At 45.1% G+C, this 142,109-nt stretch overlaps 4 protein-coding genes and 1 long non-coding RNA gene across 31 annotated transcripts; 1 reads left to right on the top strand and 4 right to left on the bottom strand.

The window, feature by feature from the left end:
- Positions 1 to 26,784: 26,784 nt before the first annotated feature.
- Positions 26,785 to 50,020, bottom strand: PDLIM7 (PDZ and LIM domain 7). 11 transcript variants are annotated; one of them, XM_072631164.1, is made up of 14 exons: positions 49,893 to 50,020; positions 49,250 to 49,315; positions 48,000 to 48,114; positions 39,737 to 39,888; positions 38,617 to 38,647; positions 37,374 to 37,537; positions 35,972 to 36,105; positions 34,190 to 34,226; positions 32,209 to 32,267; positions 31,606 to 31,834; positions 28,739 to 28,919; positions 28,502 to 28,622; positions 28,035 to 28,150; positions 26,785 to 27,410 (listed from the first exon to the last, which is right to left on the bottom strand). In XM_072631164.1, the coding sequence occupies exons 3-14, from the start codon at positions 48,093 to 48,095 to the stop codon at positions 27,324 to 27,326; spliced, it is 1,407 nt and encodes a 468-aa protein (XP_072487265.1). In that variant the 5' UTR covers positions 48,096 to 48,114; positions 49,250 to 49,315; positions 49,893 to 50,020; the 3' UTR covers positions 26,785 to 27,323. The 11 variants fall into 11 exon arrangements, with proteins under 11 accessions (XP_072487265.1, XP_072487267.1, XP_072487260.1 ...); XM_072631166.1 differs by having other exon boundaries at positions 49,250 to 49,287; positions 49,893 to 49,972; XM_072631159.1 differs by lacking the exon at positions 49,250 to 49,315 and having other exon boundaries at positions 49,893 to 49,991.
- Positions 50,021 to 57,355: 7,335 nt separating this feature from the next.
- DOK3 (docking protein 3) lies at positions 57,356 to 67,799 on the bottom strand. Of its 2 annotated transcripts, XM_072631157.1 has the most exons (5): positions 61,735 to 67,799; positions 59,635 to 59,934; positions 59,352 to 59,451; positions 59,074 to 59,246; positions 57,356 to 58,290 (listed from the first exon to the last, which is right to left on the bottom strand). In XM_072631157.1, the coding sequence occupies exons 1-5, from the start codon at positions 61,798 to 61,800 to the stop codon at positions 57,472 to 57,474; spliced, it is 1,458 nt and encodes a 485-aa protein (XP_072487258.1). In that variant the 5' UTR covers positions 61,801 to 67,799; the 3' UTR covers positions 57,356 to 57,471. The 2 variants fall into 2 exon arrangements, with proteins under 2 accessions (XP_072487258.1, XP_072487257.1); XM_072631156.1 differs by having other exon boundaries at positions 59,635 to 67,799.
- A 94-nt stretch (positions 67,800 to 67,893) lies between these two features.
- DDX41 (DEAD-box helicase 41) lies at positions 67,894 to 81,068 on the bottom strand. 3 transcript variants are annotated; one of them, XM_072631153.1, is made up of 17 exons: positions 80,978 to 81,068; positions 75,419 to 75,514; positions 75,097 to 75,256; positions 74,693 to 74,767; positions 74,460 to 74,520; positions 72,887 to 73,023; positions 72,616 to 72,688; positions 72,277 to 72,430; positions 71,903 to 72,039; positions 71,142 to 71,304; positions 70,856 to 70,987; positions 70,224 to 70,295; positions 69,892 to 69,988; positions 69,194 to 69,343; positions 68,988 to 69,059; positions 68,358 to 68,468; positions 67,894 to 68,186 (listed from the first exon to the last, which is right to left on the bottom strand). In XM_072631153.1, the coding sequence occupies exons 1-17, from the start codon at positions 81,002 to 81,004 to the stop codon at positions 68,050 to 68,052; spliced, it is 1,854 nt and encodes a 617-aa protein (XP_072487254.1). In that variant the 5' UTR covers positions 81,005 to 81,068; the 3' UTR covers positions 67,894 to 68,049. The 3 variants fall into 3 exon arrangements, with proteins under 3 accessions (XP_072487254.1, XP_072487255.1, XP_072487256.1); XM_072631154.1 differs by having other exon boundaries at positions 69,892 to 69,967; XM_072631155.1 differs by lacking the exon at positions 80,978 to 81,068 and adding an exon at positions 80,338 to 80,442.
- Positions 81,069 to 81,139: 71 nt separating this feature from the next.
- LOC140518765 (uncharacterized) lies at positions 81,140 to 126,009 on the top strand. Of its 3 annotated transcripts, XR_011972006.1 has the most exons (5): positions 81,235 to 81,362; positions 81,440 to 81,512; positions 112,308 to 112,468; positions 112,778 to 112,863; positions 113,556 to 113,860. It is a non-coding gene; the product is annotated as an uncharacterized lncRNA (long non-coding RNA). The 3 variants fall into 3 exon arrangements; XR_011972007.1 differs by lacking the exon at positions 112,778 to 112,863 and having other exon boundaries at positions 81,140 to 81,362; XR_011972008.1 differs by lacking the exons at positions 112,778 to 112,863; positions 113,556 to 113,860 and adding an exon at positions 124,129 to 126,009.
- Positions 94,391 to 137,501, bottom strand: FAM193B (family with sequence similarity 193 member B). Of its 12 annotated transcripts, none has more exons than XR_011972005.1 (14): positions 132,705 to 137,086; positions 128,150 to 128,330; positions 127,694 to 127,943; positions 123,329 to 123,385; positions 120,820 to 121,044; positions 119,360 to 119,594; positions 116,646 to 117,060; positions 115,693 to 115,888; positions 115,160 to 115,399; positions 100,562 to 101,549; positions 100,275 to 100,465; positions 100,073 to 100,148; positions 98,573 to 98,670; positions 94,391 to 94,819 (listed from the first exon to the last, which is right to left on the bottom strand). XR_011972005.1 is itself a non-coding variant. In XM_072631147.1 (14 exons), the coding sequence occupies exons 6-13, from the start codon at positions 120,898 to 120,900 to the stop codon at positions 98,574 to 98,576; spliced, it is 2,328 nt and encodes a 775-aa protein (XP_072487248.1). In that variant the 5' UTR covers positions 120,901 to 121,044; positions 123,329 to 123,385; positions 123,626 to 123,720; positions 127,694 to 127,943; positions 128,150 to 128,330; positions 132,705 to 137,079; the 3' UTR covers positions 94,391 to 94,819; position 98,573. The 12 variants fall into 12 exon arrangements, 10 of the variants coding, with proteins under 10 accessions (XP_072487248.1, XP_072487247.1, XP_072487249.1 ...); XM_072631147.1 differs by lacking the exon at positions 100,275 to 100,465 and adding an exon at positions 123,626 to 123,720 and having other exon boundaries at positions 132,705 to 137,079; XM_072631146.1 differs by lacking the exon at positions 100,275 to 100,465 and having other exon boundaries at positions 123,329 to 123,720; positions 132,705 to 137,079.
- Between the last annotated feature and the right edge of the window lie 4,608 nt (positions 137,502 to 142,109).

Raw genomic sequence — 142,109 nt, 5'->3', positions numbered from 1 at the left:
ACCTTGTCAATTGACTGGAAGAAGGTTTGAGTGTGTGAATTCATTCAGGTGGACACCCTGATATTTTGGGATTCCCAGCAACCTAAAACCCCATCAATGTTGTAGACTTAGACACAAAACTTGGCAGCTGTTTGGATCCGGAGGAGGGGGACAAAGAATGACTCCAAGGTTGGGATTTTGGGGGCCTGAGAGGATACCCTCTGCAGAGATAGGGAAGTTTGGAGAAGCAAATTTGGTGTGGGATGAATAGGTGAGGGGAGAGAAGATAAACTCCCATTTGGGACATGTATTTTAGATGACTGTGATACCACTGGGGGAGATGTCCAGCAGGCAGATGGCATTTCAGGACAGGAGTTCAGGAGAGACCAAAACTGGACATGTAGACCTGAGAGTCATCCCTATAGAAATGATATTTGAAGTCATAGAAACAAATGAGATCACCAAGGGAAAGGGGGTACAGAGTGTGTAGCCCTTGGGGTGAGACCCTAAGACCCTGAACTTCCTCTTCCCCTCAATCCAAACTCAATAAGTGATGCCCACCAGCTGCTCTTGCATCTCCTGGCCAGCAGGAACCCAGACTCAAGCTACTAGTTCATCTCAAAGGAAGTGATGACATCACAGGAAAAAGAACAAAAGATTTAGAATTTCAGCAACCAGATTTAACAAATGCTCTTGGAGGATAAAGAGAGAAGAGGATTATAAAATCCATATGGATCAGGCTAATGTGAGGCTATAGCAACTAGACAGCACAGTGGATAGAGTGCCAAGAGTCTGCAGTCAGAAAGACTCCTCTTCCTGAGTTCAAATCTGACCTCACTCAGACACGTACTAGCTTCGTGACCCTGGGCAAGTCACTTAGCTCTGTTTGCCTCAGTTTCCTCATTTGTCAAATGAGCTGGAGAAGGAAATGGCAAATTGCTCCAGTATCCCTAACCAGAAAATCCCAAATGGGGACACAAAGTCAGAAATGACTGAAGGGACTGAACAACAACCATATGAAGCTATCATAAATCCTTTTTCATTCTAATGAGATTCAAAATGTGAAACCATTGATATGTACAAACTCAAAATCTCAAAGAATGTGAAAAACAAGACTTTGGATCTGGAGAATGAAACAAAAGGGATTCCATCTCCCACTTCAGGACCTTTGCAGAGGTTTTCCCCTGTGCTCAGAATGCTCTCCTCTCCTCACCTGGCTTCTTTCAAGGTGGAACTCAAGCACTGACTTCTATATGAAGCCTTTCCTGAGCCACTTCTCCCAACTGCTAGTGCCTTTCCTACCTAATAATAATGATAGCTGGTCTTTACACAGTACCTATTTTGTGCCAGGCACTGTGTTAATATTCCTATTTTTCACTGGAGGAAACTGAGGTAAGCGATAGTTAAGTGACTTACTTAGGGTCACACAGCTGGGAAGTGTCTGAGGCTGGATTTGAACTCAAGTCTTCCTGACTCCAGGTCTAGGACTCTATCTGCTGTGCCAACTAGCTTCCCTAATGTACTTATATATAATTTATTCTGTATCTATGTATATCTACACTCATATGTAGTTATGCACATTTATATATGTATAAATGTATATTAAACACACATTACATATTCAGATCATCTTTCCTGTTAGAATATAAGCTCCTTGAGGGCAAGAACTGTTTAATTTGTATTTGTATCTCCAGCACTTAGCACAGTGTCTTTATCATAAAAGATAATTAGGAACTGCTCGCTGAATTGAATTACATACAGTGGAAAGAGAAGGGGGCCCAGGACAGAGCTCCGGGGAAAGTGTCCTTGGGGGACTAGATATGGATATCGGTCCAGCAAGATAGACTGAGAAGCCATGTTAAGACAGGCAGAAGAAGAACTGAATCTGAGGGATGGCAGACACCGTCTAAGAGCTGTTGAGATGTCAAGAAGGATAAAGACTTGGGAAAGGTCATTGGATTTCTCAGTTAAAAAATCACTGGTAACCTTGGAGAGCGCTGTGTCAGTGAAGTGAGAGACTGGGCAGCCTCATTGCAAGGGACTGAGAAGTAAGTGAGTGGTATGGAAGGAGAAGCATCAAGTATGGACTAAAATACAAAACAGTACATGTTTGTGTGTTGGAGAAATGCAAGGTGCTAATTAAGGAGCCAGTCAGTGAGGAAGCATTTCTTAAGTACTTACTAGGTGCTAGGCACTGTGCTAAACTCTGGGGATACAAAGACAGGCAAAGCACAGTCCTTCCCTCAAGGAGCTTATAATCTAAGGGGGAGACAATGTACAAACAACTATACACAGGATAAATTGTTATTTGTCCTTCCTACTCAAAGGAGATCAGTGACATCAAGAAAGTAATAAGTGAATTGGATTTAAGTGAGGCAGGGTTGTGCAAAGTCATCAGCCTCATTCTATCCTCCAGAGTCATCCGGAATCCAATGACAAGACATAGGTCAAGATGACTAGTGATGGCCCTGAATGCAGTGGGAGACCTTTTCAAGCTAAAGTCTTTCCCAGGTCTGAGGCAACACCCATTCAGTAGTTAAAGGCTAAGTAAAAATTGAGGCAAAGATGGCCTAGTTCGTCTTTACAAAAGAATCAGTTGGGGCTGGGAAGTTTCTGGTCAGAAGAGAAATAACCAACAGAGGAAAGGCACTAGAACTAAGTAGGGCTAGGGAAGACTTCCTGTGGAAGGTGAGATTTTCACTGAGACCTGAAGGAAGTCAGGAGGTAGAGATGAGGAGGGAGAGAATTTCAGGCACAGGGAACAGCCAGTGCCCAGAGTCAGGAGATGAAGTGTCTCTTGGTCAAGGAATAGCAGGGAAGCCAGTGTCTCTGGATCATAGAGCACATAAGGACACATAAGGTGTAAGAAGACTGAAAAGGTAGGAGATAGAGCAGGTTTGAGAGTCTTTGAACCCCAAACAGGATTTAATATATGATCCTAGAAGTCACAGGGAGCCCCTGGATTCTATTGGGTAGGGGGAACAACAACAGACCTGCACTTTAAGAAGATCTCTTTGATGGTCAAGTAGAAGATGGACTAGATTGAGAGATGTTGGGAAGGTAAAATCAACAAGCCTTATGTGGGGAGAGAGGGAGTGAGGAATTGATGACATTCAGGTTATAAGCCCAGGTAACTGGGAAGATGTTGCCACACTCAACAGGAATAGAGAATTTAAGAAAGAGGGCTTAAGGGGAAAGAGAATGAGTTCAGTTTGGGATATGCTGAGTTTAAGGTATTTATGGGTCATTAGGCATCTAGGTGATGCAGTGGAGAGTACTGGGCCTAAAGTCAGGAAGACTCATCTTCCTGAGTTCAAATCTGGCCTCAGACACTTAGTAGCTGTGTGACCCTGGGTAAGTCACTTAACCCTGTTTGCCTCAATTTCCTTCTCTGTCAAATGAGCTGGAGAAAGAAATGGCCAATCACTCCAGTATCTTTGCCAAGAAAATCCCAAATGGGATCACAAACAATCAGACATAACAGAAGGAACTGAATAACAACGGATCATTCAGTTCAAGATGTCTAATAGGCAGTTGGAGATACAAATCTGAAGATCAGCAGAGAAGTTATAGATGGATAGGGTGTTACTAGGAGGAGACATTTCAACTAGATTTTGGTGGATGGGCAGAAATCAAGCTGATCAATACATATTCTAGGTACGATAACAAAGGCACAGAGAAGCCTGACCCAGTAAAGAAGTCTGACTCTGGAGTCTGAGGAACTGAGTTCAGATCCTGCCTATGGCACTTGCCACCCGTGTGACTTTGGACAAGTTACTTCCTCTCCCTGGGTCTCAGTTTCCTGACATGTAAAATGAGGGGGTTGGACCTCTAGGCCTCTGAGATCTCCCTCAGCTCTAGATTGAGGATCCTATGTCCGTACAGGGTGGAAGAAGGGAGGGGGAGAGGGAGGAGAGCAGACCAAAAACCTGAAGAGAGAGAGGAAATAGGAGTTTACTCTGTGCATGAATAAATGCCCTGAGGCCATTTTCCATCCTGCCTTTCCAGGTTTTGTTCAGTGTGTGGAGCTCAAATAATGACACTTTCCATTTCTTCTCCACTTTCTTCACAACAGTTCTATGAGGTAAGTGGTCCAAACGTGACTGTTGGCTGTCCTCACATTACTAATGGAGAAAGGGAGGCTCAGAGAGGGAGAGCCAGGTGCCCGTGATCACACAGCCCTCATGAAAACCCAGGTCTTCTGATCTGAGTGTCCTGGGGGAGACTAGATGAGGTCTATCTCCACAGGCCAGCGCCACATCGGATCTTGGTTGCTAAAGGCTGACACCCCTTGCCCTTCACAAGCCACCCACTCCCCAGTCAGAGGAAACCAGAAGCCCAGAGGGAAAGAGGTAAGAAACCACAGGCTCCGACAAAAGGAGAAGGACACCCCCTTGTGGCCTCTTCAGTAGCGGCATCAGGTGGTCCTTGTGTTTCTTCAGTTGCATGACTCTTCCTGACCCCATTTGGGGTTTTCTTGGCAGATATACTAGAGTCGTTTGCCATTTCTTTCTCCAGCTCATTTTACAGAGGAGGAAACTGAGGCAAACAGAGTTAAGTGACTTGGCCAGGGTCACACAGCTGGGAAGTGTCTGAGGCCAAATTTGAACTCAGGTCTTCCTAACCGTAGGCCCACCACTTCAGTATGGGGAGAGCTCCCCTCAGATGGCCCAGGAGCTAATAAAAACCACTCAGGGATCAGTAATGGCTAGACACCCCCACCCCCAAAAGGAATTCACTACAAAAGTCCGTCTTCCCAGCCCACTTCCGGCTCTTTAGCCATTCCCATCCTGCAGCTTCAATCCACTAGGAGCTCCCTGGGGAACAAATGGTCAACTGGGTGAGGGCAGCTCCACCCCATCCTTGTTTCTGGTTCAGGCACTTTAAGGCAAATGGGAAGGGCTAGGGTTTCACATTCCATAGCTGGCTTTCCTGCCTCCACAGGCTCCATCTACACAACTGGGCCTTGGTCCCCTCCCCAATAAAACTGGCCATAGGACACAAAGCCTGGATTTGGACTCAGAGGACCTAGATTCACATCCTCACTAAGCTATAGACCGGCTCCATGATCTTGGATTATTCACTGAGTGTCTCTGAACTTGTTTCCTCACGTATAAAAAGTGAGATGACCTCTAAGGGTCACTTCTAGCTCTGACTTTCAAATCTATCAGCAATCTAAACTCATCATTCCTCTGCTCAAAAATCCTCACTGGCTCCCTATTGCCTACCAAAGAGAGTTCCCAGGAGTCCCTCCACAATCTGACATCCAGTTTTATTTCCTGCTGCTTCCTGGCACACTGCCCTATACATTAGCCTAGAGGTGTCAAACATATGGCCCAAGGGCTGCTTACTACCCACACTCTCCAGAGTGTGCCTGAAACCAAATTAAAACGTAACTGGGAAATACTGAACAAAATAAATAGAAATATAATGAAACTGAGATAATATTACATTTGAAAACTAAACATGTGGCCCCCGGGGATCCTTACGTATGGTTTAGTGGCCCCCCTTTCTACTGGAGTCTGACATCAGTGCTGTAGCCCACTCTTTGCCCCCAGAATGTGCCTTGTGTTTTCCCACCTCCAGAGGTCTGTTCCTACTATTCCCTAGTCTTGAAATGCCTTCCCTCCTCCATTGTGCCTTCTTCTAAAGCCCATCCTCCCGTTCGACCTCCTCCCTAAGCCTTTCCTCATCCCCCTCATTCCAAATCTTCCCCCTCAGAACTGTCATGGCATCACAGCGATCATTTCTCTAATGAATTCATCATGAGATAATGTGTGTTAGAGTTAGCTGAGTTTGTACCAATCTCTAAGTTCCAAGAGAGCAGAGACTTTCTGTCTTATCTACACTCTCTCTTTATCTCTCCTAGCACCTATCTAGTATTATGGATCAAAAGGAGTGTTTGTTGAATATCTTAGCACATTGTGTTCTGTTCTATTCCCAGAGTCCAGAGGGATGAATTAGGTTCATGTCATCCCTCTGCTACTACAGTGATTCCCTGGGTGACTTTGGGCAAGTCACTTTAACTGTCTGGGACTCAGGTTCCCCCTCCATAATACAAAGGTGTTGGAGTAAGTAATCTCTATCGTCACTTCTAGGTCTAAACGATATTTGATGTTTCATTCCCATGGTATGATGGAAAGAGCATTAGATTTGGGGTTGGAAATCTTGAGTGTGAGTCTCAACTCCTGTGTGTGATGCTGGGCAAGTCACTCAGAAATGGGGTTTCCTCATCTGTAAGATGGGGATAATGACATCTGTGTAACCCACTCTGTAGGGCTGTTGTGAAGAAAGAATTTTGAACCATATAATTGTGAGTCATTTTATAATTTGATCAATTCACTCAATAGGCATCCATTTAGTTTGTGTAGGACACTGAACTAAATGTTGTAGGGAAACAAATGAATAAGAAAATGTCCTTACCCTTAGGCAGCCTAATAGGAAGAAGTAAAACAAGTGGATAAATAATTGTAATCCAAACTGTAACTAGGGTGGGCCCACTAGGACACAGACCCAGAGTGCCAAAATTTAGAGGCTGCTAAATGTTAACACATATTCTTTCAGGAGCTAGAAGCAAAAAGACACAGCACTGAGGTAGCTAGAGTAGCTAGTTAAAATAAGAAGTTCTCAAATGGTGTGTTGCGGCACCCCAGACAAGCTCTTCCTTAGCGTGATTCTTTCCATCTCAAGATCTGAGTTCTGTCCTTTAGGTCTCTCCCTATACCTGTCCTTCCAAAAAATCCCTGAATTTGTCTTTAAAAAGTTGCTGTGGATGGGTCTTTTGTGTTGCTCTTTCCAAGGTGAAGTCTATGGTGTTTACCCTCTTCTGGAAATTCCTAGTTGTAGTTCTGACTGGGGTACAAGACAGGCTGTGGTAAGGGCTGTAAGAGGAGATCAAGGATGGATTCATGAAAGAGGTAACATTTGATCTCCCCTCTTTTTTTGCAAGGGTAGGGGAGATATGAGTGTAGAACACTGAATACATTTCAGACTCAGTTGTACCATTTGGTTTTGCTGAACTGCTTTTTCTCTATTATTTTAAAATTCTTTGTTTTAAGGGGAAGGGGAAAATATATTTTTTTGAAAACCATGGTGACATAAACACAGGGTGATCAAGTAGGCACATGGTCCAGGAGTTATTGAGAGGGTTTTTGATTGCCTTTTGGGGAATATTTGTATTGTCCCTGATTTTTTCCTTACTCAGATATGTGTGGTAAAGTCACCCCTCTGTGCTGTCAAGGTTTTACCTACAGTGTAGATTTTCTCAGTATATACTTGATCTGATCCAAATGCCCTTCCTAACTTCATCTTCCTTTTTGTGACTGTTTAGCTGTTTTTCAGTCATGTCCAACTCTTCATGGTGTTTTCTTCGCAAAGATGCTGCAATGGTTTTCCATTTCCTTCTCTAGCTCATTTGACAGATGAGGAAACTGAGACAAACACAATGAAGTGACTTGCCCAGGGTCACACAGCTAGTAAGTATCTGAGTCTAGATTTGAACTCAGGAGAATGAGCCTTCCAGACTCCAGGTCTGATTCTCTATCTACTGTGTCATGTGAATGCTCCTTATCTTCCTAAGTGAGGCATGAAAAGGGAAATAGACACTTGACAAAGGTCATGCCACTATCAGGGAGAATGTCTAACACAGGGTATAAATGGAGAAAGGATTCCCTATGGATTGTGCGGCCCCCTAGATGTTCTTGTTTGCATAAAGCATTGTAACAATTACTTCAAGCCCTAGACAATTACAGGCCCTTCTTAAGGAGATTTATATATTTAAGGAGATTATTCACAAAAGATTGGACTAATAATGCATACAGGAAAAACCAAGTGGATGAAAAATATCTATTTGTTCAGACTCTGACCTGCAGTCAAATGGCCATTCTACTGAACTGGAAATCAGTACATATGTCCAGTATGGGCAAAACAGATGAACAATAAGCTGAAAACAAAACAATAGGGGAGAGAAAGAAGGTCGGATTGCCTTTTGGAAATTGTACAGTGATTTTATCGCATGCAGCTCTCCCTCTCAAATGCAAAAACTCAACTTTTCAGCACAAATGTTTTCCTAGTATTTCAGTCTGGTTTCAAATATTGGAGCACCACAATTGCTGGGGAATATGAGTTGCAGGTGGGATAAAATGTAATAGAGACAGGAATGGTGGGCACAAGTAGGCTGTGGCATATTCCCAATGATGTCTTATGCAAAAGAAGTGGTGAAAGCAAGAATATTATTAGAAAAGGAAGTGGGCCCAGTCACGATGTAACAACAATAATGATAATCACTAACCTTTATATCACATTTTAAGGTTTGCAAAGCTCTTAGATCTCATTTGATCCTCACAAACCACCCTCAGAGGTAAGTGCTATTAATAATAATATAACTAATATTTATTATATAACACCTACTCTGTGTGAGGTGTTGTGTGGAGCCCTTTCCAATAATAATCTCATTTAATCCCCATATCGCCAGGTAGGTCAGTGGATAGCATGCTGGCACTAAAATCAGGAAGATTCATCTTCCTGAGTTCCAATCCAACCTCAGACACTTGCTAGCTGTGTGACTGTGGGCAAGTCACTTAATCCTGCTGCCTCAGTTTCCTCATTTGTCAAATGAGTTGGAGAAGGAAATGGCAAACCACTCCAGTATCTTTGCCAAGAGATCCTCATGGATAGTATGATCTGTGGGGTCATGAAGAGTCAGACACGATTGAAAAGCAACAAAACTTAATATGAGTCAATGGTATATGTTTTTTAATTTTTAATTTTCATTTTCAATTCAGGATTTCTCCATTCCCTCCACCCTCTTCCCCACTCATTGAGAAGGCAAAAAAAAGATGATACCCATTATACATAGGAGGTTATGCAAAACATATTTCCATAATGAGTCAACAGGTATTCCCCAAAAGCTTAGGTTGCATCGTGTCCAGACTGATGGATGATATAGACCTACTGTTCTCATCTTCATTAGACTATATCTGGAATATTATGTTCGTTTCAGAGCACTGCATTTTAGAAAGGACATTGACAAACTGGAGTTATGTCCGGAGGAAGGAAAAAAGGAGGACAAAGACACTGTAGATCAGACCATGTAAATGTAGCCTGAGCTTCAGCTAGCTCTGATTCCTGACATAGGGTTCAAATCCTGGAAATTTTTTTTTTCTTCATTTTTTTTTTTTATTTAGCTTTTAACATTCATTTTCACAAAATTTTGGGTTATAAATTTTCTCCCCTTTTCTCCCCTCCCCCCCCAAACGCCAAGCATTCTAATTGCCCCTATGACCAACTGCTCTCTCTTCTATCATCCCTCTCTGCCCTTGTCTCTGTCTTCTCTTTTGTCCTGTAGGGCCAGATAGCTTTCTATACCCCTTTACCTGTATTTCTTATTTCCTAGTGGTAAGAACATTACAGTTGATCCTAACACTTTGAGTTCCAACTTCTTTAGCTCCCTCCCTCTCCACCCCTTCCCTTTGGAAGGCAAGCAATTCAATATAGGCCAAATCTGTGTAGTTTTGCAAATGACTTCCATAATAGTTGTGTTGTATAGGACTAACTATATTTCCCTCCATCCTATCCTGTCCCCCATTACTTCTATTCTCTTTTGATCCTATCCCTCCCCATGAGTGTTGACCTCAAATTGCACTCTCCTCCCCATGCCCTCCCTTCTATCATCCCCCCCCACTCTGCTTATCCCCTTATCCTCCACTTTCCTGTATTGTAAGATAGGTTTTCATACCAAAATGAGTAGGCATTTTATTCTTTCCTTTAGTGGAATGTGATGAGAGTAGACTTCATGTTTTTCTCTCACCTCCCCTCTTTATCCCTCCACTAATGAGTCTTTTGCTTGCCTCTTTTATGAGAGATAATTTGCCCCATTCAATTCTCCCTTTCTCCTCCCAATATCTTTCTCTCTCACTGCTTGATTTCATTTTTTTTAAGATATGATCCCATCCTCTTCAATTCACTCTGTGCACTCTGTCTCTATGTGTGTGTGCGTGTGTGCATGTATGTGTGTGTAATCCCACCCGGTACCCAGATACTGAAATGTTTCAAGAGTTACAAATATTGTCTTTCCATGTAGGAATGTAAACAGTTCAACTTTAGTAAGTCCCTTACGACTTCTCTTTGCTGTTCACCTTTTCATGGTTCTCTTCATTCTTGTGTTTGGAAGTCAAATTTTCTTTTCAGCTCTGGTCTTTTCATCAAGAATGCTTGAAAATCCTCTATTTCATTGAAAGACCAATTTTTCCCCTGAAGTATTATACTCAGTTTTGCTGGGTAGGTGATTCTTGGTTTTAGTCCTAGTTCCTTTGACTTCTGGAATATCCTATTCCATGCCCTTCGATCCCTTAATGTAGAAGCTGCTAGATCTTGTGTTATCCTGATTGTATTTCCACAATACTTGAATTGTTTCTTTCTAGCTGCTTGCAATATTTTCTCTTTCACCTGGGAGTTCTGGAATTTGGCCACAATGTTCCTAGGAGTTTCTCTTTTTGGATCTCTTTCAGGCAGTGTTCTGTGGATTCCTTGAATATTTATTTTGCCCTCTGGTTCTAGAATCTCAGGGCAGTTTTCATTGATAATTTCATGAAAGATGATGTCTAGGCTCTTCTTTTGATCATGGCTTTCAGGTAGTCCCATAATTTTTAAATTGTCTCTCCTGGATCTATTTTCAAGGTCAGTTGTTTTTCCAATGAGATATTTCACATTATCTTCCATTTTTCCATTCCTCTGGCTTTGTTCTGTGATTTCTTGCTTTCTCATAAAGTCCTTAGCCTCCATCTGTGCCATTCTAATTTTGAAAGAACTATTTTCTTCAGTGAGCTTTTGAATCTCCTTTTCCATTTGGCTAATTCTGCTTTTGAAAGCATTCTTCTCCTCATTGGCTTTTTGAACCTCTTTTGCCAATTGAGTTAGGCTAGTTTTCAAGGTGTTATTTTCTTCAACATTTTTTTGGGTCTCCTTTAGCAGGGAGCTGATCTGCTGTTCATGCTTTGACTTCATGTCTCTCATTTCTCTTCCCAGCTTTTCCTCCACCTCTCTAACTTGATTTTCAAAATTCTTTTTAAGCTCTTCCATGGCCTGAGCCCATTGAGTGGGCTGGGACACAGAAGCCTTGATTTCTGTGTCTTTGCCTGATGGTAAGCATTGTTCTTCCTCATCAGAAAGGAAGGGAGGAAATGCCTGTTCACCAAGAAAGTAACCTTCTATAGTCTTATTTCTTTTCCCTTTTCTGGGCATTTTCCCAGCCAGTGACTTGACCTCTGAATATTTTCCTCACACCCACCTCACCTCCTGATCCTCCCAGCCAGTGTTTGGGCTCTGAGATTCAAATGCTGCTTCCAGCCTCAGGGCTTTGGGCGGGGGCAGGGCTGCTGTTCAGTGTGAGATTAAATTCAGATGCTCAGGTGAGGGCAGGGCTGCCTCTCAGGCTCAGTTCCCTCAGGGAGTTTATGCACAGACCTTCAACAATGGATCCAGGCTCCTGCCTGCTTGGAGAGCCCTGGTCTGCCGCTGTCCCTCAGCTTCTGTCTCCCGAGGGGGCCCGAGCCATGGGGGCACCCCACTCCCCCCTCGACCCGCCAAAGGGACTCTCTCACCGACCCCCGTCACCTGTGGGTGGAGGTACTTGTGCGGCCGCTGGAGATCCCGTCCCTGAAGCCCGCTCGGATCTGTTCCTCTCGGTGCCGCAGCCACGGCAGGGCTGTACTCAGCTCCCAGTCCCGGCGCCCAGTCCGCAGCACGAAGGACCTTTTACGAGAGGTTTGCAGGTCTCTCCGGAACAGAAATCTCCCTCGCTCCAATGTTCTGTGGCCTCTGGGTGCAGAATTCGCCGTGAGTTACTTCTTTGTAGTTGTTCTATGGGTTGTGGGTTCGGAGCTATGTGTATGTGCGTCTTTCTACTACGCCATCTTGGCTCCGCCTGCCGGAAATTTTTAGTAGTGACATCCATCTGGCTCACTTTGCCTCTTATTCAATCAATTTTCAGTCATGTCTCCATTTGGGGTTTTCTTGGCAAAAATACTAAAGTGGTTTGCCATTTCTTTCTCCAGATCATTTTACAGATGAGGAAATGAAGGTAAATAGGGAGAAGTGACTTGCCTAGGGTCACACAGCTCAGAAATGTCTGAGGCTAGATTTGAACTCAGGAAAATGAGTCTTCGTGATTCCAGGCCTGGTGCCCTGCTAACTGTACCACCTAGAGGTCCTACTCAGTTAAAATGCTTAGATCTTTTGAAGTTAACTCATATCTATACACATATTAGTTGGCCTCCCACCTAGTAAAGGAACAACAAAACATTTTATCTGGGCAGAAATGCAAGGGACTCTGTTTTCTCCACAAAGGGAAATGACCTTTGAGTGGGGACAGACAGAACAAATATAAATAAAAGAGAGCTGATCCCCCAAATCAGCCAGGACAGAGAGTAAATGGGCACCTGGAGGCCCTTGATGAGTCCAGTTCACCTTGAGCAGAAAGTGCCAAAGACAGCTTGGGAGAGCTGATTAAATCCTCAGCATGAGCATTTGCATCTCAGAAATGGGTAGATGCCCCAAACTAGGGACTGGATTATTGTTCTGTGGATTATCTACATTTGAGAAAGTGATGGAGAAAATTTTAATAATTTAGATTAAATTTAAAAGTATATCATGTGTACAATTTTTTGAGAGTCAGTTGTTAAACTTTTACCAGCATGCTCCTGATTACCCCTCCATCACTGAAAGTGATGTAATCACTGAACCACTTTCAGTGATCTTTGAAAGACTGTGGAGGACAAGAAAAAAACCAGAGGACTTGACAAAGGCAGAGACACAACCAGGGCTGGTGACCTGAGCTTTACTCCAAGGTAAGGCTTTGCCCAAGGGCTGGAAATGTAGCCTCGCCTGGCAAATGGAAAGGCCTCCATCGTTAGCCACTTATCCTTCTCTAAGGAAGAAGGTGAGGATGGAGCCTGATGATGGGGAAGAATAAATAGGGAAAAGGAACCATTGACAGGCTCAGGAGCAGCTTCTGTGGAGTTGGGGCTTCTCCTTCATTCTCCAAGAGGACCATGACACCAGGGAAATGATGCCGTGACATGCAAATGAATTGGATTTCAGTGAGGGAGGACTGTGCAAAGTTACTAACCTCACTTTCTCCTCTAGAGCCATCTGGTTCCAGTGGCAAGATACAGATCAGGACAACTGGAGATGGCCCCCAGTTTTCTGTGGAGTAGGGAAGGGGAGAAAGGGTGGGAGACTGGCAGGAGGGAGTTTTGACCTCCTAGAGGTAGGGAGAGGGGCTCAGCTCTAATTGAACAAGAGATGCCTTTCAGTACCTCCTTGCATTTGCCAGAGGAGTAAAAACGTGGGTAAGCATCAGGTTGGGAAGGGGCCTCCCCATTCCCAAGCAAGGCGAAGGAAGGAAGATAGCACCTCAGCCTGTGGAAGAAAACCATGCCTTCCTGGAGATACCAGCTGCCCCATCATCTTTCACTCCAACTTTCATCCTTTTTATTTTTATTTACTTTTAAAAAATTTCATCCTTTTAAAAAAATATTCCTGCAAACAGGAGTCCAGGAGTACGGGTGGTCAGCACCCAAAAAGACTGAAGAACTCTACATCTTGTGCCAATGTTTCTCCTAGGTCATTAGAACAGGGCCTGTTGTTCTGGAGGGGTTAATGCCTCAAAGAAAAGCCACATGTCAATAGCCTGGTGAAATGGTACCCCACACCGGAAGTCAGTAGGTGCAGAGGTCCTTGTTTCTTCTTCTATAGGCGGTGCAGTGGATAGAGCACCAGTACAGGAGTCAGGAGGACCTGAGTTCAAATCTCACCTCAGACACTTGACACTCACTAGCTGTGTGACCTTGGGCAAGTCACTTAGCCCCAATTGCCTCATCCTGGGTCATCTCCAGTCATCCCGATGAATATCTGGTCACTTGATTCAGATGGCTCTGGAGGAGAAGTGAGGCTGGTGATCTGCACAGCCTTTTCTCACTCAAAACAAAGCTAAGTGCAAGTCATATTATTTCTCTGATAGCATGGTCTTCTTTGGCAACAAAGGATGAACACACACATAAAACTGAGCATGGACAAGCAGCTCTGATGCTAATAATAACAGCCATCCTTTATAAAGCATTTTAAAGTTATTCATTGTCTCTTTTGATCTTTACAACAATCCAGGGAGATCCATACTTTTGTTATCCCCACTTGACAGATGAAGGAACTGAGGTTGAGAGAGGACAAGTGACTTGCCCAAGGTCTCCCAGTTAGTAAGTATCTAGTAGACACCACCAGGACTGAAGCCAGGAAGATCTGAGTTCCAACCTGGCCTCAGATAGTTAGTTATGTGACCCTGGGCATTCACCCTGTTTCCTCCTCTGTAAAATGGGGATGACAATAGCACTTGCCTCCCTGAGCTGTTGTGAGGATAAAATGAGATGATCACTGTAAAGTACATTGCCTGACACGTAGTAGGTACTAAATAAATGTTAGCTGTAATTATGATTGTTATCTTTAAGGCAGGATTTAAATTAAATTAATCTGGCTCACTTTGTCCCTACTCTGAAAACCTGGATCTTTTGAAGTTAGCACAGATCTATACATATTGGTAGCCAGCTGATACAGTGGTAGAATGCCAGCTCTGGAGTCATGAAGACTCCTCGTCTGAGTTCAAGTCTGGCCTCAGATGCTTTATTAAGCTATGTGACCTTGGACAAGTCACTTTACTGTGTTTGTCTTAGTTTTCTCCTCTGTAAAATGAGCTGGAGCAGAAAATGTCAAACAGCTCCGGTGTCTTTGCCAAGGAAACTCCAAGTGGGGTCACGGAGAGTTGGACGCGAAAATGACCGAACAACAATATATATACATATGTGTGTGTGTGTGTGTGTGTGTGTGTGCATTTATATATGTATATATTCAGTGTCTTGTCATGTTAATGTCCCCAGTCAAGAAACAGCAAAATATTCAGTCAGGGCAGAAATACAACAAATTCTGTTTTCTCTACCAAAGGAAATGGCCTTTGGACTGGAGATATGGGAGCTAGTCAGTATAGATATTTACCTACAATTATTGCTAATATTAAGGCAGGATTTAAATTCCAAATATTCCTGATTCACATCCAGCCAGGGCATGCATTGCGCCACCTAGTGGTTTCTAACAGTCTTGGAGACTGAGATTTGGGCTCCCTTTGATGCTACTTTAGCTCCACCTCACTGAGGGTCAGTAGGATGGGGATGAACCTTGGGTCTCAGTCTGTGGAATCCAGGTACCTCGGTAAAATAGAGGCCTCTTTGCCCACCGCAGCTTTGGGGTAGCTCTGAGTCTCTTCTGACACAGGACAATATCCTGGGGTCTTTGGCCCTGTGGGGTGATATCTGCCAACTTCCCCCACAACTAGGGATGCTTTGAGAGCTGCTTCCCTCAAATGACGCTTGTGGTACCTACCTCAACCCTCCTGTTTGTCATTCTGAGGAGGGGTAAAAGATATTCTGATTTAAAAAAAAATAGAAGGAAGAAAATGGAGTTGGCCACTAGAAAACCCTGAATTTGACTGACTCCTGACAAAATCACAGAACCCCACTTGTTTGTTGGAGTTTTTTAATCTTATTTTTCTTAGTTCTGGGCTTTTGGGGGGTTTCGTTTGCTTGCTTGTTTTGGAGCAGACCTTTAATTTCACTGAAACAGGAAATTCTTGGGGATTTCTCTCTTTATCCATCAAACTGCAACTTCTAGTTTGAGAGGCCTGAGGCCCTGATCCATTAGATGACAGTGGATAAATAGTATTTTTTTCAATAACATGTAAAGATGATTTTTAATATTCATTTTTAAATACAATTTTGAGTTCCAAATTTTCTCTCTTCCTCCCTCTTTTCCCCCCTCCCTAAGATGGTAAGCAGTTTGACAAAGATTATACATGTGAAATCATGTAAAACATATTTACACATTAGTCATGTTGTATAAAAAGAGACATACCAAAAGGAAAAAAACTGTGAAAAAAATAGAGAAAGTGAGAATTGTATGCTTAGATCTGCATTCAGATTCCATCAGATCTTTCTCTGGAGATGGATAGTATTTTCCATCATGAGTCTTTTAGAATAAGTAACAGTGGATAGAGCACTGGCCCTGGAGTCAGAGTATGAACTTGTATTCAAATTCTGCCTCAGAGAGTTGGAACACTACTTCATTGTTGGTGGAGCTGTGAGCTGATCCAACCATCCTGGAGAGCAATTTGGGACTGTGCCCAAAGGGCTACAAAAATGTTCCTACCCTTTGACCCAGCAATACCGCTTCTAGGACTGTATCCCCAAGAGATCATAAAAATAGGAAAGGGTCCCACATGTACAAAAATATTTATAGCAGCTCTCTTTGTGGTGGCCAAGAACTGGAAATTGAGGGGATGCCCATCAATTGGGGAATGGCTGAAAAACTTGTAATATATGAATATAACAGAATGCTGTTGATGATGAACAGGAAGACATCACAGAGGCCTGGAAAGACTTATATGAACTGATGCTGAGTGAAAGGAGCAGAACCAGGAGAACACTGCACACAGTAACAACCACAGTGTGCAAGGATTGTTTCTGGTAGACTTAGCCCTTCACGGCAATGCAAGGACCTAAAACTTTCCCAATGGACTCTTGAGGTAAAATGCCATCCCCATCCAGAGAAAGAACTATGGAATCGGAACGCAGAATGAAGCAGACTATTTTCTCTTGTGTTATATTTTGTAATATAATGTTATATTTTTCTCATAGTTTCTCCCATTCATTTTAATTCTTCTATGCAACATGACTAATGTGAAAATGTGTTTAATAAGAATGTATGTGTAGAATCCATATAAGATTGCATGCTCTCTTGGGGAGGGAGGGAGAGAAAATGTGGAACTTATGGAACTAATTGTTGAAAACTGAAAACAAATAAATAAATTTTAAAAAACCAAATCCTGCCTCACACACTTACTAGCTGTGTGATCCTGAGCAAGGCACTTCACCTCAGTTTCCTTCTCTGTAAATGGGGATAATAACAGCACCTATGCCTCTGGGTTATTAAGAGGGTGAAAGGAGATAACAATTGTAAAGCATGTGGCATGTAGTAAGCTTCCAGTCCATTCCAATAGGTTAGTTATTAATTATTATCTCACAATCCTGTGAGGTAGGTACTATTATTATCATCTGCACTTTACAGATGGAGAAACTGAGGCTGAGAGAGGTTGTGACTTGCCCAGAGTCACACAGCTAAGCAAATATCTGAGGCAGGATTTGAACTCAGACCCCAGGTCCAAGGGGAAGGATATAAGCATTCATTAAACACCACTCTATACCAGGCACTATGTCAAGGGCTTTACCATTTTAAAATTATACATTGTTCTAGCTGCCTTACAAGAGTCGTTTTATTCCCCTTTTCCCTTCCACCCTCGGAACACTTCGGGATGCAATCTTCCCTCAAATCTTTCAGCTCCAATAGGGAAGGCACAGGTGAAGTCTCCAGCTTCCAGGTTTGGTTTGACCTCAATGAGAGGCTGAATCTGTGTAGAGCATTGAATTTGGAGTCAACAGACCTGAGTTCAAATCCTAACTCCTCTTTATTATCTGTACAACCTTGGGCAAACCATTTCACCTTACCCTCTTACCCTAGACCTCACTTTCCTCTTGTGTAAAATGAGACCATTGATCCTAACGGCCATGAAGGTCCCTTCCAGCTCAACCCAGCTGTCACCTTTTGAAGCCTCTCACTTCCTTCAAGACTGAGCTCTGAGACCTCTTACTCCAAGAACACTTGAGAAAACTTCCAGGACCACTTCTTTTCCTCCTAAGGGGCCAAAATCATTTCTCCCTCCTCACCTTTCTCCCAGGTCTGGACCTTTTTTTGCTTTGATTCAGTCTCCCTTGGATTGAAAGGCCTACCGTAAGGGACAGGGATCCAATTTTCGCTGCTTGACCCAGAGAACAGGACATGTATATGCGTGCATGGAAATGCCTGTATATGTGTGTGTTTATATGAGTAAATGTATATATGTGTATGTATAGGTATTATATTGTGTATATAAATTATTGTGTATATTGTGTGTCTGTGTGTATATTGTGTATATAAATTATGTGTATGTGTATGTGTTACATGTGTGTTTAAATGTGTATATGTATCTATAAGGTATTATAATGTGTTTATGTGTGAATGTATATATGTGTATAGGTGTTATATGTCTATGTCTATGTATTATGTGTGTTTGTGTGTAAACATGTATGTGTATATTATGTTTTGTGTATAAGCGTATGTTTGTGTGTGTGCTTTTGCCTGTATGTGTGTGCATGCATTATATATGTATTTGTGTATTAATGTGTGTATATATGTATTATATTGTGTTTGTGTGTAAGTCTGTGTGTGTATAAGTAAAAGTGTGTATATGTGTTTGTGTGTATATATTCACCTGTATGTGTCTATGTATATAAACGTGTTTGTATGTATGCATATATGTGGAACAGTGAGGGGAGTGAGAAGGAGGGGAAACTGCAGAGGGACCAGATTTGGGGCTTGCTATGGGGAAAGTCTTTCCAGAAACCAGAGCCATCTGAGAGGGCAGACTTCCTCCCCTTCCCCCGCTTCAGCCTCCCCACCATGAGATGATAAACTCCAGGACGTCGGGGCTACCTTTGCTTCCCCAGGGCTCAGTCCAGTCCCAAGTGCCTTGTCTGCAGTACCAGTAAGTCACAATACCAATTTGTCCAATACCAATAAGTCACATTTCAATAACCCTCATAAGCTATCCAAAGAGTCTTCCTCCCCACATCCCTGTGAGGTAAGAGGGGCAGGTTTACTGACAATCCTCCTTTATAGGATAGGATCCTGAGGCTCAGAGGGGTCCTATGACTTCCCCAAGGCCACACAGCTAGTGTCAGGGTTCAAAAGCAGGTGTTTCCTGCCACCAAATGCAAGGGCCCTTCCCCTGTACCTGTGCTGCACGTAGGGAACGTGTGTGAAAGGGAAACTATTAGAATGCTCCCCCCTCCTTTGCCAGCGACCCATCTTCATCCCTCACTCCATCCACTGCGTGCATCCCTTCTCAGGGAATGGCAAGCTGCCTGTCCTCCTGGCTCCCTCTAGGGCTCTGGAGGTCACTCCTTTCTTTAACGCCCCCTCTCTACGACACCCCCCCTTCCATCTCTCCTTCTCCAAGGGGTCTTTCTTCTCCAACCTTCAAACATGCAGAATTCTCCCAATCCTGACAAACCTTGCAGTCGCCCTGCTGCCTTCTCTTCCTCACCACCCACGCCCGCCTGAGTCCCACAATCTGGCTCCCGCCCCCACCATGCCATAGAAGCTGCTCCCCGTGGGAATTAAAAGATGGTCAGGAGACAGAGGCTGCTCCCAGAGCTTTTCCTCTTGGCAGGGTTTGAGGCACACGGAGGCAGGGCGGGGTTGAAAAGAGTCACTTCAGGTCATAGGGCCTGAGTCTCTATCCTCAGGCTCAAGAACACTATTCTACTAGGCCCTATGGGGACCATCAGACGGGCAAGCCAAGGCAGTGTATTCTATTAGCGCAAAGACTGCTTGAAATGACAAAAGGTTGGGTCAGATCTCGACTGTTCCACTTACTGGCTGTGTGATACCTCTGGGAGCCTCAGTTTCCTCCTTTGCAAACAGGGAATAGTACTTGCACCACCCACATTGCAGGGCTTTAGGGAGGAAAGTGCTTTGCAAACAGTAGCTATAGCCAAGCAAATTGTTTGCCAACCAGAGAAGAATTTATAGGTCACACTGCCAATTTATTACAAAACCAGGAGCATACAAAATCAGTAGCTTCCAGAGGCAAAATATAAGGAGTGAGGGTAGCAATGAGGGGTCCTTTGCGATGGTTTTTTAAATTGCTGAACCCCCTCTGTGCTCACTCTCCTACCCCACCCCCAAGATGGGTTCCCAGAGGATGACTGCTCCTTCCCTCCAAATTCTAAGGGCAGCTCTGACAGGCTGGAGCTCTTTACACTATTACTCACAAGTCCCCAGCCAATCTGTTCACCCTAATATCAATTAATCGGTTGAAATCAATTAGCTTTTACAAAGGAATATTTATAGAGAAAATATCCAGGACAAAAGTTACAAAAATATCTTTCAGTCTGGGGGAATTTTTTTTCTCCCCTCAAGGAGCACCAGCATTGTCTGTGGATAAATTGTTTCCTTGCCCATCTGGGCCAGCTCTTTGTAGGATGTAGTGTCTGTGCTGACAGGCTAATTCTCTGCTGGACTGGGTCAAGCAGGTCACTCAGATCTGGTGCCTTAGCTTACATCTAAGGCTACCGTTCTTGGCATGTCTGCTACAGATGCCACTTGCTGAAGGGGCCTCTGATGGCTTTTCTGATTTTTCTTTTTTCCTTTTCTTCCTTCCTTCCTTCCTTCCTTCCTTCCTTCCTTCCTTCCTTCCTTCCCTTCTTTCTTTTGAAGGCGATAAGGATTGTGACAAGCCCAGGGTCACATAGCTAGTAAATGTCTGAGACCAGATTTGAACTCAGGTCCTCCTGACTTCAGGACCAGTGTTCTATTCCCTATGTCACCTAGCTGCCCCAAATCTGATTTTTCAAAGCAGGATACAATCCAAAAAGAATAAATACAAAGCAGTATGAGTTCAGGGACTCATGGCACCCATTTGGAAGATAGGACAACCTGCCTGTCTTCCACTCTGTACTCACCACTGTCCTCACTTAAAAACCACAAGAAGAAATTGAGAGAAATCCACTGCTTCACTCTTATGAAGACCCTGACATTTCCAGCTCCTTGGTCATTAAAGGAATGCTTCATCACCACAGACCCAGACCCTCAGCCCCTCATGGCCGACTCACCAAGTTTCCGCAGGTTAGACTAACCATGCAGGGGCTGCCCGTTGGTTACCCTTCAGTTTTGCTACATGACCAGATCATCTTTTTCCCCATTTAAACATTTTTTGATGACATTGTTCCTTCACTTCTGTGCAGTGAGTCACCACCTGCCATGATCTCTTCATCCTCTTATGAATAATCTTCAATTTCTTAATTCACTGTCATATAGGAGACTTGCAGGGCAGCTAGGTGGCACAGTGAATACAATGTCGGGACTCCTCTTCCTAAGGAGTCAAATCTGGCCCCTGACACTTACTAGCTGTGTGATCCTGGGCAAGTCACTTCACCCTGTTTGCCTCCATTTCCTCATCTGTAAAACGAGCCAGAGAAGGAAATGGCAAACCACCACTCCAGTATTTCTACCGAAAAAACCTCACATGAGGTCATGAAATTGAACACAACTGAAAAAACAACTCAACAACATGAGATTTGAATTATCTCACCAATGGGTGGAGGCAAGTAGACTTTCCCATGGCTTTAAGAATAAGAGTACTGAATTAAAAGTCATTAAAAAGACAAAACCAAGGACAATACTCCTTCAAGAACCAAGGATAATAACCAACCAGGACTCATAAATATTATATAATTATATATTACATATTATATATATATTATATTATATAATTAGCTGACAAGCGGATTTTCTTATTTCTTGCTAACATTCTATTTATCTTTTGCTTGTCTTCCTGCTTATTCCCTTCCCTTGCTTTCAGAGTAATTGCATCATATGTTACATGCTTAAAATTGTTTCTTTTGGGTTTAAGAACAAAGAATCCATCTAAATCCATGTGATGTGGCATTGAACTTGGATTAAGGAAGATGAGTTAGAAAGCTACTGTGTGGCTCTGGACAAGTCACCTAACCTCTGCCTTAGTTTCCTCATCTGTAAAATGGGGTAACAACAACACCTATTTCACAGAATTGTTGTGAAGATCAAAAGAGATTTTTAAGAAAGACAAAAGTTTAAACATACATGTTTAAATGTTAAAGCACCGTGTTTAAATAAATATGTTTGCTTTTAAAGACAGAAAAGTCTGCATGATGCCACCCTTGAGTGAGATAATTCAAGTCCCTGATATTAAAATGAATTAAGATCCCAGAATAATGGAATGTCAGAACCAGGAAGTTCCTTTTTCATTGTACAGATGAGGAAACTGAGGCTCGGAGAGAGTGACTCAGCCAAAGTCACCTGAGTCTAAACTAGCAGAAGCAGCATTTGAACCCAGATCCCCTGAGTCTTTGCTCCAGCCTTTCCACTAGAATGCCCTTTGAGGCTCAAGACCATGTCTTCCATTAAGGGATTCCCCCTTGGAAACAGTAAAGGCATCCAGACCAGCTTCAGATTCCAAATAATACCCAAGGGAGGGAAACAGTCTTCAAAAACTGCCCAGAAAACATGTGCCTCATTCGTACCAGAGGCCTAGAATCGGAGCAGCTACACACTCGCCCAGTCTTACTCTTCAGTTCTCACCTTTCTCTCTCTCTCTCTGTCTCTCTCACACACACACACACACACACACACATAACACACGTGCACATGAATATATATACACAAATATACAGACCCACAGGCAAACCTACACAAATCTATAAACACAATCACACACAAACACACTCACATACATACAAAATACACATACACATTTACACATATATACATGCAAATATGAAAATACCTATATAAACAAAAATATACATATATATACACATAAACATACAGACACACACAGGCACACCTACACAATCTAAAGACACACAAAGACACACACAGAAACATTCAAATATATATACACATATACATCCATATACATACACACATACACAGAAATACATATATGCAAATACATATACACACAAACACACAGATACACTCACCTATACACATACCTTCTCCTCTATGATTTTATCTTAGACTCAGTCTAATCAAACTGCATAGATCACACCTTTCTCTCTACTTTCAGTCACCTCTTTGCACACCCTCTTTTCCTGAAGTGAGTCTCCAAGATCCCCTTGTCTCCCCAATGTCCCATTCACAGGACATCCCTTTGGAAGCCATCTCTGCACATAGTCAGCCTCATGCGCCCAACAATCACAGAATCTCAGAGTCGGAAGAAACCTCAGAGGAAAACTATTCCCATTCCTACTTGAGAAGGAAAGGAATGAGGTCTCTAGAAGGTGGCAGTCTAGCCTCACTTGAAGACATTCGGTGACAGAGAATTCATTTCCCCTTGAGTCAGCCCAGCCCAGCCCAGTCTGCAGCTCTGAACACTGTCCATCACCATCTCCTGGACACCCCATCCTCTGGCTTTTCATGATATTGCTCTCTCCTGGTTCTTCTTCTACTTATCTGGTTGTTCCTTCTCAGTCTTCTTGCTGGTGCTTTCTCCAGTTTATGCCCACCAAATGTGGATATCCCCCAAAGATATACCCTGGTCTGTCTTCTCTCCTCCCTCTATAGCATCTCATCTCTCCTCATTTTCACCTCTGAGAATCCCTGGAATCCTCCATGATTCAACTCAACCTTTACCCTCTACAAGAGACCCTCCCTGGTCCCATCCCACCCTGCCCCTACTTTGTAGACACCTTGTATGTACATAGTTATTAGCTCCTTGAGGACAGGGGTCGTGTTTTTGCCCTTTTTTGTATCCACAGCACTTAGCACAGAAGCCTAATAAATGTTTTATGACTGAATAAAATCAACTTTTCAGTAACTGTTGTTCCCTGTTCTATCCTCCAAGGCCAAGCAGAACGAATCTAGTCCTCCCATGTGACACTCCTTCAAACATTTGAACATTGGTCCTACTGCTCAGTCCCACCCTCCATTCCATCTTTTTTTTTTTCCTTTTCTTTTTCCAATCTCCTCAGTTTTGTTTTTTTCAACTAGTCCTCAGATGGTACAGTCTTCTATGCCTTCACCCTCACTTTTCTTGACATGTTCTAGCCTATCAATGTCCTTCCATAAATATGGTACCCAGAAACAAACACATTCTAAATGTGGTTTGCGCAGGGGAGAGGACAGGGCGTGTCCATCATATGTCTCATTTGAGACCTTACCATATTTCACTGCATAGTTCTCTCTACCACATAATCAGCACACCTTGTTTTTGCTTTTGCTTTTTCAGTCCCAAAATTGGTTTATAGCTTTTCATCACATATTCGTTGCATGGTGTGATTCTGTTCGTCAAATCGCTTCAAAGGTAAACAGAGCGGCAATGCATTCGCCAGTGGCATATGGATACACATTTACCTCTCACGCATTGTGAGCCATGAGCCTAGAATTCTCAGTGCACCTGTATTCAATTTTAACATATAGTCACGAGTATTCTGTGCATCCTAATCTTGCACCAAAGACAGTTGAGTAATACTTTAATTGTAAGTAATACCAGCACCCCTTTTTTAAAAGCTTCATATAATAGTCGCACCCCCACTTTTTTGCAAAAAATTGGCATAAAATCTGCAACAATCATGCAGTGATATACAGTATCTCTTGTAATGTAGCTAAAGACTGAATGGGCTGGTCAATGTCAGCATGGGAGGGTTGAGGGAGGGCATTTTCTCCTCTTATTGTCAAATGGTTGGTTTCACCAGTGACCTCCGAATTACAAAATCCAATCATTTTCCCCAGACATCTTCCTTGCCCTCTAGATGATAGGACTCCGTAAATTGCCCCCTCTTTCTTTATCCTTTCCTGGATGCCCACCCCATTGCCTGTCTTGGTTCTGCCTTCCCCTCTGGTCACTCTATTATTATTGAGAACACCGTTCTTGCAGGGGCCTTTGAGTCTTCTCTCTCAGTCATTCCACACATCTAACCAGGTACCAAACTTTGTCACTTCATTTCTTATACATGACCCTTTCTCTCCACAAAGCCACTGGGCTTCATCACCTGCTACCTAGACAAGGGGAAGAGTATAGAGGAAACAGAATATGACTGGAGGCTAAGGGGATACTTCCATTTGGGGGATTCAACTATCACCTCCATGCAGATGACTTGTGCTTTCCACCTGCCTGATGAAAATCCTGCTGGAGGCGGGCCAGGAAAAGCAATGAGTGGGAGGAAGAGTGTTTCCTTTGGAAGCCAGAGATTCAGGTTCAAATCTTAATTTAGGAAGCTTAGGAAGATCCTCCCCCTCTGGTGACCTCGGTTTTCTCATTAACCTCTCTGAACCTGTTTTCTCCTCTTTAAAACGAAGGGGTTGAACTCAGGTTCCGTCTGGTTCTAAACCTGTCATCCTATGATCTGTAAAATGAAGGCACTGAACAAGAAAGACCTCTGAAGTCTCTTCTGTTGTATTTCTATTTCCAGAACTTCATATAGTGCTTGGCACGTAGTCAGCACTTAATAAATTATGTTCTAAAATCTATTCCTTGCAGCTCTGATGCTCTCCATTTGTTCTGTAGTCAACCTCTTGTGTATTTTCTTCTCTCTTTTTCCCTTTCTTCTCTCCTCTCTCTCCCCTCTCCTGTCTCTGTCTCTCAGGCCCTTTCTTCTACCCCTCCCCCATTTAGGCAGACTCCAAGTTGTGAGGAAACAGGCCTCCTCTTCCCTTGGAGGGAACAGAAACCCTTAAAGGAGTCCTGAGTTTGCAGGAGCCTGGAACTACAGCTGGTCTCCTTAGGAGGGGAGGGAAAAGGAGGGAAATCAAGCATTTGGATGAGTGGGTGGAACCAGGAAGTTGAGTCATAAAACCTTGGTCAGCCGCTAGCTCAGAATATCGGTCAGCTCTGCTGCGCAAGTGAGCAAAGAGCCAAAGGTATTCTTCACCCCTGAGGCAAGTGATGGAAAAGACAGCTAGGTTCAAATCCTGGCTCCAACATGACTAAACGCAGCTTCTAAGCCTGAAGCATTTTGCAGGAGACTCCTAATGAGTGGAGTGCTGCTCCAACATTTTTCATGCTCTCTTCCGTAGAGGACACCCCTGGTTTGAGATCGAGTCCACGGAGGAGAAAATGTCTCTCCCAGGCTCTCAAGCCAGTTCCACCCAAGCAGGTACGCAGTGTGGTGACAACATTCTCTCCTCCAACTGGGAATCTCATGCAAATAACCATGGGGAAATTAACCTCTCTGAACCTGTTTCCCCCTCTGTAAAATGGGAACAAATCTTGCCCTACCTGCCCCACAGAGGCAAGCTGAAGAAAGCTCTGCAAAGTTTATAAAGACTTATAGATGCGCTGTTGCTAGTAGCGCTAGACATAAATGAGGAGAGTGTCGAGCACAGCCTAGGATCTAAGGCTCCCATCAGCTCCAGCTGGGGTTGACCCAAGGCTTACTCAGGACGTAAGCTGCACGAGTTTGGTTTTTTTTTCCTTTTTCAACATCCACCTTAGAAAAGGCCCCAAGGCCATGCAAAACATCTCCTTAGCTCCTTCAACATATGCATTGTTCTTCTGAGAGCCCAGGTACAGTCATTCCCATTTTACTGATGGGGAAACAGAGGCTGAGGGGATAAGTAATTTGCCTAATCGCAGAGGGAGCAATAGCACCGTCCAGTACAGAGAGATGAGCAAGGAAGCGCCATCACCTTGATTATGTGGAGACAGAGAAGGAAATGCAGATTCAAAAGGGGAAAGGGACTGGTCCCTGGCCACAAAACTTATGCTAGAGGCAGGATTCAAACCCAGGTTTTCTGAAGCCTAGGAAAGAGTACAAAGCCTGCCTGAGGTCCTGGGCCCCCTGTGTCTCCTCTACCCCAAGGCTGCTCTTCTTTCATTGAGGTTGGACTCTCCCTTGGACCCCATCATCAAAGCTTCCAGACTAAAGGCAGAATTTCAAGTAGGTGGGATGATTCTTGCATAAATACCCCAAGGGTCCTTGTTCAGTCTGTTCCCACCTCCCCTCTTGTGACCTGGAAATACTAAGCAGACCATGTGTACTCTAGCAGATGCCAGGGTAGGGAGTGGGATCCTACACTAGGAGCTGTGGGAGGAAGGGGGTTAGGGAAGAACACTGGAGGCTAAGGTAAGATATAGAAAGATTTATGAAGGCACTAAAAGCAAACAGAGGGCTCCACATCCAGGGCTGGGGTGTGGTATGGGGGGAAGAAGCTACTACTTTGGTGGGACCTAGTAGGATCTCAGAGGTCCAGATGATGGGTAGGGTTGATGGGCTAGGGGGAGTTTGATCTGCTTCTGCTCAGAGGATCTCTGTAGTTCTCTCCAGCTTGATGGGGTTAGGGCTTGACAGATAAACTCTGGAACAAGTATGTCTATATCCTCTGTACCCCTGTGGGTTTCAGGCTCCTCTTTGCCCCCCAAATCAACCAGGCTGCTAACCATCACCCCAGAAGCCTAGGAGGGCCTATGTCCATCTTCCCACCCTGGGCCTCATGGGAAGTCCTAGGGCCACATGCAGACAGGTAGCCCCAGGAAGGGAAAGCAGGAGGACTGCATTGGCTCTGGGGCCACTCCAACTCGGGAGGGGTAAAAGGCACAGGAAGGGGGCAGCTTGGTCAGGGCCACAAGCTGTGGCTAGGCGGGGCAGGACACGGTAGACAGAGGCTCAAACGTGAGAGAAAGCGTGGCTCTTGCACAAAGGCTTGTCCTTCTTGGAGTAAAAGGTCTTTCCTTCCAGGTTGATCTGGCAGATCTAGGAAAAAGGGAGGTTAGTTATAGAGTATCTAGAAGAAAGGAGAGGGCCCGAGACTGAGAAGGGAGTGTAGCCCTGCAGAGACACTGAAAACAGAGGGGGAACCCAGGGCTGCCTACCTCCCTATAAAGACTAAATGACCTGGTTTGCATCCAAAGATATGGGTGGGACTGCCCTTAAGCATCAAAACTAGGAAAGCTTAGAGCTGGTCTTGAGCCAGGGGGATGGCCCAGACGGTGGGACCAAGGCTAGAGCTGGTCTGGGACAGGGTCAGAATAGACCAGAGCTAGTGTTGAATGGGAGGCAGGGCCAGGGCTGACACTATCCTGCATCAAGGGAGGGGACTCAGTGTGGGATGGAAAGAATCTCAGGATCACAGAGTTGGAAGGGACTCGAGGTCAAGTCCAGTCCTCTCATTTTACAGGTGAGGTCACACTTAAGCAGATTAAAACCCAAGATCTTCTACTCCCAACAGGCAGGCCAGGGCTGAGGCAGGAGTGGGGGTCAGTCGGTAGGAGACAGGCCCAGGGTTGGGAGTGGAATAGGGCTGAGGTGGATGCTGGAAGAGAAGGCACCCAGGGCAGCTGCAGGATGTGGGGGTGGGGGAAGGAGAGGGGCCCTCACAGCGCAGACGAAGCATGTGTCATGCCAGCTAAAGCCGAGCGCCTCCAAGAAGCGGTCCCCAGCATCAATCTTGAAGTCGCAGCCCCGGCATTTGGTGCCAAACATCTTCTCATAGTCTGGGTGGGCAGGGAACAGATGGCGGGCTTGAGTCTATGGTCACCGGTAGGCCCCAGGCCAGAAGAGATGCCCCCAGCCTCTGCCTGCCCCTCATCCCCATTCCCTAGACCACAATACACAAACCTCCCAGAGGACATCTTCCTCCCTGCATCCCTGCCCCTCTAGGAAGGATGGGGAGTCACTGCCACAGGAAGGGCACTTTTTGTGACTCAACAGAGGTGAGATGATGTGGGTTTGAAGTGGGGCTAGGCCAGTCTGGTGTCACTGTCATAGCAACTAGGCGAAGCCAAGGAGAGCTGGGAAAGGGGGAGGAGGGCGGGTCCCCATATTCTACCCTGCCCCACCTTTACCTCGCTCACAGTAGGGCGCTCCTTCCTCCATGTAAAAAGCCCGGTTGCGAATGGGCGTCTTACAAGCGGCGCAGGTGAAGCAGTTGACGTGCCAGGTCATCTTGAGGGCGTGCATGATCTCCTGGAGGTGGGCGGGACCGACTCTGAGTCTGCCCCTCCTTGCCCCGCCCTTAGCCCTGCCCCACTCCTCCCCCACCACCACCCTCCTCCCGCACCCAGGCCTGTCCCTGGGCTCACTCCAGCGATCTTCTTCTTGCACTTGGCACAGCTGGGAGCATAGCGCATGTCATAGCACCTGGGGCAGAAGATGGAGCCCTTCTCCTCAAAGAAGCCGCCCTCCTCCAGAACCTTTCCGCACTGGCCACATACAAACTCCTCAGGGTGGTACGAGTGGCCCAGCGCCACCAGGTAGCGGCCCCTGGGGGGGGGGGGGGGGGGCAGGGAGAAGGGGAGAGAAAAAACTGCAGAAGCAGGAATGGAGGGGAGCTAAGGGTCTCCAGCTCCCCGACGGCAGGGGTGGGGGTGTGCACATGGGTATGTGTGAGTGCACGTGTGCCCTTCACACATGGCACAGCCTGGCACAACGCATGCACTTAATAAAGGCTGGTGGAATGAATGGCTCCTGAGCCCCTCATTGGGAAGACAGGAAACTTGGGCTCTGAGAGTCCCTTCCATTCCCTATCTACTGGGCCACTCCCTCCCAGTGGAAGCCCTGCTGTTCAAGACCTAGCTTCAGGTGCAACCTCCTCCAGGAAGCCCTCCTTGATTTCCCCACTCAGCCCCTTTCCTGGAACTCTTTAACCCCATTACCTTCCATCTTAGATTGCATTTATTTTGAGTACCCAATACAGCCCTCCTAATAAGAGGGTAAGTCTATTTCTGTGTTGGGTGCCTCCAGCCCCACTTTCCTCTCACTCTCTTCTTGACTCTTTACCATCTGGCTCCTGACCTCATTCAACTGAAATGGCTCTGTCCACAGTGACCAACAGTCTTAATTTCCAAATCCAATGACCTTTTCTCATTTTCCTTGACTTCTCTGCAGCCTTTGACAGCACTGATCACCCTCTTTTCTCTCTAGGTTTTTATGACATGGCTCTCTCCTGGCTCTCCTCCTACCTACCAGGCGCCTCCTTCTCAGTATCGTTGGCTGTCTGCATCTAGGTCATGACCACTAACCTGGCATGGTTATCCCCCCCAAAGCTTTGTGCTGGGCTCTCTTCTCTCTATATGTTGTTTTTTCTTGGTGAACGCATTACCTCCAATGGATTCGATTACCATCTATAAGCAGATGATTCTTAATCTACAGCTAGGTGGTGTAGCGCATAGACAGGTGGACTTGGAGTCAGAAAGATCTGTTTGAATCTAGTCCTAGACTCTGTGTCACTCTGGGCAAGTCACTTAACTTCTCAACCTTGGTTCCCTCATCTGTAAAAATGGGGATGATAATGGGTCGGTTGGTTGTTGTCCTTTGTTCTTGAAGAGGACAAAAATGACACCACTGTGCCTGAGTCATGTTTCAGGGTGTCCGACTGTGGCTGATCAGACCCATACAAGCTCCAATAATATCTATCTCACAGTATTGTTTGTGAGGATCAAATGAGACAGCATACGTAAAGCACTTTTCAAACCTTAAAGTGCTATATAAGCACTAACTTTAATATCGATTTGCCTAGCCCTAACCTGTCTCCTGACCTCCAGTCTTGTATTTCCAATTGCTGAGCGGACATCTTAAACTACATGTCTCATAGACATCTTAATAATTACACGTCCAAAATGGAATTGGTGATTTTTCTCCTCAAACCCATCCCCGTTCCTAACTTCCTCATTACTGTCTGGGGTACCACCATCCTGCCCATGACCCAGGCTCACACCACCCTACGGGTCACCCTCTGCTTCTCATTCCCTATCACCCACCTCCATCCCTATATCCAAGCAGTTACCAAGGCCTGTTATCTCTTGCTTTGTACTCTAATACATGCCCTCTCCTCTGCTCTGACACAGTCACCAGCCTGGTCTGAGTCCCCACTGCCTCATGCCTGAATTACCACAGTAGTCTCCCTGCCTCGTCTCACTCTCCATTCAACTGTCAACCTGATCTTCCTGAAGTACTGGTCTAACCATGTCATCCCCCCCATTCAAAAAGCTCCAAGTGGCTTAAGCTAAATTCCAGGATCGACTATACAATCTTTCATTGGACTTTGAAAGCCCTACCCCACCTGATCCCTTTCTCCTCTCCAGCCTTCTTCCACCTGACTGCTACCTCTTCTCCATGATCCCTCCCGGCTGCTGTCTGCACACAAGGCTCCTCTGGACTTCTGGCATTGTCCCTGACCATCTTCCATGCTGGGCTCTCTCCCTCCTCATCTGCACCTCAGGGCTTCCTTCCAGCCTCAGCAACAGTCTCTCCTTCTACAAGAAGCTAATTCTCTTTAATTTCAGCTTTCCCCCTTAATGATCTCCAATTTCTCCCGTGCAGATCCTATTTGTCCCTAATTACACATTGTCTCCCCCATCAGACCATGAACTCCTTACAAACTGGGGCTGGCTTTTGCCTTTCTTTGTAGCTCCAGCACTTAGCACAGTGCTGAGCACACAGTAGGCACTTAATAAATGCTCACTTGACTTGTTTTCAGGTTTCCTTAATAAAGGTTTGTTCAACTGAAAATGGAAATGTTAAAGTGCTCTAGAGAGGTAACAAGAGCTAGCATGGGAATCAGGAAGGCCTGGGTTCAAGTCCTGACTCCAATATATCCTGGCTCTGGAACCCTGGGCCCATCCTTTAGCTCTTGGTACCTTGGGTAAGTTGCACAGGAGGCACCAATCTGCACTGAGAAAAGGCCTTCCTTGCTGGGAGCTCCCTAAGCCACTGGAGTCACATGCAAATGGAGGGAGCTACAGACATGGGAGCTCTTATCAAAGCTGAAAAGGGTTTTAGGAAGCATCTAGTCCAGCTGCCTCCTTTTGCAGAGGAGCACAGAGAGGGGCAGGAATTTGTCCAAAGCTGCTCAGCGAGCTGGCAACAGAGCTCCTAATTCCTTAGCCAATGTTCTTCCCAAGACAGTGGGACTCAGGGAAGGGACGGGGGTACAGGGAGGGCCACCTACCGGATGACCTTGTGGCACTGGTGGCACACAGGAGTCTTGCTGCTGTCGGACCCCAGCTGGGCGGCCTGCACGATGGAGTTCCGGTTCTGCACAGGGGTGGGGGTGGCCGGCTGGCTGTGCCGAGTCAGCACAGTACTAGTCTTGTCTGGGGCGTAGCGCTCCGCGAACGCTGGGTCCACTGCCCAGGGTGGACGACTAGGGGGACCAGAGCTCCAGGGGCTGGTGGGGCCTGTGAGGGCCAAGGGCCAGCTCTCAAGACAGTCTGGAGGCCTTCGACCCAGCTTCCCACCCAGCCTGGTTCAACCCCAGACCCCACTGGTCACAGGGACAAAAGACTCCCCCTTCCCAACTTCCTAGGCCCAGGCTAATATCTAGAGGAAGAGAGGCAAGCTCAGGAGTTACCTCTAAGTGTCCTCCTATCTCTGCCTGTCTTGCCACCCCCCTGAACCCCAGCAGCAATAGGAAAAAGACATTGAGCAAACCCCAACCCTGTCCTGTCATACCAAGCTACCTAGTAAGACAAGTGGTACCCTCTGGGCAGAATGTGCCAGGAGAGATCAGTTCCAGTTTATATCCCCCCACCTCCTCCACTCTCCCGCTCACCAGATCTGGGCTCTGGGGTCAGCACAGTTGAGGCCGGGGGATCTGTCCTTGGTACCTGGCTATAAAAATCCCCAGTTGACCTCCACATGGGGCTCTGGCCCAGTAAGCACCACCCTCCCCATAACTGTGGGCCTACCCTGAGACTGGCTGGGCAGTTGGCTCCTCAACTGGCAGCATGGTAACTCTTCAATGGCCAGCTCTGGTCACTGCTAAGCCTGACCTGACCCTTAGAGTGGAACCTGAGGCTACTAGGATGGATGGGAGGGCCTTGGGTGGGCAATGAATGAGCTAAAACCCTCTTGGGTGGCCCCAGCTTTCATCCAGGACCCAAACCCAAATTCACAGCCCCACCAGAAGAAAAAGCTCAGATGAGGCATCAATCAGTATGTTCCCCACTGCTGCCAGGGCTAAGAAGGAGCTCCTACCTCTGCCTACACCTGAGCAGGTACAGCACTCCCAACAGACCCAACAGAATGTGAAAGCACAGGTAGCTGTTCCCCACATGAGGAAAGGTAGGGGGCCTATGTGTGCTGATGCGGGCACTAACTCCCTTGGCCCCCAGAGTTCAAGACTAAACTATGCCCCCACTCAGGGCAGCTCAAACTGAGGGGGCTAGGTGAGTGGTATTTCTCCCCAAGATCTCTTTGCCGGAAAGGACCCAGACTATTTGTATGAAGTGCTAGGGATGACTGGGAGTCATGTGGTGGTATAAAAAAACTACTGGCCTATGAATCAGGGGACCTAGGTTCTAGTCTTAAGTATGTCCCTGGGTCAGTCATTTAACATCAAGGGGCCTCAGGTTCCCTATCTGTAAAATGGGGGAACTGGTCTAGGTGATCCTTAAGGTTCTTTCCCAGGTCTGACTCCAAAGTTGTTTATGAGAGGTCTTCAGGGATTTCCCTCCCCAACAGGGCTAGGAGATGGCAGGGAAAGTGGCTAAGCCTGGGGCCACACAGCAGTAGTCTGTTATCTTTTGGCATCCATAAACATAGTAGCTCGGACCACAACACACATGCTCCAGGGGAAGTGTTAGGTAACCAGAGGAGGTAGAGAAAGAGTCAGAAGCAGAGACAGAGAGAAAGAAGGACATTTATTTCCACAGCTCAGTCCCAACTGTGCCCTCTTTGCTCCCAGCTATGACCATCACATCTGGTACAGCCGGGAAGAAGTCTCTGTCAAAGAAAGACCCTACAAGACCATATGAAAGTGAGGGAATGTGTGACAGATCAGTGAGTCTGAGACCTCCCACTGAGCACTGCCCTCCTGAAAGGAAGGCTCGGCCCAGGGTCTGGGAAATATGGACATTCTCAAAGACTGCCTTAAGCCATCTCTAAGTTGGGGAGAGTTTTGAGGGAGCCAGTCAAGGGAGAAGAAGGGAAAGGGTTACCATAAATCTCCTTTGGTCTAAGGAAAGGGAAGTGGGACCTGGGAAGAGATGGAAGAATGGGGAAGTGAGCTATCCAAGGCTGGGAGCACTCAGGCAAGGGGCTGAGATAGAAGGTAGCCTCAGGGAATGAGACAGGCAGCAGCAAAGGTCAGCAGGAGGGCTGGAAGAGGGAAACACAGGCAGGCAGATTGGTAGCCAGCCAAGGCCTGTACTAGGGAGCTGGGGGGAGGGTCTGGGCTAGAACACGTTGAGCATGTGGGCAGAACGCTGATGGTGCCAGTCCCGTAGGCGAGTGTAACGGGGGCTCTGCAGCTCCAGGACATACTTTTCCCTGAAGGACAGAGAAGAGAAGGAAAAAGGAAGGAAGAAGAGGAGGAAGGAGGAAGAAAAGACATTGGGTACATACTCCAAAGCAAGGAAGCCCACTGTAGCCCAAGACACCTACTGCTCTAGGAGCCACCTATGTCCACAATGCTCCTGGCAAAAAGCCCCCATCGGTGGGGCTCTCTAGAAGCTATATGGAGCAGCAGGGCTGGACCAAGACAATGTCAGTGGAGCAAGGGGGCCTGGCCAACTGCAACCAACGAGTCTTACCTGGATTTCTTCAACTGATCTTCATCAGGGTCTTGCACTAAGAAGGCAGGAAAGGGAGAGAGGGAAGATTAAAGCACAGGAAGGTCCCATAAGCCCTCCCACTCTCACCCACAAACTCTTCCACAACACTGCATACAAGAACAGGAGGAGCCTGGGCCCCCAAAAGGGGAGGCAAGGCAGACAAGAACACTGATGTCCAGAAGAGAAACTCAGGTTGGATGTAGTGAGTGTCTTATTAGGAAAAGCCCAGAATGGTCTGCTCCTTGGAAGAGGACCTCAGAAGGGAGCTGAGAAATAGCCCAAGTGGGAAGGGACGGCAAAGAGGTCCAGAATTTCAAAGATAGAAGGAACATCAGAGGACATCTGGTCCAGACCCTACCAAAGCAGCAAACCCTTCTTACAACACCCCCACTACTCAGGCACATTCGGTGACAAGGAGCTGCCTGAGGAAGCCCTCGGAGGTTTGGACAGCTCTGAAAGTGTTTCTTTATACGTGGAACAAAAATCCACCTTCTCCACAATTTGGACCCACTGTTGTTAGTTCTGCCCTCTGGGGTCAGTCAAAAAAACCGTGGCCTTTCTTCCACATAAGAACCCTTCAAGTAACTGAATATGTGAAGAGTGGTGGAGCAGAGCCCATCAGAGCCAAAAGATCTTTGGACTTGAGTCATTTGAGTCCTATGCTACGTGACTAAGGGCACAAAGTAAGTGTTTAACAAACACTGGTTGATCATCCCATTTAAACTAAACTCTGTGCCTCAGTTTACTGACCTGTAAAATAATACATATACTACTCAACTCACAGAGTTGTTGAGAGGATCCAATGAGATGATGTTTTCATAAAGTACTTTGCAAACCTTTGTTGTTAGTCCAGTCATTTTTCAGTCGTGTCTTGACTCTGTGACCCCATTTGGGATTTTCTTGTCAAAGAGCCTAGGGTGGTTTGCCATGTCCTTCTCTAGCTAATTTTACAGAAGAGGAAACTGAGGCAAACAGGGTTAAGTGACTTGCCCAGGATCACACAGTTAGAAAGTGTCTGAGGCTGGATTTAAACTTAGGAAGATGAGGCTTTCTGACACCAGGCTGGGTGCTCTGTGCACTATGGTGCCACCTAGCTGCTCTATTTGCAAACCTTTAAGTGCTAGCTAGATAAATTTCGCTATTATTTTGTGCCCCATCCTAGCCCCACCCCATACAGGCTACAGAAATAACCCAGGAGAACACAGAAATAGTTCCTTCAATCGCCCTCTCCTATGACATGTCTCCTATTTCCTCCTGATCCTGGTCAGTCTCCTCTGGACATAGTTCAGTTTGTCAAAGTCCTTCTTTAGGGAGAGTGCCCAGAACTGGATACCAACTCCAGATGACCACAGCAGAACTGTCACGTTCCCTCCTCATTCTGGATGCTAGGCCTCCCTATGACAGTCTGTGGGCTTGGTTCTCCTCTCTGGAAAGGGATGGGGGTTTGACCAGATGACCTGCGCGGTTTCTTCTGACTTTAAAATCCAATATTCCTTTTACTACAGCATGGTGCTTTTACATCACTTTTCTGGCTGACACATGACACACAGCTGATTCCTATGAAGCTTGCAGTACACTAAGATTCCCAGGTCTTTTTCACATGAGTCTCTGTTTCATACTTCCATAACTGATACAGACGCTATCCTTCCGGAGCTGATCCCTCCCAGGTGGTAAAATTCAAGGGTCCACTCTCATCCAGAATTGGAGATAGCAGCACACATTGAGTCCTACAAACAGCCTATCCCTTCCCCAGGTACTTACTGAACTCTGTGCCTGTGAGGTGGGCTAGGATCCGGAAGGATCGGGACTGACCAGTCCCAGGGCGTGGCTGCCAGTCCTCCGTGTTCTCCATCAGACGCTTTTTGCTGGCATCAGGGAGTAGACGAAGGGGCTGTCTGTGGGGAGGGTGGGGTCTGGCTCAGGCCCCCAGATTCGGGGAAGTCTCATCCCACCCTGGTTGTGGTCCCACTAAGTTCCCTCCATATCCCTGCCTAGAGACAATGGAATTGTGGGGATGGACACGGACAACCCCAGGGGTTGGGGACAGAGAAGGGGAGGAGGCCCCCAAACAGTGAAGAAGGTAAGAATTGCCTTCAGGGGCTTAAGTGAAAGGGTATGCATAGGTGGGGAGGTGAGCAAGGGGAGGGGAAAAGGTTATATATCCCCCATGGGACCCGGGAAGAAGAGAGGGACAGGCAGAGGGGGGCTCACTGACTTGTTAGGGGTCTCCACCTGCAAAGAAGACAGACAGACAGGGAAAAAGATGGAGAAAAGAGGGACACATACAGAGGGAAATAGGGGAAGAGACACAGGGGAAAGAGGTCAGATTAGCCACAAGAAATGGGCCGAGTCCACTGAGGGAGCAGGGGGCAGTGTTGTTTGTGACATGTCTGAGAAGATGTATGTGTTGCAATGATTGGGGGTGACAGAGTCTACATGGTGGCATGTATGTGAATACAATGGGATGTGGGCATGATGCAGGGGTGCATGTATATATGGGAAGGACATGTACATAATAAGCATGTGGGTATGAGAGCAAGGGTGTGCATGTGCATGTGTGCATGTATGTGAAGACTGATGGCTGGAAGGGATGGTCTGAGCATAATGTGTATGATGGCATATATGTATGATGGCTGAGGCTGTGTGTAGTATGCACACATTACAATGATTGGGGAGGGCTATGTATGTTACAGAGGTATGTGTGTGTGTGTATGTGTAACAGCCAGGTCCTTGGACCCTATCCTTTTGAGCCCTGCTGGGCTACCACAGCCAAGTCCAGGCATAGGGAGAAGGGCACTACTGGCCCTTAGATCCATCTCTCCCCTGTCTGGGCTGCCTCCCCCGCCCCTGCCCTCTCCCCCACAAGCAGTCTCTAACACCACAGCTTAGGTCCCTAAGGTCAAGGGGATCTCCCAATGCCTCCCCAGTCCTTCCCACAATGCAGCCTCTACTCCTCTGAAAAGGAGGAAGAGAAGGAGGAGCCCTGGACCTCCGAGGGAAATGAGCCTGCCACTTCAGCCTTGACCACCAGGAGTCACTGCCACACTGACCCAGGCTAAAGGACTCTGGGAAAAGAGGCCAGACAGACAGGCACACAGCACAGGCACCAGAGAGAGCAGCGAGCAGGCAGATCACTATGCCCATCCCAGCCCTGCCAACATACCCATTCTGCTGGGGAGTGAAGGGGGGCGAGGGGACCGTGCAGGTCCCCAACTTCACCCCTGTGCTCTCAGCCGGCGAGGCAGCCCCAAACGGGCGGGCAGTCTTGTTGAGGGCAGCACTGGGTGTGAATGTATAGCGTGGGGGTTCAGTGGAGGGGGGTGGGTCCTGGGCAGAGACAAAGCAGAGCACAGCATGAGCAGGTGGGCTCGAGGGGTAGGGCATGCAGGGGGCAGGCAGTGCTCCAGGCACACACCAGGGCCCAACCCAACCCCAGCACACCCACCTTCCCAGCATGTTTTGAGATCTGAAGGCCCAGAGAAGCTATCTTATCCCTCCTCCTTTTCCTATGCTCAGGAAAAGCAGAGTTCCCTTTCCAGCCTGGAGGCCAGTCCTGGGCTTAGAGGGTCCTTATCTCTATGCTTTTCCCCACACAAGGCCAGTGGGCACGATGCCCAGAATGTGGGGCCACCCCCTTCCCCACAATAAATCAGCCTCTACGGACGAGGGCCCCAGGAGGAGAGGAGCTAGGCCGTCACGTGTCCCACTCCCCCACATCTGGCCAGAGGCAGGGGGCAGGCCAGAAGCTCAGGTTTCAGGCTGTAACTAATGAGGGGCTCATTGCACCAAGAGATGAGCTCATCTCCTCCACCCCAACACAGGCGGGGCCAGGAAGTGGTGGGAGCCGCCCCTGGGGCACCAAGGCTTGGCCTTCCGGGGGAAGGGGTCCAGCTCCTCCTCCAACATTCCCACGCAAGCAGAGAAGGCGGGCACCCTTGGTGCCCCTGGAGGACCATCTCATCTTGCCCAGGCCCTTCCAAAGCCTCTGTTTCCCCAGGAATTCAGAACTCCACAAGATCTTGACACACCCCTCTGCCACTACTCCCCAGTAGTCCCAGTCTCCACACCTCAATTCCATGACAGAATCCTAACCCTGGTGCACAGACAGGCACTGGTACAGAGACAAATTCAGACACTCAGCTCAGGCCTAGCTGCGAGACAGACACAGAGCTGGCCCAGATTATGGCCCAGGATGGGGACAGTGTAGCAGGGCTGAGGGCCAGCCTGCAACCCAGGTTCTTCTCCAACACTGCTCTTCTAAGCTCTACTCTGGGGAAGGCAGGAGCCACATCAAAGGCTGTCCTCGGGGAGACCAGGCTCCCTTCACTCTCCCCCTCTACCTACAATCCTGCTTCCCTCACAGGAGACCGAACTTTAACCCCCTACTGACAAAAGCAGGTACCTACCTTCTGGGGTTTGCTCACAAGGGGCTGGGCCCTGAAAGACACAAACACAGAGTTCAGAGTCAGGATGGGGTACATCCCCCTCACCCTCAAAAATCAGCCCCCTTAGGCCTCTTCCCAAGATCCTGCCAGGCACTGCAGCCACCCTCGCCCCATGGTAAGCCAGACAGACACCCCAAAAGCAACTGACACTGGAAAATTCTTGATATCCATTATCTCCCCTGCACTCCTATAATATAGATAGTACAGGTATTGTCCTCAATTTACAAAACAGGAAACTGAGGCACAGAAAGGTCACATGGATTTGTCCACAGGGCTTATCACACAGCCAGGAAATAGTCAAGAAGAGAAGCCAGGTTCTGCTGACTCCAAGTCTGGTGCTGTTTCTGGTTAGCTATTTCCTTCCCTCATGCCTCAAACCTGTGAATCTGGTTCCACAAATCAGTCTGGGGAGCCCTCTGGCCTAAATTTGGTGAAGGATAGGGTTTTGTGCAGTGTTTTTGTGTGTATATATGTGTGTGTTCTGGAGGCCCTGGACACAGATACTTTCAGTGAACCAACTCACCCCATTCCTGGACCCCTCACTGCCCTCGCTCAGAAATAGAGGCCTTGAGAGCAGGCAGAAACTAGGCAAGAGGGAATAGGTAATGTTTTAGGATCTGTGGAAGTCAAATGTGGCTCCTGGGACCAGTACTGAGGACTGGAGTAGAGAGGAGGGCCAGAGACCTGAGAGGCCAAGCAGCGCAGGAGAAGAAACGCCACACTAGGAGTCAAGAGACTTGGGCTCTCGCCCTAGTTCTGCTCCTAACTAGCTGTGTGACCATGGGCAAGTCAATGCCTCTCTCTGGGCTCCTTTCCTCCTCTGTAACATGAGGAGATTGGATAGGGGGCCCTCTAAGCCCCATGGGGACATATTATCACCTGTCCAGCTTCCTCAAATATGGAGCATCTCCGTAAGGGGAGGAGGGTGGCCCTAAGACTCAGGGAAGCAAAGGGGCCTGAGGCACCGACAAAGCTTCCCTCAAGGCTCTGGGTGGGCGGGCTAGGGAAAAGGAACACTTCATCCAGGTCAGATGCAGAAGGCAGCCAGGAGCCCAGGCTCAAGTCAGCCCTCATCACACACCTGCTGAGGTTGAGGCTGAGCTGCTCCCCACAGGCCCGGATCCTGTTCTGAGCCTCAATGTGGGTCAGGTTGCTGGTGTTCTCCCCATCGATGCTCAGGACCCAGTCCCCCACACCCACTCCGGCCAGCGCTGCCTTGCCCCCTGGAGTTAGCTGTGAAATAAAAGCCACAGAAAGAATGTCAGACCTAGCATGGCATCCTACTGTTGACACTTACTTCTTGCATGACCTTGGGCAAATCACTTAACCTCTGCCTGCCTCAGCTTATTTATCTATAAACTAAGAGACAATAATAGCACCTGCTTCACAAGGGGGTTTTATGAGGATCAAGAAATAATGTATGTAAACCACTTTGCAAATTTTAAAGCAGTACACAAATGCTAGCTATTATTAATAGTAAAACAAGAGGGGACCTCAGAGATGGAATCCAATTCTCTTGTTTTATAATAGTGGAAAGTGAGGCCAGGAGAAGGAAAGGAATTTGCCCAAGGTCACACAGATAGAAAGTAGCACAACAGGTATGATAATCAAAATCCTCTTGCCTCTGAATTCAAAATTCTTTCCAAAGCACCAAGGGCCCCCAGAATCCCATTCTGGAGTCAACTGCCAGTAGGTGATGAGGCCCTCTCCCATCCTTCTCCCCGCCCCTGCAGGCTCCAGCCAGCTGCTGCAGAGGAGACAAACACTCCCGGCCCAGCTTGGGCTACAAACCACACAGAATTCCAAACCCTGCTTCCTCATTATAGGAGCTTCAAGGGAAGTAAAATAATGTCAACAAGAATGTTTGGGAGAGGAAGATTCCTGGAGGAGACAAGATTGAAACAGGTCTTGAAGGATTGGTGGGATGATTCTGAAAGAACATTTGAAGGGAGGGCATTCCAGACCCAGGAACAGCATGGGCAAAAACGGACACCGAGACTGGGCCAATGGAAGCAAGAGGAGAGATGGAAGATAAGGCTACACAGACAGTTCTCCCACCAGATTGTGGAACTCTTCAAAATCTAGGTGGGAATTTGGACTTTATGCCACAGGCAAAGAAGAGCCATTGATGGTACTGGAGAAAGGCTGATGTCAGAGGCAGATCTGTCCACGTAGCCATGTGGAGGAGGAGAGACTGGAGGGAGGGAGGCCAGTCAGGATACTATCAAATTAATCTTCCCAAAAAAGGGGAGCAGGAGAATGAGATCTTCAGTAGGCAAATAAGGATACCTAAGTGAAAAACCAATAGTATCAGGGAAGCTAAGGAAAAGGAATGTTTTTAAAAAGTGTTAGTTGATGAATAAAAGTCACTACTGACCTCATAGAGAACACTATCATAGAAACACCCTGGGTGCAGAGTTCGTTTGAATCTCAGCTCTCCTACCTATGGACATCATACAACAAGGCAGTTCAACGTTGAATTAAATGGTCTCTAGGGCTCTCGTTAGCTCTGGTGTTCTATGATTTCAATGGGGGTGAAAGTCAGATTACAGAAGGTTAAGAAGAGGGCACCAGGGACAAGCAGAGGTATGAAGTGGAAGTCTGTCATGGCCAGAAGCCAGAAAAACGGTCTGGCTCCCCTGCCGAGAGTCCTTCAAGGTACTCAGGTCCCCCCACCAGTTATCTCTGGTGAAGGTATGTCTAGACAAGAATAGTTAGGTAGATTCACAACTACTGGGATGGCTGAACTGAAAGAGTAGTTATTAATAGTTCAATGTCAGCTTAGAAAGTCTCCAATGAAGTGCCCCAGGGATCCTATTTAACAAGAGATCCCAGATGATAAAAAGCAAGGCAGATACCTAACATGCTGGATGATAGAGTCAGAATCCAAAATGAGAGGAAAAAAGGCTCAGTAAACCTGTGATTTCATCTGTGTGTGGAGCTATCAGCATGGAAACCTTCTTCCCTTCCATGAAAGCAGATCAGAAACAACTATAACTTGTTGCCTGGGACACTGAGAGATTAAATGATTTGCCTGTAGTCATATACCAGTATAATGTTAGAGGTTGGGCTTGAACCTGGGTTTTTCTGACTCCAAGATCAGCCCCCTTTACCCACTATGCCACATTGTCCCTCAAGATAAGATTTAATAAGGATAAACATAACACCTTATACTTGGGTTCAAAAAAATCAGTTTCACAAGTACAAGATGGGGGAAAGAGGGATAGAGAGCAACTGATTTGAAAAAGATCTAGGGGTTTTAGTGGACTGCAAGTCCAAAGAATTAAAAGTGTGACAGGACATCCAAAAAGTTTATTCAGTTTTCACTGTGGTTAAGAGGCAAAGGAGGTGACAGCCCCTTGTGGTCTTCCCTGGTCAGATCATGTCTGGAATGGTGTATTCAATTCTAGATACCACATTTCAGGAAAGGATAAGCTAGCAAGGACACAGAGGTGAGGAAACAGGGTAAGAAAGAGCCTAAAGATCATTCGTCCTAGGACTAGGAGGATGGGGTATGTTTCACTTAGAGAAGACTAAGATAGAACCCTAGACTTGGAATCAGGCAGACCAAAATTCAAATCCTGACTCAGATACTATTGTGAAACCCTGTGCAAATGACTATATGTCTCCCAGTCTCAGTTTCCTCCTCTGTTAAAAAAAAAAAAAAGGCACATTAACAGCACCTACCTTAATTGGATTACTGTGAAGACCGACTATGTAAGGAGTTTTGAGATCTTTAAAGACTTAGATATTAGCTACTGCTGTTATGGATTGGGATAGGGCCTGAAACTGTGATTTCATTTATATAGGGAACTGCAGATGGGGAAACTGTCTGCCAAGCAAACTGTCTTGACAGTGTAAGTCTTGGAGATCTGAGAGACTGAATTCTTACCTAAGGTCAGTCACACTGCCAGCATGTGGCAGAATCAGGACAAGTCCTGGGATAATTATTTTAATTATTATTTGAGAGGCAGTTATATGGAAGAAGGGATGATAGTTGTTCTGTTTCACTTTAGAGATCAGAACGCTCAGGAAAAATGGGTACAGGAAAGAGGCAGGTTGAGGCTTGACATAAGGAAAACCTTCCTAACATTTAGCACTAACCAGAAGGGGCCTGGGCTGCTTCAGGGGGCAAAGGGCTTTGGGATCTACTCAGTCATCTTCAGGCAAAGGCTGGAGGACCACTCATCAAAGATGTTAGAGAGGAGAGTCTCATTCTGCTGCCTCAGAGGCCCCTTCCAGCTCCATGACTCTGCTCCCCGGCCAGCCATGGCCTCCCCCAGAGATATATTAAAACTTGAGGTTTGGGCCTTCTCCCAACATCTTGGTCCCCAGCAGCTTCAGGCCAAGGAGAACAACTTCAACCACTGCCTCCCTCTCTGGCCCTGAGACCTAAGGGTGAGGGAGTGACTTCAGTGGGTGGCAGGCACTGACTGAGGCCTCTCAGGCCCACAGCCTCCATCCCCCAACCACAGGCATCTCCCAGCCCAGTGCATCTTACCCCCTCCCCCCACCACCCCAGACATTACCTCATCAGCCAGGCCTGAGCCCAAAAGGAGCTCCGCCTCAAATCCTAGGGTCACAGAAGAGAGGAGTGGGGGAGGGTCACAGCTCTGAGAGTGCAGGGAGGAGACCACCCACACTCAGCCCCTCCCCTAGATGCTAGGGCTTGGGCCAACAGCCCCACTGGGGGCCAGGACACCCCCAGGTCACATTGGGCAGGTTGCCACAGCAGTGTCCTCGCCCAGTCCTTGGGGCCTGGGAGCATTTCTTGTCCAGGAGAAGGAGGTTCAAGACCTCTAGCCTCACAGGGGATAGGGAAGGTCCTATTCCAGGGAATGGCTGCCTCCAGGCTCCCCTAAAATCAGTTCTGACAGGCAGGGTCTGCCTAGGTCTGTGCTCATAGGACAATGTCTGGCTAGAGCTCAAGACAGGAAAGTGTGGGGCCGGCGGCAGTTGCATTCCCGGGCAAAGCACGGTCACTCTGGGACCCCTGACCTCAAGCATCCTCTGCACGCAGAAAATTTACCCTGCAGGAGTTAACTGGATCACAGCCATTAAGTCTAAACCCCTCATTTCACAGAGGAGAAAACTGAGGTCTAGGGAGAAGTGATTTGCCCAGGGTCATACAGGTAATAAATATATGAGGTAGGACTGGAACCCAGAACTTCCTTATTCCAACTCAAGTGATCTGCCTCTCACTCAGCGGATGGGAACTAGACTCAGGGAGCACGTGACAGGGTGCAGGGGTGTGGACGGGAGGAACCAAGAAGAGAAGAGAGGATTGTCACCTACTCCATTAGGGTACCCAGCCCCTACACAGGAAGGTACAGGATAATGAAAAGGTTCTAGGCTTTGAGAATCAAGGAGAGAGGGAGAATGACTCTTAACACCTTAAGAGGGGGGTTTCTGACATCAATCAAAAACTGGTCATGGGGTCCTGGCATCCCCTCACCCTCCTACAATAACCTTCCTCCTAACCTCAATAATCTTGGACTACCCCAAGCCTTGGGCAGAGTCATCAGAAGGGACTCCTTGAGCCAAACTTGCAGGAGGTGGGCCAGCAGACAGCAAAGAAGGTAGAAATGGGGTAAGGAAGAAAGTGGCCTACTCACAACCAGAGGTGGAGGATTGGGTAAGAGGGAAGCAGAGTGTCCGGATTAAGGAGACAGCTACTCCACCAAACTCTGCACTGATCAGAGCACATCCAGAATAATGCATTCAGCTCTGGTCACCAAACCTTATGAAACACATTAATAACCCAGAAATGGACCTTGAGTTCACTCCACAGGAGGATGAGTCAAAGAAGCTGTGGATGCATAGCTCAGAGAAGGAAAGGCTTAGGGGCAACAAGAAAGCCATTCTCAGGTATGCAAATAACTGTCAGGAGGAAGAAGGAATAGCCAGTCATCCTGGCTGGACCCATGACCAGGAGCAACAGGTAGAGCCGAAAAGGGGCCAATTTAGGCTTGATAGCAGGAAGAACAATTAAGATTGTCCAAAAAATGAAAGGAGCCCCCTCAGGAGGTTCACAGGATTCCCTTCTTTAAGCAAAAACCGAATGACCAACTGCAGGTTATATCTACAGTCTTCTTGTGCTGGTGTAGGCTGGATAGGGCAGCGTTGAGGATCCCTCTGGCTCTGGGATGCTGGGATTGGGAGGTGGGGGGCAGCTGGTGCCAAGCAGGCAGCCCCCTCAGGAACCATGGCCCCCAAACATCATCTTCACCTCACACCCATTGAGGGATAGGGCCTGCCCCAGGGACTGAGAGGGCCAGCGCCCACATCTTCCCTTCAGTCACCTCCTTATCCCTGATCTGTTATCCTCCTCCTTCCCTCCCTCCCTGTGTCCTTCCTAAAGCCATATACCATACACTCGCCTCTTGGCCTCCAGCATGGGGTATGAAACTAACCTAGAGATTCTTTGGTACCTCAACTCACCCGAGAGAGAAAGATTTACATGTCTTTTACCAGCCCCACCCAAGAGACAGAGGGGCTCCAAGCCCTGGGCAAATCAGAGCTATTCTCAGCCTCCCAGGCAGGAGCAAATCAGATTAAGTTTTCTCTTAAATCCAGAAAAAAAAAAAAGAGCACTTTGGACAAGTCCCTTTCTCTTTGGGGCATCAAATCCTCAACTAAAAAGTGAGAAGCTTAGACTAAAAATGATCTAAGGAATTTTCTAGTTGTGATATTCTACAAAGTTTTAAAGGCATCTCTCAGGCCCCTCCCAACTGCAACATTCTATGTTGCATGAATATTCTAAAGGCCCCTCCCAGCTGTGGCATTCTATGTTCCACGTTCTAAAAGACCTTCCCAAATGTGACATTCTGCGTTCTGTGTTCTAAAGGTGCCTCCCTGTCGTGACATTCTTGGTTCCAAGTTCTGAGCTCCCTAAATCTGATGGACTTAAAGGGTCATTCACAGCTGGGGCAAGGAGGCTGTGCAGAGGAGGCTGCCCTATCCCCAATTCCTATTACCAGGGTGAGAGGCAGGACTCACTATACTTCTCAGCATCTATAACCAGGTACCATCTGGTCACTTTGGAGAGTATGGTGAGTGGGGGCTTAATATACAGGCTCACAGGTTCCCATGGAATAACTTGTCTCTACTAACACAGTGAGTTTCCCTCTTCCTCTATCCATCAGAGAGAGAGAGAGAGTGTGTGTGTGTGTGTGTGTGTGACATGAGGAGATTCCCAGCCTTCAAGTCCCCTGCTTCTCCCCATGCAGTCCCTCCAGATTACTCCTCTTTTTCCCCCCGACCCTCATGCTGGCCTTGGCCAGCTAGCTCCTCATGCTCCAGATTGCCAATTAACCTTGGGAACTGCTTTGGATCCATCCACCTCCTCCTCTGGGTGCCGAGCTCTGCTTGGCTCTGCAGCATTCCAAGGCTTATAAGGCAATGAATGCCCAGCACCCACTGTAAGAGCAGGAGAAGGGACAGGGAAAGAAAGGCTGAGACATCCAAGTAGCTGAGAAGGCTGGAAGCCAAGTTCTGACGCTGGCCACTGGCACAGAAATCCATCGATCTGGCACCCCACAACTGAGAAGAGGCCAGCCAAGAGACTGGGAAAGAAGGGGGTTCCCAGGAACCTCACTAGGAAGTCAGAAGGAGGCCTAGATCAGCTGAGCCCCTGAGCAGCTGAGTAAGTCGTCAGAAGGAATCCAAGTGGGGATTGACATTATTCCCTAAGGGAGGAGGAGAAGACTGTGTCATAAGAAGCCAAAGAATGTCCGAGCTGGAGGGGGCCCCAAGAGGTCATCCAGTACCACTCCTTTCTTTTACAGCTGGAGGAACCAAAGCCTAGAGAGTAATTGCCAAAAATCACACAAGAAACTAATGGAAGAGCTGAGCCTGGAGGCCAGGTAGCACAGCCCCTAGTGCACAATTCTGCCTTCCTCACAACTCTGCCCTTCCTGGGGAAGAACTCCCTCACAAGCTACAGGCAGCCCATCCATCTCTGCTGACTCAAATGTCTGCCCGCCAAGGTTGTCTCTGAATGCTCTTCCCCTCTCCTCACCAAGCCCATTCCTTCAACTTGTCCAAATTCCACCCCCACCTTGTCCATGAAAGCATCCCTGTCTGCCTTCAAAAGCTCACAGGATATTGGATTAAGAGCTAAAGGGGACTTAGACATCCACTGGCCCAAGGCTGCCCATTTTAGAAATAAGGAAATGGAAGTCCTGGGAAGTTAATTTGTCCATTGTCTCCCAGGTAGGAAGAGGGATTTGAACTCAGGTCCGCTGCCTCCACAGTCAATAATTCTCTTTCCACTGTAGCACAACACCTCAGGTCACACTGATCTCCCCGGAGCTACACTTGCCCAAGGCCTTGCAGAGTGTTTCATGGAAGGGAAGGGAAGGCTGGGAATTGGGAGACCTGAAACAGAGGCTCAGTGATGTCACTGACAAATGTGTGACTCTGGCTGTGTCACATCCCCTCGATGGGCTCCCTTTTCTTCACAGAGAAAATGAGGGTGTTACATCAGATGATCTCTAACGTCCCCTTCTAGCTTGAATAATCTATGGATTTGCAGATGTGTCATGCAAGCTTTTGAGGGGCAGAACAAAGGGAAGGGGAAAGGAATGAGTATTTATACAGCACCTACTGTGTGCCAGGTACTATGCTAAGTGCTTTACAAATATCTCAAGTGATCCTCACAACCCTACATGGTAGGCTGCGATATTATCTCCATTTTACAGTTGAAGAAACCGAGGCAAGCAAAGTACCTTACCCAGGGTCACACAGCTACCAAGTGTCTGAGGAGAGATTTGAACTCTTCCTGACTCCAGACCCACTGTGTGCCACTGACCAAATTTTATCCATTTCCATCTCACCCTTAGTACTCAGCAGAGCCCATCTGCCCAAACAAAATTCAACAAATGATACTTTCCATAGTTAAAGCACTATAAAATTTACAAAAAATGCTACAAGTCTAGAACTTGATATGCCCTAGGTCACACACACAGAATAAGTAGCAGAGCTGAATTCCAGTTTAGGCCTTTTGACTCCAAAAACCAACCAGTGCACTAAGAAAACTATTTCCTCATGATACCCTTTTAGATAGGTCATGTTATCCCCCATTTTATAGAGTCAGAGGTTAAATGACTTGCCCAAGGTCACTGATGTAGGTAGTAGTAGGGCCAAGATTCAAACCCAGTCCCAAGTGCAAAGTCCCAAACCCTGTCTGCACTCTTGTATGACCTGGAATCATCATCCTCCTGCCCACTAGAACAACCATCAATGGCCCCATTCTTTTTGCTTCCTATGCCAACTCCCAGAAAGAACACATTAATACCTACTGCCCCACCCTCATTCAACGAGGAGGTAAGTTCTTGTCTCACCCGAGAGATGGAGAGGGGCACGTTGAAGTCCTTGCCCCCTTGTAACCGGAAACCCCATGGAGCTGGCCCATCCAGCGTCACCTTGTATGGATTCATGGTGCCAGCTGATTTGTTCCTGAAGGAAAAATAGAAAAGATTCAGCTGAGGCACGCAGGCTGACTGGTTCCTGACAGTGGACATACAGACATCGGGCCAGATGCCAGATGGACAGACATCGAGTCGAGGACTTCGACCTGCTTAAGGGAAAGAGAAGGAACTGCTCAGGCCCTGAGAAAGTTCATCTCTAACCTGGATTGTTTTCTCCCCTGACAACATCCCCCACTAAGTAAGGGGTTCTGCTTAAGGGTCCCCTGAGAATCCAATGGGAAGTAGTCTTCTAGAGTCAGGGATGGGGAGAGCCCAAAAAACTCTCCTCTACCCCCACCCAGCCCCACCCCCTGAGCCTCTGGGTGAGAGCAGGGTCAGAGTGGGGGCAGGCCAGAGTGAAACATAGAGGCCTCACTCAGGCTATATAAGGCATGAAAGCCGATACTGCACGTTGGGGGCTCAGGGACGAGGGGGGGGGGGGTTGAAGGGAAGAGAGATTGTGGGGGAGGGGACTGGAGCCCATCCCAGCCTTGGCTGTTCCCCCAGCCAAGACAGGAAGAGAAGGAGGGAACCCTTTGAGCTGACAGCTGATCTCAGAGGAAAGGAGACCAGGCCTAGGAGATGTGTTGTTGACTCTGAGGAGGGAAAGGGCCTGCTTCTTTTTCTGAAGAGCCCCTAGGGAACATGGGGAAGGGTGGCCTAGAACTAAGACAAACAAGCCTAGTGCTCAACACCCTTCCAGGCTAGAGGTGTGTGTGGGGGTCCTGACATTTGAGGGCCTGCTTCTCAGGGTAGGAAAGGACTAACACCTAGGTAACTATTAGGCCAGGAAAGCTGCTGCCAATATAAGGCAGGCCAGATATATAATATGGCCAGAAGTTCCCTTAGCCCTCCTGCCTCAGTTTCCCCAGAAGCCTGTTAAAATGTACTGTCCAACAGTCTTGTGGACTGGAAGGGTACCACTGCCTAAGGGTAGGTCTCCCAGACATTAGATGAAAGATATTCCCTCTCCCTGAGAAAGGACAGGAGGGGTCTGAGCCTGTGGCAAGTCATCTAACCCCCCCCTGAGGCTCAGTTTCCTCATCTGTAAAATGAGAGGGTCGGACCATAGATGGCCTTGGAGGTGCCTTCCGATCCCCCGAAGAGAAAGGGCAGAAGCTCACGTCCGGAGGTCAGCATCCTCACGAGACTTCCGGAGCCTCTGGGAGAGGTAGGACAAGCAAGGCAGGCTGGTAGCAGAGGAGAAGAACTGACAGATAAGTGCGTCCCGGCACCCCCTCCCCCATCGGGGAGAGCCGAGAAAGCTAAGTCAGCGCCTTCGCCTCCCAAGAAGGTAAACGGACCGGCTCCAGGCGGCGCCTCCAATCCCCCCAGCGATGTCAGCCCCCTCCCCGGGGAGGGACCGAGGGTCAGCCACCCATCCCCCCACCGAGGGAAGGAAGACTGGGGCTGTCCATCAGTCCCCCACCGCAGCTCGGGGAGGAAAGGAGAAGGGGTCCGGTGGTTCCCGGAGTCTCCAGGCCCGCCCGCCCTCCGGGAGAAGCGGACTCAGCAGCTCCCCCACCGCCCCCGGGATGGGGGGTGCTCGGGGCGACTCCCTCCCTGCCTCCCTCCCAGTTCCCGGGGCGGGGCCGCCGGCCGGGCCCTGACACGGGGCTGCTCTCGCCCCAGCCTGAGCCCGAAGCCCCGGGCCGGACAGGGCGGGGTGCCCGGAGCGGGAGCCCCGGGGCAGAGGCGGGGGCGGCAGCGGCAGCCGCGTGGCTCCGCGCTCGGGAAAGCCCGCGCCCGCTGCCCACCGCCGGTTACCTGGCAGCGCTCGGGGCGTCGGGGGCGCCGTGGGGACCGCGGGCTGCGCGCACTCGAGCCGCTTCGGGCCGGCCCCGGCGCGCTCTGGCTCCGCCCGGAGCCGCCGCCACCGCCTTTGAGCTCCCGGGGGCGGGTCTGGGAGGCCCCGCCCCCGATGCCCCGCCCCCGTCCGAGCCCCGCCCCTTCTCCCGCTTTGTCTCGGGCGGCCCGGGGGGGACCCGAAGAGTCCGGGAGCGACCGCGCCCTTCCCACCTTCCCCGCCCCTGCGGGCCGAGCCCCGGAGGATGCCCGAGGGCGAGGTGGACGCTCCCCGGGAGCTCCGCGCCTGGGCCTGCATGCCCCGAGAGCGAGCAGCTCGGGTGGACTTCTCTTTGCAGCGGGGTGGCAGGGCTGGCCCTGGCTCCCGCAGGTCCTCGAGCGCACTCTCCTTTATTTCACGGGGCACCTGAGACTCGGCCAGGTTCAGGGACTGGTCCGGTCACCCAGCTGAGCAGTGCTCGGACGCAGCGTCCGCACCAAGAGCTGCCTTCTGCCAGTTCAGGCTCTATCCAGGATTCCCGGGAGCAGACCCTAATGAGAGCCCAGATCTCCCGACTTCCTGCCTAGACTTAAAAGGGGGGACAGGGTAAAAACGTCAAGACTTGGAGCTTGAGCCCTTGTGTTTTTGACGTCGCCAGGGAGGGAATTTGTTTTTCTTGACTCTACATATTTGTAAAATGTTTTTCTTGCTTTCCCAAAAGAGGAGGAGGAGGGGAGAGAGAGAGAAGGCAGTGCTGAAAATAAAATAATTTTTTAAAAAAGCTTAAAATCGACCCTCAAGATGACCGCAGAAACTTGTTTAGTAACTGTTTACATTCAAATCAATTACTGGGGGTGGGGGACCCTGTAGGTGCAGCACGTGGCACACATGGTTAGGCTTTGTCGATGTACTGATTAGTTGGACTTCACTACTCTTCTGGGTTTTTTTAATCCTTTGTTACAAGGGATGTTTCTCTGGGCACAAGGAGGAAGGAATATGTCTGGAGAGGAATGTGATGTAAAAACAAAAGATATAAATAAAATATTTTAATCAATTTCAAAATGAAGAATCATAAGAATTTTTGGGTCACTCCCTCTCAGTTCACCTCAGAATTCCTTCTTTGTCTATTCATTCTCATTCACTTTTTGTCTTATATGGTCATAGAAGTAAGTATTCCATTCTTCTGCTTTCTCTACTTTGCCGTTTTTTCTTAAAGGTCTTTCCAGAGATTTCTTTGTGTTCTTAACTTGTGGGTCTTATGACATAGAATTCCATTACAAATATACCATGATTTCTTGAATTCTTCGGTTGTTGGACATTTTGGTTGTTTCCAGGTTTTTGTAGTTACATAACATCTAGAAGTCTTTTCACTGACTGCATTGCCCTGTTCCCTGGTACCAATCTCCAGGCACCCTCCAAAGGCTTTGGCCACAACAAACCACCCCCAAGTGTCCCCTCCCCCTCAGCTCCCTTCCTACCAGACAAACACTATATGTCTCCTCCAAGAAACTTTCCCTCATCCTCCACCCCTCCTCAAGGAAGTAACCTGCCCCCCACCCCCCCCGAAAAAAAAATAACCCTTGCTTCTGTTAAGTGCTGCTCGAAGCTGACTGAGAGATCTATGTCTAGCTGACTGTATCCCTATAATCAGCTCAGTTTGATTCAGCCAACTTTATCAAACACCCGATTATACGCTGAGGACAGTCCTACCTTCAAGGTGATTATAATGGAACGAAGAGATCAGACCCTGCTGCTACCCGCTGAACACCTTCACCCAGTCTCCCACCAATAACTAAAATCCAAGGGAGGTAGAGATGAGTTTGAAGGAGAGATCCAGACAAATTGCTAGGAGAAATGTGAAAAGGGAGAGAGAGAGAAAGACAGAGAGAATCAGTTTTACCTGATGAGGGGATAAGGCATCAGGGAAGGAAGCCTTCATGGAAGTGGTGACACCTGAGTTGGCCCTTCAAAGAAGTGGAGTATTTCAACAGATATGTGGAGGTGGGGGTGTGGGATGGTTTTGAGTGAAGACATAAAAATGGGGAGAAGACAGAAGACTAGGAATGAAGAGTGGAGCATGGGCTCTATCTCCTTCTGACCTCTCCCCCCCCCCCCAAAAAAAAGGACTGGGATCTTAGAGAATCTATGGACTTCTCCAAACTCATTCAAGGCAAAGCAAGTTGAGGCAGTTGCCTGGATGGAGACCTAGCTACAGAGAATAATCCAGGCAGGAAAGCAATGAGCTCTCCATCACTGGAGGTCTTCAGTCAGAAGCAAGGGGGCAGGGCAGGTTGTGAGGAGCTTCTATTTTTTATTTATTTTTATTTCTTTTTTTTTTTTTAATTTATTACTAGAGACCCTCTGTGGTCCCTCTAGCTCTGAGATCAGCATCTTCAGTCAAACCCAATCCTAGCCCCTTCTGAGGATGTTTTTGTTTTTTTAACTTTTTCCCAAGGGGCCTCTACCCACAGGGCTGCTTTCTGCCTAGACTGCCCCTTCCCCAGCCTTCCCTACTTTGTCTGTGATACTACCAGAGTTCTTCTTGGCTCTTCTTCCTTCCCTCTCCCTGACCAGTTGCCAAATCTTGTTGATTCTACCTCTGTAATGTACCTTGGATCCATCCCCTTCTTTTCACTTATAGGGTCATAGTTCAACCCTTGCCTGATCATTCTTGCCAGGACTATTGCAATGGATACTTTAATTGGTCTATCCAGGGGTGAGGAACCTTTGGCCTCAAGGCTACATGTGGCCTTCTAGGCCCTCAAATGTAACCCTTTGATTGAATTCAAGCTACATGTGGCCTCAAGGCCACCCCTGGTCTATCCCCTAGTCTCTCCCCTCTCTACTCTTGTCTAGAGGGGTAGAGACCCCTTGAAAAAAGTTAAAAAAAAACAAAAACACCCTCAGAAGGGGCTAGAATTGGGTTTGACCAAAGATGTTGATCTTCACTCAAAACCATCCCACACCCCCACCTCCACATATCTGTTGAAATACTCCACTTCTTTGAAGGGCCAACTCAGGTGTCACCACTTCCATGAAGGCTTCCTTCCCTGATGCCTTACCCCCCCCTCATCAGGTAAAACTGATTCTCTCTGTCTTTCTCTCTCTCTCCCTTTTCACATTTCTCCTAGCAATTTGCCTGGATCTCTCCTTCAAACTCATCTCTACCTCCCTTGGATTTTAGTTATTGGTGGGAGACTGGGTGAAGGTGTTCAGTGGGTAGCAGCAGGGTCTGATCTCTTTATTTGATGGTAAGGGTGGAGCAGGGCAAGCCTTTCTGTCTTTCCCACTGCCCCCAGTCCCTGTCTGACCTCTAGGGATTGCTGATACCACTGATTCTCCTAGCCTTAGTGTACATGTTCCCAGTTGTAAGCTTTTTCAAGGGGACTGTACTAGCAACATAGAGAAAATGGAAAAACTTCCAAAGTACAAAAATGGCCATGGCCTTCTCTCTGTTCCTCACAAGCAACAATACCATCTTTCATCTTCAGGCCTGTTCACCTGGCTGTCTCCTGTGCCTAGAATGCATCTGTGTATCAGTCAGCCTCCTCCCCAAAGCATTTTTTGATGCATCCCTCAGATAGTGAACCCTCTCAGATTTTCCTAGAGCATTTGGACCTTTTTCTTTGCCCCTATCATATTCTATCTTGGATTATATTTATCTGGGTACATATACTAGAGGCAGCTAGGTGGCATAGTAGATAGAGTGCTCAGCCTGGAGTCAAGAAGACCTGAATTCAAATCTAGCCTCAGACACTAATTGTGTGACCCTTGGCAAGTCATTTGATTCCTACTGTCCCCCCCCACAAAAAAAAAAAAAATGAGCTGGAGAAGGAAATGGCAAGCCACTCCAGTGTCTTTGCCAAGAAAACCCCAAATGGGATCACAAAGAGTCAGACACTACGGAGCAATAACCACAAAACACATACTACTCCTTCTGAAGGCAGGAATTATGGCACCACGTTGTAATGTAAGAGCATGCTAGATTCTGAGTCAGAAACCTGAGTTCAAATCCTGGCTCTGGTACCACTTGCTCACTGTGAGACCTTGGGTGAAATCACTTCAGCACTTTCAGGCTCACGTTCTTCAGCTACAAAGTGCGGTTGATTATGGACAAGGTGACCCCTAAAGTCCCTACCAGCTCTAAAATTACAGTCCCATGAATTTTCATCGTTATGTCCCCATTGCCTAACATAGAGCCCTGCATTCTATATGCATTCTATAAATAAATGTCACAGTCACTAAATAAATCCTGTCGAATTAAATTATCCTATAATCTAGGAAATGGCAAACCACTCCAGCATCTTTGCCAAGAAAACTCCATGGACAAAAGTCCGAGACTGAAAGACTGAACAACAGCATGTTATAATATGATGAGAGAGGGAGTTTTTCAGGCTAACTAGAAAGGGCCTATCTAAGGGATCCCTAGGCCTGTACACCGACTAACAGTGGATGGGGTCTGTTGTGCCCCAACCAGAGAACTCCTCCTCCCTACTTCTCATTCATTCACTTAACAAACTACTCAATTTATAAGGTACTTGGGGTACAAAGACAAAAATAAAAAAGTCATTGTCTTCTAGGAGTTTCTGTCTTGCTGAGAGAATACAACACATACACAAGTAAGTATATATAAAGTGCTTTGATGAGAGAGGGAGCACTAATGAGGGGAGGACTTAGCTGAGTCGAGCTCTGAAGGAAGCTTAGAACCCTAAAATGGAAGGTGTGCCACACCTACGGGGCCACAGCCTGTGCAAGGCAAAAAGAGGGGAATTGAGTCCAGAGAGCTATAGCTACTTAGACTGCAACTTGGAGAAACAGCAAAATGGAGTAATAAGTCAAGAAAAGTAGATTGGAGCCAGACTGTGAAAGGTCCGCCAGAGGAATCTGAATTTGATCCCTGAGGCAATAGACTTTTGAGCGGTGGGGTTGTGGTAGGGTCAGACTTGTGCCTTAGGAAGGGATTTTAACACTGTGGGGAGACTAGAGTAGAGAGGGGAGAGACTAGGGGATAGACCAGGGGTGGGAAACCTGCGGCCTTGAGGCCACATGTAGCTTGTATTCAGTCAAAGGGCTACACTTGAGGGCCTAGAGGGCCACCTGTAGCCTTGAGGCCAAAGGTTCCCCACCTTTGGATAGACCAATTAGTGTCCATTGCAATAGTCCTGGTAAGAATGATCAGGCAAGGGCTGAACTATGACCCCATAAGTGAAAAGAAGGGGATGGATCCAAGGTACATTACAGAGGTAGAATCAATAAGATTTGGCAACTGGTCAGGGAGAGGGAAGGAGGAAGAGCCAAGAACTCTGGTAGTATCACAGACAAAGTAGGGAAGACTGGGGAAGGGGCAGTTTAGGCATAAAAGCAGTAAGTTCCATCTTGGACATATTGAGTTGTGATGTCTATAGATAGAGATGTCCAGTAGGCAGTGGGTGACTGGAATTCAAGAGTAACATTAGAACTCAGAAGAGAGAACAGGAATTGATCAAGGGTTTTTTGAAATATAAATATCCCTTTCCTAGTCCCAACTATAAGAACCCAGGAATTGGAACAGCCCTTAGATCATCTAATACAATTCAGCTTCATAAGAAAACTGAAGCCCAGAGAAGGGAGGTAATTTGTCCAAGATCACACAGCAACTTAGAAGCAAAGCTTCACGGCTGCCTCATTAGCTCTTCCCATCTCATTCATTCATTCATGCATTCATTCAAACACATCCTTCATAAAGTATACATTAGTTTACTACCTCTGTTCCTTCACTGTCTCTAACCTTGAAAACAGGTTTTCTAAGAACTTTCAAAGATTTAAGAATTCTGGTCAACTCAGAGACAAGATTCTAGAGGCTTTCTGTGATGTTCCTTACCTCTTAACAGAGAGGTTCAGTGCTCAGTACAGGATCTGTGTGTGTATATATATATATATATGTATATACATATATATATACACACACACACACACACACACACACACACATATATACATATATGTGTGTGTATTCATATGTATGTGTGTGTGTGTGTATATATTATATATAGTAGACTTAGCTAACAGGAGAAATTGTTTTGACTACTATGCAGATCTGTTGCAAGGGTTTTGTTTTTCTTTCTTCTTTAATGGGGGAAAGAAGAGAGAACAGATTTTCATTAACTGAAAAAAAATTAATTAAAAAAAAGCAGGTTGTCTGTGAGTTTGGATAAGCAGTTTCCATCCCATCCCATCCCTGTCACCCCCTGTAAAAGGAGGAAGGAACCCAAATCTCAGCCCCATTTGAACCCTTCTTTACTTTCCTAAAATGGACCCCAAATAGCATGGGCTGATGAAAGTGACCTCTCTGTCTCCAGTAAACTGATGGGAAGGAGTGAGGTTATCCATACGAGACCAGGAGAATGGGTATGCATGTAAAGGGGGTTAATCCCCCTCTCTAGAGTCGGTCTCTGAAGTCTGCAGGCAGGCTGGAACAGCTGGGAATGGGGGCTGAGGGTGAGTGGAAGGGGGCCACTGGACTGAAGGAAGGCAGTGCCAGGTAATTCAATTCAATTCAACCAACTGTAAAGACTCCAAGCAGTCTGCCTACCTGCTCTCTGCCAGGCTCGTGCCCAGGCTGTTGTCTGCCAACCTCTATCTGGGCAGCTGACCCAGACTGGTGCTAGGGACTGGGCATCTCTGAAGCCCAATATACATCAAGCAGCACCCTCTGCTGGCCCCACAACACAACAGTTTTCAGGGCATGGCCAGGGGTGACCTCAGTCCATGAGTCAGTCAACAAACATTTGTTAAGCTTTCACTATGAGCCAGGCACAGAAAACAGTGAGATACAAACCCAGAGCCAGGCTAGATACCCAGCCTGTCTTCCTTTAAAAAGCAATTTCCCCTCCCTACTGTAACCCTGTCTTATGAGAACAACCCCCCCTTTCCCGCATTGGCCCTCTGCTGCCATGCTCAAAGTTGGGTGGGTAGGCAAATTGAGGGGTACAATCTGCACCCACTACAGGGAGGCTGACAAGGGGGTCATATGTCTTAGTCCAAAATTAGATGGCAGAACAATGAGTGAATCAGGTACTATCCCAAGCTCCCAGCCCCTTCCCACCTTCCTCCTCCAAACAGGCCCTTTACACTAATAGCATTATCAGGACCTACTGCCTAGAGAGGTTCAGGGGCATCTGTAAAATGAGACCAGACCAAATGACATCTCAAGCTCCTTTCAGCTCTGACTCCCATCAGACCTCAAGAGACCTCGTCATTAAAGCCACCTGCTCCTAGGCGGGCCCCCACCTACAGTGACCCAGACAAGCAAGATCCAGACCCCTGAGGCCTTTCAGTACAACTTCTGCCTGTGCCAAAGGGAGATGTGGCAGGGAGGGTGGGGGGGGGGAGATACCCAGAACATGAAGCCACCGAATGGAATGGAAGGGGCCCTCTGGGGCAACACAGAGGCAGTAGACTGAGGTGGAGGCCAAAGGGTCTTTATTAAGAAACTTCTGTACACTGTACATGATCTGAGTGGGGAAAGAATGCTGCGCAGAGCTGGGAGGCTGGGTCCCAGCCTAGGTTTAGGGTGCTTTCTCAGGCTTGTCCATCCGCTGGCCCTAGTCCCTGGATCTTTTGAGTTGGTCCCTTCTTCCTCTCCCGGCTTAGCAGGGTCACAAGTTTGGCCTTGAAGCCTGAGTGACCCAAGATGCGCCCGGGCCCATTGTCCCCAGTCTCCTCTGTGCCTTTGCCTTCCTCATTCAGGTCCAACTCGAGTAGTCTGCGGTACTGGGCCTCCAGGGTGCTATCCATGGTGGCCTGGGGACCAGGCCAGCTCAGACACTCACTGTTGTCATAGATGTGGTGGTCCTTGTGGCCACTGTGGGAAGCCTGCAGCAGGCCCTCCCCACTTTGCTCAGCGTTGCCTCCATCCTCCAGCGTACACAGGTTTTCATACAGGTGCTCAGCCACTGGGATGATGGAAGGAGCTGGAGCCGAGGCTGGATTGGGAGCAGTGCGTGAAGGGCCGCTGGACCACTTAGAGACTGAGGCATAGAGTGCAGAACCTGAAGAGCCAGCCAAGGGAGGCCCATCTGGCGGCAAAGTCCCCAGGCAGGGGGGCAGGCTCTGGGGACCTGCCTCTAAGAGCAGCTGGGCCTTTCCGTTAGATGCTTGACCTCCCCAGGCCTCTAGCCCAAGAGGGGCCTCCCGCAACTCAGTCATTGGCTCCAAGGAGGGCAGGGAGGAGGCCCGGGCCAAGGGGCACAGTCGAGAAGCTGCAGGTCCAGCAAGTTCTCTCTGCCGAGCAATAGCTGCTCCCACAGCACTACAGATCTCCGAGGCCCGGGGGCAGCTGAAGGCAAAGAGGCCCTCACCAGAATCACAGCGCCGGCCAGCCTCGAAAGAGAAGACACCCTGCAGGGAGGGAGGCTGGTCAGGGGAAGGCAAGAAGCCCACCACAGTGTAACCCAGTGGAGAAGGGTGGGGAGGGGAGGGAGAGGAAGAGCACCTGGATTTGTCAAAGGACCTGGGTTCAAATCCTGCTTCTCTCAATGTGACCCCTTTTAGATGAGGTTAGACTAGGATACCCCTAAAATATCTTCCAGCTTTAAATTCACAGGGGTTGGAACAGTAAGTTTAGAGGTTTAGAATTATAGGATTTAGAACCAGAAGGGACCTTAGCAATTAGTCTGATCCCTTCATTTTACAGATGAAAAAACTGAGGTCAAGGGAAGATTCATGCTAGTCTGCAGTAGAGGCTGGATTCCCAGCTACATTCTCTGACTCTAAATCCTAGAGGTTCACTTACTGTCAGGCCTTGCAGCCCAAGCTAGGTTAGATCAGTGGTTAGTGGGTTGGGGCTGGGCTGAGAGGGAGAAGGCTATGAATCCATACAAATGCACAGTGAAAAATGGCAAGATGTATTTTCTCCAAAAAATGGATTCTAACAGTACAACTCCTATTCTGTGAGGATAAAAGTTCTGCTAATTTTTAGATATTAAAAAGGGGTCCTCATACTCAAAAAGATTGGATACTATTAGACTAAATAATCTTGCAATCCAGCAATAAATTCTATGCTAACATGGGGCTGGTGATCATGCCCACTTCAACTCTAGAGAGTCATAGGGAAGTAGGAAGGATATTGAAGGGTCCCGGGTTACTGGAGAGGGGAGTGGGGAAGGGATGGGGGCTCAGCACCTTATCATAACCAAACTTGCGCAGGAAGTGGTAGGGCCAGACATAGAGAGGTTGTGGGGCGGTGGGCTCACTCAGGTGGATGGCATCCTGGCCAGTCACCAGGAGGTAAGGTCCTTTCAACTGACAGCGAGTGGCAGCCTCAGTTTTCTGGACCAGTACTGAGAACTCACCTACTGCAGAGGGGAGGGAGGAAATCAGTGAGAAGGCTCACCAGGCCCATCCCCGAACCCTCCCACACAGTGGCCAGCCAAGAGGGAGCCCAGGCTCAGGATGCTTACTCTCCTGCCAGGATGAATAGATGGAATTTTCCTCCATGGGGACCAGACTAAGCTCAGAAGGTCCAAATTCCCCAGTCCCTGAGGAGATGCCATTCATGTTCTAGAGTTGGCAAGGGTAAGAAATGGAGAAGGCATCAGAGACAGATCCTGATTGCTACCCTCCACACCACCTCTAGACACAGACACAGACACAGACACAGACACACACACACACAGACACACACACACACACACACACACACACACACACACACACACACACACTCCCCTAGCTAAGTCTCACCGGAAATGCCAGATGACAGATGTGAGCCATCCATGTATGCCGGTGCTGGGCGGCCAGCATGTGGCTGCGTTCAGTGGTGGTAAGCAGGAAGGCACTAGTGTCCCGAGGGCAACTCTCACCATCGGCTGGCAGCACAGACACACAGTCGGCCAGCCGGATCACTCGCCGTTCACCCCGACGCCCAGTAGGTTTGTCCCCTGCTGGTCCAGCCCCACCATCTCTTACGTCCCAGTTTTCCAGTCGGGCCACTCCTGAAGGGCCATCAGCATAAAGGAAGGCCCATACCTTCCGCCAGGATTTCTGGAGGAGGTGGGCACAGGGGGAAGTCTTGGAGCTGCTGCCCCATGGCCCTACCTGCCCACTGAGGGGCATCTGGCCTCCCTGAGGGTCAGCTAGCACTTCTGAACAAAAGGTAGCAGCGGGGGATCTCGTATACCCAACCAGGGGTGGGGAACCTGTAGCCTTGAGATCACATGTACCCTTCTAGGTCCTTGAGCATGGCCTTTTGACTGAGTCCAAATTTTACAGAACAAATCCTTTTATTAAGGGGATTTGTTCTATGAAGTTTGGATTTAGTCAAAGGGCTGCACTTGAGGACCTAAAGGGCCAGATTCCCCACCCCTGCCAAGCCCCTGAACCTGGTGCTGCCAACTGACAAAGGATGTCAGGCACTTTGGTTACAGGGGGTCGAGTACACAGCTTAGCTCAGGACTTTCCTACCCAGCCTATATCTGTGGTCACTTAGGGGCAAGGTCATTTCTCCTGGTCCAGGCACTGGAAATACAGTATTCTCTCTCTTCCTCCCCCATTCCCTAGCTCAGCTCAGATGTTCTAGGCCAGTTATGCCCAAGACTGCCCAAGATTGTGCCCCAATCCATCCCACTCACCACCTGCTTTGGTTACACAAGCCTCGTCCCATTTAAGCCCATGAGAGGGCCAACTCAAGCTGAGATCAACCTTGAAAAGATATAGGAATGCACAAGGACCAGGGCTTAGCCCCTGGCCCAGGTCCCTGGCCACACACACACACATACACACTCCCAGGGGTATATGCCACTCCACCCCAACCTAGGGGTTGGAGCTCCATGTTCTCAGCATCCATGGGGGGAGGGAAATCCTAGACTGTGTCACCAGAATTACAGGGGAAGGAAACATGCAAATAGTCACAGGGAAGGAAGTGGCCTGGGTATCTCATAGCAGCTGAAGTAGATAAAACTTCTGGCACCACTCAGCCTAACCTTGAAATATGTGTATTGGGGGAGGGAGGGAAGGAATGCTGATTCGAGAGACAGAGGGAGAGAAGGAAAAATCAGATGATCAAAAGCCATGGGGCTGACCCCCCCAAACTTACAGGTGAGGAAACCAGGCCCAAAGACGTTCAGAGATTTACCCATGGTCACACAGGTAGTAAGTGGGGGAGCTGGCAGGGGAGTCTGGGCCCTATGACTTCACTACACACTCAGAAAAGTAACAGATAAAGGATGATGCAGGAGAGCTACCAGAAGCACTGGGCTGACAGTCAAGAGACCTGGTTTTAGTTCACCTCCTGTGTGGGGCTTTGATTTTCTTCTCTGTAAAATAGGGGACATGAATCCCTACCCAGCCAGTCTCACAGAAGTGTTGTGAGACCGCAAAAAAATAACCGATGGATGGGCAAGCATTTGTAAATGATAAAAGGAAAATAAATGTAAAGAGTCATTACATCATAAATTAAATTATACCCTTAGGTTCAGAGGTCAGGCCCTGATAGGCCTACAATCCCTGATACGGGTTCTCCAGTGTTCAGGTGATAAGGCCCCATGTCCGGCCACAGGGGCAGCTCCCCTCCCAACCACACCAACACACACATACCTCTTTCTCAAAGGCAGTGGGGGAAAGGGCCAGAAGGCAGGAAAGCCAGCCCTTGCTGTATATGGGAGACTATCTCCCCAGACAGAGCTCAGCAGGTCTGTGCTCTGCCTTTCCTCCATCCTGGGCACCTTCCCAGCACCAGCCCATTACACCCCCCTTCCCCATTACAACCCTGCTAGTTAGGACCCAACAGCAGGTTTTTGGTCCCATTGGGGAAGGGTATGCTCTCCAATCCCTGTCAGTCCCCACCTTGCCAAATTTCACATGTTGCTGGTAGAGAAGTCCGTCCTTCAGAGGTGTCTCTTGGGTGTCCATGGCTGAGGGGCCAGAGCCCAGTGCTCAGACAGCAGCCCTGAAGCAAATGGGGACGGGCAACTTCCCCTTCTTGCTACTTCCCTTCCCCCCAACCCCGGGGAAGGAGGCTAGAGTGACCTGGGGGAGGGGTCAGGACCCACCCCTGCTCCCCAGCAGCTGTGGGAGAATCTGTAATGGCTCAGGAGAGAAGGCCAGGGAGGCTCTTACTTCTGCCCTATGTGGAGGGCTTGGGAGGAGGGGAAGGGCCCTGCCCTCCCAGCCCCAGGTCACAGGCTAGACCCACATCAGCTGTCTTTGAGACATGGGTTCTGCTGAGTCATAGACTTCATCTTTGTCCCTTCCTGCTTTCCCCATCCTCCCACCCACGAGTTAGAAAAGGAGAGGGGGCAGAAGCAACTGCTCTATCTCTAAGATCAAAGAGCTAAAGAGGATTTGTCTAATAATAACTACCATTTCTCTAGTGGTTTAAAGTTTGCAAATTACTTTATATACATTTCATCTGAGCCTCACCATAGTCATGTGGTGTCATTAATACAGGCATGATCCCCACTTTACAGAAGAGGAAACTGAGGCAAAGGGCAGTTGCTCCAGGTCATTGTGCTTGTCCTCCATTCTCCAGGAGGACCATGACATCAACATGATGACATGACTCACAGTTGACTTGGATGTGAGGGAGGGCTGTGCAAGGTCACTAGCCTCACCTTCCTATCCTGAGCCATCTGGGTGCAGTGGCCTGACATTCATCAGGACTAGAGATGGCCCAGGATGCAATGTCTGCTCCAGGTTACATGGCTAGTAAAGGTAAGACCTGAATCCAGGTGTTCACTGACTCTTAGGTTTATTGCCCTCTCCTCTGTCTACAATTTTAATTTTTCCTTTTTTATTCTAAAGATATTTTAAAAGGAAATCACATTTTTTCTGTTGATAATCTTCAGATATCTCCCCCTCTCTGGCCAGTCCTCTCATATAACAAAGAAAAAGTTAAAAAAAAAAACAAAAACCTCACAAACCTAGAGTTGGTTCTGAACTCAGCATCCCTGGCTTCCAAACAAAAAAAAAACAAAAAAAAAAAAAAGGAAGACAGTGCCTCAGTGCTCCAGCAAACCCCTTATGCTAGAGAGGAGGAAGATGAGGGCTGAGGAAAAGGGCCTTGCTCCAGATTACATTAGTGGTGAAGCTGGACTGTGGACTCCAAACCCAAGGCTCTTTCCACTGGGCTACACTGTCCATTAGTGCTTTTGGCAAACTGCGCTGCCAATGTCCTCCCTATATGTATATGTTTAATCTCCAGGTCAATTTTCACCTCCTCTGGGAAGCTTTCCTTGAGCATTCCAGCCTCACTGACTCCCCTTTTTCCAAATTCCTATTCCATCAAAGTCCCCTGGAGAGCTAGAGATTCCATTACTCATTCTGTGACTTTGTGCAAATGCTTAGCCCTTCTGTGCCTCAGTTTTCTTCTCTGTAAAATGAGAACACATTACTTGTCTCATGGGGCTATTTGTGGGATATAAAGACACTACAGAAATGGAAACTAGCATCGAAATTGGACGCTGAGCTCTACAACGGGTCGTCTGTCTCCCACACATCCTTCTCAAGGTGCATGGGCCCATTTGCCCAAAGAATGACCATTCTTATGTCTGTGTGTCTGTCCCTGCATCTGAGCACATGGAAGGCAGCTGCATTCAGGTGAGAGAACACTGGATTTGCAGACAGAGGACCTGGGCTTAACTTCTGTCTGCTCTTCACAAGCACTTCCACTCTGCACCCTAGTATTTCTCATCAAAGAGTGTGGTGAATAATTTTTAGGGTCCCTCTCAGCTCCAAATTCCCAAACTTTCTGTGGAACATCTGGTCTGGAAGTCTAATAAGCATTCAGTAAAGATTCCAGACACAAGTGTCATTTCTCCTTCATGCCTACCTTTTTTCTTTTTTAAAGTTTTTGCCTTGATATTCCAGATCTTTTATTCCTCCAGATGAATTTTTTAAATTTTATCTGGCAAAAGCATCAGTATATAAAATAAACCCACATAAACCATTCCGTTTCTGTATACTACCAACAAAACCCAGCAGGAATAGATAGAGAAATTTCATTTAAAATAATTACATAATGTATGAAACACTTGGAACCCTACCTGCCATGACATAGACAAGACCTGTACGAATACAACTATAAAACACCCTTCAAGGAAAAAAGAGACCTAAATAATTAGGAAAAAAAAATCAATTGCTCATAGGTGGGCTGAGCCAATATAAAAAAATTATAATACAACCTAATTTACTTACTCAGTGCCATACTAACTATATTACCAAATAATTACTTTGTACAGCTAGAAAAAAAATAACAAAATTCATGTAAAGAAATAAAGGTCAAGAATCTCAAGGAAAATCATGGGGGAAGAAGGGGAGGAGGGGAGGAAGGAAGCCTAGTAGTACAGATCTCAAACTATAATATAATTATCAAAATGATTTGATACCAGCTAAAAAAATAAAGGTTGATCAGTGGAACCGTTTAGGTCAAGGGTGAGGAACCTGCAGCCTCAGGGTCACATGTGGCCTTCAAGGTCCTTGGGTGCGGCCTTTTGATTGAGTCCAAGTTTTACAGAACAAATCATTTTATTAAGGTGATTTGCTCTGTGAAATTTAGATTCAGTCAAAGGTCCACACTTGAAGACCTAGAGGGCCACATGTGGCCTTGAGGCTGGTTTAGGCACACAACACAGCAGAAGCAAACAAACACAACAGTGTAGTGTTCAATAAATTCATAGACCCCAGCACTTAGGTCATGGACAAAAAATGCTGTCAAAACTGGAAAGCAGCCTGGCAGAAATTAAGGCTGGGCCAAAACCTTACTCTGCATACCTACATCAGCTCCAAGTGAATACATGACCTAGATATATAAAAGGTCACATTAGAGAAATTAGAAAAAGCAAAGAATTATCTTTTGGAAAGGCGGAGAGTTCATGATCAAACAAGGGACAGAAAGGGTCACAGACGGTAAGACAGACAACTTTGATTTTAACAAATTGAAAGGTTTCTACATAAACAAAATCACTGAAACTAAGATTATGAGTAGTAAAACAGGAAAACATCCTTGAGACAGGTTTCTCTGATATAGGTCTCATTTCTAAGATTCAAATTTATAATAAGAGCCATTCTTAACTGAAAAATGGTCAAAAAATATTCATGGGTTAATTCTCATAGAAAGAAATCCAAGCTAACAATTAAGATGAAAAAAATGCTCTTAATTATGAATAAAAAAATGCAAATGAAAGCAATAGAGATTCCACTTCACAATCATCACACTGACAGTGACAAAAAAAGGAAAATGACAATTGTTGACAGGTGTGTGGGAGGACAGCACAAAGCCTGGCACATAGTAGGTGTTTAATAACTATTTATTGATTGATACTGTTAGGAGAGCTATGAATTGGTACAGTCACTTTGGAAAATAATTTGGAACTATGCCTCAAGTCACTAAATTGTGCAGAACCTTTGACCTAGCAATAACTCCACCAGGTCTGTACCCCAAAGAGATCTAGAAAAGTGGGAAAATGACCCATACACAAAAACATTGATAGCAGCTCTTTTTTTAGTGTTAAAGTATGGGAAAGTAAAAGGATAATCATCAAGGAAGAAAGAAGAAATTATGGTTTGTGAATGTAATAGAACACTTGTGCTGTAAGAAGTTTTAAGACATAATTTCAGGGAAACCTGGGAAGATTTACATGAACTGATCTAGAGTAAAATGAGTAAAACCAGAACTGTTGTATGTTACATAATACCAGCAGCAAAAAAAATAAGCAATTCTGGAAAAACTTAAAGAACTCTGATCAACATGATCAAACATGATCTCAGAGGACCAATGATGAAGGGTGCTCCCCACCTCCCGCCTGAGAGGTGATGGACTCAAGATGAATGAAGGGACATACAATTTTAGACATGGCTAATGGGGAAATTTGTTTTGCTTGATTATGCATATTTGTTACAAGAGTTTCTTTTGTTCCATTGAGAGAATAGTGGGAGACAAAATGCTTCTTAATTGAAATTTTTTTTTTTAAAGTATTACTTTAACTTCATAAAATACTCCTTTGGAAGTTTTATTGATATGGCATTAAAATGATAACGCACTTTGGTCATATTTTATTTTTATTACATAGGCCTAACCTAGCTATGAGCATTGAATATTACTCCAGCTAAGTTATTTCTTTAAAGAGCATTTTGTAATTAAGTCTATGCAAGAACTGAGTCTGCTTTGACAGGCTGACTTAAATATTTTGTGCATTACGTAGTCACTTGGAATGGAATTTCCCTATCACTGCCTCTTGGATTTTGCTGTTATTATATAGAAATGTTGATTTGGGGGGTATATTTTGTAGCCTGCAACTCTGATGAATGCTATTGTCTCAAATTAGTTTCTCAGCTGATGCCCTAGACAATCAAGGCATCAGCAAACACGGATAGTTTTACCTTTTGGAAAAAACTCTTTTTTTTATCAAATTTCTCCAATAAGAGTTTAGTAGTCAAGACTATACACGTGTGTGTGCGTGTGAGTATATAAAACAGAAATATGTAAGGCCCAAAACTATTCCCCAATAGATAAGGTTAAAGAATGTGAATAAACAGTTCTCAGTAGAAAAAATGCTAACTATTAACAACCATGTGAAAAAATGTTCGAAATCACTAATAAGAGAAATGCAAATCAAAACAACCCCAAGATTTTACCTCACATCCAGCGAACTGGCAAAGATAATGAAAGATGGGAATGATTTATGTTGGAGGGGTTATGGGAAGATAGGCACACTGATACAATTTGGTGGAACCAGTTGGGAATTATGCAAAGTGGCTAAAACCTCCATAACTTTTGACTCCAAGATTCTACTGCCAGGCACATACTCAAAGGGGGCCACTGACAGAAAGGCTCCACAGATGCCATAATATTCATAGCAACATTTTTTTGTGGTAGCAAACAAGTGGAAAAAAGAAGACGCCCACCAATTAGGAAATGGCTAAACAAATTACAGTAGGTGAACGTAATGGAATATGACTGCACTATGAGAAAGGACAAATATGCTGAATATAGAGAAGCGGAGACTTTATAGAGCCAGGAAAACAATATACCCAAAGACTACATTAACACAGATAAAAAGAACCATGATCAGAATCAGAAACCAGTCAAAATGAAGACTTCAATATTATAAAGAAATATGATAAAGGGCCCCTTCCAACCCCTTTAGATTGGAGAGCATGGCTGTGGGATATTGCATATAATGTCTGATTTTTCTGATGCATTGATTTTTAATTTTTCTTTTCTTTCCCTTTTTCTTTAAGAAAAATTCTTTGTTATAAGAGATAGTTCTTTGGAAAAAGGGAAACAGAAGAATGTAGGGGAAAATTCTACAATCAACTTTGTGGAAGGATTTGGGAGGCAGAAGGTATGAGGATAAATGCTACAGGTTATAACAGAACAGAAAGGAAACATTATTTAAAAGTAGAAACCAACCTGCCTTCCCCCACCCCACAATTTTTCAGGTTTGTTCCATCCACCAGTTATGGTCCTGGGGGAGGGGACAAAGTTTAGGAAAAAGAAACAAGAGGCTGGGAGATAGGTAAGCAGGAGACCAGAAAAAGACCCATATAGTGGGCCACCCTACAACTTAAGAAATGGGCATCTATTCCCTCTAGTTTGAGACCTGACCAAGAGGGAGCCTAAGAGGGAGAGGAATGAGGAGTCACAACAGGGCAGGGGTGCACAACAGCCTAGTCCAGGTGTTAAAATTGGTATTTGCCTCAGCCTTCTTTTCCAGGGCATAACGGTCAGGTTGAGGGGCAGGGGTCAGGGAGGAAAGAAGAGGACTTCTGTGAATGAATGGTCAGTGACAGAGCCAGAGCACACCAAGTACTTTCTTCCATGTTGAGATGCAGTATGGAGCCAGAGGACCTGGGTTCAAATCCTGGCTTTGACATTTACAGCTGAGATCAAAGCCTCAGAGTTTCTTAGTAAAATGGGACTAACACTCCTTCCCCCTGCCTTTTCATAAGGTTATTTTGAGACAGGTGCTTTAGCAGCCCTTAAAATATTATAGACACATGAGCTCAGTACTTCTAATTTAATAGGTAGCACACCTAAAGGAGATGAAAAGGTGGAAGACAACCATCCTCTGGGGGCAGGGTAAGGTCAGCTCAAGCAGAGAATCCAGGTGGCCTTTCCTGGAGGGCTGCTGGCACCTGGTTTCCAGTCCTGCTGGAGGCTCAGAAGTCCATGGAGCTGTGGGCCAGGTAGTCCTTGCGGCCAATGTTGCTGACCTGTTTGGTCTGCATGGCCTCCAGCTTGGGGCAATCAGTGATGCGATGGCCCAGACCCCCGCAAAAGGTGCAGCCTCTCTCTCCTAGAAAAGGAGGATGACATTTAGAGCTGGAACAGACCTCAGAGATCACCTAACCCACAAAGCCCAGGAGTATGTCCAAGATTCCCCAGGGGTCCCACACAGCAGCCATGTTGGGAACAATAATAACCACAGGTCCCCTGGACACCAGCCCAGCCCAGATCCAGACATTACCTCCCAGGACCAGCATGGACTCATCCCCACAGTGTAGGACTTGCAGTACAGGAGGCACTTTCTGCTTGGCTTCAAGCAAGAGGGCTTTGAGATCCATGAGTACTGACTCGTCTGAGATGGAAAAAAGAGAAAAAAGCATGAGGCTCAGCTTGGCCTGAGACTGGCCCCTGTGACAATGCCTGTCCCAGGATCTGCCTGATACAAGAAGCATGGGAAACAGGAGAAAGGGCCCCGGGGTTGGGAGTTCTGGGAGCCCTAGGTTCTGGTCCTGACTCTGCTGCTCACTCACTGGAGGACTCTGGGCCAGTTGGCTCATTTCTGTGAGTCTCAACTTTCCCTTATCTTAAGTGAATTGTTTGGACTGGACACTAAAAATAGTTTCCTGTATCCCCCAGAGTGTTTCCCACACAACACCCTTGATGTAGATAGTGATGTGTCCCTTATCAAATGTTCTATGAGATGACCTCAGAGACTTGGCCAGGACACAGCTAATAAAGAACAAGAACGGCAAGTCTCCTGAGTGACAGGCCACACAAGAGACCCCAGGGCTGCCTCCCTCAGGCTCCATCTCACCCTGGCCCAAGAGGCCTCCTAGAGTCCCCTCCCTCCCCTCCTGAGCTAGAGACTTACCACAGGCCTTGTTGATAAAGGTGGTGGCAATGCCTGTATTCCCAGAGCGCCCTGTGCGGCCAATCCGATGAACTGGAAGAGAAGAGAGTCCAGAAGGGACAACGTTCGGAGATGGGAGGACCAAAGGAATCCTCACCAAAGCCCCATCCCTAGAGGGTGGAAGTCAGGACCCCAGCCCCAAGTCCTCCCACTCCCTGGTTCTTCACCATAATTCTCAATCTCCTCAGGCATATCGTAATTGATGACATGCTGAATGGCTGGAAAGTCCAGGCCCTTGGAGGCCACATCAGTGGCCACTAAGACATCTTTCTTGCCATCCCGGAATGCTTCAATGGCCTTGGTCCGTTCTTCTTGATCTGGAAGGAGCAAGGTAGATGACAGAGTTATCAAGGCTTGGAGGAAGTAGGGAGGGGATGGTGCTGGGGCTGAGCCAGGAAAACCAAAGGTTAGCTACGGCTGAGCAGGGTCAGGGATGGGGACAAGGGTGGGACACAGGATAAGAGGAGAGGGCAAAGGGAAGAATTATCTGCAGCCCAAAGGATAAAAGGATGAAACTCTGGACCTCAACTCTTTTCAGCTGCCTCTCCCCTTGGCCAGGGGGCCTCAGAATCTCCCAGCCGTGCTCATCTTCACTCTCACCTTCATTGCTAGGTTTTGACTTCATGATTCTGCCCCACACCAGGTGCTCCCACCCCTTTTCCTGCTTCCTCATGTATTCTGTCTTCCTTTGGTAGATTCTAAGTTCCTTGAGGGCAAGGATTGTCTTTCCTTTCTTATATGTATCCCCAGCACTCACCAGTATCTGACATAGCAGGAACCCTATCTGAGCAGCTCCACCTGGCTATAATGCCCTGGTCAGAATCAGACTTCATAGGTTTTCTTATCCTGGCTCCTCTGCACTCACCTTTGCCTCCATGGATGGCTACAGCCTCCACGCCCTTGAGAAGCAAGTATTCATGGATGGCATCCACATCTGCCTTCTTCTCTGCAAAGATCAGCACCTAACCCGAAGGGCACCACGTACATCACACCTAGACTTAACCAGCCTAGCCTGGGGGCAGAGCCTGGAACTATCCTCCTGCTATGCCTGGCTGGTGGGCCCTGGGGAGTCTGCTTTCCAACCCATGTTCCATCTCCTCCCACGAGGACCCCTCTCCCAAGCTGGTAGGGCCCATCCTCCTCACTCACAATACCCCCCCTCCCTGGAGGTTCTGAAGAGATAGCAAGTAGACTCACTGGTGGGGGAGTCTTTTGCAGACACTCCAGCAGGTATACCATCTTGGCCTCTTCCTTCACATACTCCACCTCCTGTATGTCCCCACCACCAGAAGAATATCAGAATTCAGGCTGACCAGGACCCTCATGTCCCTCATAGGGCCCAGTTCTCTGCCAGTGGGCCTTGGGACAGGGAAAGACAATGCCATGTGTATGGAACCTCCCAACTAAACTAAGTCACACGAGGGCAAGGGGCATGTCCTCGCTAAACTGTGTCTCTCTCAGCAGCAGACACTGACTGATCAATCATATGCTGAACTAAGCTGCAATCACCTTGGTAGCTCTCAGGTTTCCTAAGCCTCAGGAGACAAGAGCCTTTCCCACAGGAAGGGGGAATAGAGGTCAGACCCCTGTTGGGTCATGGGAAGTCTGTCCTGCTCAGAGTCAAGGCTGGCCAGACCCAAGGAACCTTCTGGTGGGCAGGAAGTTGGCAAATACAAAACACATTGTTTCACTCAATTTCCTGAGTGTGGCTAATGCAGCTGTGGGTGTGTGGGGATGGGAATGGGGGATGGAGGGTGATTACTCAAACCCCAACACTGGAACTGAGTCCAGTTGAAGGAAAAGCTGATGTGGAAGCCTATCCCTCATACCTGGATGACGTCCAAGCTAGCAGCACCTGCCCGGCCCACGTTGATGGTGACAGGCTTTACCAGGGCACTCTTAGCAAAGTTTTGGATTTTTTTGGGCATGGTAGCACTGAAAAGTAGTGTCTGTCGCTGGCCCTAAGGGAGTGAAGGAGAGAGCTGAGCTGGTACTGGGGCATAGAAACACAAAGGAATGGGAAGGGAGAGATTTCTCCACAAGCCAAGACTCTTGGTAGGAGCCAAGGTTGAGGAGAATGGTGGGATTGTAGGGAGAGAGCTTTGGGTAAAGCACCTTGAAGTAGGAGAAGATGGTTCGGATGTCCCCCTCAAAGCCCATGTCAATCATTCTGTCAGCCTCATCCAGGGCCAGGTAGCGGCAGATGTCCAGACTCACCATCTTCTTTTGCAGCAGGTCCATGAGACGCCCAGGGGTGGCCACCATCATGTGCACCCCACTGGAGAGGGAAGGGACTGCTTTGTCTTTGTACCCTCAGTGCCTAGCATAATGCCCTGCACACAGCAGGAACTTAATGCTTCTTGAAATGAAGAAAAGTTAAAGTCAAGGGTCAAAGGCACGAGGCAGGATCAACCATTCCTCTGGACTATGGGGACCACAGGATGTTGCCTGGGCAGTCAATGATGACTACTACTTGAATTAGATTAGGTGCACAAGCCAGGAGGCAAAGGAAGAGATGACTCAGAGCAGTCCCAGGCATGGGGGAGTCCAGGCCAGGCCCCAGCTCTGAGGGCTGATCCAGGGACCAGATATGCAGGGGGAACAACCTCCTGACTGGTTTCCCGAGACATCACTCACTCCATGACTGCATCCTCTTCCATAGCTGGAAAAAGTCCAGTCTGAGCTGAGCTTGTCCAAGGCCTAATATAACTGAGTGCAGATGCTCGTAAAGGAAGGGGGATCAATAGATTCAAGATGATGGGGGCAGAGGGCTTCTGACTACCCTGACAAAGTGGCCATGAAAGGTAAAACCAGGACTGGGCAGGGGAGGGGAGAAGGAAGAGGGCACTGCCAGAGTCTAGGATGGCTGGACTTACTGCCGGATGGTTTCCATCTGCTCCTTGACTGACATGCCCCCAATGCAGAGGGCACAGCGCAAGGGCGGGGAGCTGTCTTCCTGGAGCAGCCGACAATAATACTCCAAAATTCCATGGGTCTGACGGGCCAGTTCTCGCTATGAGCGACAGGAGACACATAGAATTTGGTGAGCCCTTGAGCCAGGCTGTCTGTAGTAGGAGCTTCCTTTAGGGGCGGTCCTGTCAGGGGTCTTACCAGGGCAGCCCACTTAGCAAGGCATTCTCACGGGAACATACACAGACACAGACAGACAGCCACACAGACACAGACAGCCACACAGACACAGACACAGACACAGATACACACACACACACACATTCCTCTTCCTACTTACCGAAGGGCAAATAATGAGCCCATAGGGTCCTTCTCTCTTGGAAAAGGGTAATCTTTTCTCCTGTTCCAGGCAAAACATGATGACAGGCAGAGTGAACACTAATGTCTTGCCAGAGCCAGTAAAAGCAATGCCAATCATGTCACGGCCAGAAAGGCTATATAGGAAAAGGGAGGGAGAGAAGAAGGGAGGAAGGAAAGGAAAGTTGCCCTGTGAGTCAAAGCCAACAAGGAGGGCCTCTTTGGGTGCTATTTCCTAAGTCCTACAGGAGACCGACTCTCTCAAGCTTCAGGTTTGGCAAGTTTCTAACCTGTACTCCTTAAAAAAGGGGGCCACACTCACATGGTAGGGATGCCCTGGATCTGAATAGGAGTGGGGTGGTGGATTCCCTTCTTCTTCAGGCCCCTCAGTATGGCTGTAGACACAATAGCAAAAGTCCAGATCAAGATCAGCTTCTTCCAGTGTGAAGTAGCCCCTGCTCCTGGGTAGGCAGCAAGCTATTCACAGGCCGTGCAATTGCTGAGTGTGGGGATACCACTGCACATCAGAATACATATTGGGGGCCCTATGTAATGTTTCCACATGTGAAGAAAGGAAGGAAAAATAAATATACCTGCAGGAAACTTCATTTCCCTGAAGCTCTTGAGGGGAGGTGGAATCCCCTCTCCTTCCACCAAGATGTGGTACTTCTTACGAACACGGTCATGCCGGGCTTCAGACATGCTCAGTACATATCGAGGAGCCTTCCAACTGTATAAGACAGTACCAAGGGAACTGGGTGATACCTCTTGAGCACCAGCTAGGAGTTCTCCCTTCAGCTAAACTGAGTCCCAGACAAATCTCCAAAGACAAAGTCAGACCTTCCCCATGTCAGAGTGGGATCCCTGAGGACTGGGACTATGGCTGGCCTTCTTCATGTCCATCTTCATCATTGTTCTTTACTGACTAGCACAACCAGCCCTGAGACGCTGCCCAGACTTGGCACTGATGCCAGAAGCTGAGAGAAGCTGATCTTTTTCTTAAACATCCATCACCCTCCCCTTAACCTCTTCACTCCTAGCCTATAGCTTCAAGGTGACTCTCAACCATAAAAACATAATAACAATACTCATTTCCAGAGTGCTTCCAATTTACAAAAGTGCCATGCTCACATTACTGCTTGGTAGGGAAACGTATTATTATCCCCATCTGGATACTGGAGTTTAAGAAAGATGAAATGACTTGTCCACTATCACAGAGTAAGCAGAATGTTGTATCACAGACCTCAGAGCTGTGAGGAGCCTCAAGTCATCCAGCCCACCTCAATTACAGATTAACCGTAGCTTTCGTGCACCCATCCTCTTTTTCCTTCTGCCATGCTACCACTGCAAGGCACAGCTTGCTGGATAAAGGCATTAGATACACACCCAAAATCTGCAGATGATACTAAGCTGGAGAGATAGGAAGAACACTAGGTAACAAAAGTACATTGGGCTGAAACTAATAAAACTCAGTTGGGGTAAATGCCAAATCTTAGACTTGGGTACAAAAAAATTACTTCACAAGTACGAGATGGAGGAGAAATAGATAGAGAGAAGTCTGTCTGAAAAAACCTCCAGAAGTTTTAGCGGGCTGCAAGCTCAATATCAGTCAGACCCAAATGCCAATGTGATCTCAGGCTACACTGAGATGAAGGAGCACAACTTCCAAGGATAGAGAGATGATGGTCCCACCATGAGAGCCACAGGTTAAGAAGGTAATCCTTTTGAAAGCCAGAAAGTGTTTAGAGCAGGAAAACCACAATGGCAAAGGGCCTTGAGACCAGGTCATGTGAAGAAAGAACTGGGGATCTCAGATTGGAGAAATCAGGATGCAGAGGAGTCATGATTTCAGGTACGCGAAGAGCTATGACATGAAAAAGGGATTAGTCATGTTTCACTTGGCCTCAGAGAGCAGAAGTGGGAATAATGATGGCTAGAAACAGCAAAGGGTCCAATTTAAATTTGCCTTCAGAAAACACAAACAATTAGAGGGGTCCTAAGGCAGAAGAGGCTACCCCTCAAGATGGTGGGCTCCCCTTCCTGGATGTCTTCCAGCAGAGGTTGGATGATTACTTGTTGTTAAGTTGTAGAAAGGATTTCTTCTGGGCTAATAGGCCACTGAGGTCCCTTCCAAATCTCAGTTACAATGACTCCAGATTTTAGTACCTGGTTTTGATGGGATCATCATAGGTGATTCCTTTCGCCATCTCTTTCACTGACATGAGAGCTAAGGACAAACAAAGCAATGTTATAAAGGGCTTCCAGTTCCCTGTTCCCCCTTCAAGGTCTAGCCTACCTGTCGAGCCCAGGCAAGCTGGCTGTCCCAAACTGGTTAGTATTCATTCCTGGAAAATATGCCCTGACTCAGATAAGCAGCCCTGGTGTCCTGCTGGACTCACCTCGGCCCTCTGCCACACTCTCCAAGATCTTCTCCTCCTCTTTCAGCTGCTTCTCCTTGGCAGACTCTTTCCGGGCTGGGGAAGAAGTCACAGGCAACCTGTAAGCAAGGCCCTGAGCCCAAGGCACTCTGGGGTCCCTCACCCAGCAATCTCAAAAGTTCAGAGACTGTCTGATCCAACTAACAGTTAGGCAGGATTTCCCCCTCCCACAAACAGCCTCTGTTTAAAGACCTGAGGGTCTGCTCAAGGCAGCTGGGAAATAACCTCTGGAGCAGGAGAATGAAGACCTATCCCAAAGGGGGTTCCTGATGTCCACTCTAGGTTCCGCTTTTTTCCTTTCCTCCTCCCTCCTGCTCCTGGAAGCCTGGGGCAGCTGCCCTGGCATGCTCACATCTCCTTGCTACCTTCTGCCTTCTCTTTCAGGTGCTGGTGCTGGTCCAGGAGGCTGACATTGGACTGGGGGCCCAAGGGAATGTCGTCTTCATCTCCTCGGGGCTCACTGCCGCTGTCTTTCTGCTCCTCCTCTGCCACTCCCTTCCGCCGCATCTGCAGCAACTTCTGTAGCTGCAGGAGGGACCCAGGAGTGGGACCAGGGGCCACTATCGGCCTCACCAACCTGGGAAGGCTGAGATTTCTCACCCTCTTCTCCTTCCAGGGGCCTTGGGAACATCCTTTCCCACTGCCACCCCTAAACCACCCTGCCAGCTCCACCCCTCTACCCCCTACCATTTGCTGCTTTCTCTGCTTGACAGGCACATAAGGCACATAGTCCTCATCCTCTGACAGGCCTCCTGCTGTGTCATCTTCCTCCTCTCGAGGTCTCTGGAGAAAGTGACAGGTCACAGAGATAATGGGCAGGAGTGTGGGGTAGCAGAAAGAACAACTGGGCTTGGGATTGGCTCACTTCAATTCAGTTCAACAAGCATTATTAAATGTAGATTTCCTGTGCTGTGTACTATGCTCGGCTCTGAGGATCCAAAGGAAAAAATATGAAGACAGTCCCTTTTGCAAGGAGTTTCCATTCTGATGCGGGATAATACTATGTACAAATGAGTAAATATGAAAAATATTTAAAGTAATGTGGGTGATGGTAGGAAATGTTAATAATAGAAGGGATATGGAAAGGCTCCATGCAGGAGATGACACTTGATTGAGCTGAGGTGAGGCAGAAGAACATTTCAGATACTTCAGACAACGCAAAGGCAGTGAGACAGATGAGGTATCTTGTAAAGGAAACCTAATAGGTCAATTTGGCTAGAATATAAGAACTGGGCGGAGGGGAGCCCGGGGGGGGTGAGAGGGAGTAGTGAAGGTAGATGTGGAATATGCCTGCAAACAGATGTTGGATCCAACCTGTGAAGGCCTTTAAATACCAAGCAGAGTAATTTACATTTTATCTAAGAGAAAATGGGGAATAGTGAAGCTTTCTGAACAAGGGAGTGACATGGTCAGGCCTGTGTTGTGCTTTTAAGAAAAGTGGTATGACATCACAAAGCTATTCACAGAAAAAGTGCTTTTTTAACAATGAAGTTTAAAAAAGAAATTGTGAATTATTATAATTGGCAAGGGAGGGTGTACACATCGTAGGCAGGAAAGAAATCACTGAATCAGAAATTAGAGACTGGCCCTGATAGATCATTTTGTTCAGTTTTACAGATAAGGAAAACAGACCAAGAGAGGTGAAATAAGTCCCCCAAGGTCAGAGTTGAAAAGCTGGGGCTACAATCCAAGGCTTATTCATCAAAATCCACTAGCAAAGAGTTTTTTCACCTTTTCTGTGTCCTAGACCCCCTTGAGCAGTTTTTCTAAGTCTGATGAAACTGATGGACCCTGTCTAAGAATAATGTTTTTAAATGCATGAAATAAAATACGTAGGATTCCAAAGGAAACCAATCATCTTGGAAATGCCATTTAGTATTTATTTATATATTCTTAAACAAGTGAAAAACCCCAGGTAAAGAACCTTTTCATTAAATGCTGTCTCATCTCTTCTAATTTTTTTTTTAATTTTAAAATTTTATTTTCAGTTCAAAATTCTCTCCCTCCCTCGGCTCTCTTTCCAACCCATTGAGAAGGCAAGAAATATATACACTGTCTAAGAGTGTGTGTGTGTGTGTGTGTGTGTGTGTGTGTGTAAAGACTTCTTGCATTTCTGCCAACATGGCTTCCAACAGCATTATCCTTCTGGAAAAACTTTCTTTCACTTTCATACTAAACTTCTTTTCATCAAATACAATGGTAGGTTACCCTGCCCAAAATTTTCAACTCCTTCACTTCTCTTCCATATTTTAAACAGCTGAACACTTCCCCCAAACCTCTTTCTTCATACCCTGTACTCTCCTTGGCTTCCAGGTCACTCACTGTTCTCTCCTGGCTTTCCTTCTACTGTTCTGACCTCTCCTTCAATTATCTTCCTCCCTAAATCTACCTTTTACCCTAATTTTTCTGTTTCTCTTAAGGATACTACCATCCTTCCAGTCACTCAAGTTCACAACCCTGGTATCATTCTTGATTCTTCTCTCTCTTTCACACAGAAAAAAAGGCCAAGGTCTTCCACTGCATCTTGGGTCACTGCTCGTCAGCTTGAATCTTCTCTTGACACTGGACCCAGATGGCTCCAAAGGAGAGAGGAGATGATCTTGCATAACCCTCCCTCACTTAAATCCAATCCACTTACAAGACATGACATTACCTTCCTGATGCCATAATTCTCTCTGAGAATGAAAGACAAACAATGATCTGGGAGTAGTACTAGCTGCCCCACTGGACAGTTCTAGTGGGGCAACACAACTCCTTCCTTCTTTCTTTCTTCCTTTCTTCCTTCCTTCCCTCCCTTCCTCCCCTCTCTCTGTCCATATAGGGAATCACACCCTTAACTGCAGGTGTTCTGCCCAAAGAAATATCAATTTTGATCTCTGACACCTCACGAGATATCTTGGAGTTTATAGGCTAGATTTCTTTTTTAAGGCATCCTTAACCCCAGTAGCAATTGTATCTGTTTTGACCTGAAATCCTGAGGGTCTTCCCTCCCAGACTGATTTTGGTTTTTTAGAGTTTTTTTGATTAGGTAAAAGGGAGCATTCTTTGCCTCATTTCTTACCTAGCCTCAATCACTGAATGAGTATTGCCTCCATCAAACTGAATGGGACCTGGTAAACACCTTAGCTTAAAAAGGCCAAGGTCTCCCATTACATCCAGGGTCATCTCCAGTCATGATCTATATATCTTGCCACTGGACCCAGATGGCTCTGGAGGAGAGAGTGAGGCTGGTGACTTTGCACAGTTCTAACTCCCTAAATCAACTTCACTTGCAAGTCATGACAACACCTCCCTGAGGAAGGACAAACAAAGCTCCTTCATACACATCCCTCCATTCAATTAACTGTCCATTCCATTTTCACATTTCTCACAGTTACTCTCTCCTCATAGTCACCTCATTGCCTGGACTATTATAAAGCTTTTTATCTGGCTTCCCTGCCTCTAGTCTTTCCCCTCAACAATCCACCTTTCAAACGGAAGCAAAATAATTGTCCTAAGACTCCGGTGTAACAATGCTACTCTCCTGCTCAAAAGACTTCAGCACCTCTACAACTCTAGAACAGCTTTTTAAAAAAAAAATTGTTTTTGACAAAAATTGCTTGGAAAGCTGGGTAACAGTGTGGAGGAAACTGGGCACAGACCAATGCCTGACACCATACACAAGACTAAAGTCCAAATGGATACATGATCTAGGTATAAAGACTGATACTATAAACAAATTAGGGGAGCAAGGAATAGTATATTTGTCAGATTTATGGAGAATGGAGAAATTTTTGACCAAACAAGAGATAGAGAATATTATGAAGTACAAAATATATAATTTTGATTTAATTAAAAATGAAAAGATTTTGCACCACAAACACAATGCAACCAAGATTAGGAGGGAAGCAGAAAACTGGGAAAGAATTTTTGTTAACTAGTGTCTGTGATAAAGGTCTCATTTCTAAAATATATAGAGAACTGAGTCAAATTTACAAGAATACAAGTCATTCCCCAACTGATAAATGGTCAATGGATATTAATAGATAGTTTTCAGAGGAAGAAATTAAAGATATCATATGAAAAAAATGCTCTAAATAACTATTAGAGAGATGCAAATCAAAACAACTCTGAGATACCACATCACACCTATCAGACTGGCTAACATGACAAAACAGGAAGAAGATAAATGTTGGAGAAGATGTGGAACTGTAAGCTGATCCAACCATTCTGGAGAGCAATTTGGAACTATGCCCAAAGGGCTACAAAAATGTGCATACCGTCCGACCCAGCAGTATCACTTCTAGGACTGTATCCCCAAGAGATCATAAAAATGGGAAAGGGTCCCACATGTACAAAAATATTTATAGCAGCTCTTTGTGATGGCCAAGAACTGGAAATCAAGGGGATGCCCACCAATTGGGGAATGGCTGAACAAGCTGTGGTACATGAATGCAATGGAATATTATTGCACCATAAGAAATGAACAGGAAGACTTCAGAGAAGCCTGGAAAGACTTATATAAACTGATGCTGAGTGAAAGGAGCAGAACCAGGAGAACTTTGTGCACAGCAACAACCACAGTGTGCAAGGATTTTTTCTGGCAGACTTAGTAATTCACTGCAATGCAAGGACTTTAAAAATTCCTAAAGGTCACTTAAGGCAAAATGCCTTTCACATCCAGAGAAAGAAGTATGGAATTGGATCGCAGATAGAAACATAACATTTTCTTTTGTATTGTTTTGTTCTATGGTTTCTCTCATTCATTTTAAATCTTCTATTCAACATGACTAAGGTGAAAATGTATTTAATAGGAAAGTATATCTGTGTAGAACCTATATAAGATTGCACACCATCTCCGGAGGGAGTGGGGAGGGGCAGAAGGAGAGGGAGGGAGGGGAAAAAAAATCTAAGCTATATGGAAGTGATTGTAGAATACTGAAAAGAAATAAAATAATTTAAAAAAAATAATTTTTAACATTCATTTTTTTGAGTTCCAAAATTCTCTCTCCCTTCCACTCCTCCCCCTACCCATGGAGAAGGCAAGCAATATATCAATCATATCTTGAAAATACAATTATCAACATCATCATCATATCCCATCAATGATAACAATCGTATCACGGCTTGTCCTCTCAATCGATAGGGAAGGGTGGGAAATTTTGAAACTTAAATTTTTTAAGAAATGGAGGTTAAAGATTTTTACACGTAATTGTTAAATATTTAATGAAATAATGCTATATTGAAAAAAATTTTAAATTTAAAAAAAGAAACAAAATTGTACATGTGAAATTACGCATGAACAAGAGATCTTAACCTTTTTCGAGCCATGGATCCCTTTGGCAATCTGGCGAAACCCCTTCTCAGAATGACTGTCCTTTACATTCATAATTGAATAAAATACTAAATTTCAACTCGAGGTTAGTGAAAACAGGGTTCCCCAGCCCTCCATCCAAGCTCAAAGACCCCCTAAATTTAACCACAACCCCTGCGGGCTAGGAGCTTCCTCTCTAACATAAAACCCCTCTCGTCGCTCCCGTTCTCAGATTCTGGGCTCCCCTCCCGGCCTCCACCCGGGTTCCCATCTCTACACTTCTGTTCAGGCTCTTCCCTCCTCCCTGCTCTACCTTCCTCCAGCCGCCCTCCCAGCACAGGGCCGGCACACCGTAGGCGACCAATAAGTGTTTCCCGATGGAGTGTAGAGGAGGAAACGCTGTAAATTCAAGCGTTTCGGAAATCGGGGCTCCGGCCGCCCCGCGGGACCTGGGCCCTCCCACCCTCGCCTCCGGGTAGGGTTAGCTTGGGGGTCCGTGGTTAGATCTCCAGAGATCCCTGAATGCGAAAGCGGAGAACATGGTTATAGCTGTCTTCCTTCGTAACCCTGGATATTTCATTTCATGCACTTAAAAATATTTGGAGGAGTTCGTGGGGTCTGCGAAGCAAAAACAAGCCCCGGCTACAAGGCTCTCTGGGAAGCCGAGAGGAGAAGCAGGGAAGGGAGCGCCCCAGGTTTGGCCCTACTTGGGGGGGGGGAGGTCTAACCCCGGCTCGCCCGGGGTGCGCTGTGTGGTGCAGAAGCTTCCCCTCTCGGGGCCTCGGTGTGTCCACTGTTAAGATGGGGGGGGGAGGAGTGAGTGTTTGCGGACCGACCAGCTTCCTACTGGGGCCGCGGGCCTCTTTCTGGCTGACTGCGCCGCCGATAAACACCGGGCGGGCGAGAGAAGTCCCGGAAAAGCCAGAGCCCCAGCCCCCCTCTCCCACTCCTACCTTCCTCTCCGTTTCCGGCTCCTCCATGTCGAGAGGACCAGTCACGCGGCGCACAAACTCCGCCCCGTTTTAAATCTACCCAATCATCTCGAGGAGGAAGTTCCTGTCTCCCAGCAACCTCCTCACGTGGTCCTGGACTCTTATAGGCTGCGTCGAGGGACCAGCTTCCTTTCAACAGAGATGGAGCATGCGCATAGGATAGGTTTGAGGATCCTGTGATGGGGCAGCGGAAGTCCAAACGCCTGAGGGAGGGCTTAGCGCCTGGGTTACTGTGGGATACTGGAAGAACCGAGAAGCGCGCCCCCTGGGGAGTCCTCTCAGAACTGAACATCCCCGCCTGGCCCTGCGCCGGAAGGCCATTTATTCTTTCGGACTGGAATGGCAGGTTAGGAGTGGGGCAATCTTAGCATGATTCTTAAATACCATCGTCAATCCCCTAACCCCCTTCTTTTTACCATTTAGGGGAGCTGAGGCCCAGAGAAAAGAAACTGGTCCAAGGCACGCAGTCACCAGGTAGCAAAGCCAGGATTTACAGGTAGGCCACGTTTTCCATCCTCGTCCTTGAACTAGTGTAACGTTATTATTGTATTCTTTGCTATGTAATGTTCCGCCCTTGCCCCGGGGCATAACTGCGTTCTGTAGCTGGACCTAAAGGAGACCACCAGATGGAGGCGACTTGGAGGTGTCACACGTGGCCCGTGGTATGGCTAAAGGATGAACATGGCCGAGGCCCCAGCCATTCAGAATTGTGCCTGAGGCTCCTAGAGGAGCCAGGCCATACAAATCCATTACCGAGCAAGGCCACTGTTAAGCAGGTACCCCAAAGCAGTGAACCGCAGAAAGGACCCGCATGACATAAATGTGCATGTGCATGCAGGTATGAATGTGTGTATATGTTGTGTTGTATACGTGTTTGTGTATATATACATATAGGTGTGTATATGTAAGCGCTTTTGTGGTACTGGACTGCCAGGCCTAGAGGCCTGAGGGCTACCTGAGTCTTCCCTTACCTCTATCGGAGGTCTTCGGCTGGCCAAACCGGATGCTCGTATGAGAGAAAGGACGTTCCAGAGTCGAACAAGGGTTGAGCTTTATTTCAGGGTTTGGTTACAAGTGCAGGGGAATTCTTCCTTAGGAGGGAGCGAAGACTCTCCCAAGGAGGCAAAGATCTTACAATAAGAGATTGGAAGTAGAAGTGTAAGTGGGGAGAGAGGAGAAAGGAAAAGCAGAGCCTTGTTGTCCTCACACGTGGCCCCTCCGCCCAAGAGCGCTTTCAGGCTTTCCTGATCCTACTTAAGCTCTCCAGCCGCATAGTTTGCATCTGAATACCGTGCTGTTAGATAACAATAGTGTGCCCAGATCCGGGACAATCTCGAGGGCGGGGAGAGCTCTCTCCCATCACGTTTCTCACGGGAAGAGGCGGAAATACACGAGATAGCTCGGTTCACCTCGATTCCCAGTCGTTTCCTGGGGGGGCCTCGTGAGAACTCTAAGATTTAGAAGTTCCCACCTTTACCCGCCGGAGACTGTCCACCTGGAATTGAGCTTCCAACCCTAGCACTGGACAGCCAGAAACAAAGAGAGTACCCATCAGTTAGGGAATGGCTAAAAGAATGATGGTACGGGAGTCATATTACTGTGCTATAAGAAATGATGAGTATGAAGAACTTAAAGAAAATCGGTAAGGTTTTGTGAATCCATAGAGTGAAATATGAAAACCATTTGCCTGACAAGTGAAATAATGTAAAAGAAAATAACCCTGAAAAACTTCAGAACCCCGATCAATGAAATGATCCATCATGACTTCAATAAACTGATGATGAAGCATGCCTTCTGCTTCTTGGCAGAGTGATGATAAACTAAAGGCATAAAATGAGACGTTCATTTTTTAAAATATGGCCAACGTGTTGATTTGTTTGAGTTACTGTACTTATTTTTCTCTGGGGAGATCTTTGTATGTTTGTGCACAGAGTGGGTTAGTGAGAAGTGACAGACACAAAAAGAATCAATAAAACAAAAAATACAGAAGAAAACAAAGTTCAGAAGGGGACACAGTAATATAGTTACTACCATTTAAAATTTAATATGTACTTTAAAATGAACATAAATTCAGTTTCCTATACAATCTTTTTTCTTTGTTCTTTGTGTACTGAAATGTTTATGTTGGTGACTGTTAAGTTCACAAAAAAAGGGAAGAAATTTAAAGGATCATTGAGGAAAACATGGACAATAAGGCATGGATCAATGATCAACACTGATGGAAGATCACAGATCCGTGGAAATATTGAAATATGAATAGATAGTAAACAAGCAAAAATGGCTCACATATTAGAGTGCTCTACAATTACATTTTCTCGTTCAAACACATAAGCCTTGTTAGGGAGTTGGGGCAAGGATTATCATCTCCAATGGGATACCTCCCATTTCTATAGTACTTTAGGGTTTATAAATAATTTCTCTACAACAATTCCATATGGTAGGTGGTACAAGTATGATTATTTGTTTGCCCAAAGTAACAGAAGTAGTAAGGGACAGAGCTGGGACACAAAGCTAGGTCTGTAATTCCAAGTCTAGAACTATTTTTACTACATCAGGCTAGGAGAAGGAGGGGGTGAGGATGGGACAGCGAATGAAAAGGATTTATAAAGCACCAAGTATCATTTTAAAAAATGATAATCCCTGACCTCAAGGAGCTTACATTCAAATAGGGAGGAACAGCACATATATGAGAGCAGTGGCAAAGGTAATGAGTGAGGTGGAAAGGGGGTGGGAGGGCATAACAGGTCAGCAACGAAAGGCAGATGATGAAATGGCCTGGATGGATGGCTATATGACACCCAAAGCTAAACCTTAGTCTGATGTCCAAGGACAGTCTGTAAATTTGAAGTAGGCTTAAGTGAGCAAATTTGCACAAACTTAAATACCAATCATCTGGTTTGGGTCTGAGGTCTGGAGTTCCAAAAATTAGTAGATTAACTTCTCTGGGGACTGGAGGTATGGATTCTGGAAGAACTGGGTGTGAAGGTCTAGGTGTCAAGTCCATTGTGGAGAATGCTGATTCCAGTGCAGAGGTGCACTGCCTGCACTGGCAGGCAGATGGCTTGGCTGGATAAGTAGATGAAATATGAAGCTAAAGCATGGTCTGCTGTTTAGGGAAAGAGTTCCAAAAAATGAGCAGAGTAACTTTCCCATGGCCTGAGGGAGGGGGAATGAATTCTGGAAGACTTAGATGAGAAAAAATTAAGATCAGAATTGCCAGATAAAACAGCAAGAGTAGCAGAGGGAAAAACAAGTTTATAGAGTTTGATGAGAGAACCAACTAAGCAAAAGCATCTGAAGGGCACTTTAGGATGAAGCTGGAAGACAGACAAAAAATGGGAAATATCTGTAAAAATGAACAAACTTTTGTTTGGAGTCACCCACCACATTTGGAATAGATCTTCACAATCCCAGATATGTTGAATGAAAAAGTAGGAAAGGCATTAAAGAAACCACAGGTGGGAAGGAAAGCTGGACTAGACCAATATACACCTTCTTGATGGAGGTGACAAAATTTGTTGAGAGACTGATTGATTTTCAATGGCAAAAGGACCTCAAAGTCTTGGAAAAAGATCTTAGATCTTATTGTTACCAAAAAATTTCATAACCACCAACCCAAATGACGACTTTCCCATCTGTACAAAATATTTGGCTTAAGAAAGGAACAGGAAGTCTTTAAAAAATCATACTCTAGCTGAAATGCCATTCTTCTGTAAGAAATGATGAGGAGGATGGTTTAGAAAAACCTGGGAAAACTTATGATGTAAGAACTAGGACAGCAATGTACACAGTAACAATATTGCAAGAATAATCACCCTTGAAAGACATAGCAACTCATCAATGTAGTGAATCATAGTCAAATGGTCCCAAGCACAAAAAGAGTTCTTAGAAGAATTTAAAAAGGACTTTTAAAATCAAATAAGAGAGATCAAGGAAAAATTAGAAAAAAAAATAAGAGCAATTCAAGAAAATTATTAGAAAAGAAGTCAATCAACTTGAAATAGAGAATCAAAAACTTAAGGAAGAAAATAATTCCTTGAAACTAGAATTGGGCAAAGGGACGCTAAAGACATTCTAAGAAATAATAAAATTGAACAAAAAAATAGAAGGAAAATGTGAAACATCTCATCAGAAAAACAACTAATCTGGAGAACAGATCAAGGAGAAATAATATAAGAATGGTATGGCTACCTGAAAATTACAATTAAAAAAAGAATCTTGATACAGTATTACAAGAAATTATCAAGGAAAATTGCCCTGAAGTTCTAGAACAAGAAAGCACAGCAGAAATAGGAAAAATCCATTAATCACCACCTGAAAGAGATCACATGAAAAAGAAAGGGGAAAACTTAGAAGAATATTGTAGCCAAGTTTCAAAGTTCCCAGGTAAGGAGAAAATATTGGAAGCAAGGAAAAAATAATAATTTAAGTATCGTAGAGCTACAATAAAAATTACATAAGACCTAGAAGCTAATATACTGAATTACCGTAGATCTTGGAATACTACATTTCATAGAGCAAAAGCTGTGGTTACTACCAAGGGTAATTTACCCAGCAAAGTTAAGTACAATCCTGAATGAAAATAAAATGAATATTTAACAAACTGAAAGGCTTTCAGGTATTTGTGACAAAAACAGCAGAGTTTAAGGGAAAACTTGACATATAACATCCAGGAGAAATATAAAGTAAACATTAAAGATCTATTATAAGGGACTCATTAAGATCAAATTGTTGACTTCTTATATGTGAACGTATTATCAGTACTCTTATGACTGCCATTGTTATTTGGGTAGTTTGAGAGAAAGGGTTGGGCTCAGCTGAATATGATGGGGCAATTCTAATAAAATAAAACTGTGTAGGAAGAGATTAACTCATTCAGATGAAGCATAAAAAGAAACATTGATACAGAAGAAGCTAGTAGTAGGGAGGGCAGGTAGTGCTGGAACCTTACTCTCATTGGGAATGAGTTAAAGAGGGAACAACATGTATTTCGAGAAGGGTACAAAAAAATCTTAGAAAGAAATAAGAAGGCAAGGGGATAGGGCCAGGAAGAGAATAAGGAAGGAACATTAGGAGGGGTAAGTAGGTTAAAGAATAGGACAAGGTAGGGGGTAGAAGTAAAACAGGAGTGAGGAGGGATAGGAATCAGATGAGAAGGTAGTGAAGCTAAATAGAAAGGAGGAATTACACAAGTAACTATAGCATAGAATGTGAATGGGATGAATTTACCTATAAAATGGAAACTGATAGCAGATTAAAAATTTTAATTCCACAATATGTTGCTTTCAGGAAATGCTATAAAAGTGAGAGATATACACAAAGATAAATATAGTCAGAAGCAGAATTTATTCTGTAAAAAAAGCACAGATAGTAATCATGATCTCAAAGTTAAAACTAAAATAGATTTAATCAAAAGAGAAAAGTAGGGAAACAACACTGTGTTGCAATATTATTCAGCATTGTTTTAGACCATTTAAATTAAGCAGATATTATAAAATATTGTATTGTATACCTGCCAAAATATACACAGGGAGCTATATGAACATAAAATTTTTTATACAAATAAATTCAGATCTAAGTAATTAAAGTAATATTTATTGTTCATGGGTAGGTAAAGCCAATATAATTTTTTAAATGACAATTTTACCTAACTACTCTACTTATTCAATACCATCTCAATTAAATTACTAAAAAAAAAATCATACTGAGTTAGAAAAAAAAATAACAAAGTTAATTTGGAAAAATAAAAGGTCAGGAACTTCAAAGAAACCAGGGAAAAAAGATGTAAAAGAAGCAGATTCAGTAGTGTCAGACCACAAATTATATTATAAGGCAAGAACATTGTTGAAAAGCAAAATTGATAATTTTGATTATTTTAAATTAAAAATTTCCTGTATAAATAAAACCTATGCAGCCAAGAACAGAAGGAATGCAGAAAATGGGGGAAGGGGGAAACATTTATAGACAATCTCTCAGATAGGATGTGATTGGTTTGGAATATTGCTATGGTGTAGGAAATAACGATCTGGTAGATTTAGAAAAACATGGAAAGACTTGGACTTATGAAGGAAGATACTATCCATCTTCAGAGAAACAGATGATAGGAGGAAATAAGCATAGTACAGTCTTACATATATGTGTATGATTGTATATGTGTATATAGGTGTATGTTTATAGATATCTATGTATATGTGTGTACATCCATGCTTAATTGTAGCCTTTGGGGGGAGGGGAAAAATAAAAAAGAACACAGCAGAGAACAAAAGCTGGGCAGCTTTGAAAACAATGTGTAGTATTTATTATATAGGTTTTCTTGAAATGGAAATTTATTGCTTTATATTGAATCTTCTCTTATGTTCTGCTCTGTTCATGGCAGTGTTTTCTTTTCTCATATTGTATTTATGTTTAAATGAAATAAATAAATTTTAAAATTTACCAAAAAAAAATATACCTATAACACTTCCAAAGGACTCATGATGAAAAATGCTATTCACCTCCAAAAAGAGAACTAGTAGACTGTGAGTGCAAATTGAAGCATATTATTTCTCTTTATTTTTCTTTCTTGTTCTTGTTCTTTCCTTTCTTCTCCACCCCCCCCCCTTTTTTTTTACAGCATGGCTGATATGGAAAAATGTTTTGCATAACTTCATATATATAATGTATATAGGATTCCTTGCTTTCTCAGTGGTTGGGTGAAGAAGAGAAAGTAAAAGTTTTTAAAAATTTTAAATGATATTCTGTATGGAAGTTAAAATTAATTTGAAATTAAAATGGAAATTAAAACTATTTTAAGGAATGCAAGATATTCAACAAAGCAAGGTCATTAAAAGGGCATTCAAGGATGAAAAAGGAAAAAATACAAACAGAAGAAAATGGGGGGAAATTTTAAAAAATTATAAGAAAACTGTTTTCTCCATCAAGGACAATGGAACCACTACATTGAGACTGTAGCATAACAGTCCCAGATATGCTTATAGAGGAGGTAGAAATGGCAAGTAAGGGAACCAAGACAGAAAAAAAAAGTAGACGATGTACATATAATAATCTGTGCTGGAGGAATACATATCTGTAAGAGTGTGATGACTGACACACAAGAGACATAAAGGAGGAGATGATACCCAATGTTTGGGGAACAAACAAACAAACCTAAGACATTATTATTGCTGGAAAAGGTGACCAACAGAACATGGATGACGAGAAACCTATTGTTCCAACCATACAAAAGCTTTAGAGGAGTAAGCCATACATGAATCCAGGGCATCCTCAATGAACAATTAGTAGAAAAATATTGCCAGCAATATTCAACCCACATCTTCACCATTTCACAATTAACTGAAAGATGAAGAAAATATAATATCCCATTATGCTTATTGTTTATTATGAAAAGCATTTGATTTAGTAGAACAAAATGTTGCCTTAAAGTCTCTTGAAATTTCTCCTGTCCATACATCAAGATCATCCAAGATTCTTTGAAAGATATAATGGAAATAACCCATTGCAATGACTATTATGAAATGATGAATAAAACTGAGAGATGATGCACATCAATGGTATTCACTGCTATGACACATCACAGAGCTCAGGTTAAGGAGGGTTTTTCTGTGCATGATGAAGTCCTCCAGTTGCTCATTGGTGGATGACATCCTGCTGACAGTAGCAGACTCCAGGATATATGGCAGAGGTTCCTGGAAGAGATCTGTAATCACCCAAAGACAGTTTGGTTTTTCCATTCACACTTGGTCTTTCCAGACCAAGTTGATGGAGAGTGTTTATTGATGAGATTTCAACATGAATTTAGATCGACACCCTAAAACACTTGTTCATAGTTTTATAGATTTGAGATAGACAGTACAGATGAACCAGTTAAAACTAGAGTTGAACACTGGAGGAGAGCAGACTGGATTGTATTCAAGAAATTGCAAAGCTCTGTTGCTGAACCAAGTCTCCCTTAAAAGAAAAGGCCCATCTTTTTTTACTATTAATGTTCTATATATATGGTAGTCAGAGACAAAGAACACAATTGCTTCTGAAATGAGTGTGTCACAAAAGGCAGTGGAGAGGCATGCAGTGGGTATCAACAAACTCCAACAGTTAGGAAAAGCAACTTTAAAAATGTATGTTGACCATTGTTAATTATATTTTCTCTTCCTTTCTTTCCAAGAAAATTCTTTGTTATAAGGATTGGCTATGATGAGGGGCAGTGGATACAGGAAATCTAGAGATTCTCTAGTTCAGTCCTTTCATTTTACAGGAAAGGTCCTGAGAAGAATTTTGATCTAGTTGCTGTTTCTTTTTATTATGTGCTTTCCTGTTTATGATGTGGCAGATTATTCTCCATGGCTACAACACAGCCTCTCCATGCTCTCCTGTTGACACTTCTTCAGCCCGATACTCTTCAGGTGCTACCTCCTGGATTCCTTAATCTTCCCCAAGGCAGCAGGGTAGAGCAGTGGCTAGAGTTCTGGACCTGGAGTCTAAGACCTAAATTCAGATACAGCTTCAGACACTTACTGTGTGATCCTGGGCAAGTCAATCTCTGACTCGTTTTGCTCATCTCTAAAATGGAGATAACAGCATTTATACCCCGCCCCCCCCCAACAACCTCTGGTTGTGAGGTTCAAATGAAATATTTGTAAAGTGCCTTGCAAATCTTCAAGCACTACATAAGTGGCTTTTTAAAGCTAGAAGTACTCCCTCCCTTTTGTAATATCCTGACACTTTAGCCTTTCCTATGAACATAATTTTTGAATTTGTATTATAATCATGTATTTCTTGATTGGATCGTAGTTCCCTGAGGGCAGGGATCATCATTTTTTTAATCTTCAGACACCCAGCACATTAATATATCAAACAGCATGCACTCAAATCCTTGCTGATCATTGGTTAATAAGCTGGACTGGCAAGAGATAACGTGCAAAATAGATTTGCCAGCATTTTTGTAGTGATTGCTTTTCACTGTTGACTACTATAGTACAACCAATGAATCAACAAATATTTATAACGTATTATGTACCAGGCACTGTGCCAGACACTAGAAATACGAAGACAAAAGTGAGTTTGTCTTCAAGGAGTTTATAGTTCATCTGAGGCAGAAAACATGTATTAATATATGTATACATAAAAGAGACCAGATAATTTGGGGGGGAAGTAGGAGCTGAAGGAAAAAGAAAGACTTCTTGTAAAGGTGACTTGACCTGAACCTCGAAGGAAACTAGAGATTCTAAAAGGTGAGGATGGAGTACATTCCAGCCACGGGGGAATAGCCGTTGCAAAAGCATAGAACTAGGAGATGGAGTGCCATGTATTAAGAACAGAAAGGTCAGTTTGATTGGACTATAGTATGTAAGAAGGTAATACGTAGTAAAGTTGGAAAAGTAGGTTAGGGCCAGGTTGTCAAAGACTTTCAGTACCAAATGAAGAATTCTTAGAGCTAATAGAAAGTTACTATCAGGCTTTTAATCCAGGGCCCATGAATTTATTTTTTAAAATATGTTGAAAACTATTTCAATATAATTGGTTTAGTAATCTTATGTATTTTACTTTACTAATTTAAAAACATTCTGAGATTGGGTCCTTAGGCTTTACCGATTGAGAAATGGCAATCATAAGAAAAGTGAAGAATCCCTGCATTAGAGTTTACTGGGGTGAACAGTGATATGGTTAGAACTGCATTTCTGGAGAAACACTTTGGTAGCTGTGTGGAGGATGACATTTGGAGACCTGAGGCAGGGAGACCAATTAGGAGGCTACTATAATTGTCTAAGTGGGAAGTAATGAAGGCTTGAACTAGGGTGGTGACTGTGTAGCTGGAGAGAAGGGGACAGACTAATAGAAATGAAAGTAGAAACAAGATGTGTCAACAGATTTGGATATATAGTGTGAAAATAAAGCATGGGGGAAATGACAGGACTTATAAACCTGGATGACTAAAAGGATAATGGTTCCCTCTACAGAAATGGGGAAATTCAGAAGAGGAGTGACTTCGGAAGGAAGAGTTTTGGATACCTATATTCCTATGCCATGCAGTTGGGCATGTACCAAAGGTGATATAGCTAGGACTAAAACTCGAGATACTAGAGCTGGATATAAAGCTTGAGGATTGGGGGGGAGGAGGGGTGAGCCTTGTTGGCATAGGGATGATAATTGAGTCCATGGGAGCTGATGTCAACTAGAGGGAGTATAAAGTGAGAGGAGAAGAAAGCCACCTTCTCTCTAAACCATAATAAGACAACTGAACACACAAAGTGGTACTTAAGATGGAATCTTAAAGCAGGCACATTGGATTGAATAGATACAGAATAAATCAGCATCATCCACAATCAGAGAAAGAACTGATGGAATCCGAATGCAGATAGAAGCATACTAGCATACTATTTTCACTTTCTTTGCGTTTTTTATGTTGTTTTTTTCTTTTTGTTCTGTTCTTTCACAACATGAGTAATGTGGAAATATGTTTAACATGATTACATATATAACCTATATCAGACTGCTTGTCATCTTTGAGAAACAAATTTAGAACTGAAAATCTTATTAAAAATGAATGTTGAAAACTTTTTAAATATAATTGAAAAAATGCTATTTACAAAAAAAGAGTAAAGTATTGTAGGTGACACAATTTTAAAGGCACTCAAGGATTGATTCAAGACATCAAAATAGTTTCTATTCTGTGTATATATGTGTGTGTGTGTGTATATATATATGTACATGAACTATGTTTCTAATTTAACATGGTAATTCCAATACTATCTTACTTGTCTGATGCTTCTGAATTTCCTTCTACTCTATAATCCATTGATGCTTTTTTCCTCCCTTTTTTTTTGGTATCACTATCAACAGCAGCTAGGTGGTACATCAGGCCTGGAGTCAGAAAGATCTTAGTTGAAATACAGCCTCAGGTACTTATTAGCTATGTGCCCCTGGGCAAGGCACTTAATCCCTATTCGCCTCAGTTCCACATCTATAAAATGGGGATACACCAGAGAAGGAAATGACCAATCACTCCAGTATGTTTGCCAAGAAAACCCCATGAACAAAGTTCATGGGGTCACATAGATTCTTGCCTCTTGTCTATCATCTCTCCCACCAAGCATAACTTACCGGTCTTTTACACTGATCATTGCATTTATCCCACTTCTTAGGTCTTTCACAATTCTTTTTTTTTTTTTAACAATGTTGTAGTCATTATGGTACAATAGTATTTCATAACATTCATATACTATAATTTGTTCAGCCACTCCACTATTGATGAGTACTGCTTCTAGTTCTTTGCTACAATAAAAAAGTGCTGCTATAAATATTTTGGTATACATGGGTCCTTCCCTCTTTCTTTGATCTTTTTGGGTTGTAAGTCTAATACTGGTGTCACTGGGTCAAAGGATCTGCACAATCTGATGACTTTCCAAAATGGCTGGACCACTACAAGGTTCTATTGACAACACGCTAATATGTGTATCCTCCCATAACAACTCCAATAACTGTCATCTTTGTCAATCTGATGGGCATTAAATGGAACCACAGTTTTGTTTTGTGATTTGGAATAACTTTTCACATGAAAAGTTTAAAAGCTTGATTTCTCTTGAGAACTGTATAATCATATCCTTTGATCATTTATCCCCTGGGGAATAGCTCTTGTTCTTAGGTATTTATATCAATTTCCTAGTTATCTTAGGAATCAGAATTTTTATTAGAGCATGTTGCAGATTTTTTCTGGCTGTTTCCCTCCTAATTGAGTTGACTTTGTTTTAACTTTTTTTAATAATAAAAACTGTCCATTTTTATCTCCTGTGACCCTTTCTTTTGTTTGTTCAAGAACTCTTTCCCTATCCAGTTGTGAAAGATATTTCCCTCTATGCTTTGATGATCTTTTATATCTAGATTATGTATCCATTTGGAGTTTACTGTGGTATGTTACATCAGATGTTAGTCTACATTTAATTTCTGCCAGACTGTTTCATTTTTCCACCAGTTTTTAGTGAAGAGTGAGTCATTACCCCAGAAGTTAGTCTTTGATTTTATTGAACACTATTTTGTCATATTCGGTTACTTCTGGGTCTTGTGTGCCTACTCTGTTCTAGAGATTCCAAAAGAAAAATACTACATGGTGCTTCTTCCATAAAAAGGTGACTAAGAAATCTGGCATCTACTAACACATGTGCTTATTTTCTCATCTCTATGTAAATCTTTTATGAAAAGTCATGTACATTTTTAGAATATCCTAGGTTGTGTTGTGTTTTTTTTTTAATGTGTAGAGGGAACAGGCAGGCTTTCATAGAATTTTATATATACCACAACTTTATGGTCACACAAACTACAAGGTGAAAAAATAAAGATGGCACCTTAAAAAAAAAAAAAGCATTAAACTTAGAAGAAAATGAAGCCTTGTGGTTCTCCTTAGGGTATATCCTATACATGTTAAAATTAGATAAGACTACATAGCTTTGTTCAATGACCCACTAAATGTTAATGTCAATTGAGGCATAAAATAGAAACATGCTCACCTGAGCTGACTGACAGTGTCATGAAAGAGGTGGATTCTGTAGAGTCCAGAAAGAACTCTTTTGACAGCAGGTGAGTTCTAAATGGATCTTAGTCCCAAATATACTCATTACAGTTAGCCCCCGCAAAGGCTCCTCAGTAAAATCCAGTGATGGGAGACAATTACTATTACCCAGATGACACCCATCCGGACCAGAAGCTGCCTGCTGAGCTAATTTGTCAGGAAACATAACACAGGCAGAGGGGTCCTGCTCTTGTTGTTAGTATTGCCTCCCTCCTCAAAACATCTTGTACATAGTTATCTCCAACATGTCCTTCTGGTACAACTTACACTCCTCAGTGTGCAAGGAGATGTTGTTTTATGTGCCTTTCACGGAGTAGGTATTGCTAAGTATGCTTGTTGAATGAATGAAAGTAGATAAACAGTGAACTGGACCCAGAATTCAGGAGAGCAGGCTGGATTTTGTCTGGGAAACCATGCTATGTTTTTAATGATTCTGATCTGCTCATCACCCCCTAGCCCCACGGCCACTGCCCCAGATCAGCTACTGAACAGCTCTCATCTCATGCTGACACCATGTGGCTATGCATCACAGAGTTCAGCAATCTCCTTCATTTAGCGAATGCTGAAAAAAGGAGGCCGAGACTGACAGAGTGTGGACACCAAGGGGAGGTGGTAAAGAAACAAAAGTATCCACTGGAGATAATTAAGCTTTGAAAGTCCAGTGGCCTCCCACCCCTATCCCCAGCACAGGGAGGATGCATGGTGAGATCTCTGTTGCCCCCTCAGCCCCATGAAGGCCCCTCAGGCCTGTGCCTGCAGCAAACCTTGGCTTGGTCTGATCCTAAGTAAGATGAACAAATCACTGTGCACACTGCCTGTGTCCAAATGTCATTTAATCTTTCAGCATGAAAGATCTTCACAGTATCAAAAGTAAAGAATAAAAAAAAACCAAACACAGAGAGAAGCGCTGGGCAGGCAATTCCACCAGCTCCTTCACCCCACAGTGCCCTGGGGGAGCAGCCCGTCCCAGTCCGGGCTCCAAGTATGGAGGCTGGCTAGCACCAGAAATCGGCTTTTCGAAGATCCAGAGTTTGTTTCCATCACAGCTCAGTGTCTATCCAGGTTTTGGTTCATCCGGGGAGAGGGGTTCTTAGGTGGTCAAGTGGCAAGTGGACAGGTATGAATGACAGAGCCACCGTGAGAACAGGAGAGGGGAGGGAGAGTATTTTCTCTCCAGACATTCAGCCAATACCCAAGAGCTACGACCATCCTGGAGAAGAATAGTTCAGTGGACCAGGCAGGGGCTGGGGAAAAAAGAGGGTGATAACACAACCAGCTTCTCTTCCTGTTCCATAGTTCAGGCTATTAACATACATCAGGAATGGTTCCAATCCCTTCACTTACCCCCACCTCCACCCCATGATCACCATGGCAACAGGAGCAGACCTGCCTACCATTTCCGCTCCTTGGGTTACAAAAAGAAATCAAAAACATTTATTAGGATATCTGGATTGCCTTCAGTCCTAATCCCCATTTCCCCAATCACAGGAAGGAGAACACATGTCTGGGAGGAGACGGACAGGACAGAATTTAGTGGGTGCATTCAAAAGGTATTCCAGGCCTCAAGAGAAGTGGAACCACCTCCTGGGATGAGCACAAAGGGTCCTTTTTGCTACCAGTGCTGGTCCTCCTTAGAGCAAGAGGGCACTACCACCACCAATTTCTGCTCCCTTTGACTGTGGCAGAACCAGGATGTCATGCTGAATGTCAGGCTCCTATCATCTCTGATGGAAGAAGCCCAGCAATTCTTCTTCTGAGGAGGCCGACCCCAATAGCTAGATGACCTCTGGCTATCGATCTCCAAGGCCCTGAGATTTTGCTGCTTTTACAGGTGTCTAGCTCTCTGTTACCTTGACCCTTGCTCCTCCAGCTTCCCATCCCCAGACATTTCTAGATAAGGATCAGCACCTGGTATTAACAACCCTGGCTGTTCAGCTCTCCATACCTAAGTTGGAGGGGGAAGGGGAAAAGAAAAGGGAATGAGTAGAGAGTACCCTGGCCTTCCAGTTTCAGGCCACTCAGCAACTAGCCCAGAAAAGGCTGGTTGGGAATGTTGGCTCCACAGATCCAAGGGAGACTAGGGAAGGAACCCAAGAGAAGATCGAGGCATTGGTACAGAAAAGTCAGAGCAGTAATTCTGAGCCTGCGTTCTTTGTGCTCCTGTTTATTTCTCCTGTCTATGCCTACCTGATGCCCTCCTGGAAGGGAACTTGGGGAACAGGGGACAGAAGGGAAGGAGAAATTTGTAAAAGTGAAGAATTTCATAAAGGACTGAGTCTCAACAGCAAGTCTATGTCTGTCCTGAGGAAGGGCTCTCCCTACAGGTCAGAGGTATTGACCTTCCACATCCTAGATCAGCTCGAGTGCAGGGGACAATTTTGATTGCCCAGAGGGATGCTTAGGAATCTGTGAACAGACTACGTCCCCCAAATGGAAAAGTGGCCAAGGGATACTCAAAGGATACTCAACATTCTTGCTGCATTCTGTAAAGGCTCCTCACCTCACCACTGATGGTAAAGTTAGGGACAGAACCCTACGAACTTTCAGTGCTCATCCCAGGGTAGAAAAGAGAGTCTAGAACAAGGCTGAGGGGCTGGGGTTAGTCAGCTGATTGGGCACATGTTGCAAAGGGATTTTTAAAAAGAAGGTATCAGTCAGGTCAAAGCTGAGCTGTTAGGGAACCTGCTGCCACTAAACTCTCAAAAGAGTTTATTACTTCTGTGTTCAGCAAGTCAAGCTAGAGGCCCTAAGGAGTTGGCTCAGGGGAAACTGATAGAAGTAGCAAATTTGAAGTCCAGTTAGAATCTGAGAGGTTCTAATCCTGACTAAACTACTTACCAACTTTAATCTTGAGCAAGCTTCTGTAAAATTAGGGAATAGGGGTGAAGGGTGTGGTCCAGATGACCTCTAAAGGCCCTTTCAGCTCTGGATCTTATGATTGTGTTCAAGAGATAGAAAGTGTCCCATTTTCAGAGGGAAGGCAGGAGGTTCAGAGAGTACTCCTAAAGGCAGGGGGGAGGGAAAGGGAGGAGCAGTGAGGGAGTTTCCTAGAACCATTTATTTCAGAATGAAAATGACTCTGCCTGTAGCTTGGGAGGGTTCCCAACCTCACTATAAGGGAGGAGAGGAGGGCTGGTGGGTAAGGGACAGATAGAGCAGGTTCTTCCTCCATTCCTGAGGACAGCATGCAGCTGCCAACGTGCCAGGGACCAGGTCCAGCCCCACAATGCTAAGTGCAGCTGTGCAGCCCTGAACCACATCCCCCCAACCCTCCACTCCCCACCGCAGAGGTGGGAAGACAGGCCACATAGCAGCTGCGCAAAGTTTAACAACAAGACCATTGTCCCATGAGTTCCCCCTCAAGAAACGGAATCTCACTCCCCCCCCCTTTCCAGTCAGTTTCCCCAGGCCCTGAAGGACAGCTGCTACAGCCTTTAGTATAACAATCCAAGCTCTCAGACAGACAGCTGAACCTGGAGGCCAGAGGCCAGCAGGCTGAGGGACATGCCTAGAAGGGGGATATGGGAGGGAGTGGTAGTTCTCTCAGTCCACAGAAATGCAGGGTGGGTGTGGTGCTTGCTGAAGGCTCCCTATCTGGGTGCCAAGCTCCCCATTTTCAGACAGGTTTCAACTATCCCGCTAACATCTGTCTCCTACAAAATGCTCCTCATATCCCAAGGACCATCCTTTCCCTTTGATACCCCTGTTCCTGGCTTACAGCGTAAGGTCTAAATTCTAGCTCTATGATTTACTACCTGGTTTAACCTTGGAGAAGTTCCTTCCCCTCTCTGGGCCTCTGCTTCTTCAGCTGTAAAATGAGGGGACTCAACGAGATGATGTGTAAGGTCCCTTCCTGCTCAAAATCTTATGACTCTACCCCACTCAGACACTCCTGGGCTCGGGGTGGGGGAAGGAGGCTGGCTTTACTTTGCATCTGGTATGCTCTGTGTGTGGGAAAGTACAAGGAAGGTCCTTCCCCTGGAGTCCAAGTTGGATATGAAGTGAAGGCTAAACACTGGGGTTCTATGCTCCCTACAACTTGACCTCCCTGTTAGCAGAAGAGACACAGAGTAGCCAGGCCTTCGCTCTCCTCTGGCCTGTGCTGAAAAAGGTCATGTGGGGAAGAGATGAGATAATGCCCAATGACTGGTGTTCCCATGCATCTCAGGAACCCGTAGAGAAGGGAAGCTAGAGTAAAGGAGAACAAAGGGACCAGGCAGGAGGGAAGGCATGGAAAAACCACTAAGAAGCAACAAAAATTTTATCCTTTTTTTAAATAAAATAAAAAAATTAAAAAGTTTTTTTATTGGGTCCAGCATGGCCCTTCTACATACCCAATGGGAGGGTCAATGTGAGTATAATACAGAGAAAGGACACGACCAAGGTCCCCAAATCTTGGGGTCTGTCAGTATTCTCCCCCATTTTATCAAAATTTTATCAAAAAAAAAAAATGAGACATGAAAAAGACAAAAGGGACCTGGACCCATCAGAGTATTAACTCTGGGGACTTGGTAGCTGGGGAGAGGGAAGGCCCCAGGCATCCTATTAAAGGGTCCTTTAGAAGAAGCCAAGTCACTCTGGGATGGGGGAATGGAACACAGGACATGACCTCCTTTCCTCCTAACTCCTTGCCCACCTGACCACTAAAGATAGATCTAGAGCAAATAAGTAGGGCTCAGAGTCAAAGAAGAAAGGAAGGGCAGGAAGAATACCTGTGCCTACAGGCTCACCGAATGATGTGCAGAGGGAAAACAATGCCACAATAGGGAATAGGAAAGGGAAAGGAGGCAGGAATGCTACACTGGATGCCAAACTTTCCAGTCCACAAAGCGTGCATATGAGGCCTCCCATAGCCAGGCCAGTTCTGGAGAGAGGATGCAGTGAGGCAGAGTGTCTGGGAAGAGGAGTGGGTAAATGGGGAGGAGAAGCCCTCCCTCTCCTCCCCCTTGCCCCATGTGGCACACCCAGAGGCATACAACGCCCTGCCCCCATCACACCTCACTGAGCTGCACTGGAAGTGATCTTCTTGAGGGTGAAGTTGGTCCAGTTCACAGCCACTTTTTGACGAGTCTGCTTTGCAGAATCCAGGCAGAACCTGACAGGAAAGACAAAAATCAGAGGATCCCTTATGTTCCTCCCAGCATGACATGTGGCTTCTCCACAACTAAGATGAAAACCAAACTGATCAGAACAGTCTGATATATTGCCATCTACCCCAAACCATCAGCAACACTTTTCCTACACTCCTTACATACATCAGGTAATGCGATACATACTGGAAAGTGCACCAGATATGGAGTCAGTTTTCTTTGCTGTCGTCATGTCCAAGTCTTTAGGATCCCATTTGGGGTTTTCTTGGCAGAGATACTGGAGTGGTTTTGCCATTCCCTTTCTCAGCTCATTTTACAGATGAGGAAACTGAGGCAAATAGGGTTAAGTGACTTGCCCAGGGACACACAGCTAATAAGTGTCTGGGTATGGATTTGAACTCAAAAGGATGAGTCTTTCTGACTTTAGGCTCAGCGCTCTATCCACTGTACCACTCAACTGCCCTTGAATCAAAAGAGCTGGTATCAAATCCCAAGGCTACCACTCATTGCTGTGGGCAATGTTGAGCTAGATGATCTCTAAGTTATATTCCAACTCCAAATCCTACAACCTGGAAATGCCCTCCTATGACAAAGAAGTGGAAAACTGCAAAAATTGAGTATTCATTTATTCTGGTTTCCAGGAGGGTGAGATCTGGGGGAAGTGCAGGAAGCAGGATAGGGGATTATTGGGAGGCCAGGAATAAACCCCCAAAATATCAGGTTAAACAGGGTTCCCTGGTCCATTACAGATTTGGCACAACCTAGTCTGGGACCACTCAAGCTGGCCAAGGTGTTCTTTGGTAATGGATCAGATAAGGGTAAGACCCTAGCCAATGGGAGCTACTTATGACAGGGACATGTGGCCACTCAGTGAGAAGTCACAGATGTCAAAGGACTTAAGGGACAAACCAGGAAAACTATTAATACTAGGATCCTGAACGATACTCCACCTAATTGCACTCTTTTCCCTGTCATGTATTCTGAAAACAAAATAGTAATTAAGCTGACCTTGGTAACCCTAGAATCAATTCAACTAACACTGAGTGACTACAGAGAAGAGGGTGGGGGAAGGGAAATGAAGGCTATGCCAGTCATCCTGCTTGCAGCACAAGATGGCATAGGAGGGCTCTCTATCCTTCCAACTCACTCTCACCCAAAGAAGAACACAAGTGGCACAAAAACTTCGGGGCGGCATCAGCGAGAAGGGAAAGGTCACCCTCAGATTTCCCTGTCAAGAACTTCTAAAATTTTAGTAGCTCTCCAGGATCTAAAGAGTAATGGAGGCATCTGATTGACCAGAGTTTCTTGGTGGAGCAAAGGTCCTAAGCATTAATTTTAAATGGAGAAGGTAGTGACAGGTCCTCAGATCCAGGTGTTCCCATGGATTTTATCCCCTTCCCCACCTACCTCTTGAAGTATTCCACCTCCCGGTCCGTCTCATCCATTTCTACTCCATCCACATCCTTGGGCAGGAACACATCATCTAGCAACAATACCCAAAGCCACTCAGCATCATCATCTAGTTCCCTGATCCCAAAGTACAGCTTACCCAGAAATGGCTGTTTCTTCCAGCTTAGGACTCCCCAACCACTCCCCAACAAGGACTTACAACCTATCATCTCTGCCTCACGGACAAATACAAAGTCCAAGACAGAGGTTTTTTCTTGTGACAAATATAGCCAGTCCATGGTCAACAGATAGCCTTCTGGGTATGGAAGGAGAAGGAAGAAGGGGCACTGTTGGAACAGGGCAGGATGGTGTTTAGCTTCTTATTGTGACAAGTCTCCCAACTCATCCAAACTGAAATCCAAAGCCAGAACACATTTGTCCTAAGGTGACATGTTGGGGAAAAGGGCTGAAAAAAATGAAATCACCTGGTTCTTTTTTTTCACTCACCCAGAGAGGTGGTAGATTTCTCCATCTTGTTCCGGTTCTTCCTGTGCTTTCCCTTGGTCTGTGGTGAGGCCCCCAGGCCAGCTGGGCTCCCAAGTGTCCCATGGCCTGGGCCGGGTGGCTGCACAGATTCCTGCTCCGGCCAGTCCATTTTGGCCTCACTCTTCCGGCTTCTCCACAAGCTTCCTTTCTCAGCCTTGGCACTCCAAGCCCAGTTCTGTCCTGTCCGGCTCCCCCGGGGCCCTTCTGGGGGCTCTGGGCCCTTGGCTGGTTGCCTGGCTCCTGAAGCCTGTCCCTTGTTCGGGGGGCTCTCCAGCTTGGCCTGATGCCCGGATACTACATATGTCTCACTCTTCTTGGCTTGACTGTTCTGCCTCTTATTCTTCTTTTGCCTCCCCCCTCCTCCAGGGGGGGGCTCAGGGAGTTCAGGTCCATTGATGGAGACTGCATCCTTCACGTTCCGGCCCAGCCCTTCAGGAGTTGAGTCAGCAGCCTTTGGGGACTGAACCCAGATCATTCGGGAGAGGTTGGGCACAGCACTAAGCCTTTTAAGCAGCCCATTCTCAGTGGTGGGAGGTGGGGGAAGAGGCACTCTCTCATCCTGGGATGGGCCCAGTTCGCTGGGGGAGTGTAGTGTGTGGTTCTGGGAGGAACCCAAAGTCAAAGGTGAGAGATCTAGGCCAATCTCCTGCAGGTCAGATGAGCCATTGAGGCGGGAAAGCAGGTCCCTCTGCTCCAGCATGGCTGCCTTTTTAGGAAAGTCATTCACGTCCAGATTAAGGTCATAAACACTGAAGCTGGCTCGGATGGACTCCTTGATGGTGTTCTTGATCTCCTGCAAGCGACTGGTCAAGAAGCTGTTGACCCGCTCCAGTTCAAGCTGAGGCCACTCCAAGAGCTTCTCCCCTGATGGTTCCGCACCCCGACCAGTCATGGAGCTGCGATCAGCACGCTTAGAACCCTCAGCTTCCAGCTGGGCTCTCTCCTTCTCCTGCAAATACAAAATGCAGAATTAGCTGGGAGAGCCATTCTGGTAGCAATGACATGAGACTTGAGGTCATGATACCTGGGAGTCAATTCTCTTTCATTCATTCAAAACATATTAAGTGCTACAAGCCATACTAGTCACTGAGGACACAGTCAAAAACAAGGGCAGTTTCCCTGCCCTCCAGATGCTTACACTGTACTGAAGGGATACAACATGTACACCTGAAAAATAAATAATACATAAAGTATACCTAAAGTGATTTCTGGGAGGGAGGGTGCTAGCAACTAAAGGAGATCAGGACAGGCTTGGCACTTGGGCTAAGCTTCGAAGGAAGCCAAGGATTCTACAAGGCAGAAGTGAAAAGACAATGCATTCCAGGCCTGTGCCAGGCCAGGACACATGTGACACATGAGGAGCACTGTAGCACCATGGGTATGGAGAGCAGCCAGTAGTTCACTTTGGTTAGAATATAATGCTGAGAATAATGCACGAGCCAGGAAAGGTAGGTAGGAGTGAGGTAGGAGAGTTTCATTTTATAATAAGTTTTTTAGGAGTAGATTGAATACTATTTTGTTCAGATCTTCTAACAACTTGTTTTGATTATGATATGCATTGCTACCTTTGAGAACACAGAGATAAGATCATGCAACACAGAGTAATTCTTGAAAACAATGAAGATTCATGTATAATTTCTATCAAATTGTTTGCCTTCTCAAGGAGGAGGGAGGGGATGGAGTGAGAGAACTTGGAACTCAAAAATTTTAAAAAAAAGAATGTTAAAAATTATTACATAATTGAAAAAAACAATAAATAAATTGAGGGGATAAGGCATGGCACATCACCTATTATATCAGAAACTGTATTGGGGTATTTTAAAATTTTCTTTTGTAAGGAATTTGCTTTTTAGGACCTTGAGCCATTGACCTTACTGTATAACTAGCCAGTACAGCCTGGCACACAGAGCTGTTAAACTGGCTTTCACAGGTCATCATCAACTAATGCTTTTTTGGGGCTTGATTATCTCTCTTAGGAGACCCTGTAATAAAAACTTTTTCTTCATAAAAAACAAAAAGAAAGGAATGCAGATCATAAGACCCTGGAATATTTGGAATGTAAGCAAAATGTGAGAAAGGGTAGTTATAGAGTGCTTAAAAGATGCTACTGGCACCAACATATATATATGTAACTGTGAAACCAGATTGTCACTATGCTTGTGACCCTATAAGTAGCTGGCACTTCAGAATACTCCCTGTTTATTAAGCCCCTAGTATATAAGGAAGAACAAATAGTTTGGATGGAGAGAATTGAGACCCTGACAGATGAGATCAAGGTGATGGGAACATTAAGTAATAGCACAAGGAGAGTTTCTTTTTCCATACTGAGGGTATACCAGCTATCCAGTACAAAATGTTTACAACCCTAGAGCTCCATCTGATGTGGGAAGGGTTTTCACTATTCAATAGAGGTTTGGGCCTATAGGCCTTGAGGAACTAGACAATCTGAAACTATGTGGGCATCAGGTCTGCCACAGAGCATGTAAGTCACAAAAAGTATGACAGATCCACTATCCCCCCATTATCAATGTCATTTTAACCATTTCCTCCTGAAACAGAACACAGGGAGACCGCCTCAGAAAGTATGAGAATAATGGAGAATATTGTACACAGTAACAGCCACAGTGGGTGAGGACTCCATCTGATAGACTTAGCCTTTCACAGCAACGCAAGGACCTAAAATATTCCCAAAGGACTCTTAAGGCAAAATGCCATCCACATTCAGAGAAAAAACTATGGAATCAGAATGCAGAATGAAGCAGACTTTTTTCTCTTGTGTCATGTTTTGTTTTGGTTTTTCTCATGGTTTCTCCCATTCTTTTTAATTCTTCTATGCAACATGACTAATGTGAAAATGTGTTTAATAAGAATGTATATGTAGAACCCATATAAGACTGCATGCCATCCAGAGGGGAGAGGGAGAAAATTTAAGATTTATGGAAATGATTGTTGAAAACTGAAAACAAATTTTTGAAAAAAGAATAAGAATAATGACTTTGGTACCATATGTGTGATTTTCCTAAGAATGTTAAGTTTTGCTTGTGTTTTGTTTGAAATGGGGCAGACATATTTAAACAGATTTGTATGAAAAATATCTAATGGTTTTAGTGGACCTGCAAATTCACTGAGTCAGCAGTGTAACATGGAAGCCAAAACAACTTGCAATCTTGGACTGCAGTAAGAGACATAGTATCCAGGAATAAGGTGATTGTCTCCAGACTATATCTGGAGTACTGTGTTCTGGGTGCCATAGCTCAAGAAAGAAATAACTAAGCTTGGGAGCATCCCGAAGAAGATAACAAAATTAGTAAAGTGCCACAAATTCATAATGAGAGGTTGAAGAAACTGGGGATATTTTAAGCCTACAGAAGGGAAGACATGATAGCTGGCTTCAATTACTTGAAGGACTGTCATATGGAGAGAGATTAGACTTGTTTTGTTTGTATATATGTATATGTGTGTGTGTATACACACACACGCACATATATATGACCCCATATATACATAATATGTAATATATATGTATACACAGACATATATATGAGACCTCATTTTCACATGTGTTTTTATATCCCCTGTGTATCCTTGACAAAACATGGCCATTCCATCTATAAGCCTTCTAATAAATTTCAGTATCACCTATAACTTGGTATAAGCCTTGCTAGAACTGCTTTTAACATAGTTGAGATGTGAGCCATGATGGAAACTTGATATCTGGTTCATAAAATCCTACTCCTCCCGCTGTAGAGGGTCAATCCCTAATTAGCTGTGGGACAAGAGCAAAGAAGTCTAGTCTTAGACTGAATCCCAGCTGAACCTGTTATGTCACCTTAGGCAAGTTCACTTCCCTTCCCCAAGGCTGTTTTCTCATCTGTGAAAACAGGAAAATAAAATCTGTCCTACCCACTTCACAGGTCTGAAGTGAGGAAAGAGATGAAATTCCTACAGACTTTATTAGATTGCTATTCGACTATGAGCTCCTTGAGAGTAGGGGCTGTTTTGGGGGGGGGAAATTTGTGTATGGTGGGGGAGTATTTTTCTTTGTACCCTTGGCACTTAGCACAATACCTGGTACAGAGGAAGTACTTAAATGCTTATTACTGACTGACTTAACTGAAATGGGAGGTTCTTTTGACTATAAAAAGGAGATAATATCTATCTTACCAATCTCACAGAGCAATTGTGAAAATAAAAATGAGATAAAAGATGTAAAACTTCTTTGGGCACAGAAGCTCTATAAAAGAAATAAATAAATATGTATATGTGTGTATACATACATATATACACCTATATATATGTGCATACACACACACACACACACACACTCATTTATATAGTTGTAGCCTAAGATTGCAGGGAGAAATATCAAGGAACCTTGGACAAATGGCTTAATCTCATCAGGCCCTGGCTTTTGAATTTCTAAAATGGAAATAACACCAACTGTCCTTGACTCCCTCATAGAGATATGATGAATTTTCAGATACTGGGGGCACTGAAACAGAAAGCAGGTGCTGTAAAGAGGATTTCTGCTATGAAGATGCTGGGCTAGAGAAGTCATAGAATTTAGAGAGGGAAAGAAGTCAAGTAGCCTTGCCTTCTGATTTTACATATGAGGAAACTGAAGACCATAAAAGTTAAATGACTTGCTTAAAGTCACACAAACAGAAAGCAAGAGTCAGGATTCAAATTCAGGACCTAAGATGATATAGTATAGTGGAAAGCACTCTGGCTCTGGAGCCTGTGGGCCTGGATTCAAATCCTATCTCCTACACTTACTACTTATGTGACCTCAGAAAAGTAACAACTTTCCTGGGCCTCCATTTCTTCCAATGTAAACTAGGAGAGTAGGACTAGAGGGCTTCTGATGAACCCTCAGATCTACCTCTATGACTCCAAATTCAGTGCTCCTCCCATTATGCTAAAGCTGGCTTTTTACCAAAGATTTTCAGTAGGTACAGTTTGTGACTGAGATGATAAGCATGGAGCTGACTCTGACCCTGCCACACCAGCTAGAACAGTCAACCTCCGGTCCCTTAGGATACTAAGACTTTAAGTGAGTCCATTTATGTGAAGGCATTTTAAAAATAGCCACACTAAATAAGTGAGGGAGGGCTATGCAAAGTCACCAGCCTCACTCTCTCCTCCAGAGCCATCTGTGTCCAGTAGCAAGATACAGATCAGGATGACTGGAGATGGCCCTGGGTACAGTGGGAGACCTTGGCTTTTTTAAGCTAAGGTCTTTGACAGGTCTCAGTTTGACTAGGATAATGTCCAATCAGTGATTAAAGCTAAGTAAGAAAGGAGGCAAAGAATGACTTGTTTTACCTAGTAAAAAAAAAACCCAACAACATCCCACAAACAAAAACACTCAGAGGGGAAGACCTTTAGGGTTTCTGGCAAAAACAGAAACAACTGCTATTTACATTCAGGAGAAGCCAATCAGCACAAACAATGACCAAGAGAAGCTTGGCCTGGGACCTACAGTTGGCCAATTGATGAAAACCAGAGTGATTTGGGATTTCTTCTTAAAGGTCACACTAAATAAAAATAAATATGTAAGGGAATATTAAGATAGGACTTTTAATCTACTTCACAGACTTCTTAGAGCTAAAAGCTACATCACAAGGAAGTAAGGAAGAGTAAAATTAAAGCTAAAAGACTACATACCCCTAAAGGTTCTTAGGATAAGGGGATAAAAGGGAATACATTCTTTATCGTCATCCCTCCACAGAAAGCACAGACACAGACCACCATCTTGTTGCCTTCATTATTATTTCAACAACAGCCTCAAGATTAACAACTTTACAAAGGAAACCAGCTTAGCATGCGAAGGGAAATATAACTCAAGGTTAATCTAAGTTTTTTCAATGATCCAAAATCCATGTGTCCAGAATTCACGAATTTAATTCAAAAATAATCTGCATGTAGCTTCAGTAACAATCTGGGATACTAGCATGCCACCTGGTGGCATGCTACACAACATCAGGAAAGCACAGAGGTCAGATATACAGTCCAATTTAATGTTGTTGCTTTGTTTTTTTTCCTTTGACCTAGTCATTTTATTTGGGTAAGGAGCCCCCCCACCCCACCCCGCTCAGAGCATTTTGCCAGAGGGCAGATCGGTATCTTTGCAGCAACTACTAAAGATGCTTGGGGCACTGAGCAGTGAAGTGATTTTTCTCAAGTCACAAAAGCATGAGGTGTCAGAGTTGGGCTTCTTATGGACTGGTCTTTTGCATACTAAGACTAGCTCTCTATCCACTAAGCCAGGCTGCCTTCAATTAAGGAGCACTGGTGCTCACAAATTAGGTGAAATTTCCAGAGGCCATTCCTGGAGTAAGGAAGTTAACTTACCCTTATAACTACTAAATCCTTCCAAGCCACCACCTAATATAGCTCCAGGGGCTTCAATTTACAAATCCTTTTAGCATCCATTAGCTCATCCAGCTCTACATAGTAAGCAAGGCAGAGACTGTTATCCCCATTGAGAAAATGGAAACTCACAGAAGTTCAGGAACTTTTGAAGGTCATAGGACTAGTAAGCGACAGAACAGACAAGAATCCAGGTTCAAATCTCTTTCCACTCTAGGCCAAGAAGTACAAGAGCATTTACATGAGCTAAGGGACACATATAGAGCAAAATGACACCGTCAGTGTCACTGATCAGTAATGCTGACTATAATCAGCAGATTGAGATTCACACAATCACAGACCTCAAAAACTACTCCTATCTACCTACCTCCTTTAATAGCTGAGGAAATTAAGGCTTAGTGAAGCCAGATCTAAAGCAAATGGACGGTATCTTCCCAGAGAAGCCAAATTCAAATGCCAGTTTTCTCCATGAAGAATAAATACTCTGATCCCCCTAGCCTCAAGAGAATCCTCCCCTCCTCTGAAACCCTGCAGTATTTTGTTCATGCCCCTCCTGTGGCCTGTATTACATCTTAAATTCTAGTGTAGTTATTTATGCCCACATCTTCAAGACCCTACCACAGTACTCTAAGGTTTTTAATGGGAGGGACTGTGTGTGTCCCTATGCATCTCTGTATCTATCCTTGAATTTAACACAGGATCTTGCACACAGCAAACACTAAATAAATGTTTGTTGAATGAAGTGAATGAATATAATGGTGCTATCCTCTTCCAAGGGATTCAGTGTGGCTTAGTGGAAATACTGGAAGTCAAGGGACGTCAACTTTGGGGCAAGTTTCAGCTCGACCTCATTTTGTGACCTTGAGTAAATCAAGCCTCTTAGGGGCTCATTTATAAAAGGAAGGGTCTGACTAGAGAGCTTTAAGTTCACTTCTAGCTTGAAATTTATGATCCCATAATCTGTAAAATGAGTAAACTAGATTAGGTGGTCCTTAAAATTCCTTCCAGATTCATATAGTCCACAAATCTATGATTTAGGTTCTTTATGGATATTTGCTTCTGGCAGACAGAACGTGAAAGAAAACTCAAAGAAGCCAGCTCTAAGGCAAAATGGCACTGGGTATCTAATTGAGACCTCAACTTTCAATGTTATATGAAAGGACAAACTCAAGACACATAATCTCTCAGAGAAGTCCTTTGTTACTCAAGAGGACAGGCTGTGACTGTACTAAACCTGATGTATCTTTAGTCTCTCGCTTTCCACTGGCTCCTTCACACCTAATACAAACAAAGTTCCAATCTCCCCACTCTTATCCTATCTCTCTCCTCCCCTTCCATGGACAAACTTACTGAAAAAACTATCTACACCCTAAATCTCTACTTCCTCACTCTCCTCAATCTTTTTTAATATGGCTTCTGTCTCTATTGGATTGTTCCTCCCAAGATCACCAGTGACTATAATAACTCATTACAATGGCCTTATTTTTGTTCTCCATCCTCTGTCTTCTCTGCAGCTTTTGACTCTGTGGATCACCTCTTCCTAGTGGATATTCTTTTGGCTTTAGCGATAACACATGCTCCTGGCTAGACTTCCTTCACAGGTTCCTCATCCCATTGAGAAAAAAATATATCTCCCAAGATTTTACATTTGTCCTTTCTACTTCTTTCTACAACTTTTCCATTTGCAACCTCATTAACTCCCATTACCTACCCATCATCTGCCAACCCAAATGTCTTCTAAATCTGTATCCAGATTTGATACCTCTGGGTTCCAGAACAGCATCCTACTGCCCCATGGATATTTCCACCTGGATGTCCCAAAACTTCAGTAGGTCCAAAGCTGACCCTGCTTTACCTATCCCTCAACACCTGCTTTCTCACTCAACTCACTTTTTTCTGTTAGTCACATCACCATTTTCTCCAGCATTCTTGTTTATAATTTGGAGTTATCTTTGATTCTTCCCTCCTTCACATCTCCAGTTACCAATTCCTACAGATTCTTCTTTCACTATACCTCTCACACCTGTCCCATCTTCTCTCTTCCCACTGACCTCATTCAAGCCCTGATTACTACTTGCTTGAAACGAATGAAATAGCTTCTTAACAGGTCTTTTCACCTCTACTTTTACCTCTCCAACCCATCCTTCATGCTACTATCTGATTAATATTCCTTCTGCATGGATTTAATTAATACATTCCTCTACTCAAAGATTTTCAGTGCTCATAGGGAGTCTTTGATTATCCATTACCTCCTGGTTTTCCTGCTAAGGCTGTTGTTCCCTCTTCCAGGAATATTCTCTCCCTTTTTTCCTGTTAAATTCTTTATCCATCCTTAAAAATCAACTCAGAGGTCACATTCTACAGAAATCTTTCCCTTATTCTAACTTCCAATTGGTAATGACATTTTCCTGATCAGATCATATAAAGCACTGTATGCAATTTCCTAAAGCAATGATTATTTGTATGACAGCTGTATCTACACCTGTCATATTGCTAAATTATAACAAACTCCAGGAGAGCAGGAACTGTTCTATGTTTTATCTAAACTCTGATTCTCCCTAGCACTGAGTACAATGCACACACCATTGTGCCTAATGAATGTTTAAGATAAATGAAGTAGGAAGAGAGCAAGTCTGAAATATGAGGTAGACCAGGAGAAGCTCATATAATGTTTAGTGAAAAGTGGCATCTTACATGGAGGAGAAAGGAGGAACTGAGACCTACATGATGTGAAGAGAGAGGAATCATACAAGGACAGCATTATACTGACAATCACATGAGAAGCATGGAAGGAAAGAGAAAAGTGCTGACCTTGGAATCAAGAGACCTGGGGCTCTTCAACGTATTAGCTGTGTTGTCTCAAGCAAGTCAACTCACCATCTAGTTACCTTACTTGTAAAATGAGAATAATAAAACCTACTTCTCTGGGTGTTATATGAATAAGAAAGTTATCATATAATGGTGGAAGGAGGCCATACAAGATGACTGCAAGAAGTCATTTCAATATAATATGAGGCTCTCATTCTCATTTTGGGGTAAGATAGTCTTAAAGAGAGTTCAGTGGCACCAGAGTGGCTGCCAAGTAAAGAGAAAAAGTCAGTGGAGAGCCCAGCCCAGGGTGGTTGAAAGAGGGTTAGATATGGAGTCAGAGGGTTTTGGTTTAAACACTGGTTCGTTCTCTTTTTACTACCTGTGTGAACTCTGACAAGTCATGTTACTGCTCTGGATCTGTTTCCTAATCTATAAAACAAAGCATTTGAAAAAGATGACTGTTAAGGTACCCATCACCTATACACCTATACCCTCTCACCCAACCCTTCTCAAGTGGGGCTGAGCTATATCAAGCCCGTCCATCAACTCTACTGAAAAATAGTGGGTGTCAATAGCTGTTTGATGAGTACAGACAGGATTGGCAAAGTGCTACATATATTTAAAGTCTAAGAGGACAGGCCCTAATAGCCAAAAAGATAGTGGTAATACAAATGCTCAACAAAAAAATTTTCTCATGAGCAGCCTAAGAATCAGAAACATGGAAGACAGCTAAATGATATGCAAGTTAGGTAAACATGTCTATGTTATATGTTTGTGTATGTACACAGATATATGACTAGATGTATATAAAAACCCATTAAAGTCAGATCTCTTATTAAAAGTAGTTGCAATTCTGGGCAAGGCCCAAGAAGTAAAGTACAGCTGAAAAAAGACAATGAAGAGTTTACTCAGCTTCTTCATTCAGTCTCTGAGAACACCTCCACAAAAAGAGAGACAAACTGGAGGAAATCCAAAGATTAGACATACGACAGGTCTGATGCTAAGAAAGGAATAAAGATATTTGGGTAATTAAGAACCTAGCTGAGACCTTCTAATGGAAGGCAAAAAAACAGCAAAGGAATACTCCCTTAGCCTGGTAAATAGGAGTTGTATAATTAAAGGTAAGTACACTTCACCTAATATGAAGAGAAGAGTATTGGTTAATCCAGGGAACTCAAAAATACAACAATGGAGAAATTATATACAGTGCCCCTGAGCTTGTTAGGCAGTGAGTGGAAGATGCACCGATGGTCTTAGAATGGGGAGATAGCCACCGATTGGGGAAAAAGTTAAACAAATTGTAATATAAGAACATATAAGAATTTTGTAGCCCTATAGTATGATAGCTAGTATGATGAAAACAGAAACATGGAAAAACTTACATGAACTGATGCAAAGTGAAGTAGACACAGTCAAGAAAAAATTATGCAATGACTACAGTGTGTGGGAGGGGGGGTGGGTATGGGTGTGGGTGTGGGTGTGGATGTGGGTGGGTCTTCGAACTTCATTGCCGAAGACTATGCCATCAGAGAAATAATGGCATGACTTGTACTTGACTTTGTTCTGAGTGAGGGAGGGCTGTGCAGGTCACCAGCCTCACTTCTCCTGCAGAGCCCCAGATAGAGTATCTACTCATCAGGATGGCTAGAGATGACCCAGGATGAGGCAATTAGGGTTAAGGACCTGATGGAAATATCAACCACCACAAATCAAAAATGAATGCTACAAAATTACAAAGAAAAAGCTTGGCCCCAAAAATGAATTATGAAAAAACACCTGCTCCTATTTCTTTGCAGAAGTAGAGGATCCACAGGCATGAAACAATGAACTTAACGGCATATATTTCTACTCACTGATCAGTTTTACTGAACTTTTTTCTTCTTTGTTTTTTATTTAAAAATAATTCTTTGTTATAAGAGATAGTTTTCCAGAAGTGAGGAGAGGGAAATCTAGGTAATAAACCAAATATATCAATTAAAATCTTCCCCCCTCCAAGAGGGAGCTTAAAAAGGATAGATTATTTTTTAGATTGTACCGTAAGGTTGTTCCTCCATTCAGTTTCTTAGATGTTTGACTGTGGTGTAAAGGTAAACTCAAATTCTCAGAAACTACAGTGACAGTACTCAAGTACTGACCAAGCTGGAAAGGCTAATAGCCCCAGTGATGGATCTCTCTTAAGAGAAGCAATCTAACTAAATGTGGAGAGACACAGAAATAGAAGGTTGGCTAGTAGGTGATGAATTTTTTTCAGTCTGTCAAAGGTCAACTACTAGGGTGTGGCAGTGCTATATTCTCTATCAAGTGAAAAATGTACCTAGAGGTCAAGTATCCTTGTAATGTTAAAATAAGACACTCTCATGCAAGCTATATCCCCAAAGCAATCAGTGTTCCTTAAATATTCCCAGCTGGAGACCACCAATTCCACCCACTCCTGCCTGTCTCAATCCAAAAAAATTTTATGAAGCTTAAGTCTGGATTAAATTCTCATTATTTTATCTACATTTGTAAACTGCTCTTTTGGCAGGAACCAAATGTACAGTGGAAAGGACACTTTAAAAAGGCATATAACACATTAACAGCAGCATTTGAAAAATGACACATATAAACGTGAATGGACAAAGATCATATGTATGTGTCATTCTCGGTGTCATCCTCAACTCCTTACTCTCTGTCTTCCCATATCAGGTAAGTCCTGTTCATTCTACCTTTGTTTGTACAGACCCACTCTTGTCTCTTGTATAGACCCTCTGCTTTCCTGCAATTCTGTCACCACTCTGGTGCAGGCCTTCATCACCTCATGCCTGGATTGCTGTAAGAGTTCTGGTTAGTCTCCCTGCCTTAAGTCTCTTCCCTATTCCTGTCCATACTCCATAAAGTTTATAGACTCCTATTCAATAGACTCTCCAGTGGCTCCTTCTTACCTCCAGGATCAAATATAAAATCTTGTTTGGCATTCAAATCCCTTCATAACCTGGTGTGTTCCTATCATTCCAGCTATCTTATCCCTTACTCCCACTACTCTGTGATCCAGTGACACCAGCCTCCTTGTTGCTTCTCCCACAGGAAACTCCACCTCCTGAGTAAGCATTTTAAAATTCTCTCCCTCCTCCTCGCCATCTTCTTACCTCCCTGGCTTCCTTCAAGCCCCAGTTAAAATCTCACCTTCTACACAAAGCCTTTCCTGATTCCTCTTAATAGTAGGGACTTCCCTCTGAGATTATCTCCAATTTATCCTCTGTGTGAATCAGCTCCTTCAGAGGAGGGTCTGTGTTATATCTATCTTCCTGCCTCCAGTACTTAGTACATGGCCTTGCACACATATATGAAAGAGTAAAAATCTTCAGGACCTTCGTATTGCCTACTGAATAAGTTCAAACTACACTGCTCATTATTTAAAGCCCTCCACAAACAGGCACCACTCTATGATTCAGCCAAACTGAACTTTTCTCTACATACCACCCCCACACCCAAGATCTATGCCCCGTGCTTCTCTATTTACATCAGGTATTTTTGTTTAAGTTCCTATTTATACCTTAAGAATCTATGATTTTGTAAGTATGAGTAGTCCCTTCATTAATATATACCAGATTCTTCCATGTATGTCTTGACAGACTGTCTTCATGACTTACTGTGATTTAAAAACAAAAATCATCATCTGCAGTCAACCTTGTGAGGAATAGCTTCTCCACACTTAGCCAGACTAGTCCTGAGACCACAGACACAATATATTGCCAGGTCAGAGAAAGAAACTCAACTACGTCTATTTCCTCAGGTATAAAACATTACTGCCTATCCTTGAACTCAGGACTGGCCTGCTACTTCCTACTGCCCCCAATCTCTTCAAGATATTACCAAGCTTCAAATGTTCGAGGGCCTGCGTTCCCCTGGCACAACCTTCTAGACTTCAGGTTCATTTCCACACCAGGGTAAAGCATTGGACTGACTCTGAGCAAAGGGTTATGGTCATAATAAGAATTATTTCAACAAAATAAAAGTAATATGAATTGTGGCAATTTTACCTGAACTGCTTGCCACCTATGCCTAATTATAATGCAAGACAATAAAAGTTATGAATATCATTAAATGTGTTAATTTTTAATGCTATCTGGTCAAGTCACCTTTATTGTGAGTCAACAGAGAGATTACCAGAGCCCTACTTGGGAGTCTTACCAGTGAACCACTATTCAAAGAAAACAGAAAAACCAGCAGAGTTTTCACTCCAACTAAATGAGCCCCTCTGTGACAGAAAAAAACACACTGTCAGAGAGGAAATGGTGACCACATCCTACAGGCAGGCGTAAAGTGGGGTGCCCTGCTAGGCTCTGAGACAACACACCTCAAACAGACATCTCACCTACTGGTCTGGCCTGCAATTCAGTGAAGCAACATTAGAGGCCAGGCATTAAGTTTCCTACCCTGCTAGAGCTTCTTGGGAAATGAAGGATTTCAACACACATCTCCTTTATCTTTCTTCTTATTCTCTGTTTTGAGCTTCATGAAATACCCCAGGAATACCCTGGGCTAGAGGAAAACACAATCATTTCTGCTGCCCTAGGAACTAGAATCACAACTGAGCTACAGCCTGAAGATACAAATCCCCCAGGACTCAGAGCTATTTACTACCTGTAGCATAGCAGAGAGGTGACGAGACCATGATCATGACTGGTAATAGAAGGTTAGGGGAAAACTACAGAATCCCACCAGGCCCTTATAGTAACAATGCCCATGTTTCCCAGTCCAGGAGAGCAATATGCTCTCTCTCTCTTTCTCTAGCATTTCCCCAAGATTGCCTCATACCCTGAGAGTTGGCCCAAACCCTCTCCAACAACATCTTATTACTTCCCATTCTTTCAGCTGTTCAACAGACTTTTCCCCTTGTTTCCTCATTCTTGTTCTACCTTTGTCCATCTCCAAGTCTTTGTTCACAATGTATTTCATTATTGTGATGAACTGCTCTTCAACCCTCACTCCATTTCCTGATGGCCAGGTCCTCAAGACACAACTCAGGTGCTACTTCATCCACAAAGCTTTCAGTGATGATATCCTATTATCCAGTTTAAAGTGACCTCTCTCCTCAAATTTTATCCTAGAACTTTATGGGGACCTCTCCTTTCGCACTTATCTACTTTTCTCTTATGTCATAATTATTTGCTTCATTAATTAATTAATCCCTCCCATCCTTATGGTTCAGCTCCTTGAGAGGAGGGCCTGTGTCATATCTATCTTCTTCTCTCCAATACTTATTACATGGCCTTGCACAAGGAGGTATTTAATAAATATTTTAGAAACAACTGAAGTTGAGCCCACCCCAGGTTGAAGCAAACCATAATTTCTCAAAAGTGAGGGGGTGGTTGAAGCCAATCGTTTCTAACCTACCTTCTTCTTCAGTTTGTGACGGGCTCGCTTGGCTGCCTTGGCACTATTGAGGGGTTTGGGCTCAGTACTGTTGATGTAGTCCAGCAGCTCATCTACATCCCGATGGTCCACGGCTGGCTCACCTGGGCCACTCCCTGCCAGGCCCATCTTCTGGGGCAGCTCCTCTTTCCTCTTTGTCAGCCGTGAGCGTAGCTTCTCTCGGATCTCGGCATAGTTGCGACTTGTTGGGGCAGCGGGGGGCTGGAAGAGGGGCGTCTTGATGTTAGACTCCGAGCTTGGGAAGCCCACACCTTTCCAGCCCCCAATGCAGGCTGTGTAGTGAGACATAAAAACATTCTTCTTTCCAGCACTAGAAGGGCCAAGGCCAAGTGGCACCAATCCTGCCTCAGCTCAGAGATCAGCATCTCCCCTCAGTGGACTCAAGCCCTTAGTTCAACTGAGACAATCTAGAGCTGTCACAGAGCAGCAGAGGGCCCAGCTAACTAAAGTGTTCCCTCTCTCTGTCTCCTGTGGGTCTCCAAGGACTCACTCACCGCGTTGTGTCCGAAGAACTCGCAGTAGCAGCAGTCACAGAATTTCCCATCTTTCTGAGTGGTGGAGGATGAGGTGCAGGAGCTTCGTTCTGAGCTGCTGTCCTCATCCTCTCCCAGCCCTTCATCTGCATCGCACGACTGTGGCGGATGGCAGCCAGTACCATTTGTAAACTTGTGCCCCTTGCATCCAGGGTCTCTGCGAACAGTAGGAGGACAAGAAGTGAGGATATATTAGCAGAAGCCACAGCAAGGCAAAGAAAGGCACTTCCATGCCATATCCAAGGACAATCCAGCAGGTCATGTTTCACTGGCTAACATCCCTGACACCCTAAGTCTGGGGGTCTACACTGCTACTGGGTTTTCAGAACAGAGGAAAGCCCATCCCCCAGCCCAAGTGAGTCTCAGAGCTGAAGTAACTTGTCTGGACATATTCAGGATGTCTCCGGATAGACAAAACTAATCAAAAGGGCCATATGGGACTCAGGCTGGGAAGGAGAGGCAAAGAAAATTAGTTTTGGTACTCACTTCTCAAGTAGCAGCTAGAGTAAATAGCTAACACTGATACATGTATCACATGATACCATGTATCAAACATCATGCTTTATGGTAATTTACAACTATTATCTCACAAAGAGGCCAGGGCCAAAGGCTGAGGCTTAGGTAACAGACCAGCAAGCCGAAAATAGGGTCCACTGTATATGAAAAATCTGAACTTTAATCCCTCACATGAAAGAGAGAAAGAATGGGATACTGCTAACAGCTCGTAGGTTGAGGGAAGGAAAGTTCTGAGGATCTTGACTATCTCAGAATTTATACTGGTCACCTCTGATTTTCTAAGTTCTTATTTCCTTCAAGGAATACCACCCCTCAGTTCTCCCCCAAACATTCTCTGGGTTGTTTCCACATCCCTTGACCATGTATTGCAAAGTCCACCAATGCTTCTACTCACTGACCTGTTAGTGCTGGGAAGCTGATGTGAGGCAGCTTGAGGGACCAGAGACCCAGTGCAGTGCCCGTTGCAGGGGTGATTACACCCTGAGAGTGGAGGAGGCATCTTCAGAAGCGGCATGTTGGCAGAGGATAGGTGAGGGCTCTTACATGGTGCTGGGCTATGTGGGGCAGCAATGGCAGCGGCAGCGGCAGGTGACTCAGAAGGTGTCTTGGGTACTGGAGCATGATTGTTGGGGGCAGGTGTGGGGAAAGATGCTGCCTGGGCAGTTGGGGTTATGTGGGCATGGGGTGGAGATCCAAAGGGTCCTGGGTGAGCAGGGATCAGTGATGCTGGTGGTTGGGGATGGCCAGTGGGACTGTTGGGGGGGGCGGTGAGGTCTGAGTGCCGGTGATGTTCAGAGGAGTGGAAGGCCTCACCTGCAGGCAGACAGGAGTGAAGAAATATCAAGGAAGGTCAGGAGAAGGGAAGCCAGTTACCTCCAGAAAGGGAGGAAGGGAAAGGAATGCATTAATGATCATTTTCACTTTTGTAGGATAAACTGTTTCCCTAGGTAGGTATGTAGAGGCTCAATGACAAGTTTATGGAAGAAGGCTAAGTCCTGGATATAGTCAAAGTCCTTTTACATTCTCCCAAACTTAAAGAGAAAAAAAGACCAGGCTCTGGAGCTGGGCATGAATCTTTATAATGATTCTCTGCCCAAGAGCAAGCCAAGCAGCTATGTGATCAAAGGAGAAAGAATCTAGAATGCCTTATTCATACTAGTAGGCTCCAAAAATATCCTTGGTCAATTCCATTCTGAAGGGTGCTGATATATGAATATGCTATGAATTTCATTAATTTTTTTTAAAGTCCTAAACAGAAGAAACACCAGTCTGTGATGTCTTAACGATCCCAAGGCTTCATCCAGGAATTCTCATTGCAGGAGCTGAAAGCATCATCTTCTTAGAGTGATTAAGCTTCAGGACAGAAGTAGTCTTAAGGAAGGACAGAGAACTAGTCCATCCACAAGGCTTTACAAGTCCTGGGATGTGTCTCTTTGAACAACAGATCAGAAACGTTGTATTGCTACCCATAGGTAGGGAGTCAGAGATAGGAAATTCAGTGGGATCCCTCCAGCAAGAAGATGTAAGAGGGACTGACATCCAAACGCTGTGGTCCTAAAATAATTCAACAAGCAAGAAGAATGCCAGGAGAGAGATGCCCTGCTGAAACAAGTTTGTGAAACAAGGTTCCGTATCTGAGTTGACTACAGGCAGTCTGGAATGTGCCTCAATCTTGGAAAGATGGCTGAATGCACCAGAGGAGCTCCTCCCAGCCCAGGGTACCTCAGAGATATATACTACCATAATCCCTTCCTGTCTGACTAGAAGGAAAGGAGCAAAGATATCATCTTCCCTCAAATCAGGAACCAATAAAGCAGAAGGGATTAGACCATGCCTAGGGCTCCAAGGGAAACTGGTATGATCCAAAGTGGAGAAAAGAGGGTTCCAATTCTACCATCTCCCAATTGGCAAGGCTCCTCCTCTCAAAAAAAACACAAACAAGGAAGAAGGGGTATAATGAGGAGCAAGCCTCAATCCCCAAGCCAAAGGGATCAAAGTCCAGTCCAGAGGTAGCAGCAAGAAGCAAGGAAACAGAAATATTTCTACTTCCACCAGGACAATTATTGCTAGGCACCCTAGGCCCCAGCTCCTCTGGTACATCCTGGCAGCAAGTACAGATCCAGTGGAGTGAGTCTCCTGAACATGGGCTTGAACTGCTTAGGAAGTGTTTTGCAGAACTTGAGTGAGGTAGGCAGAGGAGAGCCTGTCAGTACTCCACTGGAAACCACCAGAGAGGAGAGCACTTGGCTCTAGGGGTAGGTCTTCTGGCCAGAGGCTCCCAAAGTGGAAGGCTGGTTGATGTAATCTGGAGATGGAGAGGGGAAAAGGGTGGGATTGGCATGTCTGTTACCTGAAATAAAAGCAGAGGGAAAGGAGGATTTCTCCTCTGCAGTTTAAAGGGCTTTCTCAGGCACCTCATAGGTTGACTCTTCCAGCTCATAGCAGGCCACCTCCAACTCTCTGGGAGGTAAAAAAGCCCCGAATACTCACTGAGCTTCTGCACAAAAATAAATATGAGTAAAGTAAAGTCTGGCTTCCAAGGACTCTCAGCACAACAGTTCTGCTGAGCAGAGTTTCTCAGTTCAGATCCAAGGTGAGCTTTTTCTAGGCCTCATAGTATTGTCTAAGAATCTAAAAAGAATTTTCCAATCTCCAAATCCCTGAACAATAAGACCAACCCCAAGATGGCCATCTGATCTATTAGTCTCTTTTGGGAGGGAAGAAAATGCTGCTATTCCCATTTTATAGATGGGGAAAACGAAGTCAAGGAAGGGATGTCCTCTGTCTAGATCATCAAGGCAGTGTGCAGCGATACTGGTGTTAGATCTCCAGGGATCTCCCTCTTGGCTTCCTGGTGGATATATCTCCTGCATCGATCCTTCTCCCATGTGGACATTACTTTTAATAATCCCATTAGCCCATGTAATGTGCAGCTGTTACAGTTATTTGATATAAGGTATATTTGATATAAGGTAGGTGAGTCCCCCTTTCGCTATAGCTAGCCAGGACCTAGAAACTTCATAGCTTGTCTATCAATTATTCCTTTAGGAAAGGGCAAAAGGACCTGGCTGTCCAACTGGAGGGAGAGGGCTCTGGTGAGCTTGAGACTCACCAGGTGCAGCAGGAGGGCCCCCAATCGAGGGGCCCTGCATGGTACCGCCAGCCTGCTGGGAGTTCCAGAGGCCTGAGAGTTTGTGTGCAGACAGGAACGAGCTGGGATCCCAGTCCCCTGAGTTCCCATGGCATGAGGAGGAGGAGGACGATGATGACGAGGAAGAAGAAGAGGAAGAGGAGTGGGAGCCACCCCCACAAGACTGTGACTTGCAGGACGTGTGTGATAATGAGACCTGGAGGAAGGGGAAAAAAATGATCAACACAGAGCACCTTACTTCCTGAAACAGCTCCCTCTGCCTTCAGTCTCTCAGGAAAGGAGGCCCTCCTGCAGGAACCCTCTGCCATGGCCCAAGCAACATCTACCATGATCCTAAGAAACAAAGAAAATCAACATCCCACTGCCCTGCTGCAGAAATAAAGCTGAGCCTGAGAGGTAGACAGAAAGCTGAGCCAGGACTCAAAGGGGTGTCAGGAATCTTGGTGAAAAGGAAACAGAGATCACTTAGACAACAGCCCACCCCTAAAAAAGACAAGTGCCCTTGAGGGAACAGTCAGGATTGATGAGCTAGCCAAAAGGACTGAGAGGCAGATCAGGCATTCACTCCAAAACTAAACAATGCCTGGTAATGGCAGAAAATTTGGAGGGAAGGAAGGGAGAGGTAAACCAGGTTTAAGTACTGGTAGGGCAGGAGCCAGATCACCAAGTTTTATAACAAAGAGGCCCCCAATGGCACATGCTTTATTTTGTTTTATGTATTTTTATGGGATTAGTTCTTTGAAACTTCTTGATGTGGCTAATTCCAAGCCTTCAAAACTCGTCCTCAGGCCCTCCATAAGTACTGGTTGCCTTTCAAGATGCTACAGAACTGAGCAGAAAAAACAGGGAAGAAGTATGGCACAGTGAAAAGAGCACTGGACTGGAGAGTCAAAAGTCTCAGAAGACTTAGCTTTGAGTCCCAACTTTGCCACTTACTACTTGTGTGACCCTGGACAAGTCACTTCACCTCTATAAGACTCAGTATCCTCCTCTGTAAAATGAGGAGGCTGGTCTAGATGACCTGTAAGGTCCCTTCCAGCTCTACTATTCTGTGAAGCAGCAGCTACTGGGCCAGGGTTGCTACCATCCCGTCCATGCCGCTGTGCCCTTCAGGCTGCTCTCACAGACTGTCCCAAGGGAGTGACAGGCCACCTAGTCCTCTCTCCTCTTTCCAAAACCTGATTCCAGAGCTTTGCTGCCACCTCAAAACAGTGACTCCAGCCTCTCGGTGCATGGGTCAGTGGAGTCATCCAACAGAAGTCACCTGAGGGGATATATAAGGAGACATATATCCCCTCAGAACAGAAACTACAGGATCTTTTCTGAGGCATCTCCAACATCTTCCCCCACACATCTTGAGACTGGGACAAATTCTGGTTTATGGGCACCTTCTCTGTAGTTGTGGGACACAGTGTACCTACCGCCAGGGACTGTTCTTGAAGGGCCTTCCTTTCCTCATCCTCCACACTCTTTCGGCAGCTCTGGCAGATCCATAGAGGCATCTCTCCCAGCAGGTTCTGCACAATCGTTGGCACAAAGTCAGGTGGGAGCCTCTCCCCATTGTGGGAAGGGCTTCCCCAGTCCTTGCGCTCCCGATGGCACAACAAGCAGCAAGTCTGCACTGACTCGTCAGAAGTTGGGAGAACCTGCATGACAGACACAAACAAGGTTCCTCAGGGTGTGAGGTTGTGGGGAGGGAAAGGGAAGACATCTACTGGGAACCAAGCAGTCAGGGCAGGATTGCTGAGAAGTTGGGAAATTAAACCATAAAGAGAAATGACCATGTCTAACTAACGCTCATTATTAATCCAGTTGTCTAAGCAGTCTATATAGTAATCAGCATGTAATAAAAAAAAAAAAAATAGAATAGAAAGTCAATCCAATTCTTTGGGGGAGAACATAGATCTGGGAGGGACCAATATAATCCTACTTGGATCATCCTAGCACAGTCTACCTGGCATTCAATGATCAGATCCAGCTGTATGGATCTAACCAATCCAAACTGGAAGGGGTAGGAGGGAAGAGGGGACGTGATGGAAACCCAGTATTTTAACTATAAACCCAACTGAAGAGACAATATCTCCATGTTCTATTCAGCCCAGCACTGAGGGCCCCTTCCTAAAACTGTCTTGCTTCAGCATACTAGACACCTACAAGGAATACAATCACTGCAGTGATAAATGTATCAACTTCTCCAGAAGAAACCTAGTAAAGGAAGTGCAATACTCCCAGCACATGAACTCCTCAAACTGGGCCCAGATACAGAATCTTTGCATTAAGTTATCTTTTTGTTTTGTTTTAATTTGCAATGTATAGTTATACCGGCACATGGCCCTACAATTTATTCCCTGGGTAGCTTATTGAGAGGAAAAAGACACCTCTAAGTTGTTCCAAAAGTATAACAAAATATCTCATGCTGTACTGGATGCTCAGAAATGAGACACTTAGGAGTTCAAGTGATAAAGTGATGTTCAACACTTCCATAATCGCTGCTGATAGAGTCTCTGCATAGCATTCCTTTTGGGAAGCGAAGCAGTTGTTTAGTAATTACTGCAAAATAACATGTCCAGAACTCAGCAATAGAAAATGGTGTGTCCAATGGAAACTCCAAAGGGCATTTACAAGAGCCGAGTCCAATGAGAACTGGGAATTTCACAGAAGCATAGAATTTAGTGCTGGAAGAGTCATTAGAGATTATCGAGCCTAACATACTCAACTGAATGTTAAGAAAAACAAGGGCCCAGACAGGTGAAATCACTTGCCCAAGGTTAAATTAGCAGCAGAGCTGAGGCCTGAACCCAGGACAAGGGACTTCAAATGAAGTGGGTCTTCCTTTTGTTCTACCAAAGACACCCAGTCATTTGGACCTCACAGATATGAGGTGGCAGGTACAGGCATGGAGATGACCTCAGTCCTGCCACCTCCCACACAATAATTATTAACCATCTGCCCTCACCACTAGTCCACTGGAAATCCAGTTTATCTTGAGGACAGCAATTGGAAGCTTCCTTTTTAAAATAATTATACACATAACTTCAAAAACAAAACTGATTAAGCAAATTTTTATAAGTATTTACACTTTAATAAATGAATTTCTACATACAGTATTCCCTGACAACATATTAGCTACTCTTCTGTATCTCATTCTATTCATCTCTGCATCTATTTTTTCTTTTATAAAAGCAGCATACATTTATACAGTGCTTTAGGCCTTCCAAAGCACTTTCCTCATGACAACTCTGTAAAGTCGGTACTTTAAGTATTATTATTCCTATTTTAATCACTTAAAAAAAAAATTGCCTAAAAGTTAAGAGACTTGCTAGCTAGTAAGAAGAAAAACCAGGACTCAAAGCCAGGTCTATGGACTCCAAGGCTAGTGGGACATCCTTTCTACTGTGTACTATGCTACCTCTCTAAACGTGTATAGTTCCTTCTGATTGAACTTCACTTTAGTTTATACCACTTCATTCCAGTTTTTCTTTACAATGTTTCTTATACTCATTTTAAATGGAATTGTAGTCTTCCTTTACATTCATCTACTATCGTTTACTTAGCCATTCACTGTTGGACACTCAGGTTGTTCCAGTTCTCTGCAGCTACAAATAATATTGTTCTATGTGTCTGACTGAATCTTTTTTTTATGCTTTATAACACTTAGAGGGTACATCTCCAATAACAGGATTACGGGATCAAAGGATATGATTATTTTGGTGATTGTGTTGCCAGACTGCAGTCCAAAAAGAATTCTAACAATCTGCAATTCCAATATATGTATAGAGTTACCATTTTCTCCTCAACCCTGCCAAACATTGAGATGTGCCACTTTTATTATCATACTGGAAGTGAGTGGTTCTGATATTCCTCAATAACTAGGTGCCCAAGAGGAAGAGCCCAAGACAATGCCTACATCACATTCCCTATAACGCTCACCTTGGATTCAGGACACACAGAATGTCATCCCATGGGAATTTGACTTGAAGGTCCCAGCTATTTAGGAGAGAATAGCAGAAACACAAAGGCTAGGAAACTGCGCTGCCTCAATCCAGGAGAGAATTTCTCCCTCTCTTTAACCCAGGCCCTGCTTCAGGCACCCTCTGATTTGCTACATCCTTCCCACCAACCCTACCTCCCCATCCCCCATATTCCCTCCACTGAGCTCCAAAGCCCATAACACAGGCGCCTCTGCTGTCCCCAGCAGAAAGCCCTCCTGCCAGGATTCTCTCTCACCAGATGTGTGTCATGGGAAGCAAATCTCAGCTCCCTTCACTGTTCTTTCATTCCTCTCACACAATAAACCTGGGTCCTGAAGGTTCGTTCATTCCCTGAGTGGCATTAAGTACAGAAGGCAGGTGGCAGCTCCAGCAATCACTGAGTGTGACAGCCATGGAGAGCACAGTGCTAGACCAGAGAAAGGTCCCCCATTGTCTGCTGAGGGCAGGGAACTCCTGGACAATAGGCAGCACCACTGAGAGGCTGCATGGAAACACATGGTGCCCCTGAGCTGCAAGTGGAGGGAAAGGTCAGAGGCCAGAGATGAAGTTGAAGCACACAGAGAGAAAGGTGTTTTCAGTCCCACTGCAGTCGAGGCACTCTCAAGAAGTTGAACAGGAGATTTTTCAGGGAATGGGCTTTTTGGTCAGATATTTTTCCAAAATGCTCTAGGAGGAAGATCATAGGACTAAATGGGTGGGACCTCAGAGATTATCTAGTCCAACTCTCTCATTTTACAGATGAGGAAAGAATGAAGGATAAGGGAGAGAAGATGGGCAGTTCCATTCAAAATTATAGAGGTCGAAACCAGGAAAGTAGACACTGAGAATATCAGCTGGCTCCTTAAACTGGTGAGCACTGCCATGTGGCTATCATTACATCTAATATAAATCTCTCCCTTTTGTGTCTATACAGAGGTGTGTCAAAATGTATGCATATAAATATTACAATCTCTATTTTATGTGACAAATGTATAAATACCATCTGCTTTAGACTATTACCTCTCGGAGGGCAAGACTCACTCTTCTTTAACTTTGGAACAAATAAGAGGATTTGGAACGTTGCTAAGGCAATGGATGGGGAAATGAAGTTCTGTATAGTAAAGGTTTCTAAGTTGCTGGTTTGATTCTTTTCACAATGGCCTGACTTTAGAACTGAAACCTCATTTCGAAAGGCAGGCTAGGTTTAGCAAGCAAGAAACTGAAGGCACATGCCTGTGATCAAATACCAACGAGGCAGTTGGGATGGGGGTGGGGTGGGTGGGTATCTGGTCTTCCTCAAGAGATTCTATAACAGCTGTGCCTGTCACATTGAAATGAACCATCTTGTTCCCTCTATTCTGTGTGACTGCAGTAGGATGAGAAGCCTGGATGGACTCTTTCCCTCAGACACAATGGCTTCTCCTACCTAGGAGGGTTTGCACACTCCCTTGCAGGGAGTGTGGGAACAGAATGCTACCTCCACTCCTACCCCTACCTGGTCCCTCCAGCTATCTAGTTAGTGGGCAAGGATGCCATGGAACATTAAAGGAAGATTAACACCTTATCAGGGAAGAAAGTGCACCCACCTCCCCAGAAGAGGACATATCCTGAAATCAGCTTATCTACCCAAGTGTCCCTAGTTCTGAGGGGAGGATGAAGGAGTGCAGAACTCTGCCCAGTTGATTAGCACTGCTGCTCTACAGAAGCCATCTGGAGGCTTCCTAGGGCTGCCAAACTACCCCTTGGGCCCCTTTTCCTCAGAGCGCCCTTTTTTTAGGATTCCATTCTTAGAAATAGAAACGGAATATTATGCACTTTTAACTCTGCCTGGGTTACTCTGAACTTTCCTTCGTATACTAGCCAATCAATTATGGTCACCATGCAACACTGCTTAGGCAGTCTTTTCATCAGTCACTGATAGTATCCCAGAACTGGAACAGGCCCAATCCCTATCTGCCCAGGAACCTCAATTACTGCATCCTTTATAAAAGGTCATCCAGCCTCCACTTAAACACTTCCAGTAAGGGGAGGTTCACTATCTATGGAGGCAGCCCATTCCACTCTTGGACTGCTCTGAATATTGAAAACTTTTCCTTACATTGAGCTGAAACTTGCCTTTCTGTGATTACCACCTGCTGCTCCTAATTCTGCTTTCTAAGGCCAAATAAAACAAGTCTAATCCCTGTCCTACGTGAAAGCCCTTCACATGAAGACAGCTATTATGTCCTCCCTCCTCCTGCCAAGTATTCACTTCTCCAGACCAAACATTCTCAGTTCCTTCAGCTAATCATAGTGTGATGTGGCTTTAGGTTCCCTCACAATAATCCTGGATGACATCTTTTAGAAATGCTCCAGCTTACTCAACGTTCTTCCTAAAATGTGGTACTGAGAATTGAAAACCTAATTCCAGATGTGATGGGACCAGGGCAGAATATGGCAGGAGTACAGGGTCCCTCATTCTGAACACAAAACCTCTATTGATGCAGCATAGGACTCCATTAGATTTTTGGCTGTCAGGTAACCCTGTTTATTCATGTTGAGCTTGCAGTCCACTATCACCTCCAGGCCTTTTTCACTCAGAAACAGTTTCTATCCACATGCCTACCACTGTACTTGGTGCAATTGATTTTTGGCTTCCAAGTGCAGGATTTCAAGTACAGTATCCCTATATTTGGCCCATCATTCTAAACCAAGCTATCTTTGGATCCTAATTCAAAGATATAGCATAGGTTACATAATGCATTAGCTATTTTTAACTTCGTGTCACCCACAAATTGGGTATTATCTATGCCTTTGGCTAATTCATCAATACAGTGAAGTGATTAGGACTAAGGACAAATTCCTAGAGTATTCCACTAAAGAATTCTCTTTAGGTGGTTTTGGATTACCACTCTTTGGGTAAATGAGGTTAACTTACTATAATTTCAAATGGTTCCATATCAACCTAACTATATTATCCACTAGAATATATCTCTCCCCATCTAGGATACTTTAAAACCCTGATTAATATATAAGCACTTAGGGAACTTTGGAGATCACCTACTTTAATGCCCTCATTTTATAGATGAGAAAAATGAGTCTCTAGAAGATTAAATGGACTTCCCAAGATCACAATGGTAATAAGAACTGGGATTCAAAGTCACATCCTCTGGAAACCAAAAATTGGAAAAGATACTGGATTTGACTGTCAAATGTGCTGAAATACTAGTATATAATGATATTTATGACATTCCCTGATCTACTAATAACTGTTATCAAAAAAGGAACTGAGGCTAGTTTTATTGAAATCTTTTGTTTTCACATCACCTCTAATGATGAACAAAAACACCTTAGCACCCAGAAGTGCCTAAATTTCCCAAGAATTTCATCAGCATTGTAGATGAGGAAATACATTTGTCTCCCCTTTCTTTGAAGGGACTCAAAACTATGGGTGTGGAACAGTATGCATATAGTCATACTTAGCTGATATTAATTTTGCTGAACTACTAATGTATCTTTTTTCTTTTTTTGCATTCCTGTTCAACTTCTTGAGAGTGCCTCGACTGCAGTGGGACTGAAAACACCTTTCTCTCTGTGTGCTTCAACTTCATCTCTGGCCTCTGACCTTTCCCTCCACTTGCAGCTCAGGAGCACCATGTGTTTCCATGCAGCCTCTCAGTGGTGCTGCCTATTGTCCAGGAGTTCCCTGCCCTCAGCAGACAATGGGGGACCTTTTTTCTTATGAGATCTGAATTGATGGTAGGAATGTATGTATTCAGAAATCAAAGCACAAAATATAGCAATACAAATTTTTTTTAAATTATGCTGAATGGGCATTATGATTTATAAAATATACACATATGGGCAAAAATCAATAATAAACTCAGCAGCCTCCTTGAAAATCAGAACTTTTGCTTGCCTCAAATCCTGTGATAACTCTCAGCTCAAACACAAGAATATATTCAAGTCCTTTCAAGTATCTTGAAATATAGTTCATTTGTGCCTGGTGGCAATAAAGACATCTAGGTGCTCTCTCACCATATTCCTAACTTGAGTTTCAAATTCCTGTTGACTTTTTCCCCCTATAATATCTAAAGTTCATTCTTCTTAGTAGAAGAAAAACAAAATAAGGATTTGAACAGTCTTACCTTTCTCGATCACCCGCTATCATGATTTATTTCATCTACCCTGAGTAGCATTCCCTAGTCCTTCCCTTATCTTCCTTTTGCCTCCACCATGGGTTCCCACCCACTTTTTTATCCTTAGCATTCAATGACTTTCATTTCTTTCTGAATTTTCACATTCTTAACATTCTAAAAGGACTTCTGTATGAATTCTCAGTTACCTGCTCTTGCTTCCACCTTCTGTATATGTCTTTCTAAAAGACCTAAGTCGGCCAGTGAGCTCCTTGTATAGCCACATCAATCTACTTAGACAACTGCGCCTTTTCTTCATTTGGTTTTTATTTTCAGAATTTCCTCCAGTGTTGACGGCTGCTTTGGTATGCATCTTAGGATCTTCTCTACTTTCCCAGTTTTAGTTGCTCTCAGGGAAAAATCACATTGTGTCCGGGTTATTGGCCCCACAGTTCCTCACTTTTTAAAAAAAAAATTAAATATTTTTTCAATCAAAAATCTCCCTTCTCTCCTTCCCACCTCCCCACCTCCCAGTTTCTGACTTTTTGCAATTATTTAATGTCCAGGGAACAGTTTAGCTCCCAATTGTTCCCCAATCCTACCTACTAGTCTAGGTTCTAGTGAATACCAATCAGGTACTTCAAAGATTTCTCCCAAGTTCTCACCTAAGAGTCAGCCTGTTCCATCTCATTCTGTTCCATCTTGCCTGCATTTTCAACTTTTTGTAGGGCCCTTACTTCAAATACTTCAAAAGATCCATAATTTCACCAGTGTGGGTGCTCCATCCCCTGATGCAGATCACAAACATTCTATGCCTGAATAGACTGTCTTTATGAGAAGCTGTGGCTGAAAAAAAAAAATTACCTGGTGACCAACCTTCTTACAATAAGCCTGTCAAAATTTCACTAGGGTGGACAAGAGATGATTTCTAACTGGAAATATATTCAAAGGCTTTCCAAACTGAGCGGACCCACAAAAGCTTGAACTCTACTGGCATAACCCAAGACCACTGCCAAGCCATGATGACGGAGAGAAGACTTTAACAGAGAAGTGTCCATACAATGCTTTAAACATTATGGCCATGTCCGGTGCTCCACCTATTTAAAAAGTAAGTTTTCATATTCTCACCAATCAGTGCTCAAAATGTCTTTCTTACTGTAAACTAGAATATGACTCGGGTTGGGGTTACCAATTCCCATTCAATATACATGTGGTCACCTACCAAAAGTCATTCAGAAAAGTTTTCAGAAGCATAAGGCAAATGTTCTGGCATACCAAAACAGAAGTGACCACAATGAAAAATCTACCAGATAATAAGTCCATTCTTCTTCACTCAATATTATTTTTGACCGTAGCCTCAATGAGGGAAAAGAGGCAGTCCTGCCAGTTCCCCTGCCTTTTTAGTGGGTTCTGAATCCCCAGCCTAATCTTTAAAGAGTTTTAAAAACATCTCCCAGTGTCTGTAGAGAAACTCTCATTTCAAGCACTACTATATCACCAGTCAAGTCAAGGATCAATTTTCTTTCCGTTACAGACTACTTTTTTGAAAACTCAATGGCAAACACAGGAAGATTTCACAGCTTTCAAAGCTATCACATCTTGGGTGGGAGTAGGGACAGGTGAGGCAGTAAGAGTATAAGGTTATCTGACTGGACCAGTTTCCCTTCCTGCTTCAAGTCTAGTTCTCTAGAAACCTGTTCACTTACAACCATAAGCCTCACACTCACAGAGAACACAGGTATAACATGTTCTCACTGGTTTACCTATGAAGAGAATTAATGTCTGCATTCTAGAAACTTTCTCAGTGGTACAATATAGGCAGCAGACACCTAGTGACTATGGCAGAAAGCCATGGTACAGCCAGCCTCCTCACAGGGTGCTTAGGGAACCTACCATATTTCTTGTCAGTTCTTACTCCACCAAATGTAGATAGGACTTCTCATACCTAAAAGCCCAGCACAGTGATTAAATGACCCTCCAACTCACCTCCCCACTCTCCTCCCCCTAACCTGGACGCCAATCCCTGAACTGGTCAGTCCAGTGTTTTTCTGGGCTTGTGTCCAGATCTGAGCAAGCATGAAGAATGAACTGATTTGGACTCTTGGGTACAAAAAAAAAAAAAAAAAAGGATAGATTCTGGGGGTTTGCATTTTATCATTCAGGTCTACTCAAGGAGTCCCAAAATCATCTTGTTTCAGTTTTCTAATAGAACCCTTTCTGAACCAGGAACCTCAGAGGAAAACCTGAACCTAACCTACTAAGCATTTTCTAGACCTCCAAAGACAATCCAGTTTTGTACAGACCGATCAATCAACAAGGATTTATTACGCATGTGCCAGGCACTGCACTAAGCACCGGAGATACAAAGAAAAAGCAAAAACCGTCCCTGCCCTTAAGGATGTTAAGAACACATCCCCAGGACACACCCTGTCTGTACTCCATATTCCAGGGTGGATAAGCAGCCACATAAAAGCCACGTCAGAGGTGCTGCAATATTGAGGACCACAGCTCTTGTTCTTCTTATATTCTTTCCCTTCTCTACTACACCTCACCACTTCTCTAATACAGAAGAAAGGAACATTAAGCTAGGACATTCTGGTCCCTCCTAAAAATATTACAGAACCAAAGGAGGTCGGTGACAATGTAGCTACTTTGTTCTATGGTTCATTCACCAAAGATTGGTTTATGGTAAAATAAGAGCTCAAAAAAAGGAAACTCCACAATAAATTCACAATTTTTAAAAATTTGTTCTTGTCACAGGATCTTGCAAAGGTCTAAGTAATAACCATAATCTCCCAAAAGCTCCTGGTGGTTAGCATTTGTGACCATGAGGTAACAGGAACTGGGCTAACCGATCCTCACCACTGATCTCTGAACAATCACTAGTCGTTTGATTTCCTTACCTTTTTTAGGTAGTCCCTGGAAATCTTAATCATTTGGTGATAGGAATAAGGTAGATTTAAGGGAATACATCAGCAAGGGGGAAGGGAAAGCTCAAAGCAAATTTAAAAATTCCTTCTGGTAGCATTAATCAAAGCTCTAAATCTCAGCCCTCCTAGAGAAGTTTCTTGACCTACAACAAGGATCCCCAGGAAGTTGCTAAGAGCTATCCTGAGATTTAGCTCTTACTCCCAGAATGTAAGATTGCAGTACTTTCTTCAAGAGACTCATTAGACTCAAGATTTTACATTTGCTTATTGAGGATATACCCAAGATGCACACCTATCTATGCAACAAATCCACAATAGGGTCAAAATTCTATTCGAAAATGGTCTCTGCAAATTTCTTGGCTCTCGGGTATCCCCAAATTTCCTCAGAATATTATCACCAGAAAAGGTAATGGACAGTGACAGCAAGGTTTTCTTTCAAAAGCAACCAGCATGACTCAATCAGCAACCTAAAACATTCTTTTCTAATCATTCCATATTCACCACCATCTTCTTGCCATCATACCTCATATGAGTAAACTCATGTCTTCAAAACAGACAAATGGATAGGGCTATAATAAATGATCCCCAGCTCCCAGATCAGAGGGCCTCCATCTTCAACTCTGTCAAAATGTGCTTTTTTTCCTCACCCAGACCAGATTCTGGAATTCTTCAAGGTCTCCTGGCTAAGCACAATTAACTACATCAGTCAATAAATACCCTCTTAGAAAGAAACAGAAAAATGAAGCATCAACCATCTCTCTGGCCCTTGGACTATATATATGGTTGATCTCTAGCCCTTAGGCTATATATGGCTTATCTCTAGGCAAAAATGGTGAAGCACTTATTCTAATGTAGTAATCAATGGGAATGATTTGAGAGTCATTCACAGTATCAAGGAGGGGAGTACACCAATAATAGGTCTCAGGAAATGTGTTTTGGATCCAGAAGGCAGACCAAACGTTTAGGAGTCAGTAGAACTGTCCAGCTTTCAAGGAAAAGAAATGTGTTCCCATTAGATAATGGTTCCTAAATTCAGACTAGGGCAATAATCAGGACCACTGACTGTCCATGGAAGACCTTGAAAAGTGATGATGATAGATAGCATTTATCCTTTAAAGTTTGAGAGGTGTTTTACAAATATTCTCATTTGATTCTCATAACAACCCTGGAAGGTGGGTGCCACGATTATGCTCATTTTACAGATGAGGAAACTGAAGCACACAGAAGTTAAGTGTTTGACTTGCCAGTTAATTGTCTAAAGCTGGATTTGAACTCAGGTCTTCCTGACTCCAGATCTGGTGCTCTATCCACTGCCCCACCTAGTTACATATATAGAACAAGCTATCTCTATACCCAGAAAGAGTTCAATACATCTGGACTGGGTATTTTCATACACAGGATGGGCAGACATCCTGGTGTCCATCCCTCCCCCAGCCGCAACTTTTCATCTCCTGAGGTATATGCAGGGAGCAGAATCTAAGCTAAAATAGTTATAATGGTTGCTGAAAAGCCACCAGGAAGTTTTTCCCTGCTATCCACAGAAGGTCTACTCAATTTCTTTTCAATTTCTCATGATTGTGAAGTCAAACATACATGAAAACAAAAAATGAAGTATACTTCTGTAGCTTCAGGTAAGACTAGGCAAAAATATTCATTACCAAGATGAAACTGCTGGGTAACATGGTACTCTCTAACTCCTGGGACATACTGATCCCCAAAGTAATGAAAGTATTGGGGCATTTAAATTCTTTCAATGAAAACTGTAAATAACTATTAGTGATCTACATCCTAAAAAAAAAAATCAACTTCAACACCCTTAAGCCTTTTCCCATAACTGCCTACACAAGCCAAATCAACATTTCTGTTGAAGCTGCCAAATCAGCTCTAGGGGACAGGACAATTCAGTACAAGTCAACATGTGGAGAATCTGCAGCAAGTACATTGACAATTCATTAGCTGACAACTTAAGCTTGTGTTCCCCTGATCCCAGTACCCATCAAACCCGCTTCCAATGATCAATATTACACAGCTTCCTAGCAAGGAACACAGACTTGCCCAACCTTGTTTAAAGAAGATTCCCCATCTCCGCAGCTAACATCCCATTTGTAGAACTGGGTAAACCTGTAACTTTGGACTATGGAAGAAACTTTAGAGGGTTGGTATCATTTGAGCTAAAGAGGGACTGCTATCATATTTTTGCAGTATAATGTCTAGGCAATCAGGGGAGCATTTCAGCCTTAGAAGAAAAGAGTTAATATCACTTAGAGCTCCCTGCCAGTGCAGTACTTACTTTTGGCCAAAGTCACCTATGCAAAATATGTTCACTGCCGTGCATCTTAGCTCCAAAAGCCCTGCTTCATTTAGATCCAATACACTTGCATGTCAAGGCATTAACCTCCTGATGTCATTGGTCCTCTTCGAGGATGAATAACAAGTCACACACTCATTCTGCATCTCCGTTCCCTATTTTCCAAGGAAATGAACAATATTTTGGGTACGAAAGATTCACACTTGTGACCTCCCAAGATCGTATCAAGACAAGGATGCCCAGGAAGAGAAAAATTACAGAGAAAGCTTGAATGCTAAGGGTTTGAAGCAGGAAAAATGTAAGAATTAACTGATAAGTAACAACCAATTACTCTATAAGAACCGGGGGAGGGGGAAACAGAAGTTGTTGAGAGAGTTCACAAGATGATAGAGTACCTGCACTCAAGGTAAAATAATAAGGTTCATAGTATTTAAAGCAGAAAAGGACCTCAAGGATCATCTGGTTCTAATCCCTTTTATTTGACAAATAAGAAAACTGAAGCCAAAGTAAGTAACTTGCCTCAGATCACACAGGATTTAAACCCACTTACTCTGAATCCAAATCCAGATAGAATTCTAGTAGGATGCATGCTAAACTACTCAGAAGAACCCTAGGTTTAAATTCTGACTTTGACATACTTCTTAGCAAGTCATGTCACTGCTCTGAGCTAAAGTTTCTGCATCTTTGAAATGGGGGTCACTTGTGCTGAGTACCTCACAAAATCGTATATGGAACATACCTTTAAAATGGGAGCTATGTTATCATTTCCACTTCACCTCAATGTGACATGAGACACAAGCACTGGACTAGCCCTTCTTTCCCCAGATAAGACAGCTCCTTGGCCTTTCTATAACCAGCTCCTTACCCACAAGAAATCCTTCACTGAAGTGGGGTTGAGGGGCACTTAGAGCCTAGTATGCATCCATTTATTTACAAGTAACAGCTCCCCCATGGGAGGTTGATTTCAGGAGGTTAATCTTTTGAAAAATGTTTTAAAGATGCTTTCCCATAGAAGCAAGTGGTACAGCTTTTTCTGAGGTTCTTTTCCTTGAGAGTACAGAGCATGGGATAGGGAAGTGTTTATGTTAGAACAAACTGTTAGAAATCTAGTAAAATGCAAGGTAACAGAATCTGTATGTCTGACCTCAGGTTCTAAAGATTAAATCCTAAATAGAAGCTAAACAGAAATAAGCCTCCACATATAAAACCTCCAGGGGTTCCCCTACAGCAAGGGTAGGCAATCTGCAGCCTTGAGGCCACATGTGGCCCCCTAGGTCCTCAAGTGCAGCCCTTTGACTGAATTCAAACTTCATAGAACAAATGCCCTTAATAAAAGGATTTGTTCTATAAAACTTGGATTCAGTCAAAAGGCTGCCCTCAAGGGCCTAGAAAGCCACATCTCTGCTCTATAGTATGATTACACATTGGATATGTAAATAACCACAAAATAACCTTAAACATCAGTATAAGACAGTGGAGAGAACATAAAATTTCAAATCTGAAGAACCGAGTTTGAATTCTGGTCATTCAGTAGTTATGCCGCAAAAGGCAAATCATTTCTCTTTGGATCTCAGTTTCTTCATCTACAAAATAAGGCTATTATGTTAGATGATTTCTAAGGTCTCTCCTAGCTTAAAGCTCTATGATTCTTTGGGTCATCTGGTCCAAAAATTGAGGAAGAAGTCAGAACTCGATAAAAAGTTCTCAGATCTAAGGGGGACATGTCAAAGGAGTTTAGAACGATAAAACAATAAAAACATTACTGTGATGGTTTTAAACTTATCAGGATACTGACTACTGGGAGAATAGGGATGGTAGAAGAAAAGAGTCTAGGGAATTGTCTCATCTAGAACAGTAAGAAAAACCTAGTCTCTTGAGTCATTTCAAACTAGACTGGGCAAAACCCTGGAGGATACACTCAAGGGGATCAGAGGCCCAAGAAGAAAGGGGGTGGGGAAAGACCAGGATGACCTAATAATAATAGTCTTTTTCTCATTTCTAATTCCTGATTCATGGCCCTGCAATCCTCGTCTTGACAAGTCTCACTGAGTGCATTCCCGGAGTGCAAAGCTGAAGGAGCTAAAGTGGCCCATGCCAACCTTTAAAGTAAGCTAAGAGTAGTTGCTGGCCCAGTAATTTGAAAAGAACTTGTTAACAAGGGTCTTAGGAGTGAGGTGATCTTGGCACAGCCTCCACCAATCCCTCTGCCTTTACTCCCAGAGAGGACTCAGTGTAAATAGCTGGTTACAAAGACTACTTGTCCCTTTTTTAAAAAAAAGAAAATTTTACCACAGGGAGTTTTATGTGTTTAGTACTATTACAAAGTATCTGGTTAATATACTCAGGCAAAGGCCTGTTTATCCCATTTAATTCCCAGCACTGAGAAGGTAAGAAAAGCAGGTGAATGACAGTACTTGTCTGTCTGTGTGCTTTAATCAGAGAACAGCCTCCCCAAACTAGGCTTGTGTGCCTCAGCAGAAACAGATGAAGAAGAGAAGTTTCAGCACCACATCAAAATATTTGTGTGGCAATGTTTGGTCTATAAGCAAGGCAACTAAGCCTTAGATAGGCTCTCAAATGACTTTATACACAGTGAATCTCTTACCCTGAACAACAGTGATATCAGTGTGCTAATTTTTTAGAAGTGGAAAGATCAGTGGGACACTGTGGGATAGAGAGAGGTTAAGCAATCTGAACAAGACTGAAATCAATCAACAAGGAGAGCTGGGAATCCAGAAGTGATAAATCAAAAGCTAAGGCCACTACCATATCTCACCTGTTCGTGAGAAGCGGGAACTCTATTTTATTTCCCAAGAGGACTACAAAGCACTTACCCCCTAACAATGTCTGGCAAGAGTCAGGTATTCTAAGGCTTTAATCTCCTGAAATACATAATTAATTTCTATAGAAATACTTTCCTGTCACCATGAATCTATTTTGGGGACCTGCAGAAAATCAAAGAAAAAATTGTTTTAACTGCTTATGATCTTAAAATTAAAAGAGGCCAACATGATATATGGGTTTCAGAGAAGAGCTCATAACTATCTTTAGCTTCTCAATAGCCCCCAAATATAATCCCAAGCATTCTTTCTGTGCATAGCTCCTTTAGCTATAGTAACAAAGGTGACATACTCTGCCTGCTCCCAGGTCCGCTAACCTCAAAGGAAAAAAAGATTCCATAGAGCCATCAGATACTCCCCTGCTGACAGATGTTTGGTTCTTGCAGTAAGTACAAAATGTATTTCCGTCCCACCTCATCCAGCGCACACAGCCCTCCAAGTCTCCTTTGGATTGCAGCCTACCTCTCTTCCACAAGGTTAATTCCAGAATTCTTTGTTAAAACAAGCCGAGGGGAAGTCTCCTGTCCCTGTGATTCTCAAGTCCCTCCTGGAGAATCTGTAGCACAGGTAGCGCAGCCTCCCAAACACCTGAAAAGGCACTGACAAGGTACCCAGTGCTATGCCCCTGAACTCCATCTCCTCTGCCTGAAAGCATCTCTCAAGGGGCAGGTCCAACACTGGATCAACAGGCACAACTGTAACTCCCATTCCTTCCCTCCCTCACCCCCCCCCCCATCCCATCAACTCCAGCTTCTAGACATGGGGCTTGATGGGTGGAATCCTCTTCCACCCACTCTCTTGGGGGCATCTTCTCCTCCATTCCCCTGACCAAGATTTGCCGATTCACCTCAACACTAGGGTGAACCCTAGACCCTGGCCTGGACACAGGTTTTAAGCACCGACAGCAGAGGAACGATTCTCCTTTGCCCCCTTTCCCCAGGATCAGCTGCCAAGGAGGGGGACGAGTGCAGAGCCAGCTGGCCTTCTGAACCTGGGTGTGGGACCGAGGACTCAGGCAGAGGGGAGGTACAGCTTCCCGCTCCCTCCTTCCCTTTTCCCTCTACCCCCATCCAAGGATCAGATGGCAGGGAGAGTGTGTGCAAAGCCAGCTGGCCTCCAAGGCCCTGGGTGTGGGACAGTGCACCCCCAGCCCGGGGAGGTTATCCTCCCCTGGACCTCCCTTGGGTATCTCCCAGGGAGGGAGGAGCGAGCAGCCGGGCGAGCACCCATGCACCGAGGGCCTCGCGCTCCCTCCCGGCCCTCCCGTGGCAGCGGCGGCCGGGGAGGGGGTGTGTGCGCGAAGGGAGCTCCTGGGCAGAGGGAAGGTCATCCTCCTGCTCCGTGGGGCAGCTGCCAGGGAAGGGGGCAAGGGGAGGACCCCCGGCTCTGGGCCGCTGCCCGCCTGGCCCCTGCAGCCGTGCCGCGGGGCCACCTGCAGGGGAGCGCTGCCCGGTCCTGCCCGGTCCTGCCCGGCCGGCGCTGCAGGCGGGGATGCGGGGCCGCAGGGGAGGGACCCGCCCGCTCGCACTCCCGCCAGCCCGCCCGCGGCGGCCGCTCCACAGCGTACCTCAGGGGCCGGGCCCTGCTCCTCCTGCTCCTGCTCGGGCTCCGGCTCGGGCTCCATTCCCGGCTCGGGCCCGGGACGCACGGGCTCCTCGCAGCCGCCCAGCCCCGCTGCCTCCGCCTCGTCCGAGAGCCCCGCGCCTGCGGCGGGGCAGGGCGGCTCGGGCTGCGGCGGGGGCGGGGGCGGCCCCACGGCCCGCTCCCTGCGGGCCCCGCCGCCGCCGCCGCCACCCCCGCCGCCGCCGCCGCCGGGCTTGTTCCGCCGCCGCGTCATGTTGCCTGCCCCTGGGCCACCGCTCCCGCCGCCTCCGCCGCCGCCACTCCCGCTGCCGCCGCAGCCGCTCCCGGAGACAGGACAACAGCCAATATGGCGGCGCCCGCGGCTCCCCCCCCCCTCCGCCCGCTGCCAGCAGGTGAAAGGTCACGGAGGCCCAGCGCCGCCGCCAGCGCTGAAGCTGCGGCGGACGCCATGATGGGTGAGGGCAAAGATATCGGCGTGCTGGGGGCGGGGCAGGGGGCGGGGCATTAGGGTCCTCGCGGTCCCAATTCGGGCAGCCCTGGGCCCCTGTGTTCCCTCTCCGCGAGGGAAGCTCGCCTGTCTGGGCTTGCCGGGCCTGCCTGAGGAGGGGGACTGGACGAGGCGGAAAGAGGTGGCTGAAGTGGAGATTGGGGGAGGTGGGCTTAGAAGAGGGGTATAAGGGTTTGTGCTGAGGAGGAGGGGGAGTTCTGAAGAAGAGCAAGAGGGGGAGCTGTGGCAAGAGATGAGTTTGAGGGGGAGCAGGGAGATGGGTGTGCACATGGGGAGAGGTGGGTGCTAGGGGGCTGTGACAGAGGAGAGCGGGGCTTAGGGGCCACCTCGGAAGGGAGGGGGCGGGCAAAGGAATGAATTGTGGGGCAGGGGATGTGTTAGTCCGGGGAGGAATCACAGACCCGTAGGGCTTAGAGGGAATTTAGAGATCCTTGAGTTCCATTCCCCTCATTTTAGGCAAAATGTGGCCCCAGAGACAGAGGGATTTAAGGGAGAATTTTTAGGCCACGTAAAAAAAGAATAATAAAAATATTTATATTATTATTGCACACAAGTTAACCCCCCCACTCCTCCTGGATGCTCTATACTTCCTGGGTTTGGAGACACTGCTGTCTACTTGTCTGACCATTATTTATCCTCAGCCTCCTTTGCTGGATCATCATGACTGGGTGTAGCCCCAAGGTTCTGTTCTGGGCCTTCTTCTCTTTTCTCTAGTCCACACTCTCTCCCTTAATGACCTCATCAGTTAACTTTAATTTAATGATCATTTCTATGCAAATGACTTCCAGATCTCTACATACAGCCCTAGCCTCCCTCCTGAGCTTGATTCCCACAATCAAGAGCCTATTGCATATTTCAAACTGCATGACCCATAAGCATCACAAATTCACCGTGTTCAAAACAAAGCTTATAATCTTCCTCTAACCCGTCCCTATTGCACCCCCTCTTCTCTATTTCTGCCAAAATCTTTCCAGTAGCTAAGATTTACAATCTTGTTTTCATTCTCAGCTCCTCACTCTCACTCGATCCACCTGTCCAATCAGCTGCCAAATCTTGTCCTTGCTACCTCCTCAATATATCTCAAATCCATCCCCTTTTCTCAGTTTACACAGCCACCACTTAAGTACTGACCTTCATCTTCCCTTGCCTGAGTTATTGTGATAGCCCTCCATAATTCTTCCATCTTCCACAAAGAGATTTTCCTAAAGTTCAAGTCTCCCTATCCTCCCTCCATACTGCCCCCACCACAACCTTTCTACCCTCTGTCAAACTCCAGCAGGAACCTATTACCTCCAGGCTGTAATAGAAACACTGTTTGAAATTTAAAGCTTTTCACTGCCTCCCCCCCTTGTTATACACATTGATCCCCTCCATGAACTCTCAACATTAGCCTAGCTTTTCCCTGAATTCAACACTTCGTCAATCCATTCCATGCCTTTGCATTAGCCATCTCACATGCTTGTGATGCATTCCCTCCCTGTGTCTACCTCTCAGAATCCCTGAATTTCTTCGAGGCTTACTTCAAGTATCACCTTCTGTCTGAGGCTTTTCCTGGTGTTGACAGTTGCCAGTGCCTCCTCCCTCGGCTCCCGACAAGGATATTCGTTTATATTCGTTTTATATTTGTTTTGTGTGTTTCCCGTGACCCAGGGTCTACAAAAGGGCTCTAGCTGAGGACTAAAATGGACCCGTTTCTGACCTGGTGGGAAGCTGACACTAAACAGAGGGGATTCAAGCTTTTTTTTTCTTTCTGTCATATGCTTTGGGTCATTATGGCACCACCCCAGAGCCCTAGAGAATACATATCTTTTTAAAAATCTCAGCTTTAGCTCATGTCTGTGTTCTTCCGGAAAGTTATTATCAGAGTCTCTGCTGGAAAAGGTATTCAATGTATAAAGTACTAGATATCAGAAATAGGACAGGTATTTATTTCCTCCACTACAAAAGAAATGCTTAAAATACAAAATGCATATAACTTCACATAGACAAATTCTTAAAACATACATACAATTTATAATACGTTAAAAAAGAAGAGATTTTATAAACAAAAATAGAAATACAAGAAGCATTCAAAGGACCCATAGAAACTCATAAAAAGGTACAGAAATATATTGCCTAACACTACTATTATATTCTCTAAGGGAGTAAAGACTCCTGGGACACTCCTTAATAGATTTGGTTTTCTTATCACTCTGTACTGTTTGAATAGTAACTCAAGGTTATTGAACCAGGGCATGGGTTCTCTTTCTGCTGGTGGTCTTCTCCAAGAAATGTGTGACTACTGAAAGCTCTTCCTACTGCCAGTCAAGTGACCGAAGAACTCCCGACATCTTGAATATGTAATATAACATATAAGACTAGAAACATCTCTCAGGGTCTTTAATTCAAGCACCAGTATTCAGGGAAAGAAACATAAAGCAGAAAAGTCAGCTAGAGACGTAACAAACAGTCTTAGGCTCACATAAGAATACTTATATCCTCACGGACTGGGGAGGGGAGGGAGGTGTGTATGTGTATGTGCAACTACTAGAGCTGTTGCTGGGAAGGTGGAGGAAGAGAAATCCTGTCTTCCCATGTTGGGAAATACAAGGGAGGAGTATTGCAATTCCTAACCATACAAAAGAGAAAAATAGAAAGTGGCAAAGACTTCGTCCTCTCCTTTTAATAAATTCTGCTAAGAGGACAACACGTCCTGATTCAAGGCCAATCTTCTTTGTTACAGCTCCCAGTTGTAGGGACCAATCTCACTCTAGATACAGCACTGGACATGTCTCCAGACATGTCTCTCCCAATGGAATCAAAGCATCTGTGCCAAAGCTTCATGGGAAGTACTCCAGTCCAGAAGATGGGGTATAACCCTATTTGCCTCATTATGCTCTCTCCCCCAATTAAATACTGGCTATGCCCAGAAAACCAACTTCAGTACATTTGGTACAGTTTGTACATATTCCCCAGTTCCAGAACATTCTCTTGGGATCTTTTGCAAACAAAAAAGGTAAAGCAGTCCTGGGTTGCATTGAGAAAGGTATAGCTTCTAGGAATGCAGAGATGTTAACCCCACTGTTCTCTGCCCTCATCAAAGACCTCAGTTTAGGGCACTACACTTTAGGAAAACAAGAGGACAAAAGTCCATATCATATGAGGACTTGAAGAAAGTTGGAATATTTAGCCTGGAGAAGAAAAGATTAAAGGAGGAGATGTGATAGCTGTCTTCAAATTATTGAAAGGATATTATACATGTACTGGAAGCATGAAATTTGTATGATTTGACCCCATTGAGCAGAACCAGGAGTAATGGGCAGAGTTGCAAAGAGAACAATTTACATTTGATATCAGGAAAAATATTCTAACAATTAGAGCTGTCCAAAAATGGAATGGGCTGCCTGCAAAGGTGATGGGTTTTTCCTCTTTAGAGGTCTTTAAGCAGAGTCCAGGTAATGACTTCTTAGGTGTGAGACAACAGGGATTCCTTTTATATATGGGTTAAACTACATGGCCATTGAAGTACCTTGTAATACTCATGAAATGTACTTTCAACTAGCTCCCTTAGTGCCGCATTGCACTGAAGATTCCACTTGGATCTGCTACTTGGCCAGGTTTTAACTCCACAGAATGAGATGCCTCTCCCAGGTTAAACTCATCACTTCTAATCTCATCACTATGCTGCTAATTCAAGCTTCTACTGACATCACCTCCCTCAGCCTTTTCTCCCTTCTAATTGGAGGGCTAGAGGGTGGAGAACTAAACTCCTCCCAATGCCATTCTTTATAGTGGGCCGAAACTGGACTTTTTGGCTCACTCCACTCTGTATCTACTGTCCTTCCTGGTTTCAGTTCCACAGAACAAGATGCCCTCATGCCAGATATCCCTTAGGTCTCTCTCTTCCCCTTTTTCCCTGCCTCCTTTTGTGATTTATCTCTTCTCCCCCCCCCCCCCCCCCCATTAATCTGTAAGCTCTTTGAAGGCAGGAATTGTCTTTCTTTTTATTAACTGTATCTCCAGTCAGTGCCTGGCAAATAGTAGGCATTTAATAAATACTTATTGGATTGGATAAAAGAGTCTCTAAAAAATCCATGTGACACAGTTCTTAATGGCTTTTTAAATTCCAGCTGAATTGTTTGGGAATTCCTAAAAATATGCCAAACCTAAGTTTTGTTTAAAGAAATTTTCCATGATCTCAGGAAAAGTCCATTTGGCATAGTCCTTAGAAAATCACAAAATTAATAGTCTTTTCAAAGAGCCCAGGTCTGGATTCCAGAATCCCAACTGGTAGACCTTGAGATTTCAGTCATCTCTGAATATAAATTTATTCAGATTCAATGAGCAAGCAACATTTTTAAAAATTCTTATAGCTTATCACTTGAGGGCCTTGCTCAATCCAAAACAGCTAAATAGGAAAAAAATTGAAATAACAAACATGAGAAGGGAAAGAAAATTAAAGGGTAAAAAATGAGT

Source organism: Notamacropus eugenii, chromosome 1 (genome assembly GCF_028372415.1).
Source record: "Notamacropus eugenii isolate mMacEug1 chromosome 1, mMacEug1.pri_v2, whole genome shotgun sequence".
Classification (NCBI taxonomy): domain Eukaryota; kingdom Metazoa; phylum Chordata; class Mammalia; order Diprotodontia; family Macropodidae; genus Notamacropus; species Notamacropus eugenii.
This window is presented reverse-complemented; position numbering and strand designations above follow the sequence as displayed.

Bases quoted from the DNA above. Each gene is read 5' to 3' on its own strand.
- PDLIM7 (XM_072631164.1), bottom strand. From the start codon at position 48,095: ATGAATCCATACAAGGTGACGCTGGATGGGCCAGCTCCATGGGGTTTC. The intron at 34,227-35,971 runs GTAAGTACCTGG...CTGCCTTCTTAG, and splicing joins CCTCACAGGCACAGAGTTCA to TGCAAGACCCTGATGAAGAT. The intron at 28,151-28,501 runs GTAAAGGTGGGG...CTGCCCACCCAG, and splicing joins AGCGCCCTACTGTGAGCGAG to ACTATGAGAAGATGTTTGGC.
- DOK3 (XM_072631156.1), bottom strand. From the start codon at position 60,006: ATGCCCCTCAGTGGGCAGGTAGGGCCATGGGGCAGCAGCTCCAAGACT. The intron at 59,247-59,351 runs GTAAGCATCCTG...TCCCCTCTGCAG, and splicing joins CTATTCATCCTGGCAGGAGA to TAGGTGAGTTCTCAGTACTG. The intron at 58,291-59,073 runs GTGCTGAGCCCC...CCCTCCCTGCAG, and splicing joins GCAAGTTTGGTTATGATAAG to GGTGTCTTCTCTTTCGAGGC.
- DDX41 (XM_072631153.1), bottom strand. From the start codon at position 81,004: ATGGAGGAGCCGGAAACGGAGAGGAAG. The intron at 72,689-72,886 runs GTATATTTATTT...TTGTGTCTACAG, and splicing joins GGAAATGAAGTTTCCTGCAG to CCATACTGAGGGGCCTGAAG. The intron at 72,040-72,276 runs GTAAGTAGGAAG...TGTCGCTCATAG, and splicing joins GGCTCATTATTTGCCCTTCG to CGAGAACTGGCCCGTCAGAC.
- FAM193B (XM_072631144.1), bottom strand. From the start codon at position 137,399: ATGACGCGGCGGCGGAACAAGCCCGGCGGCGGCGGCGGCGGGGGTGGC. The intron at 121,045-137,129 runs GTACGCTGTGGA...TCTGTCATGCAG, and splicing joins AGCAGGGCCCGGCCCCTGAG to GTTCTCCCAACTTCTGACGA. The intron at 100,149-100,561 runs GTGAGTGAAAAA...TATTGTTGCTAG, and splicing joins GAAATCTACCACCTCTCTGG to ATGATGTGTTCCTGCCCAAG.